The 144,179-nt window shown below is 48.9% G+C and overlaps 1 protein-coding gene across 1 annotated transcript; it reads right to left on the bottom strand.

Moving 5' to 3' along the window:
- Positions 1-41,132: 41,132 nt before the first annotated feature.
- Positions 41,133-134,492, bottom strand: LOC140385623 (serine/threonine-protein kinase H1-like). The gene is made up of 3 exons (XM_072467956.1): positions 134,249-134,492; positions 121,276-121,942; positions 41,133-41,628 (listed from the first exon to the last, which is right to left on the bottom strand). Exons 1-3 carry the CDS (start codon positions 134,473-134,475, stop codon positions 41,320-41,322), a joined length of 1,203 nt encoding a protein of 400 aa, XP_072324057.1. The 5' UTR covers positions 134,476-134,492; the 3' UTR covers positions 41,133-41,319.
- Between the last annotated feature and the right edge of the window lie 9,687 nt (positions 134,493-144,179).

Genomic DNA, 144,179 nt, shown 5'->3' with positions numbered 1-144,179 from the left:
GGACACAATCCTCTATCCTCGTTGCCAGCACCTTTGCTAGCAACTTGGCGTCCACATTTAGCAGTGAGATAGGCCTATAGGACCCGCACTGCAGCGGATCTTTATCCCGCTTCAAGATTAGCGATATCGTCGCCTCCGACATTGTCGGGGGTAGGGTCCCCCTTCTCTGGCCTCGTTAAAGGTCCTTACCAGCAGCGGGGCCAACAAGTCCACATATTTTCTATAAAATTCCACCGGGAACCCATCTGGTCCCGGGGCCTTCCCTGCCTGCATGTTCCCCAGCCCCTTGGTAACCTCGTCCACCCCAATCAGCGCCCCCAGGCCTTCCACCTCCTGCTCCTCCAGCCTCGGGAATCTTAATTGGTCCAAAAACTGCCGCATCTCCTCTTTTCCCTCCGGGGGTTGGAACCTATAAAGTCTCTCGTAAAAGGTCTTAAACACCTCGTTTATCTTCTCTGCTCTCCGCACCGTAGCTCCCTTTTCATCCCTAATTCCCCCTATCTCCCTCGCCGCTGTCCTCTTTCGCAGCTGATGGGCCAACAGGCGACTCGCCTTTTCCCCATATTCATATCTCATCCCCTGTGCCTTCCTCCACTGTGCCTCCGCCCTCCTTGTGGTCAACAGGTCGAACTCCATCTGGAGTCGTCGCCTCTCCCTGTATAGTCCTTCCTCCGGGGCCTCCGCGTATTCTTTATCCACCCTCAAAATCTCCCCCAGTAGTCTTTCCCTTTCCTTGGCCTCTATTTTCCCCTTGTGGGCCCTGATGGAGATCAGCTCTCCTCTGACCACCGCCTTTAGTGCTTCCCATACTACTCCCACTCGGACCTCCCCGTCGTCATTGGCCTCCAGGTATCTTTCGATACATCCCCGCACCCTTCCGCAGACTCCCTCATCCGCCAGTAATCCCACATCCAGTCGCCAGAGTGAACGCTGCTCCCTCTCCTCTCCTAGTTCCAGGTCCACCCAGTGTGGGGCATGATCTGAAACAGCTAGGGCTGAATACTCAGTTCCTTCCACCCTCGAGATCAGTGACCTTCCCAAAACAAAGAAATCTATCCGGGAATACACCTTGTGAACATGGGAGAAGAAGGAGAACTCTTTGGCCTTCGGCCTAACAAATCGCCACGGATCCACTCCCCCCATTTGGTCCATAAACCCCCTAAGCACCTTGGCCGCTGCCGGCCTTCTTCCGGTCCTAGATCTAGATCTATCTAACTCTGGGTCCAACATGGTGTTGAAGTCCCCCCCCATTATCAGGTTTCCTACCTCCAGGTCCGGGATACGTCCCAGCATCCGCTTTATAAATCCCGCATCATCCCAATTCGGGCATATACGTTAACCAACACGACCTCCATTCCCTCCAGTCTGCCACTCACCATCACATATCTGCCTCCGCTGTCTACTACAATGTTCCTAGCTTCGAATGACACCCGTTTCCCCACCAGTATGGCCACCCCTCTGTTCTTTGCATCCAGCCCTGAGTGGAACACCTGTCCCACCCATCCATTCCTTAACCTAACTTGGTCCGCCACCTTCAGGTGCGTCTCCTGAAGCATAGCCACGTCTGCCCTCAGTCCTTTCAAGTGCGCGAACACTCGGGCCCTTTTAATCGGCCCATTTAGGCCTCTCACGTTCCACGTGATCAGCCGAACTGGGGGGCTACCTGCCCCCCTCCCGTGTCGACTAGCCATCACCCTCTCTAGGCCAGTCCCACGTCCCGGTTCCGTGCACCCACCCGTTCCCCAGGCGGCGCATTCCCGCCCCGACCACCCTTTCTTTTACCAGTTCCTCTTTGATTTCTGCAGCAGCAACCCAGTTATCCCCCCCCCCCCCCCCGCTAGATCCCCATCTAGCATGATTGCTCCCCCCATATTGCTTCCGAAAGTCAGCTGACTTCAACTGACCCCGGCTTCTCCCGCTCTCTCCTTGACCCCCCCGTGTGGGGAACTCCCATCTACCTTGCGCCTATCTTCCCTCCATCATCTTTCTGGCGCGGGAACAAGAACAGTAAGCCCCGTGTTCTCTATAGTTGTCCCGCCCCTTGTGGCGCAGCTCCCTCTGCCGCCCCACTCCCATTCCCCATCCCCCGCCTATGTCTCTTCTTCCCCCCCACCGGCGCCCACATTTCTTAGTGTCCTCCCATCCCCAATTTACATCTCTATATACATCGGCATTGTCATTTCCCCTCTAACATCAGTCCCTCAGTTCTGATCCAGTTTCTCGTTTTTAATGAAGGTCCATGCTTCTTCCGCCGTTTCGAAGTAGTGATGCCTCTCCTGGTGCGTGACCCACAGTCGCGCCGGCTGCAGCATCCCGAACTTCACCTTCTTCTTGTGTAGCACCTCCTTGGCTCGATTAAAACTCGCCCTCCTTCTCGCCACCTCCGCACTCCAATCCTGGTACACCCATACCACCGCATTCTCCCATCTACTACTTCGTACCTTTTTGGCCCATCTCAGAACCGCCTCTCTGTCATTGAAGCGATGAAATCGCACGATCGTCGCCCTAGGTGGTTCTCCCGCCTTTGGTCTCCTCGCAGGGACCCGATGAGCGCCTTCCACTTCCAAGGGGCCCGAGGGGGCCTCAGCTCCCATTAGCGAGCATAGCATCGTGCTCACGTAAGCCCCGCCGTCCGCTCATTCCACTCCCTCGGGGAGACCCAGGATCCGGAGGTTCTTTCTCCGTGATCTGTTTTCTAGGACTTCAATCCTTTCAATGCACTTTTTGTGGAGCGCCTCGTGCGTCTGCGTTTTGACCGCCAGGCCCAGGATCTCGTCTTCGTTGTCCGTCACCTTCTGCTCCACCACGCGGAGCTCCATCTCCTGGGTCTTTTGTGCCTCCTTAAGCCCCTCAATTGCCTGTAACATCAGGGCCAGCACCTCCTTCTTAAGCAGCTCCACACACCGTCTCAAAAATTCGTCTTGGTCCGGCCCCATGTCGCCTGGGCTCTCTCCGCCGCCATCTTGCTCCTTTTTTCTTCTGCCCCTGTCCTCGAGGATTCTTCGCGATCTGGCCGCCGCCGCCGATATTTTTCTTTTTCGTTGGGGGGGGACTCCCTGTTGTCTCACCCGACACCGGGTTTCGTCCTGAAAAAATTCCCCGTTGGGGCTCTTAAAAGAGCCCGAAGATCCGTTCGAGCTGGAGCCGCCGAAACGTGCGGCTTAGCTGGTCATCGCCGCAACCGGAAGTCGGTATCAGCTTGTTATTAACCATTTGTATTTACTGCCTACTTCATGATAGTCCTTGAATAAACAGTAATTGTGCTTAAACTGACAAACCTGGTGACTATAATTATTAGTTTTCTAAGAATCATTGGTTAATTCATTTTTGTTGTGACTCTCGGGCACATGGGGCTGGGATTGACCGTGCACTAGCCCAGGCTGTCATAACAGTATGTGTAGAGAGTAGGGTTGTGAGAAAGGGGGAATGGGAAAGTGGTATCAGGGAGCCAGTTACATTTTTGACAGTTTAATTCTATTACTGTGAAATAATAATAAGTTATTTGTGTTTAAAGTTTACAAAACTGGGGCGGGATTCTTCGATATTGGCGCGATGTCCGGCGACCGGCGCCAAAAACGGCGCGAATCAGTCCGGCATCGCGCCGCCCCAAAGTTGCGGAAGTCTCCGCACCTTGAGCGGCCGAGCCCTCACCTTGAGGGTCTAGGCCCGAGCCGAACTGATTTCCGCCCCGCCAGCTGGCGGGAAACTGACTTTGCCGGGCGGCGCATGCGCGGGAGTGCCAGCAGCCACTAACGGCATCCCCACCCATGCGCAGTGGAGGGGGTCGCTTCCGCCTCCGCCATAGTGGAGACCATGGCGAAGGCGGAAGGAAAAGAGTGCCCCCACGGCACAGGCCCGCCTGCGGATCGGTGGGCCCCGATCGTGGACCAGGCCACCGTGGGGGACCCCCCGGGTCCAGATCGCCCCCCCCCCCCAGGACCCCGGAGCCCGCCCGCACCGCCGTGTCCCGCCGTCCCAAAGGTGCTTCAATCCACGCCGGCTGGCGTGGTTTGTCAGTGGCGGGACTTCGGCCCATCGCGGACCGGAGAATCGCCGGGGGGGGCCCGCCAACTGGCGCGGCGCGATTCCCACCCCCGCCGAATATCCGGTGCCGGAGAATTCGGCAACCGGCGGGGGCGGGATTCACGCCAGCCCCCGGCGATTCTCCGACCCAGCGGGGGGTCGGAGAATCCCGCCCCAGCTGGTGACTGCAGTTTATTGGGCTCAGCTAAGGTCCTCATGTATTTTAAAAAAACATCTTAATTTCACTTGTGTTGTGACTCCAGGTCAAGTGGGGCTGGAATTGATCACGCAGCAGCCCGGGGGTCATGACACTGTGTTCAGGTGAACTCCCTTGATGAGAAGTTCTTGGCCCAACTAGAAAGAATGTGTATCTGGATCTGTTGTTGTGGAATGAGGTGGATTATTTGTCTGTGGGGGAACACTTGGGTAAGAGTGATCTTCATACCGTAAGGTTTTGACAAGTAATGGAAAAAGACAAGAGCAATGTAAAGTAGAAGGAAGTTACCTTCAATGGGAAAAGAGGAACACAAGAATTAGCCAGAGTAAAATGGAACCAAAGAATGATAAGGAAAAAACTGTAATGGAAAATGGGTGACCTTTGAAGGACTAGGGGCGTCATTCTCCGACCCCCCGCCGGGTCGGAGGATGGCCGTTGGCCGCCGTGAATCCCGCCCCCGCCCCCGCCGAAGTCTCCGGTACTGGAGATTGGGCGGGGGCGGGAATCGGGCCGCGCCGGTTGGCGGAACCCCCCGCTGGATTCTCCGGCCCGGATGGGCCGAAGTCCCGCCCAGGAATTGCCTGTCCCGCCGGCGTAAATCAAACCTGGTATTTACCGGCAGGACCAGGCGGCGTGGGCGGGCTCCGGGGTCCTGGGGGGGGCACGGGGCGATCTGACCCCGGGGGGTGCCCCCACGGTGGCCTGGCCCGCGATCGGGGCCCACCGATCCGCGGGCGGGCCTGTGCCGTGGGGGCACTCTTTCCCTTCCGCCTCCGCCACGGCCTCCACCATGGCGGAGGCGGAAGAGACTCTCCCCACTGCGCATGCGCGGGAAACTGACAGCGGACCCTGACGCTCCCGCGCATGCGCCGGGAAACTGACAGCGGCCGCTGACACTCCCGCGCATGCGCCGCATTTCCGCGCCAGCTGGCGGGGCAACAAACGCCATTTCCGCCAGCTGACGGGGCGGAAATCCCTCCGGCGTCGGCCTAGCCCCTCAATGCTGGGGCTAGGCCGCCAAAGATGCGGAGCATTCCGCACCTTTGGGCCGGCGCGATGCCCGTCTGATTGGCGCCGTCTTTGGCGCCAGTCGGCGGACATCCCGCCGTTGGGGGAGAATTTCGCCCATGATTTTTCAGATAAAGGCTAGGTACATCCAACAAGAAAGAAAGGATAAGTGCTCCTTGAACGATGAGGAATATAGAGAACATAATGAAAGAAAAAAAGAGGGCATATGATGCTGATTTCTTCAAGTGAGAACCAGATCAATTACAATAGGTTGAGATCGGAAGAGAAAAGGAAAACAAGATTGGCAAAGAGAAAATATGAGAATAAAATTACGGTCAACTTTAAAGGCAATCCAAAAATCTTCTACAGTAGATAAATAGTAAACAGGTAGTGTGGGTCCTATTAGGGATAAAGAAGTCAATATATGCTTCGAGATGGAGGGTAAGGCTCGAATACCTACTTTGAATTGGTGTTTACTAAAGATGAGGAATTTGGTTAAATATATTAGAAGTGGAGATAGTAGAGGTAGTGGATGAGGTGAAAATTGAGAGGAAGGAGGTACTGGAAAGGTTAACTATGCTTTAGGGGTAAACAGCCTGGTCCAGTTGGCTTGCTAAAGGAATGGAGGTGGAGATAGCGGAATGGTTTGCCACAATGTTCCAATCTTCCCTCGATACGGAGGAGATGCCAGACGAATAGAGAGTGGCATATCTGACACCCTTATTCAAGAAAGAATGTAAGGACCATCCCAGCAACTACAAGTCAATTAATTTAACACTAGTGTGAATCTTTGAAATTCTCTAACCGAGAGGGCTGCGGATATTCAGTTACTGAGTATATTCAAGACAGAGGTGGGTAGATTATTGGGCATTTCAGTAATTGAGGGACTTGAGAATAGTGGGGTTGATGTAAAAGTTCAGCCTTGACCTTATTGAATGGCAGAGCAGGCTTATGGAGCTGCTCAGCTTCTATTTTATATGTTTTCATGTTATTATTCCTGCCTGTCTCCAATCTGCTTTCTTTCATCCAGTTCTGTTGCAATCGAATAAAGGCCTCATGAATCATAGAATTTACAGTGCAGAAGGAGGCCATTCGGCCCATCGAGTCTGCACCAGCCCTTGGAAAGAGCACCCTACTTAAGGCCACATTTCCACCCTATCCCGGTAACCCAGTACCCCCACCTAACCTTTTTGACATTAAGGTGCAATTTAGCATGGCCAATCCACCTAACCTGCACATCCTTGGACTGTGGGAGGAAACCGGAGCACCCGGAGGAAACCCACGCAGACCTGGGGAGAAAGCGCAAATTCCACACAGTCACCTGAGGCTGGAATTGAACCCGGAACCATGGAGCTGTGAGGCAGCGGTGCTAACCACTGTGCCACCATGCTGCCCTCACTGAACTCACTGCACTGTACATTTCTCACCTGGCCTGAGTCAGGAGGGAATGAAAAATATGCAGCTGCATTCCAATGTAAATGAAAGGGAGCGGTGTGGCAATCTGACTGATGATTACCCATTGTTACCTTGCAACTCTGCTTTCAGCACTTCCTGCTTGACATCTTCCAGTCTGGTTTAAGTTTTCCCCAGAACACCGACTGTATTGTCAAAATCACGAACAATAGTTTATGCGGCTACCACTATAACTTGTTGAATCTCCTCATGTCTCCCTGTTTTTCATAATCTTTCCGCTGCAATGGTCGTTTGGTATTCTCCTGAAGAATTAGCATCATGAAGCCACTGCATCCACCATGTTCATAATAAAATCCTTAATTCTATCATTACACTGTATTCAGCAGAGGTTTTTTGAATTAGGACTCTAAATTTCTTGGGGCTATTGTCACACTTTTTCAGGAAATGGTTCTGATAATCTTATAAATTCCAAGAAAGTTGGATTTTTTTTTTTTACATTACGAGATTGCAAGTGGGTAACTTTAACCAGTCATGTGGCTTTGGGTTGGATGTTTGTTATACACCTCGTCCTGTTTTAAGCTTGATTATCTTGTATATGCAGGCAGCTGGAGTGAAACCTGGATTTTCATCAGGGAGGTTAGATTAAAATTACCCTTCAATCCAATAATCAAGAATGGTAGCATTATAAATCTTTGGAAACAAATTTTAAACAAGGAATGTATTATGTATGGAAATACACTTGCTGGTTTTGCGTTACATGATGTGCAGTGACGTCAGCAGAGTGTTTGCGCAGGCTTTGAGCAGATCACCATCTTGATTGTATGAACAACACCCTTAATAAACCTCTCATCGTGTTTTACAAGAATCCAGAGTGTGGACACCTCCATTGCTTTTCTCTTTGTGGTAATAAAGAAATATAACAGAAGAGAAAACGGGACGGGGATTGGGGCAGAAAAATCACAGGAAAGAAGATTTTCGTCAACTGTTTATGGGGCGGCATCGGGAACAACGGAAGAATTTCAGGACTGGACTCGCACACAGACTGGCGACGGGCGAATCACTGCTGCCAATGTGAAGGTTGAACAAAAGTTTTTGACATCAATAGTGAGGAAGAAGACCGACAGTTGGGGAAGATGTGCTTGCGTTGAAGTGAGTGGGGTCTGGGCTATTGGGACCACGCATGTGGTGAAGCTACACGGGCCGCAGGGAAAGGGGATTTTGACATATGCCAACTCTGCACAGGCCAGTCCTCACGTGAAAGGTCAGATATACTCAAGCAAGCAGCATGGTGGCGCAGTGGTTAGCATTGCTGCCTCACGGCGCCGAGGTCCAAGTTTCGATCCCGGCTCTGGATCACTGTCTGTGTGGAGTTTGCACATTCTCCCCGTGTTTGCGTGGGTTTCGACCCCACAACCCAAAGATGTGCAAGGTAGGTGGATTGGCCACGATAATTTGCCCCCTAATTGGAAAAAAAATGAATTGGGTACTCTAAAATTTATTTTTAAAAATATACTCAGGTAAAAAAGTGGAAATAATTTCTAGTTGCTTGTTCAAGGGATTGTCCGTGCCGTACTTTCCAACACAGTCGGAAGGGAGAAAGTGTAGACCCCAGGAGCCAGGATCCAAAATTGGAATGAAAGACAGATGCCATGAATGCATTTGAAGGTGTATCTCATTTATAACAAGGACTATCATGACATATGCAGTAAATACAATGGAATTCATATGACAAAAATTCCACTTTTTATTGAAAAATATTTTAATTCAAATTTTCAATATTTGAACATTTGTACAACAAATAACCCCAACCCCAATTCTTCCCCCTCCGCTAAAGTGCACCCCCCACACCCTACCCCTTGACAGCAACCAGATCCCCAAAATGTAAGACAAACAAACCCTATCTCTGTCGAACCTCCCATCTGTCCCTTTCAGAGCAGATTTCACCTTCTCCAAATACAGGAACTCCATTAAATCCCCCAGTCACGCCAAGGCATAGGGGGGAGAAGCTGACCTCCTGCCCAACAGGATCGACCTGCGCGCAATCAGCAAAGCGAACGCTAAATTATCTACCATGGCACCCATCTGCAACTCCGGCAGGTCTAATACCCTGAATATGGCCTCCAAGGGACCAGGCTCCAAATCCACGTGTAGAACCTCAGACACGGTGCTGAAATACTCCCCCCCTCCCAAATTCGGCAAGAACAGAACATATGGACATGATTGGCTGGGCCCCTCCCATACTGCTCGCAGCTATACTCCACCCCCTCAAATAGCGACTCATCCTCGCCTTTGTTAAGTGTGCTCTGTGTACCACTTTTAATTGAATCAACCCCAGCCTCGCACATGAGGTTGAGGCATTGGCCCTTCCCAGCACTTCGCACCATAATCCTTCCTCCCACACCATCCTCATCTCTTCCTCCCACTTGGCCTTAATCCCTTCCATAGACTCCTTGCCCTCTTACCAAAATGACCCTATTCTCCATCCCTTTCACCGACAGCACCTTCTCCAACAATGAGGAGGACGGTGCCACCTCAACGTTCGGGAAGAGCTTTCTTGCAAAATTCCCCACCTTCATATACCTGAAGTCCTTCTCACGCTGGAGCCCATACTTCACCCCCAACTCCTCAAAACTTGCGAACCACCCCTCCAAAAACAGATTTCACGTGAGGACTGGCCTGTGCAGAGTTGGCATATATCAAAATCCCCTTTCCGTGCGGCCCGTGTAGCTTCACCACATGCGCGGTCCCAATAGCCCAGATTTGTGGCGGGTTTCTCTGGGAGTTTCCCGTTGGCTCTGCTGGCGATTTACTCACTGCTATTCAACAACATTTAGTCAGTTTTTTGGGCCCTGGGGAGTTTCTCAAAGGTTTAGCCCACAATTAGAATCTTTTTAAGCACTGGAGAGCTGAACTCAGAGATCAGGCCACCATTTTGAAAGGGTGCCCCAATCTCCAAGTGAGCTTGTGGGTCCCCCACCTCCCCCCAACCATGGGCAATTTCACCCCCACACACATGGGCACTACCCCCGCCCCCCCCCCCCCCCAAGTGAGGACACCCCACTATGCGGTTCTTGGGGTTCCCCTCTTCAGGCTCCACAAGCCTCCTTACAGCACTTCCTTCCTTGTAGGATTTCCACCCATCACCCCCAACCTACCGGAGGTCCAACTTACCTGCCCTGCACTCCCCCACCCTTCAAACCCCCCCTCCACCCCGGAACTTGAGCACCCTTGCACTGGCACCCAGGCAGTGATCCTGCTGGGTTGGCAGTGCCATCTGGGAACCTTGGCAGTGCTAGGGTGGCAGTGACAAGGTGCCAGCTGAGCAGTTCCAAGGTGCCCACATTCCAGGGGAAGGGCCAGGGGGCCATCCTGAACTTATGCTGACCACCCAGGGGTCTCCGATGGCCCGGTAGACCCTCCTGGGTGCCGTTCTGCCTGGTCCATGTTTGTGTGGACCAGCACTGATCAACGCCCGGTTGCAGCTTCCCTGAGGAGGCCGAAGAACCGAGGAAGGCCAATGGATCCCACGCAGATATGTCGTAAGACCTATTTCCGCGAGTGTCATTTGGTCCCGCCCATTTGGGGCAGAGTTTCAACTTCGATATTTCGCAGGACTCTGGAGAATGTTGTGAGGTGTGGAGCCTGTCGGGAGACTCGCTGGAAGCCTCTCCTGGCATTCTCCGGCCACGTTAAATTGCACCCTTCATCTCTTTCACCCCTTTCTCGGCAGCTAATTTCCGTAGAGCAAACTCTCACGAAGAGCAATTTAACAATAACCACATCATCTCTTTTTGTGATATTGATTGAAGGGCAAATACTGGCGACAAGAACAGAGATCATTCCACTGCTCTTCTTGAAAGGCTGCCATGGAATCTTTTGTATCCACCTGAATAGATACAAGAGGCCTTGATTCAATGCCTCATCTGAAAGACGGCACCTCGGACAGTATAGCACTCCTTCCGTACTGCACTAGATTGTCAGTCTTGATTTTTGTGCTCAAGCGCTGGACTGAGATTTGAAACCAGAACACTGACTAGGGGCCAGTATGCTACCAATTGAACGGTGGTTGACACTGAGGAAACAAAAACAAATGAAGAAGAGACCCTCATTTTAGAGGAAGAAGGTTAAGGTAAAGCTGTTCTCAGTTTGATGTTAATGAAGTCTGTACCCAAAACATAAATGTAATAAACACTGTAACACAATCAAGATACAGTCGTCAATGGCAGAGCACAGAAAGCACAGATACATCTACTGTTTAGGTTTTAACTTTCTATATCCAAAATGCATAAGCTTGAATTTCATAACTGCCACACGGAAATATTTTGAATGTCACATCTATTTGTAGCGTGTTGTACCATCAAGTCTAAACACAACCTGACGCCATTTGCTTGTTTCAACGCAGCTGTAATAAACTCCCCGCGGAATACTGTCACAACATCTGTGCAGTATTGAAGGAGGGATTGGAAAATCTGCAAGCCACCACTGGCCAGTAGCAATCCATGACATCTGGAATGGAGCTCCCAAGGGTAGGCGTTTGGTACACAGATACAGTTTCCTTACAACTACTGCAATATCTATTGAGACCCAGCGCTCCAATTCACACAGAACATCCCTCAACTACTTTACCAGAAAGGGGATCTACTTCCTCAATTGTGTGAATAACATGTAGAAGATCCTCCATAGCATTGCCTGGTTATACTAATAATTGTTGCATCATTCTTAAAATTCAAAGCTCCCTGACAACTTCAGGAAAGCAAGTCAGTAAAATAGACTGTCTGTGTGTGACAGAGTCTAGACACTGTTCCAATGGGCCATTAAGTCTAGTCTGGATATCAGAAGAGGAGTGTTACAATGAAGCACATGCCTCTGCTAGATAGGTCATTGAGAAGACCATTGGTGTCAGCTTTCCCTGGCTGGATAGGTTAATGTGGCTCTGCCGTTTAGTTATAACACATTGTTACCATCATAAAATTGATATTGACGGGTTAGATTTTCATAGAATCTTAGAATTTACTGTGCAGAAGGAGGCCATTTGGCCCATCCAGGCTCCACCGGCCCTTGGCCACAACTTAAGCCCACAACTCTGCCCTATCCCCGTAACCCAGTAACCCCACCTAACCTTTTTTTTTGGACACTAAGGGCAATTTAGCATGGCCAATCCACCTAACCTACACATCTTTGCACTGTGGGAGGAAACCGGGGCACCCGTAGGAAACCCACGCACACACGGGGAGAATGTGCAGACTCCGCACAGGTAGTGACCCCAGCCAGGAATCGAACCTGGGACCCTCGAGCTGTGAAGCAACAGCGCTAACCACTGTGCTACCGTGCCGTCCTCTTTGACATTGCTGTCTAGGAGACACTATCAGTAAATTTCCTGAAGCTTTAGCTTAGCTAATAAACCTAAATCTTGTAATGCTATGATTATTATTGTTTTAATTGTCTTTCACATGAAGGTGTAGGGCACGGTATAAACAAAAAAATAACTGTCAAGTTTGGGTTGGTTTCGCGAGGTGATTCCCGGCGGGTGTCCGGGCGCGGTGCAAATCTGTATTCACCTACAATTACTCATTATTTTGGAGCTTGGGGAGATTCTCACAGAAAAATCCTGCACTTAGAATTTTTTTCTGCAGTGGGGAACTAAAGACACTGGCAAGATCAGCTCTTCAGTGAAAGGGTGCCCAGATCTCAAAATTAGGTTGAAATCCCCCCACGCACCCCACCCACGGACATCGTGGCCCCCCACAGACATGGGCAACACCCCCAACCCTCAATCCCGGAGCGGCAATCTACCCCCAAAACCAAATGTCCGTATGATCTACCAACCCCCCTCCCAGACATGAGCGTGACCAAGCCCCACACCCATCCGTCCTTGTCAACATCGGGCATTGCCCCCCCCCCCCCCACCCCAAGTGAGCATACCCTGCTATGGGGTCGCTGAGCATCCCCCAACTTTAAGGCCCTCCTTTTTCAGGCTGCCAGTTCCTGCCCCACTCTTCATAACCCCCTTCATACCACCTTCACCCCCTTTCATATGGCATGGCCCACCTTAGGTCCTTCCCCTTGGTAGGGCCCTTCGGCACTTTGGTAATGCCAACTTGGCACCTGGGCATTGTCCTGTCAGCCTGATAGTGCCAACTTGGCATTCAGGTGCTGCTGACACCTGGGCAGGGCCGAGGGGGCAGTACCCATGAAAGGAGGGGCAGTGCCCATGAAAGGAGGGGAATGAAAAGTTAGAGTTAGGGGCATATGTGTGTGTGTGTGTGTGGGGGGGGGGGGGGGGGGGAGGAGGAGGGAGGAGGCAGGCAAGGGGTGAGGGCTGGAGTGACGTTTCATGTTTACATCTTTATTTTTAAATTTTGGGCACAATGCCAGAGCCCTGAGGCAGGCCTTCTGCCCAGCCTGCTTCAGCACCCGAAATCTTCCTCAGTTCTTCCTGGCTCAACCACCCTGACTTCTAATCCAGTCCACATTGAACCCACTGTTGGAACCTGGGAGGCTGTAAAGTGTCTAAATCAAAAGATGAAGTGCTTTGCTTCAAGCTCATGTTGTGCTTCAATGGAATAGCACAGCAGACCAGGAACAGAGATGAATGCAATGTGGAGAATTTAAAAAATAAAACTTTGTTCACGAGATGAGGGTATTGCTGGCCTCTATTGCCTATCCCTAATTGTCTTTCAGAAGATGGTGGTGAGCCGTTTTCTTGGACTGCTACAGTCCATGTGGTGTTGGTACAATGCCGTTAGGAGTGACAGGCTACTGAAAGATTGTCGACCGATCAGAGGTATTCTGCAAAGGGGTCACCAATCTGCGTTTGGTCTCCCCAATGTGGCAGACACCGCATGAAGGTGGTCCCAATTGCAGCAAATCTGTCTGCTCTGAATGAAGCCAAGGAGACTGGAAAGCTTTTAACTTCTCTATTCTTAATTGCTTCAGAGTTCATCCCTGGTATCTCCACTGGATCTTCTTAATGAGGGTTTAGAACATAAATGTCTGTTTCATATTGTTGTTTGCATTAACGACTCATCAAATTTTATTTTAAAAATGCAATGGTCTTTCCTTCAACAACAATCTGGGATAAAGATTTCCAAAAGTCCTCTGTGTAAAGCTATTTTCCCTCAGCTCTCTCCTTACCCATTTGAAACAATTGCAAATTAATGACGTCTCACCGTTTGTCATGATATCCACATCAGCATATCATGGTGCAATCACACACACACTGATGGACAGGCAGTTGGACCAACCAGCACACACATAACATCACAGCCAATCACCAGTGAGAGCACACGCACTATAAAACAGGGAACACCACAGTTCCCGCTGATTCTACCAGGAGATAGCTCAGAGCACAGAGCTCACAGCGTGCCACTCAGACATAGACCATGTGCTGAGTGCCTCACTAAGATAGTGATAGGGCTGGGTCCACAGGTTAGCTGGTGAAGCATGTACCCAAGCCAGTAGTTAGTTGTAACCATTGTTAAGATAATAAAACAGAGTTGTACCATCTACAGCCGTGTTGGATCATTTGTGCAGCAGAACACCCAACACAACATGATACCAGTAGTGGAAGCTAATCAGCGACTGTGAGACCTACCTGCACCCTTTCAGAAATCCACCATCCTGCTCCATGGAAAACATCAGCCCGCCGCAGCCGCTCCGAATCGCTGGAAATCTTGGCGTCAACTGGAAGCTGTTTAAATAGCGCTTCCAGCTCTTCCTAGAAGCCACAGACAGGGAGAATGCATCGGAACACCAGGAAGATCGCCCTCCTTCTCTCCACGGCGGGGCAACACGCCATCCTCATCTATAACTCCCTGGCATTCGCGGAAGGCGAGGACAAAACAAAATATAAGACGGTGCTTCTCAAGTTCAACGAACACTTCAGCGTGGAAATCAATGAGAGCTTCGAGAGGTACCTCTTCCAGCAGCGCCTGCAGGGTAAGGATGAGCCTTTCCAATCTTACTTGACACACCTCCGTATCCTTGCGCAGTCCTACAGCTATGAGGCCACCTCCGACTCCATGATACGGGATCAGATAGTTTTTGGGGTCATCTTGGACACCCTACGCCAGCAGCTCCTTAAAATAAAGCGCCTCATCCTAGCGACTGCCATCGAGACCTGCGTCCTCCATCAGAACACGACCAGCCGGTACTCCCAAATCCAGGCGGCCGAAATGGCACGGCACGGGTCCTACGAGGCGGAGCGGGTCCAGTCGATCGAGTTCCTCCCGGCCTGCGGCCCGGACGAGGGCGGCCATTTTGCGCACTTTCCGAGGCCTCCCACGCTTGTACGAGGGGACGTTGACGCAGAGGGACGGGATGCGCAGGCGCGCTCTATGCAGGACCGCACCGCGCATGCGCGGTGGCGCAACAAATGCCATGACATCACGATGTGCGGCAACTGTGGCTCCGCCCACTTAAAGCGGCAATGTCCGGCCAAAGCGCGACAATGCCTCCGCTGTGGCAGGCTGGGCCACTACGCTGCCTGCTGTCGAGCAGCTCAACCTGCCAACTCCCAACAATTGAACATTTGTGCATCAGAACACCCAACACGACACCGTTGACTCCCCAATGGGATGAAATGGTCTTTTCTTATTTATTCTACCCATGTCCTTAAAACATCTTTCAAATCACCTAATCTTCTTTGCTTTATTGAAATAGTGTCATTTTTCAAATCTCTCCTTATATCTGTCACCAGCATAATCAAGGCATGAACAACATGAATATAGATATTAGGGTTGAATGTGTGCAGGGGATGGCAGCATCAGGTGTGGATGCCAACTTTGATTGGATAGGGAAGGTTCTTTTAAGCAACTTGTCAATGGTCGATGCTCACGCCATTAGGGAGAATCTAAGTTGCCCACCCGCTGAATGGACAGTAAATTGTGAATAGTACTGAGTCTTGACGTGGAGTAGTTACATAGAAACATAGAAAATAGGAGGAGGAGGCCATTCAGCCCTTCGAGCCTGCTCCGCCATTCATTATGATCATGGCTGATCATCCTACTCGGTAACCTATTCCTACTTTTCCCATATTCTTTGATTCCCTTTGCCCCAAGTGCTATATCTAACTCCTTCTTGAAAACATTCAATGTTCTGGCCTCAACTGCTTCCTGTGGTAGCGAATTCCACAGGCTCACCACCCTCTAGGTGAATAAATTTCTCCTCATCTCAGTCCTAAATGGTCTACCCTGTATCCTCAGATCATGACTCCTGGTTCTGGACTCCCCTGCCACCGAGAAGATCCTTACCACATCTACTCTGACTAGCAAATACAATCCTAACCGTCGCAGTCTCTCCTCACACGTCAGACCCGCCATCCCAGGAATCTGCCTGGCGAAATTAAATCCCAAATACGCCGAAAGCAGCATAGAAAACAACCCACAAGCTTCAAGGTCTCTGGAATTGAAACAGGTAAAACTAATGCAGCAAGACTTCCAGTATCATTGTACTTGATACTCTCAATCGCTGTTTCTTCACTGTCGCTCGGTCAAAATCCTGGAGCACACTTCCCCCAGCCTCCCATCTGCTGTGCTTCAGGAAGACAGCTCACCATCAACTTCTCAAAGGCAATTCAGGATGTGAAACAAATGGTGACATTGCCGGCAACACTCACACATCCCATGAATAAATAAAAACATTAAAGATTGAACTCAAAATCCCAGCGCATGAGAGGACAATTTCGGAGAGTTATTACGGGTGGGATTTTACAGCCCTGTTGTGGTGGGGTGAGGTGGGGCCACAAAACGCGGCGAGCCATTCAAAACTTCATTGGCTTTGGCAGGACCGGACTATTCCGTCGGCAGGAGCGGCTGTAAAATTCCACCCTCATTTCCAACAGGGTCCTCATCATTAATATATGCCTCTTTTTCAATTTTATGTTTTTAATATTCACCTGTTAACTACTAAATTAATTTTAATTCCTGGGAGCAAACGCCTGTCACTTAGGCAAGGAAGTAGCTTTCATATTTCAGAATTTAAAAGCTTTTTTGCCTGTCGGTTGGTCAGCCCCATCATTCCTGGTTGTCCCCATTGCCTTGTTTAACCTGCAGGAAGTCCTGAAAATCTATGTACCCAGAGCTGAAGTCAGATTCCAGGATTAAAAGTCCATTTAAATGCTTTTTAACATATTTGAATCATATTTAAATAGCAGACCTGCTTGACCTATAAGGGATTCACACGCACTACATACACAAGAGTTCATAGAATCATAGAATTTACAGTGCAGAAAGAGGCCACTCGGCCCATCAAATCTGCACCGGCCTTTGGAAAGAGCACCCCACCCAAGCCCACACCTCCACCCTTACCCCGTAACTCCACCCACCTTTTTCTCTGGACACTAAGGGCAATTTAGCTTGGCCAATCCACCTAACCTACACATCTTTGGACTGTGGTAGGAAACCGGAGCACCCGGAGGAAACCCACGCAGACATGGGGAGGATGTGCAGACTCCGTACAGACAGTGATCCAATCCGGGAATCGAACCTGGCACCGTGGAGCTGTGAAGCAACTGTGCTAACCACTATGCTACTGTGCTGCCCAGTTAAATGAGACAGTGGGCTGATTCCTACTGGTTTGCTGACAAGCTGCCAGTTTGAGCAGTTTTAAACTGCTTCTCACGTAGAAGCCCACCCATTTTTATCGGATTAAAATACTCCCCACAGTCTCGTTCCCTATTCATATTTTAAACAATTTGACAGTAAAAGCGTTCTTCTTCACTCAAAATGTCAACTTTGGGGCGGTACAGTGGCGCAGTGGTTAGCATTGCTGCCTCACGGCGCCGAGGACCTGGGTTTGATCCCAGCCCCGGGTCATTGTCTGTGTGGAGTTTGCACATTCTCCTCCTGTCTGCGTGGGTCTGACACCTACAACCCATAGATATGCAGAGTAGGTGGATTGGCCACACTAAATTGTCCCTTAATTGGAAAAACTAAAAAAAGGCAACTAATTAATTGACGTGGTTAGAATTTTGAATTAAGTACTCATGCAACAAATTGAGCTGTGTTACAGGTTGATAGTAAGTGAGTGTCGACTCTCTCCACTAGATGGCATAACGTCATGTATCTTCCTTCTTACCTCCAGTAATGGGGAAACCAATAAAAGAGTCAAATTTCAGAAATCTTCTTGGAAAATTCCTTCGCATTTCATAGGGCAATCAAATGAACTTTAGGAGATGACTTAAGCTCATGATACATCACGTGGTTAATTTACTCACCTCTCTCCCAGATATGTCACAGCACCCTTCACTATAAGGAACATTCATTATAATTTTGGGGGGTGAAATTATTCTATGCAATAGTATTAATGCAAGTTGTAGGTCTGCATTACATCTGTTGCAAGAGCATTAAAAAAGCATTAGCATATTATTACATTTGCTCCTAAAATTCATGCCAGGACTGGGCCAGTTTAAAAGGCAGATGTTAATACATAGATATGGATGGCACGGTAGCACATTGGTTAGCACTGTTGCTTCACAGCGCCAGGAACCAAAGGTTTAATTCCCGGCTTGGGCCACTGTCTGTGTAGAGTCTGTACGTTCTCCCCTTGCCTGCGTGGGTTTCCTCTGGGTTTTCCGGTTTCCTCCCACAAGTCCCTAAAGACGTGCTTATTAGGTGAATTGGAAATTGTGAATTTTCCCTCAGTGTACCTGAACAGGCGCCGGAATGTGGCGATTAGGGGATTTTCACAGTCAGTTCATTGCAGTGTTAATGTAAGCCTACACTAATAAAGATTATTATTACCAATAATTTCTATAAACTTGCTAATAATTCATTAGTACAGGGGGAGGCGATGGTGTACTGGTACTGTAATTGGACTAGCAATCCAATTACTAGGGATCTGGGTTTGAATCCTACCACAGATGCAGATGGCAAAATTTGAGTTAAATTACAAAACAAAACTGATGAACATTGTCCAAAAAAGATGTTGGGCAGGAATACCTCATCAACCCGCCACGTGTTTTTCGGTGGTGGTGGTGGTGGCTGGCCAGCAGGATCTACCGGTCCCGCCATTGTCAATGGGATTTCCTGTTGACAGCACGCCTCGATGCCTGGAAATGCATACGCCGGTGTGGGACCAGTATTTCCCGCCGGCAAGAACAGCCGGTAAATCCCGCCCAATAAAACGGACACCAAATTATTAGTGAATAACACAAGCTTGGTAGAAAAGGTAAATTTTGAGCATGCTTTAAAAGGACAGAGAATGAAGTTGATCAATTTAGAGCGGGATTTCCACAAGGTGAGAATGAAAAATGGTCCTGCGCTGTTACCATAAGTATAACTCCAGAAGCTAGATGTAAATTGAAGAAGACAGTTTAACTTTACAGCTATTCAGCTGGACTTTACACATAATTCAGCACTTTCTGATTGTACTCTCTATGGTCCTTTGTAAAGCACTTGAAACTTCAGACATTCAATATTGGTTGTCTGAAATTATTGTTCATTGTTTTTAAAGTTGGGGTGTTAACCCATTTATTTAAGGACTTATTGCCACTATTAAGACAGCAGCCAGAAGATTTTCTGGTTAAATGTTCGTATGGCATTCTACATTGTAATTCCAAGGCCACTAAAGTTTGAATCCATAGTTTGTAATGTAAGCATATACTGCAAAGTCTGAAGTGTTAAATTTTATGAATGGCTGATGTTTATCAAGACTGACATTTAGCCTCATTTAACCAAATGATAATTATTTAGCGGTTTGTCTATGTAAGTATGCATTTCTGTTCTGCACAACCTAAACCATTTGTGCTTCGTAACATTTACGATATTCTGAACTGTTACAGTTGTTTGGACTGGTGTATGAATTATATGAAATGTCTTTGATTGGGATAATGGTGCCATGCTTCTAGTGCTGAAATGGAATGGTAAAGATTCTTCTTTTTGAGTTCTCTGCCCAAAGGCAGAGCACCACAATCTCCAACACAGGAGGGACAAGCGGGATGGTCCAATTCCATTCCAGCCGAAATGTTGGCACCAATCTGATTCACAGCAGCGCCCAATTAGCCCTCCCAGCAGTCTGAGTTGCTGTGGTAATATCCACTTTTACATGCATGTTGTAAATGATGTGCCATCAATTAACACAAGACGAGTAGTGAACGAAACTGTGGCTTTAATAAGCTGAACAGGAAGCCTCCTGGCCACTGATCCCGAACTGGGGAAGGGCCGGAGGTCAGCCACCTTTATACCGAGCACGAGGGGAGGAGCCACAGGTGGAGCCATCAGGCAGTGGTTTACGACAATACATGTAGTACAGTAACAGTTTACCACAATACAAATATTACACTAACAGTGGTTTAACACAGTAACCTGCAGCAATGGATAGTATGGTAGAGGATTCAATAGTTTTCCATCATATGACTGACCAGGATTCTTCCTCACTCTTCCCATCTGCCATTGCCATATATTGGGAGGATTTACAAATTGATACTCAACCTGTTTTGCTGCATTGTGATCATGCCTTCCTTCGCCACCAGTTTCTGGAGAGGGACTCGATTTCAGATCTTCTGTCTCAGAGACAGGGACACATTACACCACAAGACCTCTATGGTAAAGGTTAGGATGGGACAATTGGCCTAATTCTCCACCCATTGGTTTGTGCAGCATGTTGGTCCTAACACTTGTAAATGTGACACTATCAATGATATGTCACAAATTACTCCTTCATTAACCATTAGGTGTGGAGAACGGAAACTGAACCACAATGGTTTCCACCTCTCAAAACATGGAAAGACAATTCATAGATTATCATAGAATTTACAGTGCAGAAGGAGGCCATTCGGCCCATCGAGTCTGCGCCGGCTCTTGGAAAGAGCACCCTACCCAAGGTCAACACCTCCACCCTATCCCCATAACCCAGTAACCCCACCCAACACTAAGGGCAATTTTGGACACTGAGGGCAATTTATCATGGCCAATCCACCTAACCTGCACATCTTTGGACTGTGGGAGGAAACCGGAGCACCCGGAGGAAACCCATGCACACAAGGGGAGGATGTGCAGACTCCGCACAGACAGTGACCCAAGCCGGAATCGAACCTGGGACCCTGGAGCTGTGAAGCAATTGTGCTATCCACAATGCTACCGTGCTGTAGTGCATTTTTCAAAAGGCTGCAGCCAGTTAAATGGCAACATGGTTGATCAGCAAAATAGCAGAAGGAGCAGCAGAATGCGGGGGATTAGTAGCTGGAAGGACTCTCACTTGTGCATGTGAAGGTACTGCTAGTCGATTTGAGGGTCAGGAAGGACCTCTAACTGGCACAAAGGGCGCAGAAGAGGGTAATTCAGGTTCCCTGGTGAGACAAGACTGGCAGTAGCCATGACATGCCAAGAAAGCTAATCACTGCAGAAAAGGTTCATTGATCTCACAAAGGTGACTGAAGTAAGTCAGGCTCTGGTGCCATTATACAAGTCAGACAGCTTCACTCACTCCTTTATCTATCATGCTATTTCCACTCGGATTCAGGGTGCTGAGGAATCACTTCAGTGTAGGGTAACCTCTCCAAACTCTCAACCTTTACTCAAGGCATTGTCTTTGTCTGTCACATTTGTGGAGCAGCCAAGATAACATCACATCTCATCATCTAAGACTAAGATTAGGGTCATGGTTTACTGGGTCGTAGTGATCCTCACACTCCTTTGTGCTTTGAAGACCTGGACGACCTACAGCAGGCACCTCAAAGTGCTGGAGAAGTGCTGAAGCCAACTTGCCCAGCATTGAGGCACCATTCACTCAAAAGCAGCTCAGCTGAGCAGGATATGTCATCCGTACACCTACTCAGAACACATATGTGGCAGGAGACGTTCAGGAGGGCAGTGAGAAATCTTTAAAGATGTCCTAAAAGTATTCCTAAGGGGTCAAACATTCACACTTACTGGGAGATCCGAGTTTTTGACTGACCGAAATGGAAAAGGTTCATTTGGAAAGGCTTTGAACAAGAGACTTCATTGGGAAAATGCAGAGGTGAATTTGATGTGTCAGAGGGAGTGCACAAACTTCTAAACCCATGTAACAAACTGTTGCCCTGCATGTGATAGTGTCTACAGATTGTACATTGGATTTATCAGCCATTTCAGAGCCCATCAAACCAGAGTGGAAGCAGGTCATGAAATCAAAACTTCTGTCCTGGTTTCTTATCTCCGACAGCATCAGTACAAGGTGCCCACTTGAGAAGAATTATTTTCAGTCAGAAGAGTTTCACTGAGCAGTAGTGTGGATGAAGATCTGGGGAGTGGATGAGAAGGAGAGTACTGATGAAATGAGGGACCCAGATCCTCAGGATCCAGTCTTCAAAAGGTCTATGACATGGGTACATTGATTTACAGTGCAAATAGCAGTGACAGTCTCAGTACCATAATGAATACAAAAATGTTCCATCTGACTCCTGGACAGAAACCTCTAAATATTAGTGACAAGTGAGATGATCTCATTTTTCTATCATTTGCCTTCTTATGTTCTTTATTAACAAATGCCATAGTATGAGAAAGCATCTATGGTATTTCATTATTTTGACATAAACAATGATATTAGTACATTCTATTCTCAGTTGAAATATAATCACGCTCATTAATTTTAACATCAACTGTAGCAGGAATGTGGACTGTAGGTTGATCATGCACAGAATGAAAACTGATTCATTATGTACACACCCACTGAGGGATTAATTTATTAAAACAAAAAGTTCCATTTTTATTCAATACAAAATCATGGTGCAAAAACCTATCATCTAAAGCCAAGCTAAAAGTTATTATCGAGTCACACAAAGTACCACATTCAACACAAAGAACTTGCTTTTTACTTGAATAATAAATTATTGACAGCAGTATAAAGACTAGGTAGGGTCACACCTACACAACGAAACTGAACAAAAAAACCCAAACTTATCACAGTTAGATATGGGAATAAGGTGCATTCAGAAAATACTTATCAAAAAAGGGATGAAAACTGGACATGTACATTCTCTTTTCTATACATGCAGCAAGTATTTCAATAGAATTAATCATCCCTCATTCTCATTGTAACTTGAATGTAATTGTCATGTTGTTTTACTGTTCTGAAGTGATGGCATTTTTAAACAATGACAGTACAGGTTAAATTGTTTTGTTTTCATTTTGAAGTATTCTTTGCCAAAAAAGGCCTGCCAATGTACACATGACACCAGTTGTGGTTGAAATACATAATTAAGTTACTTGTGTGCAATGCCATCAAGATGAAACCATTCATGTTTCTTAGTTTTCACCAACACAGATATTGTTGAACATTTTTACATAAAGGCAGCTACTCCTTGAAGCACAACACAACTCAAGCCCAACTCTAAAAATATTAGAAATCTGTCCACATAAATTGCAATGAATACGGTCTAATGGAAAATGAGTTTAGAAATTAAGCTGTGCAATATTGTTGTATAAATGTTTATTCTGTTTGTCTGACATTGTTACTTTAATGGATGCATTAACGTTTTAATAATAAATGGGATAAACCACCATTAAAATAACAAATAAATATATTAAGGAGTATATTTTTCACTGGTGGAAAACACATTCAGGGCATTTGTGTATGTGGTATTTCTTAAATAAGCAATTAATGTCTGGTTAAAAATAGTGCATAGATTCAAGTATTACAAGCTAGCACACATGAACTTAATCGATAGGAATTAAATGCTGTTCACATACTGATACCACACATGATTTCTCAGCTACAGAAATATGATGTGGAGATGCCGGCGTTGGATTGGGATGGGCACAGTAAGAAGTCTTACAATACCAGGCTAAAGTCCAACAGGTTTATTTGGAATCACGATATTTGATATTTTGGAGCATATCTCCTTCATCAGGTGAGTGAAAAGGTAGGTTACACAAACACAGCAGGTGTAACCTACCTCTTCACTCACCTGATGAAGGAGCTACGCTCCGAAAGTTTGTGATTCCAAATAAATCTGTTGGACTTTAACCTGGTGTTGTAAGACTTCTTACTGAAATATGAAGCTGTGGTATGTTTGAAGCTTTACAAAACTCGCAAACAAATAAACTGGATGGTCCCACTGGTTTTTCTTAGGATTACCAAACCCAGCCCCACCGACCCCCCCCCCGCTCAATGCAGACCCGACGTCAAGTAAAACTGCAGAGGAGCAACTAGTTCCACATGATGGGCAAAATCTTCCCAAACATGCAGATTGTTGGCTCAGATGAGAAGCTGCCTTTTCTCACCGTTTTGAACAACACTCTGGGCACTTTAAAAGGGGAAGTGCGATTCACTCCGTTAAATGGAGGGGTGGGGCCTAAAGTCACCGGCAAGGTCAGGAATCCTGAGCTCGGGGCACCGTTTAAAAACGACACTCTGATCTCCGTCTTAAATAAAAGGCCCTCCCCCACAGAAATTGGCAATCCCCACCCACAAGCATCAGAGCACACTCCTGCCCACCACCACAATGCCAACATCTGGGGTCCCTCCAGCCCCTCACATGCATCGGGGCTCTCATCTCTTTCCCCCACTTTGCAGGCATCAGGGCTCTCCCATCTTCCCTCCCCCATCCCATGTCACAGGCATTGGGGTTCTCCCCTCTCACCCCCAAACTGCAGACATTGGCGTTCTCCCTCTCACCCCCAAACTGCAGCCATTGGGGTTCTCCCCTCTCACCCCCAAACTGCAGCCATTGGGGTTCTCCCCTCTCACCCCCAAACTGCAGCCATTGGGGTTCTCCCCTCTCACCCCCAAACTGCAGCCATTGGGGTTCTCCCCTCTCACCCCCAAACTGCAGCCATTGGGGTTCTCCCCTCTCACCCCCAAATCCGCAGGCATTGGGCTTCTTCCCTCTCACCCCCAAACCCACAGGCATTGGGCTTCTCCCCTCTCACCCCCAAACCCACAGGCATTGGGCTTCTCCCCTCTCACCCCCAAACCCACAGGCATTGGGGTTCTCTCCCTCACCCCCAAACCCACAGCATTGGGGTTCTCCCCAGTCACCTCCAAACTACAGACATTGGGGTTCTCCCTTCTCACCCCCAAACCCACAGGCATTGGGGTTCTCCCCTCTCACCCCCAAACCCGCAGACATTGGGGTTCTGCTCCCTCACCCCCAAACCCACAGGCATTGGGGTTCTCTCCCTCACCCCCAAACCCACAGGCATTGGGGTTCTCACCTCTCACCCCCAAACCCACAGCATTGGGGTTCTCCCCAGTCACCTCCAAACTACAGACATTGGGGTTCTCCCTTCTCACCCCCAAACCCACAGGCATTGGGGTTCTCCCCTCTCACCCCCAAACCCGCAGACATTGGGGTTCTGCTCCCTCACCCCCAAACCCACAGGCATTGGGGTTCTCTCCCTCACCCCCAAACCCACAGGCATTGGGGTTCTCACCTCTCACCCCCAAACCCACAGCATTGGGGTTCTCCCCAGTCACCTCCAAACTACAGACATTGGGGTTCTCCCTTCTCACCCCCAAACCCGCAGGCATTGGGGTTCTCCCCTCTCACCCCCAAACCCGCAGACATTGGGGTTCTCCCCTCTCACCCCAAACCCGCAGACATTGGGGTTCTCCCCTCTCACCCCAAACTGCAGACATTGGGGTTCTCCCCTCTCATCCCCAAACTGCAGACATTGGGGTTCTCCCCTCTCACCCCCAAATCCGCAGACATTGGGGTTCTCCCCTCTCTCCCCAAACCCGCAGACATTGGGGTTCTCCCCTCTCTCCCCAAACCCACAGACATTGGGGTTCTCCCCTCTCTCCCCCAAACCTGCAGGCATTGGGGTTCTCCCCTCTCACCCCAAACCCACAGACATTGGGGTTCTCCCCTCTCACCCCCAAACCCGCAGACATTGGGGTTCTCCCCCTCACCCCCAAACCCACAGGCATTGGGGTTCTCCCCTCTCACCCCCAAACCCACAGGCATTGGGGTTCTCCCCTCTCACCCCAAACCCACAGACATTGGGGTTCTCCCCTCTCACCCCCAAACCCGCAGACATTGGGGTTCTCCCCCTCACCCCCAAACCCGCAGGCATTAGGGCTCTCCCCCTCACCCCCAAATCCGCAGGCATTGGGGTTCTGCTCCCTCACCCCCAAACCCGCAGACATTGGGGTTCTCTGCTCTAACCCGCAGACATTGGGGTTCTCCCCTCTCACATCCAAACTGCAGACATTGGGGTTCTCCTCTCTCACCCCCAAACTACAGACATTGGGGTTCTCTCTTTTCACCCCCAAATCCGCAGGCATTGGGGTTCTCCCCTCTCACCCCCAAACTGCAGACATTGGGGTTCTCCCCTCTCACTCCCAAACTGCAGACATTGGGGTTCTTCCCTCTCTCCCCCAAACCCACAGACATTGGGGTTCTCCCCTCTCACCCCCAAACTACAGGCATTGGGGTTCTCCCCTCTCACCCCCAAACTACAGACATTGGGGTTCTCCCCTCTCACCCCCAAACCCGCAGACATTGGGATTCCCCTCTTACCCCCAAACCACAGACATTGGGGTTCTACCCCCTCACCCCCAAACCCGCAGGCATTGGGATTCTCCCCTCTCACCCCAAACCTGCAGGCATTGGGGTTCTCCCCTCTTCCCCCCCCATGTCACAGGCATTGGGTTCTCCCCTCTTCCCCCCTCCCATGTCACAGGCATTGGGGTCTCCCCTCTCATCCCCAAACTCGCAGGCATTGGGGTTCTCCCCACTCACCCCAAACTCGCAGGCATTGGGGTTCTCCCCACTCACCCCCAAACCCGCCGGCATGGTGTTCTGCCCTCTCACCCCCAAAGCCGCCGGCACGGGGTTCTGCTCTCTCACCCCCAAACCCGCAGGCATCAGGGTTCTCTCCTCTCCACTCCCTCAAAGGCATCCGAGCTGTCCCTTCTTCCCCCCAACCCCCCCCCAACCACGCATAAGGAGAACTCCCCAGAGGGCCTGACCTTAGGAGTGCCAACCTGTCACTGCCAGTAACATTGCCAGGCTGGCACTGCCAGGTTGGCACTGTCATGATTCTTGGGGACACTGCTAGGGCTTTTAAGTCATGTTCCTCACCACCATGGGGTATACTGACTTCTGCGCCCCTGGCTAAGTGTGATAATAAGGCATGGGCAGACGTTACGGTGTCAAGGTCAGTAGGTAGATGTTAATTTATTAAAATGTATGGCCATCAGGTTCATGACCCTGAACATGTCACCAATAGGGAGTTGGGAAAGATCTCAAACTAAAATTTTGCAGGCGCAAATCCCATTTTTGGCTGCTCGTGGGATTTAGCGACATTTATTGGATTTGCACCCAAAAGTTACCTTTTAGCTTAAGTCAAATGAAATTAGATGTACTGGTGATAAATCCAAAAATCTACAGCTGCACATATCTTTAACGAGAAATTAAATATATAAAGCTCAGCAAAATATGTACAGACCACACAGTAAGATCGATCTGTACAAAGCCTGATATTGTCCCATGGCAATGCCAAAGTGTCCAGGTGCTAGGAGGAGCTCTAGGGTCCTGTCTCTGACCACCCAGGGATCTCTAATGCCTGCGAGATTCACTGAGGTGCCGTCATGTCTCGTCCACAATGGTGGAAACCAGTGCTAAATGGCACCCGGTCGAGGTCCCACAGACACGGCCGTTGACTCCCAGGCGCCGGGTGAAAGCAGCGTCCGGGTATTTAAATGAGACTAATGCTGATCCAGATCATGCCGGGCAGAGCGAGTTGGGTGACTCACGATCGGCCTGGCACCTGACACGGAGCCCAATTTGGGGCTCTTATGGATTCACTCGTTGCGCCCAGCTGTGTGCTGGCTGAATCATGCCTATGGATTATCTAAAAATGAAAAAAAATCACCTAGTGACAAAGCAACAGTACAATTACCTTGTAATAGCTTGAGGAACTGTCACAAATTTGTGAGTGACACTAATTTAAGTGTTCACCAGTCAAGGTTTCTCCAATTTGTTTCTAACATGCTGCTTGTGGTAATACCAGGTATTGCAGTACCTGAGAGGTGAATGACCATTGGCTAGACCGATGGGTCTACCATTGGATAATGTACATAGCCCCGCCCTGAGAGGCGGGGTATAAGAACCAATGCCGTCCCAGCAGCCTTCACTTTCTGTATCACCGCTGCTGGGTACAGTTCTAGCTGATTCAAGCCGATTAGATATGACTCCTCTTTGTCTCGAGAGTATTGATTGTGAAGCGATATATCAGACAAAATGAGAGTAGTCTTGGTATCAAAATGTAAAGTTAAAAATGTCTAATATTTCTTTCGCCCATTCAAATTGTTTCCTAACTTCTCTCCTGAAGCAGATGGTTCATTTTCAAAAAACAGATCCATGATTGTCAGCTAGACTCCGGGACCTCATTGATCTGGTAATTATTCCTGTACTAGAGAAATTAGCAATTAGCTTTTTGACTGAGCATTGCATCTAAATTCATCTGGCACTTTCTAACAGGACTTATGGGATCAGAATTGAGAAATTGGGTTGGTTTTGACTTTCCTCTAATTAGCATTTTTGAGGCCAGCTACCTCAGCACTGGTCAGAGATAAAATCTGGATTAAGAACCCCAAATTTTGTTTTCATTATGCAGGCACAATCAAATTACAGAATTCCTCAGATTTTAATCTGAAAAAGAATAGATTTTATATTTACTTTATGCATTTGTTATAATAGTCAACCACATCCTTGATTAATCTATATGATTGCTAACTCATAATAATTGTACTTTAAAAAACAAAGTCCAGAGTTTACCTCTGAACAGGAATCAGGGGCGGGATTCTCCGCAATTGGCGCGATGTCCGCCGACTGGCGTCAAAAACGGCGCGAATCAGTCCGGCATCGCGCCACCCCAAAGGTGCGGAATTCTCCGCACCTTGAGGGGCCGAGCCCTCACCTTGAGGGGCTAGGCCCGCGCCGGTCTGATTTCTGCCCTGCCAGCTGGCGGGAAAGGCCTTTGGTGCCCCGCCAGCTGGCGCGGAAATGACTTTGCCGTGCGGCGCATGCGCGGGCCCGTCAGCGGCCGCTCACGGCATCCCCGTGCAGGCACAGTGGAGGGGGTCTCTTCCTCCTCCGCCATAGTGGAGACCATGGCGAAGTCGGAAGGAAAAGAGTGCCCCCACAACAAAGGTCCGCCCGCGGATCGATGGGCCCCGATCACGGGCCAGGCCACCGTGGGGGCACCCCCCGGGACCAGATCGCCCCGCGCCCCCCCCCAAGACCCCGGAACCCGCCCGCGCCGCCTTGTCCTGCCGGTAAGAGAGGTGGTTTGATTCTCGCCGGCGGGACAGGCATTCCAGCAGCGGGACTTCGGCGCATCACGGGCCGGAGAATCGCCGGAGGGGGGCCCGCCAACCGGCGCAGCGCGATTCCCACCCCCCGCCGAATATCCGGTGTCGGAGAATTCGGCAACCGGCGGGGGCGGGATTCACGCCAGCCCCCGGCAATTCTCCGACCCGGCGGGGGGTCGGAGAATCCCGCCCCAGATGAGTGGAGGATGAAGTAGGTGGCAGTGCTCTGACCCCAGAGAGTGAAACCTATTCAATTTTCCTGCTTCTCCGAGAACACAAGAAATGCACTCAGAATTGTAAAATAACTTCTTCTTGGTCCACTGTACATTCCACGGTTTTTCTCCAGGTTTCGCTGCCGGCTTTGGCATTGCGCACACCTCCTAATTTCTGGACTGAAAATTGCATTGTGAGATAATCAATGACAAAATCAACATTAGCATGTTGAATAGAAATCCACTGGCTTGGAACAGCTAGTTAGCCCACCCATGCCTGGATTCTGCTTGGTTAAAATGGATGGAGGGAATGGTCATGTCATAGAGTCATAGGTGATCTAGCCTCGTAAGCAATGGGTGAAAATCCTGTAATGGCCACTAAATCTTGCAGAATGCTGTTAAATCAGGCGAGAAAAGGTGTCTGTGAAACAGTGAGTTTCAAACAGATTTTCTTGCCTGATCCAACAGTCTGTGCAATTTGGGGAAAATTTCCTCCATAGAATGTTACAGCACAGAAAAAGGCCCATCATGTCTGCACCAGGCATCAAGAACCGAGCTATTCTAATCCAAATTTTCAGCACTTGGTCCATAGAATGAATCCCCATGAACATCGGGACCATCCCATGGGTGTTGGAACCTCACCACTGATGTGTTGGGCGTTCTGGATCACAAACAGGTCACCAACACTGGAAGTGGTGCAACTCTATTTTATTATAAGGTTAACTATATTAACATAGACTTCCGGGTGCGGCGATGACCAGCTGAGTCGCACGTTTCGGCAGCTCCCGGTGGAACGGACTTTTGGGCTCTTAATAAGAGCCCCAACGGCAATTTTAACGGCTAAAAGCACTGTGCGGTAAACCAGAAGGGAATCCCCCCTGGATACGGATGGAAAAAGGGGAGGAAAGTGGCCGGATTGCGGTGGATCCTTTAGAACAGCGGCAAGGAAGGCAAGCACAAACCAAGATGGCGTTGGAAGGTGGCAGTTTAATATGGGGCCCTGAACAACACGAGTTTTTGAAACGCTGCGTGGAAGAGCTTAAAAAGGAGATGAAGAAGGAGCTGTTGGCCCCGATATTACAGGCGATTGAAGGGCTAAAAGATGAGCAAAACACCCAGGAGCGGGAGCTTCGGGTCGTGAAGGCAAAGGCTGCCGAGAACGAGGACGATATACAGGGCCTGGTGGTGAAGACGGAGATGCACGAGGCACACCATAAACGATGTGTGGAAAGGCTGGAGGTGCTGGAGAATAATGCGAGGAGGAAGAATTTAAGGATTCTTGGTCTTCCTGAAGGTACAGAAGGGGCGGACGTCGGGGCATATGTGAGCACGATGCTGCACTCGTTGATGGGATCGGAGGCCCCGACGGGTCCGCTGGAGGTGGAGGGAGCCTATCGAGTTATGGCGCGAAGACCGAGGGCTGGAGAAATTCCTCGAGCCATAGTGGTGAGATTCCTCCGTTTTAAGGACAGAGAGACGGTCCTAAGATGGGCAAAGAAAACTCGGAGCAGTAGATGGGAGAACGCGGTGATCCGTGTATATCAAGACTGGAGTGCGGCGGTGGCGGGAAGGAGGGCGAGCTTTAATCGGGCCAAGACGGTGCTTCATAAAAAAAAGATTAAATTTGGAATGCTGCAGCCGGCAAGACTGTGGGTCACATATCAGGGGAAGCACCACTACTTTGAAACGGCGGATGAGGCGTGGACATTTATTGTTGAAGAGAAATTGGAATGAGTGGGTTATTAAAAAAGAACGTTCGAGACAAAATGGTGGGGCGAATATGGGGGGCGAAGAGGGGGGGAAAAAAGGGGGGAGAGATGATTTTTATGTTGTTAATCCTGCGACCCGGTAACTTTTCCCTCTTCCACAAGTTGTGGGGGAGGGAGGAAGGGAGGTGGAGGAGTTGGGGGCGTTGGCCATTGGGGGCGGGGCCAAAAGGGAAGCGCGGGCTTTGTTCCCGCGCTATGATAATTATGGTGGGAATAGGGAAGCAGGAAGGAGGGGGCGTCGCACGGTGCGAGCCGAGGTCATGGGGGGAAGCTGAGGTCGGCCAGAGTTTGCTGACTCCTGGGAGCAACATGGGGGGTGTAACTACGCTAGTGAGGGATCTAGCGGGGGGGCTGGGAGGGGGGGATTTACTGGGTTGCTGCTGCTGGGGAGAAGGGGGAGCTGGTATGGGGTGGGGTGGGCGGGGCGGGGGGGCACCGCCTGGGGGGGGACCCAGCTGCGTGGGAACCGGGTGAGGAGCTGGGTAAAAGGGGATGGCTAATCGACAAGGGGGGGGGGTAAAGAGCCCCCCAACCCGGCTGATCACGTGGAATGTGAGAGGGCTGAACGGGCCGATAAAGAGGGCACGGGTACTCGCACACCTAAAGAAACTTAAGGCAGATGTGGTTATGTTGCAGGAGACGCATTTGAAACTGATAGACTACGCAAAGGATGGGTGGGGCAGGTGTTTCATTCGGGGCTAGATGCGAAAAACAGGGGGGTGGCTATATTAGTGGGGAAGCGGGTAATGTTTGAGGCAAAGACCATAGTGGCGGATAGTGGGGGCAGATACGTGATGGTGAGTGGCAAACTACAGGGGGAGGCGGTGGTCTTAGTGAACGTATATGCCCCGAACTGGGATGATGCCAACTTTATGAGGCGCATGTTAGGACGTATCCCGGACCTAGAGGTGGGGAAGTTGGTAATGGGTGGAGATTTTAACACGGTGCTGGAACCAGGGCTGGACAGATCGAGGTCCAGGACTGGAAGGAGGCCGGCAGCAGCCAAGGTGCTTAAAGACTTTATGGAGCAGATGGGAGGAGTAGACCCATGGAGATTTAGTAGACCTAGGAGTAAGGAGTTTTCGTTTTTCTCCTATGTCCACAAAGTTTATTCGCGAATAGACTTTTTTGTTTTGGGAAGGGCGCTGATCCCGAAGGTGAGGGGGACGGAGTATACGGCCATAGCTATTTCGGATCACGCTCCACATTGGGTGGACTTGTAGATAGGGGAGGAAAAAGAACGGCGTCCACCCTGGAGAATGGACATGGGACTAATGTCGGATGAGGGGGTGTGTCTAAGGGTGAGGGGGTGTATTGAAAAGTACTTGGAACTCAATGATAATGGGGAGGTCCAGGTGGGAGTGGTCTGGGAAGCGCTGAAGGCAGTGGTTAGAGGGGAGCTGATATCAATCAGGGCACATAAAGGAAAGCAGGAGAGTAGGGAACGGGAGCGGTTGCTGCAAGAACTTCTGAGGGTGGACAGGCAATATGCGGAGGCACCGGAGGAGGGACTGTACAGGGAAAGGCAAAGGCTACACGTAGAATTTCATTTGCTGACTACGGGTACTGCAGAGGCACAGTGGAGGAAGGCACAGGGTGTACAATACGAATATGGGGAGAAGGCAAGCAGGTTGCTGGCCCACCAATTGAGGAAAAGGCGAGCAGCGAGGGAAATAGTGGGAGTGAGGGATGAGGAGGGAGAGATGGAGCGGGGAGCGGAGAGAGTGAATGGAGTGTTCAAGGCATTCTATGAAAGGTTATATGAAGCTCAGCCCCCGGATGGGAAGGAGAGAATGATGTGTTTTCTGGACCAGCTGGAATTTCCTAAGGTGGAGGAGCAGGAGAGGGTGGGACTGGGAGCACAGATCGAAATGGAGGAAGTAGTGAAAGGAATTAGGAGCATGCAGGCGGGGAAGGCTCCGGGACCGGATGGATTCCCAGTTGAATTTTACAGGAAATACGTGGACTTGCTCGCCCCGCTACTGATGAGAACCTTTAATGAGGCGAGGGAAAGGGGACAGCTGCCCCCGACTATGTCAGAGGCATCGATATCGCTCCTCCTAAAGAAGGAAAAAGACCCGTTGCAATGCAGGTCCTATAGGCCCATTTCCCTCCTGAATGTGGATGCTAAGATTCTGGCCAAGGTAATGGCAACTAGGATAGAGGATTGTGTCCCGGGGGTGGTTCATGAGGACCAAACTGGGTTTGTGAAGGGGAGACAGCTGAATACGAATATACGGAGGCTGCTAGGGGTAATGATGATGCCCCCACCAGAGGGGGAAGCGGAGATAATGGTGGCGATGGATGCCGAGAAAGCATTTGATAGAGTGGAGTGGGATTATTTGTAGGAGGTGTTGAGGAGATTTGGCTTTGGAGATGAGTATATTAGATGGGTACAGCTGCCGTATAGGGCCCCGATGGCGAGCGTGGTCACGAATGGACAGGGGTCTGCATATTTTCGGCTCCATAGAGGGACGAGGCAGGGATGTCCTCTGTCCCCATTATTGTTTGCACTGGCGATTGAGCCCCTGGCAATAGCACTGAGGGGTTCCAGGAAGTGGAGGGGAGTACTCAGGGGAGGAGAAGAACACCGGGTATCTCTGTATGCGGACGATTTGTTGTTGTATGTGGCGGACCCGGCGGAGGGGATGCCAGAGATAATGCGGATACTTGGGGAGTTTGGAGAATTTTCAGGATATAAACTGAACATCGGGAAAAGTGAGTTGTTTGTGGTGCATCCAGGGGGGCAGAGCAGAGAAATAGAGGACTTACCGCTGAGGAAGGTACAAGGGACTTTCGCTACTTGGGGATCCAGATAGCCAAGAATTGGGGTACATTGCATAGGTTAAATTTAACGCGGTTGGTGGAACAGATGGAGGAGGACTTCAAGAGATGGGACATGGTATCCCTGTCACTGGCATGGAGGGTGCAGGCGGTTAAAATGGTGGTCCTCCCGAGGTTCCTTTTTGTGTTTCAGTGCCACCCGGTGGTGATCACGAAGGCTTTTTTCAAAAGGATTGAGAAGAATATCATGAGTTTTGTGTGGGCCGGGAAGACCCCGAGAGTGAGGAGGGGATTTCTGCAGCGTAGTAGGGATAGGGGGGGGCTGGCACTACCGAGCCTAAGTAAGTACTACTGGGCCGCCAATATCTCAATGGTATGTAAGTGGATGGGAGAAGAGGAGGGAGCGGCGTGGAAGAGATTGGAGAGGGCGTCCTGCAGGGGGACTAGCCTACAAGCTATGGTGACGGCGCCGTTGCCGTTCTCACCGAAGAAATACACCACAAGCCCGGTGGTGGTGGCTACTCTGAAACTCTGGGGGCAATGGAGACGGCATAGGGGTAAGACGGGAGCCTCGGTGTGGTCCCCGATAAGAAATAACCATAGGTTTGCTCCGGGGAGAATGGATGGGGGATTTGGAACATGGCAAAGAGCAGGAGTAACACAATTGAGAGATCTGTTTGTAGATGGGACGTTTGCAAGTCTGGGAGCGCTGACTGAAAAATATGGATTGCCCCAAGGGAATGCATTCCGGTATATGCAACTGAGGGCTTTTGCGAGGCAACAGGTGAGGGAATTCCCGCAGCTCCCGACGCAGGAGGTGCAGGACAGAGTGATCTCAAAGACATGGGTGGGGGACGGTAAGGTATCAGACATATATAGGGAAATGAGGGACGAGGGGGAGATTATGGTAGATGAGCTGAAAGGGAAATGGGAAGAGGCGCTGGGGGAGGAGATTGAGGAGGGGCTGTGGGCTGATGCCCTAAGTAGGGTAAACTCATCGTCCTCGTGTGCCAGGCTAAGCCTGATACAATTTAAGGTGTTACACAGGGCGCATATGACTCGAGCACGACTCAGTAAATTTTTTGGAGTAGAGGATAGGTGTGCGAGATGCTCGAGAAGCCCAGCGAATCACACCCACATGTTCTGGTCATGTCCGGCACTACAGGGATTTTGTGTGGGGGTGACAAAGGTGCTTTCGAAGGTGGTGGGGGTCCAGGTCGAACCAAGCTGGGGGTTGGCTATATTCGGGGTTGCAGAGGAGCCGGGAGTGCAGGAGGCGAAAGAGGCTGATGTTTCGGCCTTTGCGTCCCTAGTAGCCCGGCGCAGGATACTGTTGATGTGGAAGGAAGCCAAGCCCCCGGGTGTGGAGACCTGGATAAATGACATGGCAGGGTTTATAAAGTTGGAATGGATTAAGTTCGTCCTAAGGGGATCGGCTCAAGGGTTCACCAGGCGGTGGCAACCGTTCATCGAATACCTCACAGAAAGATAGAGGGAATGGAAAAGAAGAAGACAGCAGCAGCAACCCGGGGGGGGGGGGGGGGGGGGGGGGGAGGAACCAGAAGGACTCTCAGGGATGTTAGTGTCTATGTATAATATGTATAGGTTGTTGTTACAGGTAATTGTATATTGGACTGCTAAATTTTATTTTTGGAGAGTATTTATTTGAGACAAGGCAGTTGCCATTTAGTTTTTTTTTTAATTTCGATGTTGTTTATATATTATTTATTTCTTACTTAAAACTGGCCATTGTTATTTATATTGTTATATTACTGTGTAAAGGATACACAATGTACTGTTATGGTTGGCCAAAAAAATTGAATAAAATATATTTTAAAAAAAAACTATATTAACATACTTGAACTGTGGGTAAATGCAATACCAGCTTTAACTGTTGACACTTGCCTAGTCCTAACCAGGTGATGCACTCAGCACATGGTGAATGTCTGTGTTGCAGGCTGTGAGCTCTGTGCTCCGAGCTGGCTGCTACAAGAATCAGCGGGAACTCTCCTGTCCCCTGTCTTTATAGTGTGTGTGCTCTCACTGGTGATTGGCTGCGGTGTTGTGTTTGCTGATTGTTGTGTATGCTGATTGGTCCCACTGCATGTCCATCAGTGTGTGTGTGTGTCTGCACCATAATATACTGGTGTATATTATGACAACCACCACGGAGATTTGGATCTCCCTCCCACGACAGACATTGGGATCCCATGGCGTATGCTGTGATGTTTCAATTGCTCTTCTTTTTTTAGAATTTAGTGTACCCAATTCATTTTTCCAATTAATGGGCAATTTAGTGGGGCCAATCCACCTAGCTTGCACATTTTTGGGTTGTGGGGGCGAAACCCACGCGAACACGGGGAGAATGTGCAAACTCCACACGGACAGTGACTCAGAGCCGGGATCGAACCTGGGACCTCGGCGCCGTGAGGCCGCAGTGCTAACCATTGCACCACCGTGCTGCCCTGCAATTGCTCTTCTAAATGTTTCTTAAATGTTGCGAGAGTTCCCGCCCTTACTACTCTTTTAGACAGTAAGTTCCAGATTCCCACCATCTACCAGGAAGGTGATGCAACAAACCCCGTGCTCTCACCCCACCTCAATTTTTGTAACTTTATGTCTTGTTAATGCCAGGCATGGGTTAAAAGCAGACTTAAATCTTCAGCTGTACTGCAAACAAATGCTGGGGTAACACAGTGTGTTACTGACTATCTTGCAGTAAAACATTGTTTTAAGAGGCATGTAAATTGACAGGCACAGCAAATTTATATCAGGAGCTGGATTCTCCGGTTCCCCGGCCATGTTTTTCTTGGCGACACATTGTTCGCTGGTGGCTGGGTCCTACACTCCCGCCGATTGTCAATGGGATTTTCCCTGTGTCCCGGGGGTGATCCACCCAGACGGGATTTGTAAAGGGCAGGCAACTAAACACCAATGTGCGGCGGCTCCTAAACGTGATAATGATGCCATCGGTGGAGGGAGAGGCGGAGATAGTGGCAGCTATGGACGCGGAGAAGGCCTTTGACCGAGTAGAGTAGGAGTACCTCTGGGAAGTGCTGCATAGGTTTGGGTTCGGGGGAGGGTTTATTAGTTGGGTTAAGCTCCTTTATAGAGCCCCGGTGGCGAGTGTGGTGACGAATCGGCGGAGGTCGGAATATTTTTGGCTGTACCGTGGGACGAGGCAGGGGTGCCCCCTGTCCCCCCTGTTGTTTGCATTGGCGATTGAACCCTTGGCCATATCGTTGAAGGAGTCTAGGAAATGGAGGGGGGTGGTCCGAGGGGGAGAGAGCATCGGGTTTTGCTTTATGCGGATGACCTGTTGCTGTATGTGGCGTATCCAGTGGAGGGGATGGTGGAGGTCATGCAGACTCTAAGGGAGTTTGGGGATTTTTCGGGCTATAAGCTCAATGTAGGGAAGAGTGAGCTTTTTGTAGTACAGGCAAGGGACCAAGAAAGCGGGATAGGCGATCTACCGCTGAGGAGGGCGGAGGGGAGCTTTCAGTGCCTTCCCATCGTGATCACCAAGGCCTTTTTTAAGAGAGTAGGCAGGAGTATTATGGGGTTTGTGGGCGAATAGGGCCCCGAGGGTAAGGAAAGGTTTTCTGTAATACAGTTGGCGCTGCCGAACCTAGGGAGCTACTACTGGACAGCAAATGTGGCGATGATCCGTAAGTGGGTGATGGAGGGAGAGGGGGCGGCATGGAAGAGGTTGGAGATGGCGTCCTGCAAAGGAACGAGCCTGGGGGCGCTGGTGACGGCACCGCTGCCGCTCTCGCCATCAAAGTACACCACGAGTCCGGTGGTGGCGGCAACGTTAAAGATCTGGGGCCAGTGGAGACGACACAGGGGTGCAATGGGAGCCTCGGTGTGGTCCCCGATCAGGGGTAACCACCGGTTTGTCCCGGGGAGGATGGACGGGGGGTTTCAGAACTGGCCTCAGGCAGGGATTAGAAGAATGGGGGACCTGTTCATTGATGGGATGTTTGCGAGCCTAGGGGCACTAGAGGAGAAGTTTGAGAAACCCCCTGGAAATGCTTTTAGATACATGCAGGTGAGGGCGTTTGTGAGGCGGCAGGTGAGGGAATTCCTGTTGCTCCCGGCACAGGAAATTCAAGACAGGGTGATCTCGGGTGTATGGCTTGGGGAGGGCAAGGTGTCGGCAATATACCAGGAGATGAAAGAAGAGGGGGAAGCGTTGGTAGAGGAGCTGAAGGGTAAATGGGAGGAGGAGCTGGGGGAGGAGATTGAAGAGGGGTTATGGGCTGATCCCCTAGGTAGAGTTAATTCCTCCTCCTCGTGTGCCAGGCTCAGCCCGATACAATTTAAGGTGGTTGCGAGGTTGTGTAGGTTTTTTGCGGTAGAGGACAGATGTGGAAGGTGCTCAGGGAGTCCGGCGTACCATGTCCATATGTTTTGGTCATGCCCGGCACTGGAGGAGTTCTGGAGAGGAGTGGTGGGAACAATATCTCAGGTGGTGAAAGTCCGGGTCAAGCCAAGCTGGGGGCTAGCAATATTTGGAGTAGTGGACGAGCCGGGAGTGCAGGAGGCGAAAGAGGCCGACATTCTGGCCTTTGCGTACCTAGTAGCCCAGCGAAGGATCTTGGTAATGTGGAAGGAGGCGAAACCCCCCAGCGTGGAGGCCTGGACAAATGACATGGCTGGGTTCATTAAGCTGGAGAGGATAAAGTTTGCCTTGAGAGGGTCTGTGCAGGGTTTCTACAGGCGGTGGCAACCGTTCCTAGACTATCTCGCGGAGCGTTAGAGGAAGGTCGGTCAGCAGCAGCAGCAACCCAGGGGGGGAGAGGAGGATGTCCTGTGAAGGGGGGAGGGGAGGGAGGGGGGAAGGGGGGTCTGCCTAGGGGGTGTTTGAGCAAGAGAATAAATGAAAGATTTGGGAAACTGGCATGTACGGGAGGGAGCCAGTGTACAAAGCTATGTAACATATTGTTTTACCATGTATATATCTTGCTATGTGTATTTTCTTTCTATTTTGTTACGAGGGGGGGAGGTTTATTGTTTGTAAGGGTGAAAAATTGTGTTAAAAAACTTTAATAAATATATATATTTTTTTAAAAGTCAATGGGATTTTCCATTGAAGCCACCCCACGTTGCTGGGAACCTTACCGGCGGAGGTGAGCTGCAGATGGGAAAAGTGACTCGCAACGGCTGGAGAATTCCCACCCAGATCCAAATCAGTAAAATCGTTTAATCACACTGAGCTTTCAACTGGAATGCTTCAATTAATATTATTTGTTTAAATCTCTGGTTTATCATTGCTGGTTCACCCAATGCACAGCAGAGGCAATACTTCATTCTCCACATCTGGGCTCTTAAGATTCAAGTAAAGAAAATCATTTTGCATATTTCTTTCTCTGTATTCTGAGAAAGGTATTGGTTGATTGTTGCACTCTAGATAACATATATTCTCTGAGATCAGCATGATCGGTTAATTCTTTTTTTAGTTTCAAAATATTTGACGAATATATATGTACAAAGCTTTTCTCAGTTGAAAAAGACCCCTAAAATTCTCAGATGGAGGAGTTTAACCTTTCAACATGATTAAAATATTTGTAGCTTTGATGGAGTCATTTGATATTGACTGACCAGGCTCCACTTTAACAAAAAGTTATTCATGTCATCTATCTGTGTTCATGGGCGCTATTCTCCCCGCCCCCCCACGCCAGGTGGGAGAATCGCCGGGGCGTCGCGCGAATTGCGCCACGCCACCCCGACCCCCGCACGCGATTCTCCCACCCCCCGGAAACCAGCGGCGCGCGATTCGCACCAGGCCGCTCGGAGAACCCGCGAGCGGCGATTCTCCGGCCCGGATGGGCCGAGCGGCCGCTACGACATGACAGGTTCCCGCCAGCGCCATCCACCCCTGGTCGCGGCCGGCGGGAACTCTGCGGGAACGCTGAGGGGGGCAGCCTGTGGGGGAGGGAGGGGGGCTCCTTCACCGGGTGGCCTCCGATGGGGTCTGGCCCGCGATCGTGGCCCACCGATCGACGGGCCGGCCTCTCCCCCCCCCGGGCCTACCTCCTTCCGCGCGCGGCCCCAGAACACTGGCGCCATGTTGGGGAGGGGCCGGCGTGCGTAAGCAATGCTCCCCCCCCATAAGCAGGATGGCGCTGCCCAACTGCGCATGCGCAGGATTGGGCTGCCCCAACTGCGCATGCGCGGGTTGGCGCGGCGCCGTAAGATGCTGGAGCGGCATGAACCGCTCCAGCGCCATGCTGGCCCTCTGTGGGGGCCAGAAGAGGTCATGCCCGGGCCCTGTTCACGATGGCGTTCACGACGGTGCAAACACTTGGCCTCCATATCGGAGAATCGCCCCCCTCATTCTTCATTTTCATAAATTCAATGAGCATGCAAATCTCAGAGTGATAGGGCTTATGGCCTGTCTGTCCACCTTCCTTACTCAGAGATAATTATGTCTTCACATACTCAAAAGATTGTGGGCAGTAACATATTCAAGCAATTTACTTCAGGTCCTCCTGATTATAATGTATAATGTCAAACATAATATTTAAGTTATATTTCCCTATTTGGTGCAAACATTTCACTCAGCAGATACAGGATCAATTTTATCACCTACATTTTGCAAGTGATATACTTAAATACATTCAACATAAAAAGCTGAAACCTATTATTACAAAAGAAAATATCTGTGTTTATGCCAATGAATAAGAAATACTTCATGAATTAGACCTTTTGGGATGCCATCATTGTAAGAAAATTTGTCCTGATTTTTGCCACTGTTTTGGTCAGGAACTGTGCGGTGATGCACTCAAAGTTAAAGAGTAGAACTTACTCTTCGGTCTCTTTGTCATTCTACTCACTGCCATTTTGATTTGGGGCCTGCAGGTAGGCAGCCGAAGATCCCTCCAGAGACTGTAGGAATAATCATTATAAAATAATTCAGGGTGCCATGATGTCAATAGGACCGTCTAGTTTCAAGTACCATTGGGTGGGGGGGGGGGGGGGGGGGGGGGCTTGGCCTTCATATACTCTCTTTAATGGTACATTAAAGTGGGCCATTCCAAAAATGAGGAGGTAGGTTTTAATGGCTTTAATGCTCCTTTAGACCCCACAAAAATGATCCCATCTGACTCGCAATTCTCTGGTGCCCATCCCTCCATTAAATTAACAACTCTGAAGATGAGCCATCAGTTTTCTCAACACTGGAATGCGCAGGCAGCTCATGAAACTTTGGAAATTAGCTGACCAACAGAATGGATCAGGCCTCTGACTGCTTTCATTGTATGGGTAACTGGCTTGATTCGCCTGCTTCGTGTCTGCTAAAAGGGCTTGCATTTAAATTGGTCCCTGTAATTCTTGCAATTAACTGAATGTCAGAAAAGATAAAAATAGTTTTGAATTTTATGTCTCATGGCATAAACATGTATATCAATCTTTAAGATGACACTAATTAAACAGAGATTCTAAAATACTGACAAACCTATTTACTTTAAAGTGACAATTGTTCAATAGTGAATGTTAGCTGCAATGTTGTGACTAAATGAATTGTTTGAGCATTATTTAGGCTATTTTAAATGGTGAACTAACCAATACAAATCAAGATGATTCAATAATTTCTTTGCATGAAGAACAGTTTAAGTAGCTGTAAGATCCTTGAGTGACAATCCAGTGATTACTAATGCTCAATATGTTGCTGGTACCATAGGTTAAACTCCCGGATTTCTTTCTCGTGTAAACGACGTGACTTGCTAGAACGGCTTGACTTGGTAGACTGTGCCGACTTAGAGCTTTGACAGCGGGAAGATGTCCTCCTCATCAAGTTCTGAGAGATTGACCGATGGAGGTTTTTCATAGACGACGAAGCTGCCATTGTCACAACCCATGGATGTTTCAAAGCTTGTGCAGCTGCCATTCTCTCATTAGGGTCCAGTGTGATTAGCCTATCAATGAAGTCCTTGGCAAGATTGGAAACATTTGGCCATGGCTGTAAGGAGAGTAGAATGTAAAGAAAGATCACTATTAATGCAGAATGTGATGCAAGATAACAATTAATTCATTAAATATAAAAAATAACCAGAACATCTATAGCAATGGCATTTCTTCCTACCCTTGCTTGTTACCCTGGGAGTTTGCCAAGTAATCAATCCTTGACCTCCTCCTCTTCCTTCCTACATGCCACCCTTTAATAACATAATTGCAGACAGGTACACCATTGGCACTCAAATCAATCTCCACTCATAAAAATGAAAGTCTTTCTTTTGTTCTTTCCTCTGCTCCATCTGTCATGTCAGATTGCCATCAAGACTTAGATGTGCTGAAAGTTCTGTGTTCTCATCACCAACTTCATTCCCCTTTTCAACTTTTGGCTCAGCCTTTAAGCCCATGTTTTCTTGATCAAAAAAGGCAAAATCCTGCAAATGCTGAAAATCTGAAATAAAAACAGTAAATGCTGGAAAAACTCAGCAGGTCTAGCTGCATCTGTGGAGAGAGAAACAGAGTGAACGGTTTGAGTCTGTATGGCAAGATGAGCCATACAGGCTCAAAACGTTAACTCTGTTACTCTCTCCACAGATGCTGCTAGACCTGCTGAGTTTTTTCCAGAATTTTCTGTTTTTATTCCACCTACTTCCACCTCAGTAACATTGCTCATCCTTGCCCTAATGTCAACCCATCTGCTGCTGAAATGTTGCAACATGCTGTTAAGGGATTGCAGAGCAACACTAGAAAGGAAGTGTGTCATGTGATCCAGCTATAGTTTCACTATTGCTTTTAAGCAGAGCACACACTGACAGCTCTCCTGCTGGGGTTTTCAAGTTTTACAACCGTGAATATCTGTTCTCATGTGCCTAGTCTCAATAAATGAACATACAAGGTGTTTACCCAATTTCTTATGAATGGTTCTTTTATATCATTATAAAAACACAGCATGGGGCGGGATTCTCCTGCCCGGCAGGGCGGGGGGTTCCGGCATAATGGAGTGGCGGGAACCACTCCGGCGTCGGGCCGCCCCAAAGATGCGGACCTTTAGGGGCCAAGCCCTCACCTTGAGGGGCTAGGCCCACACCGGAGTGGTTTCTGCTCCACCGGCTGGCGGGAAAGGCCTTTGGCGCCACGCCAGCCGGCGCTGAAAGGTCTTCACCGGGCGACGCATGCACGGGAGCGTCAGCGGCTGCTGACGTCATCCCCACGCATGCGCAGTGGAGGGGGTCTCTTCCGCCTCCGCCATAGTGAAGAGCATGGCGAAGGTGGAAGAAAAAGAGTGCCCCCACAGCACAGGCCTGCCCGCGGATCAGTGGGCCCCGATCGCGGGCCAGGCCACCGTGGGGGCACCCCCCGGGGCCAGATCGCCCCGCGCCCCCTCCCAGGACCCCGGAGCCTGCCCGCGCCGCCTTGTCCCGCCGTTCAAAAGGTGGTTTAATCCACGCTAGCTGGAGGGGGTTGACAGCGGCGGGACTTCGGCCCATCGCGGGCCTGAAAATCGCTGGGGGTGGGCCCGCCGACCGGCGAACCGCGATTCCCGGGCCCGCCGAATCTCTGGTGCCGGAGAATTCGGAACACGGCGGGGGCAGGATTCACGCCAGCCCCCGGCGATTCTCCGACCCGGTGGGGGGTCGGAGAATCGTGCCCATGGTGTGCAGCAGTGGTTCCTTCTAAATGACATGATGATCAGTCTGGCAGAAAGATTAAGCACAGGTACGACATGGTGAACAGCCTTAGCCCATGCTACATAGCATGAGACAACCCTTGACTTTAGATCAGACTGAAAATGGTTTGCAGTGATCGAAGAACAATACAGCACAGGAATAGGCCATTCGGCCCTCCAAACCTGCGCCGACCATGGTATGTGTCTAAACTAAAACCGAATGCACTTATGGTATCCGTACCCTTCCATTCCCACACTATTCATATATTTGTCTCGATGTCCCTTAAATGCTGCTATCGTACCTGCTCCCACCACCTCCCCAGGCAGTGTGTTCCATATATTTACTACTTTCTGTGTAAAAAACTTACTTCGCACATCTGTTCTAAACTTTTCCCCATGCACTTTAAACCTATGTCCCCTAGTACTTGACTCGCCTACCCTAGGAAAGAGCATCTGACCATCCATTCTGTCCATGCCATTCATAATCTTGTAGACCTCTATCAGGTCGCTTCTCAACGTCCGTCATTCCAGTGAGAACAGCCCGAGTTTATCTAACCTCTCCTCATAGCTAATGCCCTCCATACAGGCTCAGCCATGCAACATCCTAGTAAACCGCTTTTGTACCCTCTCCAAAGCATCCACATCCTTCTGGTAGTGTGGTGACCAGAATTGTATACAATATTACAAATGAGACTTCACCAGCTGCAACATGACTTGCCAATTTTCATATTCAATGCCCCGACCAATGAAGGTCAGCATGCTGTATGCCTTCTTGACCACCTTATCCACATGCGTTGCTACTTTCAGTGATCGGTGGGCATGCACGCCCCGATCTCTCTGCCTGTCAGTACTCGCAAGAGTTCTACCATTTATTGTGTAATTCCTACATGCATTGGACCTTCCAAAGTGCATTACCTCACATTTGTCTGGATTAAACTCCATCTGCCATTTCTCCGCCCAAGACTCCAACCAGTTTATATCCTGCTGTATCCTCTGACAATCCTCTCCACTATCCGCAACTCCACCAATTTTTGTGTCGTCTGCGAATTTACTAATCATACCAGCTCCATTTTCTTCCAAATCATTTACATACACCATGAACAACAAAGGCCCCAGAACTGACCCCTGTGGAACGCTGCTAGTCACAGCCTTCCATTTAGAAAAGCACCCTTCTACCGCTACCCTCTGTCTTCTGTGCCCTAGCCTGTTCTGTATCCAACTTGCCATCTCTCCTCTGATCCCATGTGACTTCATCTTTTGTACCAGTCTACCATGAGGTACCTTGTCAAAGGCTTTACTGAAGTCTTATCCACATGCAAGTATACAACATCTACTGCCCTGCCCTCATCTATCATCGTTGTCACTTCCACAAAAAACTCGATCAATTTAGTGAGGCACGACCTCCCCTTCACAAAACCATGCTGTCCATCACTAATAAGTCCATTTGTTTCCAAATGTGAGCAAATCCTATCTCTAAGAATCTTTTCCAATAATTTCTCTACCACTGACAAAAGGCTCACTGGCCTATAATTTCCTGGATTATCCCTGCTGCCCTTCTTAAACAATGGAACAACATTGGCTACTCCCCAGTCCTCTGGAACTTCACCTGTAGCCAATGAGGACACAAAGACTGTCAAGGCCCCAGCAATTTTCTCCCTTGCCTCTCTCAGTATTCTGGGGTAGATCCCATCAGGCCCTGGGGACTTATCTACTTTAATGCTTTTTAAGTTGCCCAACACCTCCTCTTTATTAATATCAACATGACTCAGAATATCTACACACTCTACCCTATACTCCTCATCCACCAAGTCCTTCTCTTTGATGAATGCTGAGGCAAAGTATTCATTTAGTACCTCTCCTATTTCCTCTGGTTCCATACAAAGATTCCCTCCAATATCCTTGAATGGACCAACCCTTTCTCTGGCTACCCTCTTGCTCTTGACATATGTATAAAACGCCGGAGGATTTTCCTTAATCCAGTTTGCCAATGACATTTCATGACCCCTTTTAGCCTTCCTAACTCCTCCCTTAAGTTCCTTCCTACTTGCTTTATATTTTTTAAGGGCTTTATCTGTCCTAAACAATTTAGGCCTTACAAATGCTTCCTTTTTCTTTTTGACAAAGTTCATAATATCCTTTGTTATCCAGGGTTCTCTATACTTGCCATTCTTATCTTTCATGCTCACAGGTACATGCCAGTCCTGAATTCTAATCATCTGACATTTGAACGTCTCCCACATGCCGGATTTTGATTTTCCCTCAAATATCTCGCCCAGTCAACACTCTCCAGATCCTGCCTAATTAATGTTGTAATTAGCCTTCCCCCAGTCTAACAACTTCACTGAGGACCACTCTTGTCCTTTTCCCATAAGCAGCTTAAAACTTACAGAATTATGATCATTGTTCCCGAAATGATCTCCTACTGAAACTTTGATCACCTGGCCGGGTTGACTTTCCAGCACCAGGTCTAATATGGCCCCTTCCTGAGTTGGGCTATTTACATATTGTTTCAAGAAACCCTCCTGGATGCTCCTTACAAATTCTGTTCCATCCATGCCTCTAGCAGTAAGTGTATCCCAGTCAATATAGGGAAAGTTAAAATCACCCACCACAACAACCCTATTGTTTATGCATCTTTCAAAGATCTGTCTGCATATCTGCTCCTCTATCTCCCACTGGCTGTTAGGAGAACTGTAGTAAACCCCCAACATTGTGACAGCACCCTTCCTATTCCTGAGCTCTACCCACATTGCCTCGCTGCCTGAACTCTCCAAGGTCTTCTCCCACAGCACAGCTGTGATATTCCCCTGAACCAATAATGCAACTCCCCCATCCCTTTTGCATCCTCCTCTATCCTGCCTGAAGCATCTAAATCTTGGAATGTTTAGTTGCCAATCCTGTCCCTCTTTCAAACAAGTTTCTGTAATAGCAACAACATCAGGGCAGCACGGTAGCATTATGGATAGCACAATTGCTTCGCAGCTCCAGGGTCCCAGGTTCGATTCCGGCTTGGGAAACTGTCTGTGCGGAGTCTGCACGTCCTCCTCGTGTGAGCGTGGGTTTCCTCCAGGTGCTCCGGTTTCCTCCCACAGTCCAAAGATGTGCAGGTTAGGTGGATTGGCCATGATAAATTGCCCTTAGTGTCCAAAATTGCCCTTAGTGTTGTGTGGGGTTACTGGGTTATGGGGATAGGGTGGAGGTGTTGACCTTGGGTAGGGTGTTCTTTCCAAGAGCCGGTGCAGACTCGATGGGCCGAATGGCCTCCTTCTGCACTATAAATTCTATGATAATCATAATTCCATGTACTAATCCAAGCTCTAAGTTCATCTGTCTTACCTGAAATACTCCTCGCATTGAAACTAATGCACCTCAGTCCACAGGCCCCGCTGCGTTGACCAACTGCTCCCTGTCTGCTCTTCCTCTTAACCTTACTGGCCTTCGTCTGTAGCTCTCCCTCAGTTATTTCTCCCACTGACCTACTGCTCTGGTTCCCACTAACCCCCCCCCCTGCCATATTAGGCAGTTCAATCTGTTTCTCTGCTTTCCACTTTTCTCCTGACTAGCTTTTGTTTCTGTCCCCTCTTCACTACCCTCTGGCTTCCTGCATTGGTTCCCATCCCCCTGCCAAAATAGTTTAGTGTTGGAGAGTGTTGTTAACTACAAGGCTAACTGCACGGAAAAGTTCTCAAGACTCAAACGGGATAGCGCTCAAGTAAAGAGTTGGTAAGCAGGCGAATCCCTCTTGGTGAGATTGCAGTGCATGGCCTGTCAGTTCCATGAGTGGGATAGCATGTTGAGAGAACCAGCACTGGGTTGTGTCAGGAAAAGTGATCGACTATGGTGTGGTCCGGATCAATAGCAATGGAGAGAGAGGCAAACAAAAAATAGATAAACAAGGCCATCATAAAAATCAGGGGCGAAATTCTCCGGAAACGGCGCGATGTCCGCCGACTGGCGCCCAAAACGGCGCAAATCAGACGGGCATCGCGCCGCCCCAAAGGTGCGGAATGCTCCGCATCTTTGGGGGCCGAGCCCCAACCTTAAGGGGCTAGGTTGGCGCCGGACGAATTTCCGCCCCGCCAGCTGGCGGAAAAGGCCTTTGGTGCCCCACCAGCTGGCGCGGAAATTACATCTCGGGGCAGCGCATGCGCGGGAGCGTCAGCGGCCGCCGAGGGCATTTCCGCTCATGCGCATCGGAGGGAGTCTCTTCTGCCTCCGCCATGGTGGAGACCGTGGCGGAGGCGGAAGGGAAAGAGTGCCCCCACGGCACAGGCCGGCCCACGGATCAGTGGGCCCCGATCGCGGGCCAGGCCACCGTGGGGGCACCCCCCGGGGCCAGATCACCCTGTGCACCCCCCCCAGGACCCCGGAGCCCACCCGCGCCACCTTGTCCCGCCGGTGAGGTAGGTGGTCTAATCTACGCCGGCAGGACAGGCATTTTAGCGGCGGGACTTCGGTCCATCCGGGCCGGAGAATCGCGCGGGGGGGCCCGCCAACCGGCGCGGCACGATCCCCGCCCCTGCCAAATCTCTGGTACCGGAGACTTCGGCAACCGGCGGGGGCGGGATTCACGCCAGCCCCCGGCGATTCTCCGACCCGGCGGGGGGTCGGAGAATCTCGCCCCAGGTTGGAGAAGGGTGCAATTATACCAGATGGCTTCGGGAGTTGCTGAACAATGAATTGAATAAAACAAAGAGGGGATATTGTCAGGACGTCCACAAAGATTTCCATTTTGATGCATTGATGAATTGGGATGCAGCTCACCGACTAATCAAATTCAAACTGAATAGAGCCATGGTTTCTTGATTCAAATTTATCTGAACTAGATAAGCAAGCCATAAAAAGTTGCCTAGTAATTGCAAAATGAAGTTCGGAACACATCAGGTTTAACAGAACAAGAGCTAAAGGATTCCTAAAAGCTACTGACCATGTGTATTCCTTGACTAGAGTTCATGTCATTTCAACAATAGCCCACAGAATCCATAGATCACTAAATCAGCAAATGCAGAGAAAAGAGTCCCACGTAGACCAGACCAGGTAAGGATGGCAAATTGAAAAATTAGATTTTTCAATTGCAGAGCTAGCAGGTAGAATTGTTGAGTTGATAATCACACCTCCTCCCATGGAGCGTTCTGGAAAGATCTGTTGGACAAGCCCAAAACATATAGCTTTGAAGGACTGCTCAAGATTGCGCATAAGAGTGAAGCGATCCTTGCAAGTCAACAAGGCTTACAAATCCAAAACACAACCCTGATTTTCGGCACACTAGAACACCCACACCTAGCAAGACTTGTGGAAGGTGTGGCCTTCTGAATACACCAAAGAAATGCCTAGCTTTCCAGCAATTCTGCACGGCATCTGGCAGAAAGGGCCATTGTCAGTGACAATGCACTCGAGCAAAGGCTGATGAGGTTACAAAGAGCCATGCACTGATCCAAACAGAGCATACATAATGGGTACATTCAAGCAATACGAAACATATAGATGAGGTGATTGACAAACAAGATAATGGCAATGAAGGGCACAAGACAAAATGTGGTGAACAAATCTCGTGGAAAACGCAGATACCGTCACACCTGAAATTAAAACGATCTGTCCTAAGAAAGTTGGCAACTAGTCATTATTAGCCAAGATTGAGACGGGGCAAGTGCCAACGTACCACCCCTGCACATTCTAAAAGACATATATCCACACACAAGGAAGGTCGTGGCAAAATCAACTGTTGTAAAGCTTTCAGTGTACAACGGTTCTCTAATCCCCATGCAGATTACATAGTACGGGAATGCAAATACAACCAATCCTCATGGGTGCCACAAATATTCTACATCGCGGAGACTATAAACCCAGCAATTGCAGGCCTACCTACATACTGTGATCTCACAGTAATAACAATCCATGGGGGTACTCGGACATCCCAAGGCAGATGTACCTCAAAAACTACTCCAATTGTCTCCATTCATGATCGAACAATGAAAAATCCAAAACATTTTGAGAAAATTGGAAGTTTCAAGGGAACTACAACGTAACACTTGCTGAACAATGCATGTCTATCCATTGATCTACCACATAAGTGCAATATCCAGGGTAAACGAGAAGAAATGGCGGAAGACTATCATTCAAGAGCACAAAGAATGGTGCAGCTCAATTAAGTGCATCATAAAGAAGGATGGATCATTGAGAATATGCTTTGATTACATTTAAACACAGGTTTGAAACATTGCTCTTTTATAATACCTACATCAGAAGAATTAAATCTAAAGTTTGCAGGTGCAAAATTATTTTGAAAGCTTGATGCAAAGCATGGTTACTTGTCATTACATCTTACAGAGAAATACCAAGAGCTCTTTTTATTCGTTCAGGGGATGTGGGCGTTGCTGGTAGGGGCAACATTTATTGCCCATCCCTAATTGCTCTTCAACTGAGTGGTTTCCTCGGCCATTTTCAGAGGACATTTAAGAGTCAACCGCATTGCTGTGGGTCTGGAGTCCCATGTAGACCAGACCAGGTAAGGCTGGCTTTTCCTGCCCGAAAGGACATTAGTGAACCACATTTTGTATCCCATTCTGATATTACTATTTCCAATGACATTCTTTCAGGCTATTTGTTAGCCAGGATCCTTTTCAAGCTCACATGGACCGCATTCAAAGCACTGCCAGGATACATCTGTATCATGGATGACACTGCCTGGGAAGAACAAAGCAAGAACGTGAACATAATCTGCATTTATTGATGAAAGTGGCACTGAATGAAGGATTGGTGCTCACCAACCTGAAATGTGCCATCAACATGCAGTAGATCAATTTCTTGGCTTCCATCTATTCCAGTGCAGGCATATGTCCCAAAAATAGAGGATATTAAAGCCATGCCAACTCCTCAAGATAAGAAAGATCTTCTATGATATCGAGGTCTCTTTAATTTCTTATCTCCATACATTCCCAATTTTACTTTACATGCTCTTCAACAAGAGAATTGTTGAGAAAGGATGTGCCTTTCTTGTGGCATGATGATTCCTTGTATTGCTTTGAAACACTGAAGCAGTCATTATCATAGAATTTACAGTGCAGAAGGAGGCTATTCAGCCCATCGAGTCTGCACTGGCCCCTGGAATTTGCAGCCCACTTAAGCCCACACCCGTAACCCAGTAACCCCACCTAACCTTTTTGGGCACTAAGGGCAATTTAGCATGGCCAATCCACCTAACCTGTACATCTTTGGACTGTGGAAGGAAACTGGAGCACCCGGAGGAAACCCACACAGACATGGGAAGAACGTGCAGACTCCACACAGACAGTGACCCAAGCCAGGAATCGCACTGGGACCCTGAGATGTAAAGCAACTATGCTAACCACTGTGCCACCGTGCTGCACTAGCAGAAGCATTGGTATTGCAATTTTACAATCCTAAGGGACAGCTATGCTGGAGATTGATAGCTGATAGAAAAATCTGGGAGCATTCATACTACAACACGGCAAACCAATTCCATTTGCTTCAAAACCTCTGTGTGTAATGCAACCCAGCCACTCCAACATCAAGGGGAAAAACAAGCTTCAGTGTTTACAATCATGCATTTTTATTCCTTTCTATTGCACTATTGAGAAGGAAGTAATAATTGGCTATGTTGATGGTGTGCATTGTAACTTCCTCTGGGTATTATGTGCAACAAAATCCTAAAACCATTCTTGACAAGGTCCCACATGAGAGACTTATTACGAAGGCAAATGCACATAGGGTACAGGGTGATTTGATAAGGTGGCTTCATAGTTGGCTTAGCAGTAGGAGACAGATGATGATGATAGATGGCTGCTTTAGTGTCTGGAAGCCAGTGACCAGTGGCGTATCACAGGGACTGTGCTGGGCCCCCTATTGTTTGTCATTTATATAAATTACATAGATGACGATGTGGAGGGTAGGATCAGTAAGTTTGCGGATGACACAACGATTGGCCGGGTGGTTAACAATGAGGTTGAGTGTCTTGGGTTACAGGAAGAAATAGATGGTATGGTCAAATGGGCGATAAGTGGCAGATGGAATTTAACCCTGAAAGTGTACGGTGATACACTTTGGAAAGAGTAAGTTGACCAAGAAGTATTCAGTGAATTGCATGACACTGGGAGGTTCTGAGGAACAAAGGGACCGTGGCATATTTGTCCACAGATCTCTGAAGGCATAAGGGCTGGTTAATAGGGTGGTGAAAAAGGCTCATGGGACACTTGCTTTTATCAAATTGGGCATAGATTGCAAAAGCAGGGAGGTCATTATAGAGCTGTATGGAGGTTTGGTGAGGCCACAGCTGGGGCGAGATTCTCCGGTATCGGCGTGATGTCTGCCGACCGGCGCCAAATACGGCGCGAATCAGTCCGACATCGCGCCGCCCCAAAGGTGCGGAAGTCTCCGCAGCTTGAGGGGCCGAGCCCTCACCTTGAGGGGCTAGGCCCGCGCCAGATTGGTTTCCGCCCCGCCAGCTGGTGGGAAACGTCTTTGGTGCCCCGCCAGCTGGCGCGAAACTGACTTTGCCGGGCGGCGCATGCACGGGAGCGTCAGCGGCCGCTTACAGCATCCCCGCGCATGCGCAGTGGAGCGGGTCTCTTCCGCCTCCGCCATGGTGCAGAGCGTGGCGAAGGCGGAAGGAAAAGAGTGCCCCCACGGCACAGGCCCACCCGTGGATCGGTGGGCCCCAATCGCGGGCCAGGCCACCGTGAGGCACCCCCGGGGCCAGATCGCCCCGTGCCCCCCCCAGGACCCCGGAGCCCGCACGCACCGCCGTGTCCCGCCGTCCCAAAGGTGGTTCAATCCACGCCGACTGGCGTGGGTTGACAGCGGCGGAACTACGGCCCATCGCGGGCCAGAGAATCGCCGGGGGGGGGCGGGGGGGGGGCGGGGGGGGGGGGCCGCCAACCGGCGCGGTGCGATTCCCGCCCCCGCCGAATATCCGGTGCCGGAGAATTCGGCAACCGGCGGGGGCGGGATTCATGCCAGCCCCCGGCGATTCTCCGACCCGCCGGGGGGGTCGGAGAATCCCGCCCATGGAATACTGTGTACAATTCTGGTTGCCACCTTATAGGAAGGATGTAATTGCACAGGAGAGGGTGCAGAGAAGATTCACCAGAATGTTGCCTGGGATGGAACATTTAACTTATAACTAGAGATTGGAGAAGGTTGGGTTGTTTTCTCTGGAGCAGGGAAGATTGAGGGGTGATCTGATTGAGGTGTACAAGATTATGAGGGGACTAGTTCCCTTTAGTTGAAGGGTCAGTTACGAGGGGACACAAGTTCAAAATGAGGAGTAGAAGGTTCAGGGGGGATTTGAGGAAAAGCTTTTTTATCCAGAGAATGGTGATGGTCTGGAATGCACTGCCTGGGAGTTTGGGAGAGGCGGGTTGCCTCACATCCTTTAAAAAGCATCTGCATGAGTACTTGGCACGCCATAACATTCAAGGATATGGGCCAAGTGCTAGCAAATGGAATTAGGTGGGCAGGTCAGGGCCTTCCATGTGTTCGTGCAGACGCGATGGGCCGAAGGGCCTCTTCTGCACTGTAGTATTTTGTGATTCTGTGACTGATAAACTGTTTTAAATATTAGGCAGAACACAGAAAGGAAATCTTCTCTTGAAGTTTTAATATAAAGTCTTGGTAAAATAATACCACGTTAGTGTTGTAATGTTGCAATATCAGAAGCAAGTGCTTTATCTGAAACAGGATGTGAAGTATAGTCAGGAGATTACTTTAGATAAACAAATATGAGAAAACAAGCAATGTGTTCCCAGGCTACATGGGGTGGTTTAGGCAGAGCTCCAGTTCCTCAGTATCATTATCCTTTGTTGCATTCTTCAATGTTTGTGTGAAGGGAGTGGGTGGGGGTTAGGGAGCAATGCTGACAGGATAAGCCTGAGCTTTGTATGTTTGAGAGCCATCATAGTTATATTGCTGACCCTGTCATGGTTTACACACAGCTCACATTTTACGAATGAAGAGGAACTTTTTAAAAGCTCCCAGTATTTTGTTGAGTAACAATGTTATTAAATAAGGAGTAGAGAAAATGGTGCACGGTTTTTCTTTGCATTACACAGGATGGCAGGACCTTGTGAAGCCCCCGGAAGCAGAAAGCGAGCAGGATGGTTGCACTTAATTGAGCGGGATGCAAAATGTTAGCTTCCCGATGGCAAAATGGAAGTTGGATATTAAGTTGGCGCCGAATAAATGTTCAATCGCCTGTTCTGATTGCAAGTGATAGGAAATTATTTTTAATACACTTATGCTCACGAAAAGACAATTTCACCAGATTAAATTGTATCTTTGGAATTAAGAATACAGCAAATGAGAAATACGTGTCTTCAGATTCATGACTGGTTAAAAGTGTAGCTGGCACGGTAGTCTTCCTGGTAGATTTGGACTGAATAGGAGTTTACTTGTATGGGGAGCTTTGTTGAACCAGGGAAGAGGAGGCATTGAGATCAGGCGGGGCTGTGAAAGGGTTCGGGGTGTGGCTGATGAAAGGAGGGAAGGAGGTTGCTGTGAAAGGGGAATGGAGTATGTCTTACTGAAGGAGAGGTAGAGGCTGCAGTCCTACGAAGGCTCATGGGGGGGGCAGAGGGAAAAATTTGGATGACACAGGGAAGGTTAATGTCCATAGGTGGTAGGTCAAACATAATTGTGGGGACACCAAGGGTAATGGTAAGGTCCTGAGAGTCGAGGGTATCAGAGAACAAGTCAAGAATGACTCACCTGAGGCAGGAGCTATGCTCCGAAAGCTAGTGATTCCAAATAAACCTGTTGGACTTTAACCTGGTGTTGTAAGACTTCTTACTGTGCCCGCCCCAGTCCAACGCCGGCATCTCCACATCAAGGATGATAGAGGGAGATTTGAGGATGATTGATGGTAGGGCGGGGGTAAAGGGTGGGGTCAGTTCCAATGTACCGGGGTTGAATGATTGTGATGGGGAAAAATCTGGGGTGAATGTTCGTTGCTCAAGGGCGATGGTGAGTTGGTCAAGGGTCACCAAGACAGGGCAAGGGTGATGAAATGAGGGTTGGGGTGAAGGAGGGAAGGTCAGAGGTGACTGAGGAAGGGTGCAGGGTAATGGCTTCCAGCTCCACGTCACTGTGTGAGTGTGCAGTTACATAGCTGACAATACAAAGAGGTTTCAGGAGTACAGGTCGAGGATGGAGATGTCTATAGTGGGATGGGTGGGACAAGGTGTGGTTTATCGAAAGTATAGGGTTGCCTATCTTTAAGCAGACGTGCTCAGGACAGGAGAGAGGGACTTAAAGATTGGGTTGGCCAGAATTTAGCCTGCTTTTTGTTCACAGTTTACTTCAGGCAGGCAAAATGGTTCAAATGCACCTACTGCTTCTGATAGCTCTGGCACAGCTGGAGAGAAACTGGCAGAGGATGGCCCAGGGCCAGGCATGGCAATGATCAGAATACCAGTAACGGATGCCAGGAGAAGGTCAGACAGCTCAGGATGCTTGCAACCAGAGCCTAGTGAGACGCCATGCATTGGCATGTAATAGAATATACCGCAGTCAGAATAATTACCTGTAAATATCAGAAGGGCAACGTCAGAGACAGCTGAGGATGTCACAGGCTTCTGTCATTATTTCAGGATAACTTGCAACCTTGCAGATTGGGAGGCAATCCATTGCCAGTAGCTTTAAAAGTCACTGTCGCATTAAATTTCCCGGCCACTGAATTGTTTCAGGTCTCCACAGGGGACATGTTTGGCATCTTACAAGTGCATCAGGGAGGTCACAACTACCCTGTTCAGGAGAGCTAATGATTTTGCACAATTCACCAGAGTCTCAGAGAGTCAGGCAGTCAGAGCTGTGGGATGTGATGCCATCGCTGGATTTCCACAGATACAAGCCACACATTTGGTGCAGAGAATTGCCTGGGAGCAGCTAGAGACCTTCATAAACTGAAAAGATTTTCACTCTGTCAGTGTGCAGCTGGTCTGTGACCAAATGAGCAAATCCTTCAGGTGTGAGCTCACTTCCCACGGAGCTACCTGGCTCTTACATCCTCACTCACTCTAAGGTGCCACACTTCATTAGTTACTGAAAGGGTTGCCCATGGGTGATAGCGGGATATCCACAGAAGATCAGGCTCATAGCACTTGTGTGGAACCCAGAAAGCCCAGCAGGGGAGAGGTATAAAGCTGCCATGCCTTAACAAGGGCAAACATGGAGCAGACCATGAGCTTGCTGAAGATGAGGTTCTGCTGCTGGGACGGCTCAGTCGAGCACTTCAGTGGTCACCACAGACAGCCTTGAGGGTCATTGTGGTCTGCTGCTCAAAAAGGACCTTCTTCACCTTCGGGGCTTTCCCGGCCCATATAAAACCGAAGATCGCGGCGTTCATTTTCCTAAAAAATGCCTTGGGGATAAAGATTGGGAGACACTGAAACACAAACAGCAATCTCAGGAGGACTGTCATTTTCACAGTCTGTACCCTCCCCGCCAATGACACCAGGAGCACGTCCCACCTACGGAAGTCCCCTTTCATTTCCTCAATCACCCTGCCCAAATTTAGTTTATGAAGCTGACCCCAGTCCCTTGCCACCTGAATCCCCAGATACCTAAAACTCCTTCCCACCACTTTGAACGGCATCTCCCTCAGTCTCCTCTCCTGCCCCCGTGCCTGGGTCACGAAGACCTCGCCCTTGTTCATGTTTAGTTTGTAGCCTGAGAACCGGCCAAATTCCTCTAGTATTTCCATAATTCCTGCAATCCCCCCAACGGGTCTGTTATATACAGGAGCAAATTGTCTGCATAGAGGGAGACTCTATGCTCCACCCCCCCCTCTCACTATCCCCCACCAAATGTTCGATGCCCTCAGCGCCATTGCCAAAGGCTCTATGGCCAGGGCAAACAGTAGTGGGGAGAGTGGGCACCCCTGCCATGTCCCCCTGAACAGACTAAAATACTCTGACCGGACCCAGTTGGTCCTTACATTCGCCACTGGTGCCTGATAAAGCAACCGAACCCAGTCCATGAATCCCTGCCCGAACCTTCCCACAGGTACTTCCACTCCAACCGATCAAAGGCCTTTTCTGCATCCATGGCCACCACCACCTCGACCTCGCGCCCCTCCGCAGGCATCATTATCACATTTAGGAGCCGTCTAATGTTGGACGTCAGGTGTTGTCCCTTCTCAAATCCCGTCTGGTCCTCCCCTATTACCTCCGGAATACAATCCTCTATGCGCATGGCCAAGATCTTTACCAGCAATTTAGCATCTACATTCAACAGGGAGATCGGTCTATACGACCCACAACTCTCCGGATCCTTATCCCGCTTCAAAATAAGGGAAATCAATGCCTGCGATAACATTGGGGGGAGCACTCTCAGCTCCATGGGCTCATTAAAAGCCTTTACCAGGAACGGCCCTGGCAACCCGGAGAACTTTTTATAAAACTCAACCGGGTATATATTAGGTCTCGGGGCCTTACCCGATTGCATCGCCCCAACCCGTCTACAACCTCCCCAAGCCCAATTGGGGCTCCCAAACCCTCCACCAACTCCTCATCTATCCTCGGGAACTCCAGCCCCCCCCCAGGAATCGCTTCTACCTTCCTCCCCGGCTGGGGTTCCAATTTGTACAATCTACTGTAAAACTCCCGAAACATATCATTCACCCCCGCCGGATCCAAAACCAACTTCCCCCCTGTATCTGTTACTTTCCCAACCTCTCTCGCCTCCTGTTTCCTCAGCTGGTGCGCCAACATCCTGCTGGCTTTTCCCCCATATTCGTACACCGCCCCCTTCACCGTCCTCAGCTGCCCCTCCGCCTAACCTGTGGACAGGAGCCCAAATTCCAGCTGCAGTCTCTGACACTCCTTCAGAAGCCTGTCATCCAGAGACTCCGCATACCTCCTGTCCACCTGTAAAATTTCACCTACCAGCCTGTCCAACTCCGCCTACTCAGTCTTCTCCTTATGTGCTCGAATTGAGATATGTTCCCCCCTAATAACTACTTTCAGTGCTTCCCACACCACCCCAGCCGAAACCTCACCTGTGTCATTGATCTTTATATACCCCCGAATGGCCTCCCTCACCCGCTTGCACACCTCCTCCTCCGCTAACAGCCCCACATTCAACCTCCATTGCGACCGCTGGACCTTTCCTTTGTTGACTTGCAAGTCTACCCAGTGCGGGCCGTGGTCTGACACCACAATTGCTGAATATTCAGCATCCACCACCTCAGCCAGCAGCGTTTTGTTCAACACAAAGAAGTCTATCCGGGAATATATCTTGTGTATATAGGAGTGGAATGAAAACTCCTTACTCCTTGGCCTCCCAAATCTCCACGGATCCACCCCCCCCCCCCCGCCCCCCCCCCCCCCCCGCCCCCCCCCATGCGCTCCATAAACCCCCGCAGCTCCTTTGCCATAGCTGATACCTTCCCAGACCTGAAACTTGACTGATCCAGCCTCGGATCCAGGACCATGTTGAAATTTACCCCCATAATCAGTAGATATGAATCCAGGTCCGGGAGGTCAGAGGTTTTCAATGTAGGTTTTTTAGGACTGACTCCAGAAACACATCATCTGCATGGATCTCAGCATGGGCCTGGTCCCTAAAGTCCTCTGACTTTCAAGGTCTTAGCTGCCACATCAGCTGCTGTGATGGTCTGTGATATGCTCACCAGTTGCGATCCTGAGCCTAATGGCAAACACGTACTCACAAAAATACGTTTCCCTGTGCTGGTGGAGGGTATGGGGAATGGTGTGATGGAAATCCTCTGAGTGGTCAATGTCATCCTCAAAGGTGGTAGACAGCTTTGCTGAAGCCGGGTTTGGGTGTTTCATGTTTCTGTGCACTGGAGAACACAAGGAGTAAGCTCACAGTTCTGCATGGTTGTCCATCAATATAGCATGTGTATCTCCATTAGGCCTAGTTCTCAACACCAGACTGGAGGCTGTCTCATTCTGATGTCTCGAGATTCCTGCCTCTCCATCGGCACAGGAATTTCCAGCTTGCTTGTCTGCTAAATTTGACAATCATCTCTTCAGCAGGGATCAATTTGTGCCCAGATACTCTGCCACCAGTCTTTGATCGCTTCCTGGTATTATGCACTCTTTTGTCCTGCAGACAGAAAGAAAGATGAAGTCTCCTCTCAGTAGGTGCCAAACCCATTTATGAGCATGTAAGGCCATGGCAGCTCCTGTGCCCTCCCTAATAACTGTTTTGCATACGCGCTCCCCTGCAACTTGTACAACTTTCACAGCTTGAACAGGCGCCCACACTTTCTGTCAATATGTTCCATCTGATGCTGATGTCCGCAATCCAAACTCCTATCTGGCATACCTCTGCACTCACACATTTACTATGCTTGATGCCATTATGAGTGTCACTTTGCAATGACTACACTGTACCACTTACTCTTGCAGGGTGCAGGCCTTTTGTGACACTGAACCTGTGGTGATATGCATCACTGTAAATACCCAAGGGGTCAATGTAAATGCACTTAGACTAGATAGACACTAGAGGGAGCACCAGAGACATCATGATACACAGACATTCAACCAATAGGTCAGTAAGATAGGACACGACCAATGGGCATTCAAGACACATCCAGACGTGACACTACCACAGGGGGGCATTACACCAACCCATATAAAAGGACACAGCAACACATGCTCAGTCTCTTTCCAGTGGAGACACTTAGTGAGTACAGACAGGGTTGATTGAAACACATCACACCCACCACGTGGATTGTAGCAGACTGGTTAGTTAGTCTGAATAGCTGTAGCAGGATTAACAGGAGAGTCGAATCCAAGTAGGAGAATCATTAACAGTTTAATAAACGTGTTAAAACTATCTCCAAGTCTGAACCTTCCTTTGTCAGAGTGCACATCAAGGAAGCAGCTTATGCTACGTCAAGAGGATAACAAAACATGGTACCAGTGAGTGACTGTTTAAATCCATATAGTTCCAACTCAGCAAATCGTGACAACCAGCAACAGCACCCAGGCAAGATGATCGAGATTCTGGTTCCACAGCGGCTCAGGTGCCACAGCAATCTTAGTGCAAACTGGCGTGCATTCAGGCATAGGTTTGAGATCTTCCTGGTAGCAGCCGACCTACTTGACGTGGCCGATGCTGAAAAGACAGAGCTTCTTCTCACAATTGCGGGTGCAAATGCAGAACAAATCTTCATAACCTTCCAGTACTCCAGAGGGCAAGTAAAGAGAGACTTCCAGACAGTCCTGGACAAGTTCGAACAATACTGCAAGGAAAACACAAAGAAACCAACAGAAAACGGTAAAAGAGGCACCAATCCTAACCACGAGGCTGAAGGAGGCGAGCAACGAACGACAATTTTGATTGGCGGCCATCTTGGAAAAGGTGCCGCACATGCGCAGTTGACAGAAGGGTGCAAAGTAAAGGAACAGCGATCTGCGCATGCGCAATCGCTTCCTACACTCTACGTCACAAGCTTCGTGACGTCAGAGGCCCCGAACCATACCCACTTAAAGGGGAAATGGCCCAAAACAAGAAAAAAAAATTAAGCCTCAAAACAAGATTCTTTCATCTGGAACGACAGCACAATGCCTGACCTTCGACCAGTAGCTGAAATTAACCACCACAGAACCCTGCAACAAGTAGTTAGCACCGCCCTAGAAGATGATATAATCCGGGAAGACAACGACTCAGACGAAGATTTCATCTTGGGAAATGCTTACCCCAGTACCAAATCCGAACCGCAACTAGAGGTGTTGTACCGTGAAGACCCCGACGATGAGTTCTTTGGATTGAGGAATCCTCAGCCCAGCATATATGACATCCCGACTCGTGAGTGCAGGATTATGCTGCGGCCTGACGCCAAGAGACAGAGAGCAGTACAATCCTCCACAGCGAGCTCATGGACAGCCTCCAAGATAGAAGCAATGCAAGACTCCAGAGCGCAGTCCTTGCATGAACAAGAAGTGATGACAGTTTCCACAGAGAGACCAATGCACGATTCCACACAGGGAACACTGCAAGACTCCACAGAGGGAGTGGCCCAAGCCTCCACAGCGAGCTCGTGGATGGACTTCACTATGGAAGGAACGCAAGACTCCAGAGCGCAGTCCTTGCATGAACAAGACCATGAAGGTCTAGCAACCTCCTCTGAGCAACCAGCAGCAGACAATGCAGGTCTGCCACGCTCAAGTGAACAACAGAAAGACTATGACAGTCTACCACGCTCCAGTGAACAGCAAGAAGACTATGACAGTCCACCATGCTCACGTGAACAACAAAGCGATTATGACAGTCCACCCAGTTTTTTTGAGCCACCAGAAGAAGACTCTGATGGTCTACCCAGTTCAAGTGAACGACAAGAAGACACTGAGGTTCTACCCACTGTATGTGCGACAAGTAACGACGGCATCCCACTTCCCATACAAGATGTGCAATGTGACAGACCTCAGCTAGTGTGTACAGAGGCACTTGACAATCACAGTGAGACTATTGGTGACTCCGGTGACACCACGTTAATTCAAACCTCATCCACTCGAGCCTCTCTACAAGCAAATGCATTCCTGAACGTTTTGACTCCGGACAGGGAGCATCACGAAACCTCAAAAGATTCAAGTGAACCTGAAATGACTCCGGACAGGGAGCATCGACAAACCAAAACTGACACAGGTGAAACAGACCAGACTCCAGACGGGGAGCATCGACAAGCCAAAGCTGATTCAAGTAAGCCGGACATGACTTCAGACGGGGAGCGCCGTGAACTCAGTGACAGCACGCTCAAGGAAACAGCAGATGCCATAAAGGACGCTGACACGAGTAACTGTGTGAAGGACTCGTATAATCCACTTGGTGTGGTCATTGAGTGCAACAAACTCAACAACAAAATCTACACAAACAACAACAAAGACAATGACATGAAGCGTACCAGAGGCAACAACGTCGACAACAAGCACGACAGAAACAACACCAATGGAACTACGACTGGTACGACATGGTACAACTCTGCAAATGAGGGACTCTGTTACTGCTCAGCTCAGTACAATGACATGCCATGGCAGGACGATGCATCTTAACAACTTACATTTGCTACACTACCAACAGGCAACCCGGCTTTCAGGACAGATGCCATCAGGAATTGCTACCATAAGCATCGAAAGAAAGAGTCCAAATCAATCAATGAAGTGATTTGAACACTTGAACACCTCCTGATGACCAAACACCAGGACACTGACGGTGTACACAAGGGAATGACAACGTCGCCATTGTCACTTCTATACCAGACCATATAAATTCATGAACTATTGGACTCATAACTTTTCTTTTGTATTGTCTTCAAAGTCATCACAACTATTATTTGGTCTTGTATAATATTGCACAGTCATCACAGTCATCATATCTTGTACATAGCATCACTTATCTACTTGTTCTTGTTCAATTTTCTTTAACACTGTACAGAAAATATGCAGCACGACAAAAGGGGGGATGTGGTGATATGCATCACTGTAAATACACAAGGGGTTAATGTAAATGCATTTAGACTAGATAGACACTAGAGGGAGCACCAGAGACATCATGACACACAGACATTCAACCAATAGGTCAGTAAGATAGGACACGACCAATGGGCATTCAAGACACATCCAGACGTGACACTACCACAGGGGGGCATTACACCAACCCATATAAAAGGACACAGCACACATGCTCAGTCTCTTTCCAGTGGAGACACTTAGTGAGTACAGACAGGTTGATTGAAACACATCACACCCACCACGTGGATTGTAGCAGACTGGTTAGTTAGTCTGAGTAGCTGTAGCAGGATTAACAGGAGAGTCGAATCCAAGTAGGAGAATCGTTACCAGTTTAATAAACGTATTAAAGCTATCTCCAAGTCTGAACCGTACTTTGTCAGAGTGCATATCAAGGAAGCAGCTTATGCTATGTCAAGAGCATAGCAAAACAGAACCCAGCCTCATTTATGGACTTGGTCAGGCAGGAGGGCCTCCTGCTATCATCACTAGGAAACAGGCCAACTTGACGTCCCTGGACAGGCTGGAGGGGAACATGCAGGGTAACATTGCAGAACACTGGGGCTCCTTATTGTTGCACTGGGATATAGCAGGGCGATCGTGATCAACAGGTGGAGGGTGGCAGCAGTTACAGGGATCTGGACCAGTTGTGACAGACCTAAAGAGGGAGAGGGTGCTCGCAGCATTGCTGGGGATTACAAACTCCTCACACAGAGACAGACTGGTGCTGCTGGATGGTAGGGAGTGCATGCCTGTCCAAATGCCGTTTAAATATGACACCTTTGACCGTGTGAGGTAATGGTAGGGGTGTCAAATTCCTGCCTTTCCCCACTGCATTATTGGATGGGGCCCTCCCCTCTGCGTAGATGATTGGCTGTCCGCCAAATGATTGAATCTGGCCTGCCATTCCACCTCTGAGCAGAGATGCCACATAGATCTGGGCCCATCATTGGGACATTGAATAGCAGAAACAGATTCCGCCCAATGTTTCTGGAAAAAAAGTAAAATTACATGATATTGGCAACAAAATTTCAAACCTAAAGAAGATCAAAGGAATGCTTGCATGGAAATAACTGTTCAAATAAATACAACCTGTTGGGTGCTGATAGGTATTACATTATTAATATAGATAACTGTAATAACCCCCCCACGAGGCCCATGAGGATACCGGACCTCCCTGTGGGACTTGTGGAATATGTGCTTCCCCGCTAGTGGGTGGAAGATCAGGCAACTGGGTCTCGTGAGAATGGAGTATAAAGGCTGGTCAGAACAGGGACTGGCATGTTGGTTGTCCCAATGGGACTGTGCCATGTAATCACTGCCGTGGGCAAACATTATGTGACCTTGATTAAAGCCTGTGTCCTCCTTAGTGTTGGCTTCCTGTGTCTTAATACTGTTGACGAGGTAAAAGAAAATCTGAACTCCAATTCTTGACTTTGCAGCCGCTCCGGAAGATTGCTGTACAGCAACGTGTGGAACTAACTTTTAAACATGCCACTTTTGAGAAACCGAACGCCTTTGATGTAGGCCTGGAAGATTGGGCTCAGTGTACAGAGCGGATGAGGTACTTTTTCCAGACGAATGGCATCTTGGGAGAGGACTGTCAGAAGGTGATCCTCCTGAATCCCTGCGGCTCCCCAACATTCGGCATTATAAAACGTCTCACTTACTCAGCTGCTCTGGATTCAAAATCGTTTGATGAATTAGTAGCGCTGGTGTCCAACCATTATGACCTCAAACCGTTAGTAATTATGCAATGGTACCTGTTCAACATTGCTGTTCAAACTCCGGGGAGTCAGTAGCGAATTTCTTGACTCGACTCTGATGATTGGCTGAGAATTGCATGTTTGGGCCATCCCTTTCCGTGATAATCTGACAACACAGAGGAAGCTGTTGACGGAGCCTTTGCTGGATTTAAAAGGGCCTTGAGCTGGCACTGTATCACAGAAATGCGGAAAAAGGGGTGCAGGAACTCCAAGGTTCCATGGACTATATAGTGTCCACAGTGTTGCTTGACCTCCATACTGAATTCCAGTGCCATCCCAATGCAGTGCCCGAATGGCCAGGTCACCTCCAAAATGCCAACCAAGGATACAACTCTGCATCCGGACTCAATATTCAGGGGCTGCCACGGAGCAGTGGGACAGCTCCCCTGAGGACAAAGAGGAGTTCAGGAAACATTTCCAGGCCTGTGGCCATAGAACACACAGCAATCAAAACTGTCAGAATTGGCTGAGCGTGTGCCGACCTGGACAGATAATGAGGCCACTCAAGCCAGGACCTTGCACATGGCCTCACCTGAGGAGAAGAACGTGATGCAACTGAACTGCATCACAGCCCCGAAGGTGGTGCCAATTCAGGTCAACCTACAGGTGAATGGACACCCCCTAGTGGTGGAGATGGACACAAGGGCCACCGCCTCCGTCAGTGGGGGCTGGTTTAGCACAGTGGGCTAAATAGCTAGCTTGCAATACAGAACAAGGCCAGCAGCACGGATTCAATTCCCGTACCGGCCTCCCCGAACAGGCGCCGGAATGTGGCGACTAGGGGTTTTTCACAGTGAAGCCTACTTGTGACAATAAGCGATTATTTATTATTCGTCAGCAGGTCTTCCGCCCACTCTGCACAGGAATCTTGGCACTCAGCTTGCGCGACACAAAGGCCACATTGGCGATGTACACTGGGTAATCATTGAGCATTATAGGGACCACCGTGACCCCAGTAATCCATGGGCAACAAACGGTCAGGCTACCTTTGGTTTTGGTGCAAGAGTCAGATCCTAATCTGTTGAGGCGTGATTGGCTGTGAGTACTCCGCTTTGATTCAAAGAACAAAGAACAATACTGCACAGGAACAGGCCCTTCGGCCCTCCAAGCCTGCGCCGATCACGGGTCCCATCTAGACCAATCGCCTGTATCCTTCTAGCCCCGTCTGTTCATGTGCCTATCCAGATAAATCTTAAAGGTCGCTACCGTATCTGCCTCAACCACCTCACTTGGCAGTGCATTCCAGGCCACCACCACCCTCTGCGTAAAAAATGTCTCCCGCACATCTCCACTGAACCGTTCCCCTCTCACCTTGAACCTGTGCCCCCTTGTAATTGTCATTTCCGACCTGGGGAAATGCCTCCAACTGTTCACCCTATATATACTCCTAATAATTTTATAAACTTCAATTAGGTTGCCCCTCAGCCTCAGTCTTTCTAGGGAGAACAATCCCAGTTTATTCAATCTCTCCTAATAACTACTACCCTCCATACCAGAGCAGACCACGGGCTCCCTGGATATGCGACTGGCGAGATTTCATTTCAACAATAGGACCATGCCGCATGTCACGACAGGGGTGTCATTGGTGGAGCTGCTGATGGGCCAGGGCCTTAGGAATCGATTGAGCCTGATTTTCCCAAATCTGGCCAGGAATATGGAGCTGCAGCAAGATATGCAGCGGAAGTATCATGACCACAAGATGCCAGGGCAGAACTTTAAACTGGGGGCCACTGTTTACATCCGCAACTTCAGAAAGGGTGCAGTCTGGCTCCCAGGGTTGTGCTGGAGAAATCGGGACCCGTATCTTACAAGGTCAAGACCCAAGGAAAAACCTTGCGCAAACAAGTTGTCCACCTGAAGAAGCCAGAGCCTGCACCAGAAGATGCCCAGCCAGGGACGTCAGAACCTCCAGCTTCCTGGGAACCACTCCTTAGCCAAGGCGTGCAACCCACCGTGGCCCAATACCCGGACCATGGACACCGAAGTGTCCGCACTGGCGGAAGATGCCGTTTCCGGACCCAAAGTCCCAGCAATAACCCTCCAGAGATCGTCTAGAAAAACACGGTCGACCATCCATTACATGCCACCCGACCCAGACCCGCCGCTGGTGGAAGCACAGCCGTGTGTGAACTGACATAGAGGGCCTCCTCAGTTTGTGGCAAAGGGGGAGTTTTCGGACTTGTATGGCGAAAGGGTGTAATAACCCTCACAAGGATACCCTGATTGATCTCCCCATGGGACCCATGGAATATGAGCTACCCCACGAGTATCCAGCTGGGGCTCGTGAGAATGGAGCAGGTCCGAACAGGGACTGGCATGATGGTTATCCCAAGGGGACTGTGCTACGTAAATAGTTTGTGGGCAGACTTTATGTGACCTTAATTAAAACCTACGTTCTCCTTAATGCGGGCTTCCTGGGTCTTAATAATAACTCGATCAGACAATAAAACAGTAATGGCAAAATTAAAAATAATGACCAAAATATATGAAAATTGACTTTATTGTTCAATGTTCACAGTGAGATCTGAATATATTCACATGTGATATTTTCTGTTCCAGGCACCTCTGAAGAAGACAGCGGTAGTTTATTTCAGACATGAGTTTAGTAGGCATAAGGAAGTGATGATTTAAGAAATAACTTGCATTTATACAGTGCATTTCACAATCTCTAAATGTCCTCAATGCTTCACAGCTAATTAAGTATTTTTGAAGTGTAATCACTGATTTAATATATGGAAATGTGTCAGCCAAGCAAATGACTGGCTAGTTAGTCAACAATTCCTGCAGAATATATTCCAAAACGCATTTAAAAACCAATTTATCCCTGAATTATAGGTTAAGAAGTTCCTGTCAGGACACACAGAGACAATCATTTCTTCGCAAAAGATTTATTTATTTAAATTCTAAAACCTAACTAGTACAGGTCACTTTCTGGAAAGGCATGAAGCTGAAATAAAATTAAAGATTACGATCAGTGAAACAGTGAAACATGACATTATTTCTCTTCCATTTTGGTGGAGGTATAGCCAATCTAAAATAAATGTGCTGATGTTGGTTTAAAAATGTGGGCAAATAAATATAATTCTCATGTTTTCAGCTGGTACTGTCAAACAGTAATCTCAAGGCAGTGGAATAATTTGTTCAATTTGGACTGCATTCGCCAAATGAAGGAAAATCTGCAATGTTAGATTAGTCAGGAAGTAGAACTGAGTCCACAGGTGACTTCCTTGCCAAGGAATTGAATTTGAAACAATGCAACTGTTTCAAGGCGGAGGTTAGAAGGTTCCGATCATGATTCCTCCTTTGGTTTGCTGTTTTATAAAATATATTTTCGCTCATCCTCATTTTCAATTTGTTTTAATATGCTTGTTTGCTTTTAATTTTCCAATTTTGAAGAAAGTCTTTCACTCAAGAGGTTAATTGTCACCACAGATGTTGACTGACCTGCCATGTGTTTCCAATATGTTCTTTCTTTGTTTTACAATTTGAGCATCTGCAGTATTTTGCTTTTTACTTAATCTGGTCAAGTTTTCAATTTACTGCTCTATTGCTGCAGTGCAAATAACACAGTGTACCGCTCTTGCAATCGGTCCACTATGAAAACCGCTGTATAACACAGTGCGTTGTTGGGTTCCTAAATTAGCATCTTAATCTTCTTCCTTTACTAAAGGACTACAATGCCTCCCCTGTTTACCAGGGTATACAGTGACTCCATTCACATTTCATATCACCACTAACATCAAATATAGTTAAATTATGCAAATATTCCATGTTCAAGCAGTAATAAAGTTATACTTCCCAGTCATATAAAGTTGAAACAGTTTCTGTGAACAATTAGTTATGAAAGTCACATAGTAAAATTCTCATCATCATGTAATGCTGATTTATTTGCCCATTACCCTTATACTAAGACAGTGGTCATTTCTGTTGATGGCGGCTCTGAACTTTCTTCGTTCCTGGGTTGGCATCTGGTATTAAAGTTTTGGGGGGACTGATGGAGGTAAAAACTGGATGTTACTGGAAATGTTTTGGGGGAATAATTACGCTCAAAGATTTGGTTCACTGTGAAGTAAAAGTACACGTTACAAACCAGGGCCCAAATCGCCTTGAACCTGACCACTTCTAATTTTAAGAGTTGACACTGGGACTGGTGACCAACCTGGCCCTAGGAGGCAGGTACCTCATTTAAACATTTTAATGAGACTCAGTGGGCAGATTTATCAAGTGAGGGAGATGCCCAGAAATAGGTTTTTCACAAGCGTCAATCTGCTATCAGATCCTCCACCATGGGTCGGAAAACCTGGCGGAGATTGGAGTGAAATTATTTTGCATTCCACTGTTGGGATGCAGATGAAAGCCCGATCGGAATCCTCCACCCATGCCCGATTCTCCATGACACAGGCGGGGAATGATGCTGGTGCGAAACACGTTTGGAACAATGTGGAGTGCAGGTAGATTCGGCACAGTAGCACAGTGGTTAGCATTGTTGATTCACCGCACCGGGGTCCCAGGTTCGATTCCCGGCTTTGGTCACTGTCTGTGCGGAGTCTGCCCGTTTTCCCTGTGTCTGCGTGGGTTTCCTCCGGATGCTCCGGTTTCCTCTCACAAGTCCCGAAAGATGTGCTGCAAGGTAATTTGGACATTCTGAATTCTTCCTCAGTGTACCCGAATAGGTGCCGGAGTGCGGCGACAAGGGCTTTTCACAGTAACTTAATTGCAGTGTTAATGTAAGCCTACTTGTGACAATAATAAAGATGAGGTGCTGGGACTCACCTTAACAATATGAGGGGATGCCTCTGGAATTCTGGATAGAGGCCTCCCACAACTCTGCATCATGCTTTGGGGGAGCATCTACAGATGGAGCTTCCAGGTTTGGTGCCCTGGAGGGGGTCCATCTTACAACCTTAGAATGTTCCCGCAGATCCAGCTTCATTTTCAGGAAGTACACCTACTTGCTTCAACATTGGATCAGTGTCATTAGACAGCTTTTCAATATGGCACACAGATATGCCAGCAGATCACGCACCATCAGGCCTACTCCACCACGGAATACTCCGCAAAATACCCTGTTGCATAATTAACGAGATTGGGACTTAAAGATTTGCCGTGTTTACTCGCCGGCCTCCGTGGCGGGAAACATGGGACTTACTCCCAGAATGGGAGAATTCTGCCCCATGCCTCATATTCTTTTACAATTCAGCTTTAATGTTGGATGACCAGGTTTCCAGGCCCCTGGGAAACCCCTGCAGCTCAAGGGAGGCAAAAATGGTCTGGATTAGCACAGGGCTAAATAGCTGGCTTTTAAAGCAGACCAAGGCAGGCCAGCAGCAGGGTTCAATTCCCGTACCAGCCTCCCCGAACAGGTGCCGAATGTGGTTACTAGGGGCTTTTCACGGTAACTTCATTTGAAGCCTACTTGTGACAATAAGCGCTTTTCATTTCATTACATTTTTAACTGCTGAATTGAACAGGTAATTACTTTTCCAGCGCTGCTTGTGGACCCTGAGAAGCAGCTGGGATTCCTCCAACCCACCAAGTCAACCTGCTAGCCTTCCCAGCGATCAAACCTCCCACCATATTCCAATGTCCTCAATGGCACCCCTGCAATCGTCTCAATTCTGCCCCTGATCTCTCCCTCTTTAATCAATGTCCCCTTCTGACCCCTGACCTCACCCTCCAACATCTGCGCTTCCATACTGCTGCAGGTTTATCTGTCCGGCAGGCAGTCAGCCTCTCAACTTAGCTGAGAAAAGGATTTCAAAAATGGTAACCAAGTTCTAACAATAAAATTATTTTTCCGGATTTCCCAACCACAAAATTGCAATCCCACCCACCTGGCTTCCCCATAAATATTGGGATCTTTGTCTTTGCATCTAGTATGTCAACTGGAAATTTCTACAAGGCACGGTAGAGGAGACAGTTCATCGGCCTGTAAATGATCTGACCAAATAAAGGAAGCAACAGTGGTAGAGTGACATACCCATCCACTTTCCCACAGCTCCTACTACTGAATGTCCAATAAGCCGAATGCTGGATTGATACTGGAAAGGCACAACAGTAAAATTCAGGGATGTCCATACTTCGGTCTTAGCCTACTTATCGCGTGAAAATATTTTTTTCATAAAGGCCTCCAAATCAGTCTAGAAAATGTTTGGATTTGCATCCTCTATTCCCTGTTGCAATCTGTTACATTGCCGTCCTGCAGGCAGCAACAGTGAAGTTGGTGAGGGTGGGAAGAGGCCAATAGAGTGGGAGGAAGCTTGTGTGGAATACTTTATGGATATGCAGCAAAACTCTGGGGAAAGAGCTTAGTGGACTAATTGGAGGCAATGATGGAAAGGGCCTGCCGGGATTCTCTGCTGGCGTGATTATCCGTTATGCCGGCGCCTGACGGTTTCCCGACGGCATGGGGGTGCCCCACAATGGGAAACCCCATTGACCAGTTGGCGTAACGGAGAATCCCGCCGGCCGGTCGGGGCAGAAATGCGTGGCGGCGGGGCGGAGAATCCCGCCATAGGTTCACCATCTCTCAGGGTCAGTAGCTTCCAACTGACACCATCAGGGCTGGCCCTCTGCTGATTAGTGGGCCCTCAGGTCTACTGTCAGTAAAAATGAGATGGTGAAATTTCACTTTGTGTTGCTGTCCCCTCAGCAAGTTCATGCAATCTTTCCAGACTGGATGCTTCCCTGTGCTGTTAGCATATTCGGCCATGTGTGTATTTGCAATGACAATGCAGCCTTCTGGAGAGTTCTCTTGCGAATCAGAGTCTCTTTTAGGGTCAACTTGCTTCCAAGAAGCTGACAATATTCCAGCACAGACAATTACCACTGTCAACCCAGCCGTCAGCTAATTGCCTACGCACAACACAAGAGAACGTTTAAGATCAACACAGAGAGCCACCAGAGACTGATACAGTGGTGCTAGAAAACAATGGCAGTAAATATACAGTCACAGTAAAACTATTTCATGATATCCAGTGTTCCAAGGATCTTTGTTTTTTATGTGTTTGGAAAAACACTTGGTGGCCAGTTTGCCAACAAAAAAATGATCCTCATGTTCTCCCCTATTGAAGTGTTGCTGAAGCAGAACTGTTACATAGATACATAGAACATATAGTGCAGAAGGAGGCCAGTCGGCATTTCGAGTCTGCACCGACCCACTTAAGCCCTCACTTCCACCCTATCCCCATAACCCACTAACCCCTCCTAACCTTTTTGGACACTAAGGGCAATTTAGCATGGCCAATCCACCTAACCTTGCACGTCTTTGGACTGTGGGAGGAAACCGGAGCACCGGAGGAAACCCACGCAGACACGGGGAAAACGTGCAGGCGCCGCACAGAGTGACCCAGCGGGGAATCGAACCTGGGACCCTGGCGCTGTGAAGCCACAGTGCTAGACACGTGTGCTACCGTGCTGCCCATACTGTTCTCATACAGTCTCAGGGAGCAATGTGGTCTGTGGGCTCGAGTGGAAGAACCTCCTTGTTGGTCTATTCCTCTTCCATGTAACTTTGTCTTGCATGTCTTTCTGCTTCTCCCTGTTTTGCTCGGCCTACATTATAAGGATACATGGAAATAACCAAAGTAGATCCCAGGATATGGGTTCTGCGGAGGAGTCGTGCTGTCTCCCTGACTTCTCTGTGCTGGCTGTGTGGGTGAGGTTGAAAAAAATCAGCCTGTATGCTGGACCCCACAGCTGTCGTGCTGGTTGTCAACCAGGACAGGTGCAGCCCTGCTGGTTGGTGGCAGTAGCAGTGGAGGATGTGGGGTGAGTAGGATTTTCTGTGCAGGCATTCTCTCCGGACTTTTGGGAGTAGCTTTGGTGGCCTTATGAGGGGCAGAGCTAATGCCATGGCAGAAGATGTGGGCCAGCTCTCTACTGATGGGATCTCAACTGTTTGATTTTTGGTCACCTGAAGATAACTTGTTTACTTAACATGTTTGGCGTCAGTGGACTACAGAGCTATTGTAATCTTCATGTTTTGAATGAGCTTTGTCCTGTATCACATGTTGGCATAGTTGGGCAGGATTTCACAACACAGGGACCTAACCTAACAAGACCAGATTCAGGGCAGTTGCTTCTATACAATGGATATCTTGTGTAACTCTCAGTGTCTTCAATCATGTTTGAAAAGACGGAAAAGTTCTTGACAGAGACAGAATGTGTGGTTGAAGAGATGAAACTGGCTATGTCAATGAAGGAGGCCAGAGTAGCTTTAGCTCTAGCAAAGGCAAAGGCTTCAAAGGATGAATCCTTGGGTGTGAAGGCAGAAACAAGGAAGAGGCTCTCAATGTGTCTTCCCTTAACATAGCAGAAGAAGGAAGGAGAGTACCCCATTATGTTCTGTCATTTATCTCAAAGGAAGGTGGATAGATATGAAGGGAGACTGGAAAAGTCAAGCGATCCTTTGGTTGAAGACTGGATCCAGGTGCAGATGGTCATGGCATCCAGGTGACTCAATGTGAGTGAGCAGGCGGTAGTCTTGGAACATCTGTTTGGAAAACTCCAGAGGGAAATAATAGGGAGAGGTATTTATGTCTTTTGTGAGGGCCACGAAAAATCCAGCACGAGTTTTAAGGATACAAAGAAATAACATTTATTCACAATAACATATATACACAACAGCAGCAGCAACTTCACTTGCTACTCACTTCTTCTTGCTGGTTCCAAACTGGCCAGCTTATTCATACAGGGAGTCTGCTAATGATTTCTCCGCCCCCCTCATTGGGGAAGCTCATACTCCCACAGGATTGTGGGATTGTCATTAGTCCCCAGCCAACGGTAAGCAGGCAGGTTATAACAATTTCCAAAAGCGTTAACAACTGCTCTTTAAAGTGGTGTTTGATGATAACAGCAGTGTGCTGCTGCAGTTGCAGAACAAATTCTACACATATAAGCATTGAAGGAGATGACATAGTCTCAGTATCGCTGGAGCCTGTCAATCTGTTTCACACGTGAATACTTCCTTCAAACCAACACGGGAAACCGGGTTGAAAAATCACTTTGCAGATGCAGTGAGGGATGAAAGTGTCCAGATGCAGCTGAGGAGCCTTATCAGTGACAAACCCCAACTGTCCTTCTTAAATGTGTGTGATCACATTATCAAGATCAGGGGAAAAGGCAGGAGGGGGGCTACAATCAAAGAGGTGACTGCTGGCTCTGATAGAGATATAAGCATCAGGCTGAAGAGACGAGTGGAGCAGATTGCCATGCAGCAAGCGCAGGTCCAATCTTTGCTGTCTTACCTCCAAAGTAAACCTCAAGGCTGATTATGCTCAAGAGATACCTGAAAGAGATCCTGGACTTGCAATGGTATTCAGCACTTCAAATGCGATCGTCCACTGCAACCACAGACCCCAAAGTCAGCAGGAAGTGTAGCTACACCGCTCTCCTCCTTGCCCCGCTACCAGAGGTAAGATACAGGTCAGGCAACATAAGTAATGGGGAAATGCTGATGCCCTCAGCATTGACCATTGAAGGGAACCCATCTCTGCCAGGTCGGAGGAGATTATAGTTGCTGCTCTGCCCATGCCTGAAGCAAACAACAGCATTCGTACCCCAGTCCCCCATTAAATCTGGGTAGGGATTTGTCAAAGAATTTGCTTATGGATGGGATCCAAACCACATACAGCAAGGTAGAGTCACGCTCAGTCTCACCTTTGCCATCCATCTGAAAGGAGGATCTCAGGCAGCTTCAACTTGTTGATGGAGACATCAGTAGACTGCACTTCTACGGGAAAACTAACCATCCACCTACCCAACATCCACCCACCCAACATCCAAAATATATCTACCAAACACTACCTTATGACGGAGTCCAAAATGACATATAAACTCTTGAAGCGCTGGTAAAGGATCAGGAAGGAAGATGTTCGATATTGATTTTGCCATGACAACAGGAAGGTGAAACCACTCATAATTCCTGGCTGTCCCAAACATCAAGTGTTGAAAGCAGTTTATGATCAGGTAGGACATCAAGCATCACAAAAGACAACTGTGCTTATAAGAAAGTTGTGTTACTGGCCAGGAATGGCTGCTGATATTGGCAATGACCGTCAGAACTATGAGACTATCACTTCCGTTGGCGGCCATGGTGTGCGTGGTCGCATACAGGGCAGCTCTTGCTTGAAGGCGTACAAAAGAGCTCTTTTTATCCGAAGTCGGGTGGCAGAAAAGTGCAACTGAAGGTCGGAGGAGATGTTCCCCCGGGAGTGGCATGTTGCTGATTATCAAACCCGGCAGAAGAAAGTGAAGGACTTGGCCAAAGAGTTGGAAGGGACCTGTGGTACAGCAGCCAGTGGAAAGATGGTGGAGGAGGAAGGCCAGTGCAAGTAGCAAAGCCCTGGATGGAACAGTTGATGGCCTTCAAGGAAGAGTTCCACCAACAAAGGAAGGAGATGCAGGAGGATCGATCGAAGGCCATCAAAGGGGATGTAGCAGCCCTGAAGGATTCGATGGAGAGAGTGAAGAAATGCTTGGAGGTACAGGGGTTGCACAACTGAGAGATTGAGAGGGTGATGTCGGACCATAGTGATCGGATGGTGGCTTTGGAGGTAGAGGTGGGGCTCTTAGGAGACCTTTGCAAGACGTTGAGAGCAAAGGTGGAGGAGCAGGAAAATAAGTTGAGAAGGCAGAATCTGCGGGTAGTGGGCCTGCCAGAAGGAGTGGAAGGTGTGAGTGCAATGAGGTACGCTTCGAGGATGCTGGCGGGTCTGGTGGCATTGCTGGACAAGGCCCCTGAGGTGGACAGAGTGCACAGGTCTCTGAGGCAGGTGCTTAGAGCAGGGGAGCCACCGTGGGCAGTGATCATGAGGCTCCACAAGTTTGTGGAGAAAGAGAAGATCTGCAGAGGGCCAGGGAGAAGCATAATTGTGAATGGGAGGGGAACAAGGTCCAAATATACGAGGACATTGGAGCAGAGCTGGCAAAACAGTGTGCGGGGTTCAACAGGGCCAAGGCGGTGCAATATTGACAGCAGATGAGATTTGGGGTGCTCTATCCGGTGAAACTATGTGTGAGTTCTGAAGACCGGGCATATTATTTTGAGACCCTAGAAACGGCCACTGGCTTCATCAAGGAGCACAAACTGGGGGAGAACTAAACAATTTTGGGGAAGGGAGGTGCTGGCAGTTTGAAGTCATTGAGAATACGGGCAGAGTGGGGTTCAGAGGGAGAGTTTTCTTCCCTTCGATGTGGAGGGTCTTTTCTTCATTTTATTGTCAGGTCAACAAAGGGTAGCAGGGTGAAACATTTGTAAGGGGACAGCTGTTCCCACCATCCTCCTAATGCGTGGGTCTGTGTTTTTTCTTTTTGCTTGTCTTCGGGGGAGGTAACCTGTGATTCGAGATGAGTCTTTGTTTGGGTGGGGGAATGGGAGGTCAGTTGGGAGCCTTCTAATGTTCTGGAGCTGCAAAACGTTGGGGAGATTTTGGGCAGGAGTGTTCATGGTACTAACAAGGATAGTGAGGAGGAGGTGGAGCCGGATCCATTGGTGGCGATGTTTGGGATATTGGAGAAGCCGGAGTTGATGGAGGGGAGGGGGGCCGATGTTGTTACCTTCGCCTCTCTGATTGGCTGGCGAAGAATTTGGCTGGAGTAGTGGTCAGCAATGCCACGGGGGAGTGGGGTTGCACAATCTGTATAATTGTGAGTTGGAGAGTCTGTTTCCCAAATTGTTTATGTTTTGTAACTTTTTGTATAAGTTTGGAATGAAGTACATTAAAAAAATAGAACGCTGAGGCTGTGAGTGATGCACGTTGGCCAAAGTAGGGGAGGAGCTTCACCACAGTATGGGATCCCTGACTGCTACTAGGCTCTTGGAATTGTTCGCTGTGGATTTCACGGTCCTCAACTCCGATGGCAATGGGAACGAACACATTCCTGTACTACATGAATTAAGAGTAGGCCATTCAGCCCCTCAAGCTTGCCTCACCATTCAATAAGATCATGGGTGATCTGACTGTGGCCTCAACTCCACATTCCCACCTACTTCTGATAATCTTTGTCTTCCTTCTTAGTCAAGAAACTATCAATCTCCGTCTGAAAAATATTCAATGACTTTGCCTCCACTGCTGTCTGGGGAAAAGAGTTCCAAAACCATCTGAGAGTAAAAATTCCTCCTCATCTCAGTCTTAAATGAGAGATCCCTTATTTTTAAACTGTGCTCCTTAGTTCTAGCCTTTCTCAGAAGCGGACATCCTCTCGGCATCCACCATGTCAAGTCTCCTCAGGATCTTATCTGTTTTAGAGACCACATTCCGGCGCACGTTCGGGTACACAAAGTGAGAATTCAGAATTTTCAGCGAGTATGGGAATTGAACCCGCGCTGCTGGTCTTGTTTTCATAGATTATCATAGAATTTACAGTGCAGACGGAGGCCATTCGGCCCATCGAGTCTGCACCGGCTCTTGGAAAGAGCACCCTACCCAAGGTCAACACCTCCACTCTATCCCCATAACCCAGTAACCCCACCCAACGCTAAGGACAATTTTTGGACACTAAGGGCAATTTATCATGGCCAATCCACCTAACCTGCACATCTTTGGACTGTGGGAGGAAACCGGAGCACCCGGAGGAAACCCACGCACACACGGGGAGGATGTGCAGACTCCGCACAGACAGTGACCCAAGCCGGAATTGAACCTGGGACCCTGGAGCTGTGAAGCAATTGTGCTAACCACTATGCTACCGTGCTGCCCGTACGGTTCTGCATCAGAAACCAGCTGTATAGCACACTGATCTAAACCAGCCCTTAATCGCAGGAATTAGTTGAGTAAACCTTCTCTGGAATGCTTCTCATGGGCTTCTTAAATAAGAAGACCAAAAGTGCACATACTCCAGATGTGGTCCCACCAACACCCTAAATAACTGTAGTAAACATCTCTACTTTTGTATTCCACTACCCTTGCAATCGATGATAACATTCCATTTGCCTTTCTAATCACTTGCTGTACCTGCATTCTAACATTTTGTGATTCCTGTACCAGGGTACCCAGATGTATTCTCCAAGTTTACACAGGCAATTTCCACCTGCCATCAGAAGGTCTCAACTATAGCTTCAGTGTTCCATGCAGAATGCACAGCGACCAAGGGTTCAACTTTGAGAGCAAGATCATACCTTCAAGACTTGTGGTATGGTCAGGTGCAGCTTCGTTGCCTGATGCCAGTAGCAATGGTTGTGCAGCGTGAATAGACCCTTCCTCTGCTCAGCCTAGTCGAGATTTTTTGAAGGGCTCGTGGGGTGGGAGGGGGGGGGGCTGGTGGTGGTGCAGTGCCGTGGGCCCGGGCTCTCTACTGTCTAACTTTGCAGCTGGGCTCTCAAGTGGTTGATTTTTTGTGTCTCCTTAACCTAACTTTTTTACTGGACATGTTTGGTGTCAGTGGAATAAAGTCTCACTGAACTGGAATCTTCATGTGTTCGGTGTGCGTTTTCCTGCATTACTCTTCCACAACAAAAGGGTGCTTAAGAAAACTGCTGAATGGCAGCTTGCAGAGTCCTTTCTTGCCAAGACTCACTTCAGTCAAAGCTAATGTTGCTGACAAGGCTTGTGGACCAAGTCTGTAAACCTAGCCACCTCCTAGCTTACCATGTCTTACAGATAAATGATCTCTCTTTGAGATTTAATTTAAGTCAGGTGAAATAAATGCCAGAATTTCTGGGTCAGCAGCTTTTGGTTTCACCACTTTGGGGGTGGATGAATCTTTTGCCAGCACCCAGTTCCACTGGGATTTGGTGAGTGTTTTAGAATGGGTGTAATCCTCGGGTAACTAACACCCTAAATTCTGTATCTCTTACCCTCCCAAGATACAAAGCCACAATATTTCAAGCTTTTGGTGTCAGTTTAAAGTCTGAAAACAATATAAAGGCGTAAAATAACTGCATGCAATTCTTTACTAAGTAGATACAAGGACACTGGCTACACTTGAACCATACACTTATTGTGAAGCCAAAAATTTCAGAAACTACTTTAGATTTCACTGGTGGCCTTCGGTGTCACTGCATTCACTGTTATAAATTATTCCTTTCACTTGTGACTTCAACCATCTACTCCACTGGACTTGCTTGGATCGCATTTCTTCTTTGTCTCACATTTTATAATTAAAATCCATCAGGGCATGAAATTGACAAATGCTCGCGTTTTGCTTTCAATGACTGGTAAGTGCAGGTTTCACTCTTTCTGCACGCAAACAGAACAAAGAGGACAATCAACAAAGACATAAACCAATGCTAGATGATACCGATAGCAAACAGGTAAAACAATACCTGTCTGGAGGATATCGCCCTTATCACTCTATCAGCTCGGCTACAGCACAAAAGGATACAATCGCTGGCAGATTTCACAACTAGATTTTCCAATGCATTGAATAAGAAACAGGGCTTTGTTGATTTAAAAGCTGGAGAAACTCGAGCAAGTGCAAAGGCAGGTAATAAAAACCTTTGCGGGGGTAGTAATGGTTCTGCTGTTGGCTGGGGGTGGGGGGGGGGGTGATGCTGAGGATGGAGTGGTGGTTGGAGATGGGTCGGGGGTGTAGGGATGGAATTAAAGTCAGTCAGCTGTTCTCATGTATTGGCAAAATACACTGTAACAATAACTTCAGTGTTCCCTTGTTCAGGCATAAGCTCTATTCATTAAGTAGTTATTATATTTTGATATGCTAGGTATCTAGGCTGCAAAATCGCCTCACGAATCTTCAGAAAGTCCTGAATAAATTATTTATCCCGCGGAAGATACCTTATGTAAACTCTTCAAACCACGAGCGGTGATAGTGTGCTTTCAAAGCTATCGGGTGAACGAGAGTGTCCTGAAGTGAGCCAAAGAAAATCGTGAGGTGCGGTGGGAAGACAGCAGCATTTGAATATATCAGGATGTCGCGGTAGAATTGGTAACGAGGCGTGCGGCCTTCAATAGGGTGAAGTCAGCACCAAATAAAGAGCAGTGTGCATTTTGGTGTGGTGTTCCCGGTGAGGCTGAGAGTTAGCACAATTCCAAGGACCATTTCTTCGAGAAGGCGGAGGAAGCAAAGCCTTTCGTTCAAGCTCAGGACTTGGACTGAACTGATGGGGTTTGACTGGGACTTTAATGGTGGTTGGTTTAGGTTTGTTTGGGGATGTTGGTGTACTATTGTATTTTTTAATCACTTTTTTCCTTTTTTGTTTATGAATGTTGTTACATGAGATTTGTTTTTATGTCTTGTGGGTGTGTATGGTGTTTTGGGAAGGGGTGGTGTTTTGGTTATTTTAGGGTTGAAGGAGGGGGCGGGACAGTTTCGGGTCTGATGGGTTTGTCCCTTTTTTAAAAACCTACTTATGTGAAGTGGACTCTGGCGGGATGGTTACCTCACGAACAGGCTGAGGTTGGTTAGTGAACGGGAGCAAGGTGGGGGGGAAGGGGCTGTGGCTTGTAGGACAAGTTTAGGCAGGTTTTGATGAGCCGAGAAGGTGTGAATGGTGGGCGGATGGCGATGGCGGGGAGACGGGTTGGTTCAAGAGGAGGTAGTTGGGAGATTTCTGGGACGGGGAGGAGGGTAGATTGCTCACGGTGACTGTGGGTTTTTCTTTGTCTCATCCAGTGGGGTGGCTCTGGGCGCCATCTTGGGTGGGCTCTGCTATTAGGAATGTGGGAGATGGAGGGGAGAATCCCGCCCGATGGAAATGGCTGATTTGAGGGGGAGGTGGGGTGAGAGACCCCTGATCAGATTGGTTATGTGGAATGTGTGGGGTTTGAGGGGGCCTTGTGAAGCGTTCAAGAGTTTTCTCTCATTTCAAGAGTTTCAGGGCTGATGTGCTGCTTTTGCAGGAGACCCACCTGCGGGTGAGGGATCAGGTTAGGCTCTGTAATGGCTGGGTGAGTCAGGTGTTTCACTCGGGCTTTGATAGCAGGGCCCGGGTGGGGATTTGGTTTCAGATGGGGAAGGTGGTAGCAGACCAGGGAGGTAGGTATGTCATAGTTACAGGGACGTTGGAAGGTAAGTTGGTGGTGTTGGCGAATGTGTACGCTCCAAATTGGGACAATGTAGGGTTTATGAAGAGGATAATGGCTGCCATACCAGACATGGATATGCATCACGGTAGCACAAGTGGATAGCACTGTGGCTTCACAGCGCCAGGGTCCCAGGTTCGATTCCCCGCTGGGTCACTGTCTGTGTGGAGTGTGTACATTCTCCCCGTGTCTGTGTGGGTTTCCTCTGGGTGCTCCGGTTTCCTCTCACAGTCCAAAGACGTGCAGGTTAGGTGGATTGGCCATGCTAAAGTTTTAGCCCTTAGTGTCCAAAAAGGTTGGGAGGAGTTATTGGGTTACGGGGATAGGGTGGAAATGAGAGCTTAATGTGGGTCGGTGCAGACTCGATGGGCCGAATGGCCGCCTTCTGCCCTGTATGTTCTATGAGCTGATTTTGGGGGGAGATTTGAATTGTGTTTTGAATCCCAAGCTGGATCGGTCGAAGCCAAAGTCGTTGGCCCCTTCGGGGTAGGAAAGGTACTGACAGCATTTATGAAGGAGATGGGTGGAGCAGATCCATGGCAGTTTCTGTACACGCAGGGGGAGGGAATTCCCCTTCTTTTCTCTGGTGCATAAAGTGTATTCGCGGATTGACTTTTTCATGATGGGGAAGTCCCTGCTGCCGGGAGGGAGGAGAGTGGAATACGTTGCGATCGTTATTTCGGACCATGCTCCATATCTTGTGGATGTGGTATTGGAGACGGGGCCAGTTTAAAGGCCGGCATGGAGCTTGGGTGTGGGGCTGTCAGCAGATTTGGGGTTCTGCGTGAGGATGGCCAGGGTGATTGATGGGATTTAATAAGAATGGGAATGTTTCGTCCATTGTTCTGTGGGAGGCCCTGAAGGCGGTGGTGAGAGGGGAGATAATTTTTCTTAAAGCTCAGGGGGTTAGGGAGGTAAGGGAGGAACGTCAAAAGCTGGTGGCTAAGACCTTGAGATCTTGGAGGTAGGTGGTAGGTATTTGAGTGACTCTACCCCAGATCTCCTGGCTAGCAGGAATAAGTTGCAGATGCAGTTTGACGTTTTATCCATTGACAAGACGTTGCGCCAGGTGCGGTGCTCTAGGGGGTTACTACATACGAATATGGGGAGAAGGCCTGTCGTCTTTTGGCTGGTCAGTTAAGGCAGCTGGCAGCTACCCGAGAGATTGTCCAGGTGCAAGATTCAGGTTGTGGGTTAGTGTCTGCACCAGATAAAGTTAACGGAGTGTTTGAGGCATCTAGAAGAATCTTTATAGGTTGGAGCTGTCTGGGGAGAAGTCGGATGTGGTGGAGTTTTTGGAATGGTTGGAGTGTCCTAAAGTGGGGGAGGAGGGTCAGGAAAGGTTGGAGGAGCCTTTGGGGGCAGAGGAGTTCCGGACAGTTCTTGGGTAAATGCAGACTGGTAAGGTACTGGGGCCAGGCGGGTTTCTGGTAGAATTTTATAAACGTTTGTTGATCAGCTGGTACTGTTACTGGTGGAGATGTTTGAGGATTCAGTGGCGCGGGGCTCAATGACTGGCAGCTCCAGGACCCTTTCTCCTCCGCAAGCACGTGCGGCTCCACAAGGCGGACCCGTTGGTTGAGAGGGTACAGCTACTCCTCGGGAAGGCAAAGAGACGTTCATGGGGGCTTCGTTAGTCGCCGAATGGAGTAAAGTGCGTCGGGGAGGACCTCTTGCCAGCGGGAGGCCGGGGTCAATCCATCTTGCTGCTATTTTAAAAGGATAAGGACCCAGGGGAGTGTGGGTCGTACTGCCCAATTTCCTTATTAAATGTGTGATGCACTACCAATTACGACGAGACGAGAGTAGAGAGTAATCGAGGCTTTATTACACAGAGATGTGTGGCCTCCTACAACTGCTGCCGAAATGGCTGCAGTTCGGAGAGCACACACATTTATACTCCACGTAATGGGCAGAGCCAGCAAGCAGGGATCTACCCCCGTACCTGTAGTACAGGAGCCTTACCGTAATACCCATATATACAATATAATACACCAGTGGTGACTACCACATTCACACCCTGTTAAAAATGAATCCAGCGGGGGTGGTGGAAAACTATATACATACAGAGTGGCTTTAAAATTACAGAGAAGGTTACAAATTTAGACGGTCGGGCACCTTGATCCGTCGTTGAGAGCGGCCGCAGTTCTGGTGGCAAGTCAGGCATCGGCTCGGTCGTCGGTGACTCCGGGAGCGTGTCGACATCCTCTTCATCCCCGGGTGGGACCAAGGGGAGGACGGATAGTCCCGGAGCTGGGGCTGTGGTGGGGTGCGCTGGGGGAAGGGAGGGTGGCGCCGGGTGGGGGGGGCTGGTGCCAGGTCCCTGAGGGGGACTGTGTCTTGGCAGCCATTGGGGTACACTACGTAGGCGTACAGTGGGTTTGCGTGGAGTAGCTGTACCCTCTCAACCAACGGGTCCGCCTTGTGGAGCCGCACGTGCTTGCGGAGGAGAACGGGTCCTGGAGCTGCCAGCCATGTTGGGAGCGAAACCCCGGAGGTGGACTTCCTCGGGAAGGCAAAGAGACGTTCATGGGGGGTTTCGTTAGTTGCCGTGCACAGGAGTGACCGGATGGAGTGAAGTGCGTCGGGGAGGACCTCCTGCCAGCGGGAGGCCGGGAGATTTCTGGACCGTAGGGTCAGCTGGACGGCCCTCCAGACCGTCCCATTCTCCCGCTCCACCTGCCCGTTTCCCCGGGGGTTGTAGCTTATCATCCTGCTTGAGGCAATGCCCTTGTTGAGCAGGTACTGGCGCAGTAATCGCTCACAAATGAGGATCCCCGGTCGCTGTGGACGTAGGCGGGGAAACCGAACAGAGCGAAGATGGTGTTGAGGGCTTTGATGACGGTGGCAGGCGTCATATCGGGGCATGGGATGGCGAAGGGGAATCTGGAATATTTGTCGACCACATTGAGAAAATACGTGTTGCGGTCGGTGGAGGGGACCTTTGATGTCCACGCTGAGGCGTTCAAAGGGGCAGGAGGCCTTCACCAGGTGCGCACGGTCTGGCCGGTAGAAGTGCGGTTTACACTCTGTGCAGACCTGGCAGTCTCTGGTGACAGCCCTGACTTCCTCGATGGAGTAGGGCAGATTGCGGGCCTTAATGAAGTGATAAAAGCGGGTGACCCCTGGGTGACAGAGATGGTCGTGCGGGGTCCGGAATCGGTCCACTAGTGCGCTGGCACATGTACCTCGGGACCAGAGCATCGGGGGGCTCGTTGAGCTTACCGGGGCGATACAAAATCTCGTAATTAAAGGTGGAGAGCTCGATCCTCCACTGCAAGATCTTATCATTTTTGATTTTATCCCGCTGTGTGTTGTTAAACATGAAGGCAACCGACAGTTGGTCAGTGAGGAGAGTGAATTTCCTGCCGGCCAGGTAATGCCTCCAATGTCGCACAGCTTCAACGATAGCTTGGGCCTCCTTTTCGACGGAGGAGTGCTGAATTTCGGAGGCATGGAGGGTGCGCGAAAGAATGCCACGGGCCTGCCTGCCTGGTTGAGGGTGGCGGCCAGAGCAACGCTGGTGCATCGCTCTCGACTTGGAAGGGGAGCGTCTAGTCGACCGCGTGCATCGCGGCCGTGGTGATGTCGGCCTTGATACGGTTGAAGGCCTGCTGAGCCGTGGCCGTCAGTGGGAAACCGGTGGAGTGGATGAGTGGGCGGGCCTTGTCCGCATAGTTAGGGACCCACTTGGCGTAGTACGAAAAGAACCCCAGGCATCGTTTGAGGGCCTTGGGGCTGTGGGGAAGGGGGAAATCCATGAGGGGGTGCATGCGATCGGGGTCGGGCCCTAGAACTCCGTTCTGAACCACATAACCGAGGATGGCTTATCGGTTCGTGCTGAACACACACTTCTCCTGTTGTAAGTTAGGTTGAGGAGTGTGGAGGTGTGGAGAAATTTGGAAAGGTTAGCGTCGTGGTCCTGCTGGTCGTGGCCGCAAATGGTGACATTATCCAGGTACGGGAAAGTGGCCCGCAGTCTGTACCGGTCTACCATTCGGTCCATCTCCTGTTGGAAGACCGAGACCACGTTGGTGACGCCGAAGGGAACGCTAAGGAAATGGTAAAGGCGGCCGTCTGCTTCAAACGCGGTGTACGCGCGGTCTGCCTTGCGAATGGGGAGCTGGTGGTAGGCAGATTTCAGGTCCACTGTCGAGAAGACCCGGTGCTGTGCAATCTGATTGACCATATCAGATATGCGTGGGAGGGGGTACACGTCGAGCTGCGTGTACCGATTGATGGTCTGACTGTAGTCAATGACCATCCTGTTTTTGTCCCCGTTTTCACCACTACCACTTAGGCTTTCCAGGGGCTGTTGCTGGCCTCAGTGATACCTTCCCACAGCAGCCGCTGGACTTAGACCTGATGAAGGTGCTGTCCTGGGCGCTGTACCGTCTGCTCCTGATGGCGACTGGTTTGCAATCCTGGGTGAGGTTTGCAAACAGAGAAGGCGGGTCGGCCTTAAGGGTCGTGAGGCCACATCCAGTAAGGAGTGGTAGGGGCCCGCCAAATTTCAGGGTTAGGCTCTGGAGGTTGCACTGGAAGTCCAGGCCGATTGCAAGGCAGCGCGGAGGTTGGGGAGGACGTAGAGCCAGAAACCGCTGAACTCTACGCCCTGGATGGTGAGGGTGGCGATGCAGTACCCCGGATCGCCACAGAGTGGCAAGGGAGCAGCGCCTTACCGTATTGGGATGGATGAAGCTCAGTGTTCTCGGAGTCCAGAAGGCAGGATATCTCATGCCCGTCGACCTTCACCTTTGTCGACGTGGTCGCGAGGTTGTGCAGTCGGGACAGGTCGATCGTGACGGAGGCGAGACGCGACTGGTCGGCGGCGGTTGCAGGCGATGAGCGGCCCGATGAGGTGCCCGACGTGCAGGGGTTCTGAGGCGGCGAAGATGGCGGCGTCCATGGGCCACACGTGTCCTGAGGCAGGCAAGATGGCGTCACCCACGGGCCGCACGAGTTGTGAGGGAACAAGATGGCGACGCCCACGGGCCGCACGTGGTGAGGTGAGGAAGATGGCGGCGCCCACTGGCCGCACGCGGGGGGTGCAAGGACAATGGTGGCGATTGAGCAGGCCTGGCACACTGCAGCGAAATGTCCTTTCTTGCCGCAGGCCTTGCAGAGCGCGCTCCACGCCGGGCAGCGCTGCTGGGGGTGTTTTGTCTATCCGCAGAAGTATTACTTGGGTCCACAGGGTTGGTTGGCTGCTGCGCGACGCAGGCGTGGGGTTGGCTGGGGGCGGTCGCTGATGGGGTACAGGATGGGGTGGCTGCTGGCAGGGCCAAGATGCCCAGGAGGGGTGGGCCGTGCGGTCAGGGGCATACGCCTGTACGTTGCGTGAGGCGACTGTGAGCGAGAGCGCTAGTTTCTTGGTTGCCGCGAGGTCAAGCGTAGCCCCTTCCAAGAGGCGCTGGCGGATGTAGGCCGACCCTATGCCTGTAATGAACGCGTCTCTCATTAGCAGGTTAGAATGTTCAGCGGCCAAAACTGCCTGGCAATCACAGTCTCTCACCAGGGCGAGCGGGGCACGCCAGAAATCTTCCACAGACTCACCGGGAAGTTGGTGCCGCGTGGACAGGAGGTGCCTGCGTAGATCTTGTTGGTCTGCTGAGTGTAGTTCTCCTTCAGTAGCGCCATGGCCTCTGCGTAGGTAGGTGCGTCCTGGATGAGGGGAAAGACATCGGAGCTCAGCTGCGTGTACAGAATCTGGAGCTTCTGTGCTTCTGGAATTGGGTCTGTCGCAGATCTGATGTCTGCTTCAAAGCAAACTAGCCAATGTGCAAAGTTCTTTTTGGCGTTGTCTGCTTGAGGATGCAGTTGCAGGCGATCTGGCTTGATGCGGAGATCCAACTTTGTAAAATCTCTGTGTAATAAATTGATGCACTATCAATTACGACGAGACGAGAGTAGAGAGTAATCGAGGCTTTATTACACAGAGATGTGTGGCCTCCTACAGCTGCTTACGAAATGGCTGCAGTTCGGGGAGCACACACATTTATACTCCACCTACTGGGCGGAGCCAGCAGGCAGGGATCTACCCCCGTACCTGTAGTACAGGGGCCTTACCGTAATACCCTCGTGTGCAGGGCAGTATATACAATATAATACAACAGTGGTGACTACCACGGAAAAAATTTTGACCAACCTGCTATTGTTGAGGTTGGAGGCCTGTCTCCCACAGATTATTGGGGAAGAACAGACGGGGTTTATGAAGGATTGGCGATTGTTGCCTAATGTGCAGCGGCTATTAAATGTGGTGTTGTCCCAGTCAGAGGGGACGGGGCAAGAGGTTATTGTTGTGTTGGATGCCGAGAAGGTTTTTGATAGGGCAGAATGGGCCTAAATTTGTGTCGTGGTGTTGGTTGTTATATAAGGCACCGAAGGCGAGTGTCCGCTCAAATAACTTGAGTTTGGGGTATTTTCAGCTAAACAGGGGAACGAGGCAGGGGTGCCATATGTCCCCCCTCTTGTTTGCGTTGGCAACAGAGCCTTTGGCCATTGCCCAAAGGGTATTGGATAAGTGGAGGGGGATAATGAGGGAGTGGGGGGGTTGGAACATAGGGGCCGGGTTTCTCCCCCAACCGGCGGGCGGGCCGTACCGGCGCCAAAGAGCGGTGTGAACCACTCTGGCATCAGGCCACCTTGAAGTTGCGGAATCCTCCGCACTTCCAGGGGCTAGGCAGGCGCTGGAGTGGTTGGCACCGCTCCCACCAGTGCTGAAGGGCCACGGGAGCGCCGGCATGTTCTGGCGCATGCGCAGAACCACTGGCCTGGTCCCTGTGCATGCGCAGGGGGTTTCTTCTCCGCGCCGGCCATCGCGGAGCTTTACACAGGCCAGCGCGGAGGGAAAGAGTGCCCCCAAGGCACAGGCCTGCCTGCAGAGCGGTGGGTCCCGATCACGGGCCAGGCCACCGTGGGGGCCCCCCCTCCGGATCCCCCCACGCTCCCCCGAGGACTCCGCAGGCCACCTTCAGAGCCAGGTCCCGCCGGTATGGACCTTGTCTAATCCACGGTGGCAGGACCGGCCGAAAACGGGCGGCTGCTCGGCCCATCTGGCCCGAGAATCGCAGCGGGGTGGGGGGGGCTGCTGCCAACGGTCCCCGACCGGCGGGCCGCGATCCCCGCCCCCGGCAAAAAACCGGCACCGGAGAATTTGGCAGCCGCCGTCGGAACGGGATTCACGCCCCCCCGGCGGGGGGTCGGAGAATCCCGTCCAGAGTATCCTTGTTCTTCTGGATGTGACTGGCCCAATCCCCACAATGGGTGATATCATGGCGTTGTAACATGTAACGTGTCAGAGTATAAACTTTAGAGTAAGTGTTTCTCGGTCACACCGCCTGGGAGGGGAGCCATTTTGGGGGTGTTGCCGTTCCGGTAGCGGGTTCGCACTTTCGGTATCTGAGGGTTCAGGTAGCTCGGGATTGGGCCCAGTTCCATCAATTGAACTTTACAAGCTTGGTGTGTAGGGTCAGGCTGACTTGCAGAGGTGGGATAGTCTCTCTCTGTCTCTGGTGGGCAGAATTCAGTCGGTCAAGATGAATATTTTACCACGGTTTCTGTTTCTGTTCTAGTGTTTGCCGGTGTTTCTACCAAAGCCCTTCATTGGGGGAGTTGAAAGATTAATTCTGTCCTTTATTTGGATGGGTAAAATAGCGAGGATTCGAAAGACGGTCCTTCAGAGGGATTGGAGTCAGGGGACTTGGCGGTGCAGAGATTGTTCAAAGTCGAGTGCTGTTGGGGTAGAGGTCAGCTTCTCCACCCAGTGCCTCAGTATGGTTGGGGGATCTCCAAGAGTTTTTACACATTGAGAAAGTCAAGGACACCGTGAGGGGGTCCATTGAGGGGTTTTACCAAAAGGAGGCAGCTGCTTACTTTACACTTTAAAGAGCTGGTCACCGTTAGTTGCTAGAGAGGGGGGTGGGGGGGGCCTGGGGATGGGGGAGGGAGTTCGGAGTGGTTCTGTCATGGGTCTTTTTATTTAAGTGGGAGGGAGGGGTTTGGGGAGTTGGGGGTTTGTTGTTATGAATAAAGTGGAAAACGTTTGAATAAAAATGTAAAAGAAAATTCTTCACTCCATTTCAATCTGCGTCCTCCTGTATATTAATTAAATTTCCTGGATTTGGCTACCATTTTGAAACCCATAAGAGTCAACAGACTCATTTTTAAACAAAATCTCTATTTCTATGTTAAAATGTGAGAAAATTTCTATCCAATTTACTTCAGGAAAACTACGTGGAATTTAATGAAGGCCATTCGAGCAGAATATAAGCTTTGTGTGTGTGGGGGTGGTTTGCGTTAGAATCATGTCAAAGGGAATGCCAGGGCGCATTATGCTGGTGGTGGGAAAACCATGCCAGGAAGAATCAGTGAGATACTAATTTTACTTGTTGACATACATCTGATGGCTATTTATGTTTCCTTTGGAATTAAGCAGCACAAGGAATTCATGGACTATCAAATTCCAATCCAGTAAAAGTTGGCGGCACCCCGGCAAGGACTCAAGTTCACGCACTGAGGGAGAATTCAGAATGTCCAGTTCACCTAACAAGCACGACTTTCGGGACTTGTGGGAGGAAACGGGAGCACCGCAATGGGCGCGATTCTCCGGCCTCCTTGCGCTTTCACTCGAGTGAAACGAGGCTGGTGAATACCAGAGAGGCCGAAAGCGAGAACTGCGCCAGGCGCCGAAGTTTGCGATTGTAACTGGCCCGCTCCAGTAGGCAAAATCGGGATATCACCGTAACGTGGCAAGAAACCAATTATCATCTCTTAAGCCATAATTCCAAACAATTATCCAACACCGCTTAGCCTCCCATCATTCGGCGGCCTCCTCAGCAAGTGCTCACGCTGGCACCGATTACTGCAGGAAAATCATGACTTGGAATGCATTGCCTAAAAGTCAGCAGAATGAGATTCAGTAATAACATTCAAAAGGGAATTGGATTTCTACTTAAAAAGGAAATATTTGCACCGTGATGGGGAAAGATTGGGATGCGGGATTAACTGCTAATTCTTGCAGGTTTAATGGCCTCTTTCTGCGCTGATAATTTTATGACTTAGAGGTCAGGTAGCAGGTAATCGTAAATATATTGGTGAACTAGTTGGACTTTTATGATAGAGTGGGCAGGGTGCCAGCTGGATAGCGTACCTGGGTGGTGAGGTCAGGTTATGGTTATGGTTAGGGGAGTGGGAGGGCCGGGGAGGAGGGGTGGCGGTGTGGGGCATCCAGAGAGTTATGGGGAGTCAGTGGCGTATAGTTACCCAGGAGTTAAACAACATTTTTCCAGTCTAACATTTTCTGGGTAACTATTCAAGTAACTGAGTCAGAACCCTCCGAATTCAGAGTTGGAGGGTTCCGGATGCAGGGGATTGCCCATCAGAAGTTAAAACTTCCCTGCAATTTCCAGGGAGTCCTTGCATTAGAACGTCCAAGCGGACCCAGGTGCATCTTCCAGGGTATCCCCAGGTTATGACCATCCGGGAACCTGAGGTTCTGGGCCGATGTTTTACTTCAGCATGAATCACTCAGAGTTTTACTCCAGCAACATGAGATTTAATCGGTTTCCACAGGTCACCACATCTGCTGATGTTATGGTCCAGAGTTTAGAGAACCCCAAAGTGTATCATGGAGTTCACCTGACCCACAATTTTTACTAGATTGTGGTATGGGGAGCACACGGCTCTCTCTACAGGTGTGGTACAACAGAAATGAAAAAGTATTGTTTAAAGCAAAACAATGTTTATTCTAGGAACTCAAGTTAACCTTCTTAAAACATGCAATGAACACCTGAGCAACCATCAATTCAAATACAACCCCCAAAGAATACAACACTAAGTAATCCTTAATAACTTCCCAACAACATCCAGAAGACAAAAGAAACACCTTTTAACAGAAGCACATTAGGTTTACATTCACTACTGAGAACATTTATAATTCTGAATTCACCAAATGATCAAGAGATAGTCTTTTCATGGCAGAGAGATCAACAGTACACCTGCTCTGTCTGGCTTCAGTTCCAACACTGAAAACAAAACTAAAGTACACCCTGCAGCAAACAGCCTAAACGAAAGTAAAAAGCTGACAGACAGCCCAGCTCCACCCACACTCTGACATCACTGATAAACACCCATTTTCTTAAAGGTACATTTCTTAAACACCCATTTCTTATGGGGACATGACACTGAACTGACATGAAATGATTGGATCATTTCTGAAATAACACCAATGAATTATGTGAAAAAGGGAAATTTCAGAATTGCTGAAAGGAAAGCTCCACACTAAAAGAAAACCTGTAGCCCTTTAGTGCTCGGAGCTGTCTCACGTTTCATTGACATTTCTGCACTGTGATATCATACCTAAGCTAATGAGAACAAAGACAGGCTCCAAACTCCTTGATGTAAGATTACAACAAAGCCATGGTGTAATTGTCAAAGAATTTGAAGATGTTGTGATACAAACAGTCAAACATTTGAAATGAGAAAGCAAAGAGATTAGTGAAGACACAATCGCTTCGAAATAGGATCGCACGGACAGCCATTGTGAAACCTGGAACAGAAAATTATCCTCAAGGAGTTCATTCGGGTGAAAGTTTAAACTTGGGATTGCTATATCGACGGTAGGTCAGACAGGCCTTGAGAAAAGGGGAAAAAAAGAGAGTTACGGAAGCAATCAGGAAGATGGTGGTGGGATGGGGTGGACTGAGGGGAGTGGAGTAGGGGGAGGGGGGCTGGATCAAAGGGTGGTCAGCAGGTAACCCCATGGAATTTTATGGAGCTGAGCAGAATTCTCCTGCATTTCCCTGCTCCATGTAAGTTTTTTTTCAACTTACCTTTTGTTGGATTCGAGCAGAGTGACCATAAGGAAGCGATAGGTAGGAGGCATGAACAAAGATTTATAGTAACACACAGGGCATGATTCTGCGGCCTCGTTGCGCTCTCGATCGAGACAAACGAGGCCGGTGAATAGCGGGAGAGGCCGAAAATGAGAACCACGGCATGCGGCAAATAGTTTGCGATGCAACCGGCCCGCTCCCCTAGGCGAAATTAGGATCTCGCCATAGCGTGCCGAGAAGCCAATTATCACCACTTAAGCCCTATTTCCAGACAATTAATGGGAGCCACCCCTAATCCAACGGCCCCCCGTCATTCATTGACCTCCCCAGCAAGTGGTCACGCTGACACTAATTGCTCCTTCTGAAAAAAGTGAACCTAACGGAAGGGCTTCTGTGGGGAGTCGAGGAGGTGCGTAGCCATCCTTGCTCATAGGCAAAGAGCTCAGGGACACTGGGTGCTCGGCGGGGGTGGGGCACCCTGGGCTGGGTGAGGGCAACCTGGCTAGTTGAGGAGGACCCTCCGCAGGAGTGGGCTATCATGGTAGGGTAAGGGGGAGGGATATTGAGGGGTGGGGGGTAACCAAGGGCAACTGCACGTGGCACCACCATGCCAATCCCTGGACTGTGTGTATCCAGTCTGGGGACAACACTTGGCCCTATCCATCTGCCCCACCAACCACCCATAACCCCCACCAAATGCCGAGGCCTCTGGCCATGTGGCTGAAGGCTATTGCTAATAGGGAATTGGCAATCGTCGTTAAGTGAGCACTTCACAATCCGAAGTAGATTCCCGTGGGTGAGCGGGCCATGTAGCATGTGGGCGTCATTACCTCGCATCCCAATCAGACTGCGATGCCTGAACAGTGTACCTGAACACGGCGGGAGGCAAGACCACACACACAGCAGCGGAGATTCAAATACCCAGCGGATGGGACACAGCTCCGGGGACATGTCCACCGCTGAAGGGTGGGTGAGTGTCACGGGGAGGGGGCCAGGTGACATTATGTGCCAGTGTCTGAGGTACATTGTCTGGAGTCCGATGATGGGAGCCCGATGCTGCTCGGAGTGCATGGGCAGGGCGTTTCGGGTGGGCAGATCAATGGAGGAATGGAGGGTCCTGGGGTGGGAGCCACCACTGTTTGTCAGTCTAACACCCTCTCCCAATTCCTTACAGATATTGAACACTATGGCAGGGATTATGGACCCAGCAGAAGTTGGTGCTGCTGCTAGGCCGGACGGCCAGACCCCAGCAGCAGCTTCTGCAGATGCTCGAGGCAGCGGCCCACGTGTCAGATCCCGCCCCACACCCTGAGGACCCGGCAACCCATCAGGCCTGGGAGGGAGCTCCAGAGAGGGAGCCTCATGATGGCCCAGGGTGCACAAGCGGCGCAGGTCATTTATAGAGTCATAGAATTTACAGTCTGCACTGGCCCTTGGAAAGAGCACCCTACCCAATCCCATACCGCCACCCTACCTTTTTTGGACACTAAGGGGCAATTTAGCAAGGCCAATCCATCTAACCTGCACATCTTTGGACTGTGGGAGGAAACCGGAGCACCCGGAGGAAACCCACGCACACACGGGGAGAACGTGCAGACTCCGCACAGACAGTGGCCCAAGCCGGCAATCGGACCTGGGACCCTGGAGCTGTGAAGCACTGTGCTAACCACCGTGCTACCTTGCTGCCCTAAGAGATGATGGACAGCGCGTGCCATGGGAGGCTTTGTCTCAATAAGGAGACGTTGCGGCACTTGTGTGATGTCCACGCAGACTTGGCACCACGTGGAGAAGGAGTACAGCTGCTCTCTGTGGCCGTCAAGCTCATCGCAGCCCTGAACCTTTGTGACTCAGGATCCTTCCAGGGCTCGAGCAGGAACCCATGCGGCGTCTCACAGGCCACAGCCCACAGGAGCATCCGGCAGGTCACGGCTGCTCTGTTTGCCGGGGCAGAAACTACATCAACTTTGAAATGGACCAAGCCCAACAGGAATCTCTGGCTTGCCCCAGGTCCAGGGGGGTAATAGTTGGCAATGCATGTGGCCCTGCGCTCACTGGGCCATCTGGGAGTGCCCTACATTAACAGAAAAGGGTTCCACTCCCTCAACATACAGCTCGTGTGCGACCACCACATAATGATCATGCATGTGTGTGCACGCTTACCAAGGAGAGTCCACGACAGCTGCATCTTGGGACAGTCGGACATTCCCGGCCTCTTCAGGGAACACCTCTGAATGGGCGGCTGGCTCTTGGGGGATAAGGGGTATCCACTGAGGACCTGGCTAATGGTGCCAGTCGGAGGCCGGAGACCGAAGTGGAGACCCAGTACAACGAGGCCCATGTGGCCACCCGGGCTGTCATTGAGCGGTGCATCAAGATGTGGTTCCGATGCCTTGACCACTCTGGTGGTGCCCTGCTGTTCACCGACACCCACCCCCATCTCCCACCCTCCCCAGGTTCGTGTCACACCACTCTAGGGTGCAGGCGGTGTGCCGGCATGGTTAGCGGGTCACTGTCCAGGGTAGGTGGGTGATGATAACCAGCAGAGAGCTGAGCGCCGATGCTCTTCAATCCATGCCATAGTCTGACCCCGGCCTGTGTGCTGAGTGCTCGCTCACGCCCCTCACCTGCACGCAGTGTGCCAGGCGGGGGAGATGCCTGGAGAGATGGGCCAAGGGTTCGGAGGTCGGCCGCATTGCGGAAGAAAGTGAGAGAGGTGTATACTGCTTGTGGTCAAAGGTGTTTAATGTTTTTTACAATTCCCCACACTCATGATGGTGTCGCACCTCCTCATTCCCCCTTCACCCCCCCCCACCCTCTGTCCAGCACCCCTCCCGCCATCTCCCCTCCCTCCTGCAGTGCCCTCAGTGATTCTCGATGTGCTTGAACCTCCTTGCTCTACCGCTACACCTAGATGCCTCCCCAGGTTGCACATCAGAAGTGGAGGGAGCCAGCTGCTTACCTCGTCCCGTGGCATTTGATGCCCCTGGCGAACGCCCTCTGGGGCCTCTGGGGCCAGAGGACCCCGGCTCACTTGTGGACAGCACATGCACAGCCATGCCGTCCTGTTCCGGGTTCTGACTGTGAGACACGGTCCTCATCAGAGGAGTGGAATTCGGGGAAGTTGGTGGCCACTGTCGCCACTCCATGGGACGGGTCCGGGTTGGCACCCAGTGCCCTCTCCTCCTGGTGCCCATAGGGCCCTGGGGTTCACCTTGGGATGGAGGGGCATCTGGTTCAAGCCCCAGCTGCCCCTGCATCATCTGGCTCTGCCATCCCTGGCGGCTCCCTAATGCCTGCACCACTCGGTGATGCTCCTCAGTGACTGGGACATGCTCTGCAGCGCCTCAGCAATGCCCACCTATGACTGGGACAAACTCCACAGTGCCTCTGCCATTCCCATCTGAGAGCGGGACATGTCCCACAAGAACCAATACTGGACTTGTGGAGTACCTGGCCGACGAGAACGGCAGAGGTGCCGTCAACAGTGCTCCCAAGCTAGTGCCATTACACGAGGCTGCCTCCATCTGCTCCCATACCAACCCCTCCTCACTACCCACTTCCGTACCATGGCTATATTTTCTGCCCAGTAATAATTCATTAAGTTTGGCACGGTCAGCCTGCCCGCCCCCACTTCCCCGTTCCAGCAGGACCTTCTTCATCCATGGGGCCTTCCCTGCCCACACAAGACCCGAGATCAATGTATTGATCTTCATAAACGGCAGCTCGACCAATCTCCTCTCCTTCCCCCTTGCCTGGATCAGAAAGACCTCATTCTTCTCCATATTTAAACGGCCGAATTCCACCAAAGTGTCCACGATCCCTCCAATATTTTCCAATGGGTCCGATATGTAGAGCAGCAGGTCGAAGCGAGACCCTATGCTCCACCCCCCACCACAGAATCCCTGGGTGTCTGGATGCCCTGGTGGCACTGCCAGGCTGGCAGTACCAAGGTGGCATCTTAACCATTCCAGGGACCAGGCCAGGGGTTGCCCTGTCCTTAAGAGGTGGGGTGCGGGAAACTGGAGATACCCCTAATTGGTAAGTTGGGGGTGGCCGGAGGCCACGGTGGGGGGGATCCAGAGATCGTGTTGCCATTTAAAAATGACACCCAGACCACTTCCTGTACTGGCAAGCTGAGCTTGTTAGTGCAGGAAATGAGCCGAAGTACGGTATCGGCAGGGCGTTCCTCGCCGAGGCGCAAAAATGAAGCACAGTTCCGTTTACTAGTGGGGCCGTTCCCAGCACTGAAAGCGCTGGGCAACACCTGGCTAAAAGCGCCCAAAACAGGACTCGGTTTCATATCCATTAAATCGCGTCCTACATTGCTTGAGTCTTTCTACAATTTCACTGGAGGAAACATTGGCTCATCCTTGAATTAATGGCAGACAGACTGGTGGCTCTGGAGTGAAGGGAAGGGATGGAGAAATAGGGCTCAATTTCAGTAGAATACAAATGGAAGATGAAGTCAACATGGAGGAAGATTGAGGTCACTCCATTTGCGTATGAATCCAACAAGAAGCCATTGCTGAAGATATGTTGGATACATTGTGACAGTTAGGATTGGAATCAGACAAGCATAGCAATGAATAAACATTTCCAAGTAAACCTCCTTAGTTTTATGTATCACAGGATCAACATGGACCCAAAAATTATGATTGCAGGGGTGAAATGATAGTGCTACATAGGTTAACTGTGTGTTATGTAGGGGCAGCACAGTGGCACAGTGGTTAGCGCTCTGCCTCATGGCACCGAGGACCTGGGTTCGATCCTGGCCACTGTGTGGAGTTTGTACATTCTCCCCGTGTCTGTGTGGGTCTCACCCCCACAACCCAAAGGTGTGCAGGGTAGGTGGATTGGCCACGCTAAATTGTCCCTTAATTGGGAAAAAAAATGAATTGGGTACTCTAAATTTATTTAAAAACAACTTTGTGTTGTGTGACAGCTGAGCTCAATGCTCTGTGTTAAATGTTAATGTTCTTATCATTGCCAAGTCATACATTAAAAAGTCCAACCATATAATAGATAAGAGAATCAAGTGCAGAAAAAAATAACATTCACTTGATGCAATCATTTTCTTTAAATTATTAAAAAGTTACAGGAATCCTTATATCAAGGAGACCATTTTCATAAATCAGCTGGCAGTCTAACCTTGGCATTGATAGATATTCCCTGAAAGGCTGCACGCACCTTGAAAGTGTTGTGTGCCGAAACACAACAGCACAGCACGCAAGAAACCACCTTTGCCCAAAAATGGTAATAGGAATAATGATTGGAACAATGCATTATTCTTGGTAGGTGATAGCAGTTATTGGCAGTTTACCTGCTGAGCTGCCACTGGCTAAGCCACAGAACCAATTGCTTGAGTACACACAAAAAAAGCTGGTGAGTGTAATTTTGTCAGGAAATCCCCTTCCGAGAGATATGCCTGCTCCAAATAGAAAACCTAGCCGTGTGAAAGTTTTCATTAAAATGTCTCAACATAATTGAGAAGATAATCTGAGAACCAGCATAGATTGTTTGTAAAGGATATAACTTTCCCTTTCCCTTCAGAAATGAGGGCATCTCCCTTGTTGCCCGTGGCCTACAGCTTAGGCTGTAAGAATGAGGAGGAGGTATGAAGATTGGAAGAAGAGTGGACATAAGTGGGCAACTAAGTCGCTACATGTTAAATCAGGGAGGCAAAGAAGAGGGAACTGCAGTAGGTGCTGTGTATTGGCACCATATCTGATCCTCAAGGGACCGATTGGGAGTCTGATGATGAGTTGGCTTGATTAAGGCAAGCCATGTTGGTAGATCCATTCAGAACAGGTCATTTATTTTTAAAAGTCACGCTTCTTGATCTCAGAAGGTTGGAAGACTTGCATTTCTACAGCGCCTTTCACAACCTCAGGATATCCCAAAGTGCTTTCTAACCAATTATGTATATTTGATGTATAGTCACTGTTGTAAGCAATGCAACAACTAATTTAAGCACATCAATATCATAGACAGAAATGCGATAATACAAACATACAAATTGGAGTAGTAGGCCATTCGACCCCTTGAATAAGGATCAGACAATCTGTCTGAGTGGTGCTTGTTGACAAATAAATATTAGCCAGGACGTTTTGGAGAATTCCTTGTCCAACATTGAATTAGTGTCATGGTAGCCACAACAGGATATATAGAAATGGTTTGATGTTTCATCACCTCCAACAGTGCAGCAATCCCTCAGTTCTGCACTAAAAAACAGCATGGATAGGTCTCTGGAGTGAAACTTGAACCTACAAAATGGACATCGAGATCCAGCTGAAAGGAGGTGAGCCCTCTGTGTCTATAGGCAGCACATCAGCTTTCTCAACATGTCTGAGCACCAGTGTCTCAGGACGCTCAGCTTTTCCAGTTAGTCATTGCTGACATTTGCAGCCTATTAGAATAGTGCTTTCTTCCCAGTGAAGAAGTTGAGTGCGCATTGCCAATGGCTATCAAGGTGACTCACTGTAGACCTATGCAACCAACAACACCCGCCTTCACCCCACAGACCCCCCCCCCCCCCCCCGCCAAAGCCCATCACCCTGTCTCTGCCTCTCACCAGGTTTTGTGTTCTCTTCTGCTGCAAAGAGAGAAAGCAGAGAGGAATGAGTCTTCATAATGGCTTGTGTGCAGAGGAGGGAAGAGCAACACTTGTGGAGGGTGGCTGTGAGGCCTGGGTGCAGAAGGGCAATGGACAGAGGGTGAGTGTTTGTGTTGACTGTTCAGATGAGGATCTGAGGTGCCCACAGAGGCAGAAACAGGTGTGAATGGAGCTGTAACATATGTTCTGAGGAGTTCTATACAAGAAAATACTGAACAAATCAGAGTGCGGGACTTGGCATCAAAACCACATTCACCTCCTGTGCCCCCCGAGTTCCTAGATTTTTAAAATTCTTTCATGGGCTGTGAGGGTCACTGGCAAGATCAGTACATGTTGCCCAACCACAATTTCCTTTAAGAAGGTCAAGGCGAGAATTGAACCATTGGAGTCCATCTGGGGTAGGTACACCTACAGTACTGTTAGGAAGGGAGTTCCAGGATTTTAACCCAGTGAGAGAGATGTAAAGTGATATAGTTTCAAATCAGGATGATGCGTTGCTTGGAGAGGAACTTGTAAGTTGTGGTCTTCTTGTGCACTGTCTCCAGGTGGAAAGGGCCACATTCCAGCTGCTGACTTCCTTGGCCATTTTCAAATATGCCTGTTTGGTTGGAGAGGTTGTCCTCTTCCGCCCATCCTTGGGAGAGCTCATCCAACTACAGTCGCTCAGATCCTGCTGATGGACCTTAAAAGTAAGAGTGAAAACCTGGAATGGGGTGGAGGGTTGTGGTTTGGGGAGGTGGTGATGTGTGGGTATATCAGCCTTCCCAGGCCTTCTCTACAGTGCTGCAGTTGCTGCACCCTCAGTTCCAACTGCTGGTGAGTCATTGTAATCCATGCTGAAGTTACTTGAATTTGAAATCTTCCCTTTGACAGAATAGACACCGAGTCCAACCGGCCCTCCTTAATTAGTCAAGCGACCCAGAGTTGGGATGCTAATAAAATGGCTGAGTTAAAGAGCCATGGTTAAACCATAGCAAATTACGTTACTGATCTGGGAATGGCCCCATTATTCCAGTAAGGATTAAGTCTTAAAGATTATGTCCATTGAATCACACCTGGGATTAGTATGTAGTTTGTTACTTTATAGCTATTAACGAAGTGAAGACATTCAATAATGTTATAATCTCTTATTGGTTATGGAGCTCTTATATTTGTGGCACTACAATGTGATTGGTTTTGTTATAACCTGCCTACTGACGATTGGCTGGGGACTAATGACTATCCCACAATCCTATGGGAGTATGAACTTCCCCAATGAGAGGGGGCGGAGAAACTCCTACTATAAATAAGCTGGCCAGTCCAGGAACCAGGAGGAAGGAGAAGGTAGCAAGGGAAGTTACTGCTACTGTTATGTATATATTGTTATAGTAAATAAACGTTATTATTTTGTATCCTTAAAATTCGTGCTGGATTCTTCGGGGCCCTTACAAAAGGTTTAGTCTCAAAAATGGACAATTAATCATGAACTACCAGTAACTGTCCCTTTGAAAACCAGGTTGATGGGAGGCAACGGTGTTCCTCCGGCTTAAGATCAGAATGTGTACCGGCAAAAACTAGAGAACATTGTTCTCTATTGTTCCATGTTATGAGAGTAAGTAACATAGTATTTGTGTTTGATCATGGGCAGCTCCGACAAAGTATAAAATGATCACTCTCATAGATGCTATTGTTTTCATCACAAGACAACTTTGTTTCTAATTTAGCCAACAGGAATTTAGAAATTAAAGAGAAAAGGAGCAGGTTCATCATGATTCCTAAAAAAACAATCAATCAGTTCGTATGCCAATGATGGCAGAACAGTACTTGTTTCATAAACAGTTTTACTGGCATAGGTCCAAAATGGGCAAACAGATGGAAATTAAAGAGGTTTTTGTTTTCATCACTCTCTTATATTTCTTCATTGCATGAACTCATCAGTACACCCGAATCAGTTAACATTGCAAGTTATAATTGCCCATCAACACAGGTCAAACCAATTGTTCAAGGCTGCCTCAGGAAGAAGAAGAATTTTGATTAATACTAATAGATTTCATGAAGCAGCTGTAATGTGTAAACCATACAGACTATTTTGCTTCTTCTTCGGCGATCACTCGCTAACGAGTATGATTTTCCACATAAGAAAATCCGTGACACTGGTCATGGCTTCTGTGCATCCTTGCGGAGCTGATGAGCCTGATTCTAGAGCTATATCTTCGACCGCACACTTGGCAGGTGTTTCTGGGAAGTGGGATTGGTCCATAAACTCAAGATTCCTTTCTCGGGTTCCTTTTCCAGACCTCCTCTTGTCGTTGGTTGTCCTTGAAGAATTGTGTCCCTCCAATCAAGAGGTTCCTCCAAGGAGGTCTCTTCTGAGCCAGGGTCTCCCAAGTGTTGACGTGTATGTTGGATTTCTTGAGTGCAGGGTGTCTTTCAAGTACTTCCTTTGTCCTTTGCTTGTTTGGGAGCCTTCCTTTAGCCGGGCAAAGAAGATTTGCTTTGGCAGTTGGGACTCTGGCATCCTAAGCACGTGGCCAGCCCAATGGAATCGGTTTTGGCTCCTTCAAGGACACTGATATTAGTACGCTTTTCCTCACAGCTGATGCGAATATAAACTGAAGCAATAAATGCTCAACTGACACAATAGAAAGTCTTGATTTAATTTATAAGCTCAGTTGTGGTACCACTCTCACTGTTTAAAGGTACACCGTTGTTAAAGTTATTCTGATTAAATGGTGTCATGAACCACATTGATGACATCAGCAAAATTATCCCAACTTGGTACACAGGTTTGTGCGGATGTATAGTTTTGTTTTTGGAATGGTGTGAGGAGTCAAGTAAAACCCAATCAGAATAAGCAGCCCAGTCATCATGTAACAATTATTAAAGACTATTGATTCAGTAAAAGAGAAGATAAATATGCACAAATAAGATTATACCGTGCTGACAATTAAGTATATAAACTATTAAACATACACACAGTTTATGTACACCTTGTTCCAAGATATATTTACGATCCCTGAACTCCTTCAGACTTCCCCTTTCCCCAAACAACATCCAAATCAAATAAATCTAAAAGTCAAAACCAGCTTTTTGTTACGACACAATACAGGGAATAATAATCAATTCTGGAAAAAAATCTGGTCCTGGTCCAGTGAATATGTAAACTGCCTTTACGAAGGTTCCTGCACAACCTTGGCTCTCTGACTTAGAGGCCGTTAGGTGTAAACTGGCCTCTAGGCTGCTGGATGTAAACTGGTTTCCCTGCTTCTGAAGGTGCTGGTAATTATACCATTCCTCCTCTTGGTTTTGCATTCTGTGTATTTGGCTGTCTGCCTCTATCAAATTCCTTGACTCTAAATTTAGCATATGTATAATCTCATTGATCTCCCAATTGTCTCTGTAAACTGTTTCCACTAATATGTGATCCACACTTGATTCTGCCCAGACACCTACTAATTTGGGTACTGAGAAAGACGCATCTCATCCGGCCTTTTAAATACTCGCTACTGCTGTCGCTAGGTGGATTCCTACGTGTTGTTGGGCAGACCGTATCCTACTATGTCTTGTCAAATTCATGTTACTGCTGTTACCAGGCAAATCCATTATAATGGTGACCTGAAATATATGAATCATGGATGATGTGTCTCCATCTGCTGTGGTTGTAGAGCTCAATCCTTCTTTAAAACTCTTTAACAGTGAAAAGATGTAAGCTCTTTTGAATCGATTCTAACTGAATACATCCATATGGATTTACAGTGCTTTCCGTTAGATGCTTAAGTACTTTGGAAGCTGAGAATTATGTCACAGTGTCAGGAATGCTCAGTTTCCCAGTGTAAAGGAGGGATAAAAGTTGAAATGCTTTCCCCAGCCTTGAGACTCTAAGACTTCAGTGATGTAATGATACAATTTTTAAAACAAATGCATTTACATTTGCTTGAATATTGACACCAGCCCACAGAGCTGATAGGGGAACAGAATCCGGAGCCTCATTTGTCTTCATTATGACTTGTTTGCCATTCAAAGAAAGTGGGCACTCATTGACTACAATATTGTAGGTTTCACTGTCACTGCCTGTCAAAAATCTGCTGCTATTTTATAACACAAGGGTACATTTTGGTGGATCTAGCACAGTTATTTGGCACCAGGCATTGTCAAATCACACAAATAACAAGGGTTGTGGGATTGCCATTAGTTCCCAGCCAATGGTAAGCAGGCAGGTTATAACAACCCTCCCCCCCCAAAGTCCAAGGAATCCACCGAAGACCCTGGCTAAGGAGGGCGTCGGACTCGTTTTGCCGCAGGCCGGACACCATTTGCACGGGGCGCTGGATCGGGCGGCGTGTAACGAGACGGAAAACGGCGCTTCCGTGATGAACGGCATAACGGTTGTACATCCACGGCCCATGGGCCCCGAGGACTCCCACTCTGAGGCGTCCTGTGTCTCCATCTCGGAGTCGGAGTCCGTTGCCTTCCTTCATCTCGGCATCTCTATCTCCACGCGGTTCTGCAACGACCTGCACAAGCTTTGAGTCCGGCACCAGTGGAAGATTGTGAGGAATACTCTCCACTGTGTCTGGTCTCTGTGGCTATAGAAATGAGCTCCGGGGCAGGGAATCTTTGGACGAAATGGTCTTCTGGACTGAACGTGGTCTACATGTTTGCGCTGGAGAGGGCCCTGGGCTTGCACCTAGTAAGAGATAGGCCCCATTCGGTGAAAGAGAACGCCAGGGACCCACTGGGCACCACCAACAAAATTTTGAACTAACACTGGGTCACCGGGCGCAAACTGCCGAATCGACCGATGCCGATAAAAGCCATGTCTCTGCCGTTCTCGAGTGCGGCGTGCTTTTGCGCCAATGTCCGCAAAAACCATGCTAAGGCGGGTGCGAAGTCTCCGGCCCATTAGGATTTCCGCGGGAGCTACCCCAGTCACCGCATGTGGAGTGGTCCTGTATGAAAACAAAAAACGAGCCAGTCTCGTGTCCATAGACCCGGAAGATTGCTTCTTTAGGCCCCGTTTGAATGTCTGCACTGCGCGCTCCGCCAACCCATTGGAAGCTGGGTGGTATGGAGCGGTGCGGGTATGGCGTACGCCATTCATCTTCATGAACCTCGCAAACTCCTGACTGGTGAATGGAGTGCCGTTGTCCGTGACCAGCACCTCGGGGTGGCCATGCGTACTGAAAGACAAACACATCTTCTCGATTGTTGCGCAGGACGTTGTGCCTACCATCTTATGCACCTCTAACCATTTAGACTGGGCATCGATTAATGGAAGGAACATGGATCCTTGAAAAGGGCCGGCGAAATCCACATGCAAGCGAGCCCAAGGCCGCCCTGGCCATTCCCAGTGATGGTAGGGGTGCGGCCGGCGGAAGCTTCTGATGCTCCTGGCAAATGGAGCAGTTTGGGGCCACCTTCTCAATGTCGGTGTCGAGGCCTGGCCACCAGACAACACTTTTATTTTGGTCACACCCGGATGCCCATTGTGCAAGTCCCTTAGTATCAGCTCCTGTCCTTTTTCCGGGACAATCACACGCATCCCTCACAAGTGGATACTGTCTTCCACGCTAAATTCTGACAGCTTGGAGGAAAATGCCCGCAACTCGCCTGGGAGCTGTCTATGCTGCCCACCATACAGGACTCTGTGCTGAATCTTTGACAGGACTGGCTCCGTCTGGGTCCACTCACGGATCTGTGATGCTGTCACAAGCAAGGAGTTCATAAAATTTAGGGTTGCAACCACCTCACCGGTCGTGGGGGTCGACATGGGGCCGGTCGATAAAGGCAATCGGCTCAGTGCGTTGGCATTCGCTATCTGCGTTCCTGGTTTGTGCTCCAGAGAATACTCGTAGGCAGCGAGCAACAAAGCCCAGCGCTGGATCCGTGCAGAAGTAATGGGCGGGATTGGCTTATCCCCTCGGAAAAGTCCCAGCAGGAGCTTGTGATCAGTCACGATAGTGAAGTGGCGGCCATACATACACTGGTGGAAGCGTTTCACCGCAAAGCCCACTGCCAAGCCCTTCTTTTCGATCTGCGCGTACTTCTTTTCCGCTGCAGTCAATGTGCGGGAGGCGAAAGCTATCGGCCGCTCGGCCCCATTCTCCATCTTGTGGGACAGGACGGCCCCAATACCATACGGGGATGCATCACATGTGACGAGCAAAGGCTTTCCAGGATCATAGTGGGTTAGTAACCCAGACAACGACAATTGTTGTTTCAGCCGCCGGAAAGCGGTTTCTTGCGGCTGACCCCAAACCCAGGTGTGGTTTTTCTTTAGCAGAAGGTGCAACAGGACCAGCGTAGTTGCCAGATTGGGGAGGAACTTCCCAAAATAGTTTACGAGGCCGAGAAAAGAATGAAGATGCGAAGTGGCAGTCGGGGCGGGGGCATGTTGAATTGCACGCACCTTCTCTGTGACGGGGTGCAAACCTTCGCGGTCCACCCGATAACCCAGGTAGACTACTTCCTTCGCCTGAAAGACGCACTTTGTACGAGGTAAACGGACTCCAGCATCTGAAAAGGGTCTAAGGACAGCCTCCAAATTTTGCAAATGTTCCTGCTCCACCGTCCCTTTAATCAAACCGTCGTCTTAGTAGACAGTGGCACGGGTAAATCTCTCAAGACGCCCTCCATGACGCATTGAAAAATAGCGCAGGCAGAGGATACCCCAAAGGGCAACCGTGTATATTCATACAGGCCCCGGTGTGTATTGATAGTTACATATGGCCGGGAGGCAGGGTCCAGCTCCAACTGTAGGTAGGCGTGACTCATATCTAATTTCGTGAACGAGAGTCCGCCTGCAAGCTTCGCGTAGAGATCCTCTATGCGAGGCATTGGATATCGGTTGCGCCAGGAAGTTGTATTCACTGTAAGTTTATAATAGCCGCACAAGCGAACTGTGGCGTCTGCCTTCATTACAGGTACAATTAGTGCTGCCCAGTCAACGAAACGGACAGGCCTGATAATACCCAAGGACTCCAAACGAGTGAGCTCCCTTTCTCGAGCAAGGTGTAAGGCACCGGGCGCACCCGGAAATAGCACGGCGTAGCTCCTGGTTCGACCTGGATACGGTCTACGGCCCCTTTTATTTTCCCCAAACCGGGCTGGAATACATCTAGGTACCGTCCTAGTACCTCTGTCAACCCGCCAGAACCTGTTTGGAGGATGTGCTGCCACTGCAGCCGCAAATGGTGCAACCAGTCCTGACCCAACAGGCTGGGCCCGTGGCCGCGCACCACGATAAGTGGGGAACGCCCCTCCTGGCGTCAATAAACAACAGGGGTCATCGTAGTTCCTGCAATGTCCAATGGTTCCTCTGTGTAGATGGCCAACCTGGCCTGTGTGTTGGTTAATGTAAGGGTCTGTATACCCTGCTTGATGCGGTCGAATGTCCTCTGGGCGATCACGGAGACCGCTGCGCCAGTGTCCAACTCCATCTCAAGCGGGTGACCATTGACCCGTACTGTCACCTTAATGGGAGCCACACAGGGGGCTGCCACACAATGCATCTGCAGGCAGTCATCCTCCGTCTCCAGGTCCTTGGGAGTAGTAACTGCAGGTTCATCCAAATGGAAGGTACTGCCCCTGGGCGGGCCCCAGTTTCTGTCGGAACAACGGCGCCTCTAGCGACTCCAGGACCGGCGTCTGCGACGGGGTCGGTGCCCACAAGTCTGACACTGACATGGCTCCTCATCCATTGGTTCTGGAGAAGGCTCCCATCGGGGAGGAATGTCCAGCGACCACTGGCGTCGATCCGGACGCCGCCCCACCCAAGGTACCGCAGGGGTGCGGGGAGACGCTTTTGGACGGAAGGTGTTGCGCCCCAAGGTGTGACAAACAGCAGTGGCCCCAAAACAGATCCTTGTGGTACACCACTAGTAACTGGACTCCAGTCAGAACATTTCCCATCAACCACCACCCTTTGTCTTCTTCCAGCTAGCCAATTTCTGATCCAAACTGCTAAATCACCCTGAATCCCATGCCTCCGTATTTTCTGCAGTAGCCTACCATGGGGAACCTTATCAAACACTTTACTGAAATCCATATACACCACATCAACTGCTTTACCCTCATCCACCTGTTTGGTCACCTTCTCAAAGAACTCTATAAGGTTTGTGAGGCACGACCTACCCTTCACAAAACCGTGTTGACTATCTCTAATCAAATTATTCCTTTCCAGATGATTATACATCCTATCTCTTCTAAAACTTTCCAAGATTTTTCCCACAACAGAAGTAAGGCTCACTGGTCTATAGTTACCGGGGTTATCTCTACTCCCCTTCTTGGACAAGGGGACAACATTTGCTATCCTTCAGTCTTCTGGCACTATTCCTGTAGACAAAGATGACTTAAAGATCAAGGCCAAAGGCTCAGCAATCTCCTCCCTAGCTTCCCAGAGAATCCTAGGATAAATCCCATCCGGCCCAGGTGACTTATCTATTTTCACACTTTCCAGAATTGCTAACACCTCCTCCTTCTGAACCTCAAGCCCTTCTAGTCTAGTAGCCTGAATCTCAGTATTCTCCTCGACAACATTGTCTTTTTCCTGTGTGAATACTGATGAAAAATATTCATTTAGCTCCTCTCCTATCTCCTCGGACTCCAAGCACAACTTCCCACTACTGTCCCTGACTGGCCCTACTCTTACCTGAGTCATTCTTTTATTCCTGACATATCTATAGAAAGCTTTAGGGTTATCCTTGATCCTACCTGCCAAAGACTTCTCATGTCCCCTCCTGGCTCTTCTTAGCTCTCTCTTTAGGTCCTTCCTAGCTAACTTGTAACTCTCGAGCGCCCTAACTGAACCTTCATGTCTCATCTTTACATAAGTCTCCTTCCTCCTCTTGACAAGTGTTTTGACTGCTTTAGTAAACCACGGTTCCCTCACCCGACCACTTCCTCCCTGCCTGACAGGTACATACTTATCAAGGACACGCAGTAGCTGTTCCTTGAACAAGCTCCACATTTCCATTGTGCCCATCCCCTGCAGTTTTCCTCTCCATCCGATGTATCCTAAGTCTTGCCTCATCGCATCATAATTGCCTTTCCCCCAGAGTTATACTCTTGCTCTGCGATATATACCTATCCCTTTCCATCACTAAAGTAAACGTAATTGAATTGTGGTCACTATCACCAAAGTGCTCACCTACCTCCAAATCTAACACCTGTCCTGGTTCATTACCCAGTACCAAATCCAATATGGCCTCGCCTCTCGTTGGCCTATCTACATACTGTGTCAGGAAACCCTCCTGCACACATTGGACAAAAATGGACCCATCTAATGTACTCGAACTATAGCGATTCCAGTCAATATTTGGAAAGTTAAAGTCCCCCATAACAACTAACCTGTTGCTTTCGCTCCTATCCAGAATCATCTTTGCAATCCTCTCCTCTACATCTCTGGAACTTTTCGGAGGCCTATAGAAAACTCCTAACAAGGTGACCTCTCCTTTCCTGTTTCTAACCTCAGCTCATACTACCTCAGTAGACGAGTCCTCATCAAACGTCCTTTCTGCCACCGTAATACTGTCCTTGACGAACAATGCCACCCCTCCCCCTCTTTTACCACCTTCCCTGAGCTTACTAAAATATCTAAATCCCGGCACCTGCAACAACCATTCCTGTCCCTGCTCTATCCATGTCTCAGAAATGGCCACAACATCGAAGTCCCAGGTACCAACCCATGCCGCAAGTTCACCCACCTTATTCCGGATGCTCCTGGCATTGAAGAAGACACACTTTAAATCACCTTCCTGCCCGCCGGTACACTCCTGCAACTTTGAAACCCTACTCATGACCTCGCTACTCTCAACCTCCTGTATACTGGAGCTACAATTCAGGTTCCCAAGCCCCTGCTGAACTAGTTTAAACCCTCCCAAAGAGCATTAGCAAATTTCCCCCCCAGAATATTGGCACCCCTCTGGTCCAGGTGCAAACCATCCCGTTTGTAGAGGTCCCATCGACCCCAGAATGAGCCCCAAAAGAGGACAGCTTGTCAATCAATACCTATAAGCGAAAGATAAGTTAAATGTTTTGAATGCAAAACAAATCATTAATTCATCTTTCCTCATGTGTGCACTCTTCTGATCATAGTTCTGCTGAACTGTGGCACTCAAAATGTGAAATAATCTTTTTCCTTACAGCTGTCAATCAACCCACAGAAAATTTTAGGAACCCCACCACCATCAGCAATTTCCTAGCCATATGGAGGTTTAAACTCACCAACGCTCTTTACCCCAAATGTTTGCAGATACAGAGGATGTGTAGGTTAGGTGGATTGACCATGCTAAAATTACCCCTTTGTGTCTAAGGATGTGCAGGCTAAGTGGAGTTATGGGGATGGGGCTGGGGAGTGGGCCTGGGTGGGGTGCCCTTTCGAAGGGTCGGTGCAGACTCGATGGGTGGAATGGCCTCCTTCTGCATGCAGGGATTCTATTATTCTACGAAGGATGGCTGTGGTCGAATTGCCATTTATTGTTTCTTTTTCTCTGCATGGTGGAAAAAACCTTCTACATCCGCTCTATTTCATGTTCTCTATCGATGGTTTAATCTAGAACATAGAACAGCACAGTACAGGCCCTTCGGCCCACGATGTTGTGCCGACCATTTATCCTGATCTAAGATCAACCTAACCTACACCCTTTCAATTTACTGCTGATGGAACACAGAACAGCACAGTACAGGCCCTTCGGCCCACGATGTTTTGCCGACCACTTATCGTAATCTAAGATTGGCTGGCTGAGAAAATCAATCTTAACAGATTCTTTAAAAATAGATTCAGTGCTATAGAACTGTGTTTAAAAAGAGTTGACCTGGGAGAAACTATGTATTATTTGAGCTGGGGGAAGGCTGTAATACATCTATGAATGACTATTCCACACAAGAAACAAAATCAATACACCCGGCTTGTTTCGAGAAACCACAACCTATGTGCTAAAAAGTCAGTGTTATGGGAAAATAATGAAAACCACAAAGGTCACAAAACTGTAATTGTATCCATTCATTCATCAGAAACAATGTATGTTTTGATAATACCTTGACAGGTCACCCTTAAATTTAGCAACTATTTACTGTGATTTTTCAGGCCTGAGGTTCACAAAACTCATTCAAGTGACTGTCAATCGGGTTACACATGAAGAGATTGAATACAACTTGCCGAATATGCTAATTATCTAGAGATTGGGCTATATGCTGGACAAAATCCATGTGAAGATTCACAGTTCATTGGATAATCCCTCAATTGATTTATGAAGAATAAATCACGAAACATCACCAGCTGGTCAATTCTTCCCTTTTGCAAATGACATGCAAACACATTAGTTAATAAATAAAATAACCTCGGCTGGTGTGCTGCCTTTTGCTTCTCGGTCATTTTGACCTAACCTTTGGTAATCTTCCCTATTATTTCCTTATATGGCTCAATGTCAAATGGCCCCATTGGTCCTCTCTCGCTGTTAATGGCCTCATTGCTCCTCTCTCACTGTTAATGGCCATGATGTGGAGAATGGCCACCTGAGGAAGGAGCAGCGCTCTGAAAGCTAGTGACATCGAAACAAACCTGTTGGACTTTAACCTAGTGTTGTAAGACTTCTTGCTGTTAATGACCTCATTGCTCCTCTCTCACTGTTAATGGCCCCATTGGTCCTCTCTCGCTGTTAATGGCCTCATTGCTCCTCTCTCACTGTTAATGGCCCCGTCGCCCCTCTCTCGCTGTTAATAGCCCCACTGCTCCTCTCTTGCAGTTAATGGCCCCATTGCTCCTTTCCCGCTGTTAATGGCCCAATCGCTTCTCTCACACTTTTAATGGATGGCCCCGTTGCTCCTTTCCCGCTGTTAGTGGCCTGGCTGTTCTCTCGCTGTGAATGGCCCTGTTGCTCTTCTCCTGCTGTTAATAGCCCTGTTGTTCTTCTCTCACTGTGAATGGGCCTGTTGCTCCTCTCCTGCTGTTAATGGCCCTGTTGTTCTTCTCTCGCTGTGAATGGGCCTGTTGCTCCTCTCCTGCTGTTAATGGCCCTGTTGTTCTTCTCTCACTGTGAATGGGCCTGTTGCTCCTCTCCTGCTGTTAATGGCCCTGTTGTTCTTCTCTCGCTGTGAATGGGCCCATTGCTCCTCTCACGATCCTTTCCAGGTACCTGCTCTATCCCTGCAGTTGCTACTGCTTCAAAAATGAAAGTGTAACCCACGCATGCACCTGGAATAGTGATAGATCAATGACTCTCAAGCATCTAGCAATGCCATTTAACTAGTAGAATAGTTTGGAAAGTTTGTTAATTCATCTTTGGAATTCACAAACCTTTTAAAAAAATAAATTTTGAGTACTCAATTATTTAGTTTTCCCAATTAAGGGGCAATTTAGCATAGCCTAACCTGCACATCTTTGGGTTGTGGGGGTGAGACCCACGCAGACACAGGGAGAATGTGCAGACTCCACACGGACAGTGATCTAGGGCCAGGATCGAACTCGGATCCTCAGAGCCGTGAGGCAGTAGTGCTAACCACTGTGTCATTGTGCTGCCCCTGAATACACAAACCTTGTCGAGATTTGCGCAACCAAATGTCAAAACAACCTGATAGGTTCAGATCACGCCTTGGACACAATGGAAAGCCCTGTCAGCATGTGGTTATCAGAAACAATTTGATATTAATGACTCAAAGGTTTGGAAGATGTTCCAGAAGAAATTGCAAGATTTAGAATGAGTAGAAATGTAAGACATGTACATCAGTGTAATATGATAGGACATAAATGAACATGAAAGGAAGTTCTTGTTAAAGTTACATGCAAATATCCCTAGTGACACAGAGCAAGATTGTATTAGATATTTTAAGTGGAGTGAAAATTGTAAAGTGATATAAATTACATTAGACAATTGATCTTTGAACTGGCATTCTATCTCCTGAGCAGGCTGACTGCGGGGCCTTGAGTCTGCTCCAGACGAGAGAGGACATCAGGGCAACCACTGTCATTAGCCAACTAAGAAGTCTTACAATACCAGGTTGAAGTCCAACAAGTTTGTTTTGAATGACTAGCTTTCGGAGCGCAGCTCCTTCCTCAGATTCGAAACAAACCTGTTGTACTTTAACCTGGTGTCGGAAGACTTCTTACTGTGCCCACCCCAGTCCAAACCGGTATCTCCACATCATTAGCCAACTAGAACAACACGGTCTCGAGTATGCAAACGCTAAAGAATATTCAGACTCAGACTTCAGCTTTGAACTCTCTTCTCTCTTTGTGGAACAGGTTGGTTGATTCTCGTGTAAAAGACAGAGACATGAACTTCCGGGGACGACCATGGAATGAGCGATCGCACATTTGGCAGCTCCTGCTCTTTGTGGCCTTTATGCTGGTCTGTTGCAGGAATTTTGTAGCTCAGTGGTCGATGGACCAGTTGGTGAGCTTCGTAAATGAGCAGTTCACCCAACAGCGGAAGGAGAGTACGAAGGGCCTGGCCCGGGTGGTGGACTCGATCAAGGCGGTGGTTGACCGTGTGGAGACAAGACTGGCAGCCGAGGGACAGGTGATCCAGAGGTTGGAGGAGCTGGCGGGGGAGCAGCAGGAACATTCCACCTCGATGACAGCACAGATTAGGATGCTGCGTGACCAGTAGAAGAGACTGCTGGAGAAAGTGGAGGATCTGGAAAATCGTTCTCGGAGACAGAACATTCGGATCGTCGGTCTGCCGGAGGGAATTGAAGGATCGGATGCTGGTGCATATGTGGGGAAGATGTTGGAGAAGCTGCTCGGAGAAGGTGCGTTTGGCCAACCGTTGGAGGTGGACCGGACCCACAGAGCACTGATGCGCATGCCTCAGGGGGGTGAGCCGCCAAGGGCGATGGTGGTACGATTACATCGGTTCCTGGACAAAGAACGTATTATGGATTGGATTAGATTGGATTGGATTTGTTTATTGTCACGTGTACCGAGGTACAGTGAAAAGTATTTTTCTGCGAGCAGCTCAACCGATCATTAAGTACATGAGAAGAAAAGGGAATAAAAGAAAATACATAATAGGGCAACACAACATATACAATGTAACTACATAAGCACTGGCATCGGATGAAGCATACAGGGTGTAGTGTTAATGAGGTCAGTCCATAAGAGGGTCATTTAGGAGTCTGGTGACAGTGGGGAAGAAGCTGTTTTTGAGTCTGTTCGTGCGTGTTCTCAGATTTCTGTATCTCCTGCCCGATGGAAGAAGTTGGAAGAGTGAGTAAGCCAGGTGGGAAGGATCTTTGATTATGCTGCCCGCTTTCCCCAGGCAGCGGGAGGTGTAGATGGAGTCAATGGATGGGAGGCAGGTTCGTGTGATGGACTGGGCGGTGTTCACGACTCTCTGAAGTTTCTTGCAGTCCTGGGCCAAGCAGTTGCCATACCAGGCTGTGATGCAGCCCGATAGGATGCTTTCTATGGTGCATCTGTAAACGTTTGCAAGGGTTAATGTGGACATGCCAAATTTCCTTAGTTTCCTGAGGAAGTATAGGCGCTGTTGAGCTTTCTTGGTGGTAGCGTCGACGTGGGTGGACCAGGACAGATTTTTGGAGATGTGCACCCCTAGGAATTTGAAACTGCTAACCATCTCCACCTCGGCCCCGTTGATGCTGACAGGGGTGTGTACAGTACTTTGCTTCCTGAAGTCAATTACCAGCTCTTTAGTTTTGCTGGCATTGAGGGAGAGATTGTTGTCGCTACACCACTCCACTAGACTCTCTGGGCGTCATTCTCCGCCGGCGGGAGTCTCCGTTTTGCCGGCGCCCGGGGGTTTCCCGACGGCGTGGGGCTGCCCCACAATGGGAAACCCCATTTACCGGCCGGTGTAACTGAGCATCCCGCCGGCGGGTCGGGGCAGAAATGTGGCGGGGCGTGATGGAGAATTTCGCTCTCTATCTCCCTCCTGTATTCGGACTCGTCGTTATTCGAGATCCGGCCCACTATGGTCGTATCGTCAGCAAACTTGTAGATGGAGTTGGAACCAAGTTTTGCCACGCAGTCGTGTGTGTACAGGGAGTAGAGTAGGGGGCTAAGTACGCAGCCTTGCGGGGCGCTGGTGTTGAGGACTATTGTGGATGAGGTGTTGTTGTTCATTCTTACTGATTGTGGTCTGTTGGTCAGAAAATCGAGGATCCAGTTGCAGAGTGGGGAGCCAAGTCCTAGGTTTTGGAGCTTTGATATGAGCTTGGCTGGGATTATGGTGTTGAAGGCGGAGCTGTAGTCAATAAATAGGAGTCTGATGTAGGAGTCCTTGTTTTCGAGATGCTCTAGAAATGAGTGTAAGGCCAGGGAAATGGTATCTGATGTGGACCGGTTGCAGCGGTATGCGAATTGCAGTGGATCAAGGCATTCTGGGAGTATGGAGGTGATGCGCTTCATGATCAACCTCTCGAAGCACTTCATTACGACTGGAGTCAGGGCCACTGATCGGCAGTCATTGAGGCACGTTTCCTGGTTCTTCTTTGGTACCGGTATGATGGTGGTCTTCTTGAAGCAGGTGGGGACCTCGGAGTGGAGTAGGGACAGGTTAAAGATGTCCGCGAATACCTCTGCCAGCTGGTCCGTGCAGGCTCTGAATGCACGACCAGGGATCCCGTCCCGGCCCGTCACCTTCCGTGGGTTCACTTTCAGGAAGGCCAATCTGACTTCGGAAGCTGTGATGGTGGGTATGGGTGAATTATGGGCTGCTGGGGCACTCGACAGCGGATTGTTGGTTACCTGCTCGAACCGAGCATAGAATGCATTGAGTTCATCGGCGAGGGGTGCGCTGCTGCCAGAGATAATGTTCGGCTTCGCTTTGTAGCCCGTTATGTTGTTTAGTCCTTGCCACAACCGCCGAGAGTCTGTCTGTGACTCTAGCTTGGTTTGATATTCTCTCTTGGCATCTCTGATGGCTTTGCGGAGGTCGTACCTGGATTTCTTGTATAGGTCAGGGTCGTCTGCCTTGAACGCCTCAGATCTGTCCTTCAGTAGGGAGTCAATCTCGCGATTGAGCCATGGTTTCCGGTTGGGGAATGCACATACTGCTTTCTTTGGCACGCAGTCGTCCACACATTTGCTGATGAAGTCTGTGACGGTGGTGGCATACTCATTTAAGTTGGTCGCTGAGTTCTTAAATATGGACCAATCCACTGTCTCTAAGCAGTCACGTAAGAGCTCTTCTGTCTCCTCGGACCAGCACTGCACAACCTTCTTAACTGGATTCTCCCGCTTGAGTTTCTGCTTGTATGCCGGGAGAAGGAGCACCGTCTTATGGTCTGATTTCCCAAAGTGCGGTCGGGGGATGGAACGGTAGGCGCCCTTGATTTTTGAGTAGCAGTGGTCAAGAGTGTTGTCGCCCCTGGTGGGACAGGAGATGTGCTGGTGGAATTTTGGCAGTACACTCTTGAGGTTGGCCTTGTTGAAGTCTCCGGCCATGATGAACAAGTCCTCCGGGTGTTCTGTTTCGTAGTTGTTTATTACTGTGTATAGTTCGTCCAGCGCCTTCCTCACTTCTGCCTGGGGTGGGATGTAGACCGCTGTGATAATGGCTGAAGTGAACTCACGTGGAAGATAATATGGGCGGCACTTCACGGTCAGGTATTCCAGGTCTGGGGAGCAGTAGGTCGCCAGAGTCGCCACATCCAAGCACCAGGAGGAGTTGATGAGGAGGCAAACTCCTCCACCCTTCGCTTTGCCTGATGATGCCGTGCGGTCTGCCCGGTGAATTGAGAAGCCTTCAGGTTGTATGGCACAGTCCGGTGAGGCGGGGGTGAGCCATGTCTCTGTGAAACAGAGCACACAGCAGTCTCTTACTTCCCTCTGAGAGGTATTATGAGGTGGGCCAGGCAGACGAGGCGATGCACTTGGGAAGATGTGGAGATCCGGGTGTATCAGGACCTGGGAGCAGAGCTTGCGAAGAGGAGGGCGAGCTTTAATAAGGTCAAGTCGGCCCTGCACAAGAAGGGAATAAAGTTTGATCTACTGTACCCGGCTCACTTATGGGTGACCGATGGGGGCTGGGAGTTGTACTTTGGCTCGTCGGAGGAGGCAGCATACTTTATTAAGGAGAGTAGACTGGCAGAAGAAGGATGATCTTGAACTTTGACTGAGGAGAACTGAACTATGTTTTGTAAAACTTTGGCTTTGCGCTGCTCTGATTTATTTGGGGGATTTTGCTTGTTTCTTTCCGTTTGTTTTAGTCCTATTTGGGGTTAGGCTGGTATACGGTACTTTGTTAAGGGAGGAGGGGTGGGTCTTTGGGTTCGGACCTTGGGAGAGATTATCATAGATTATCATAGAATTTACAGTGCAGAAGGAGGCCATTCGGCCCACCGAGTCTGCACCGGCTCTTGGAAAGAGCACCCTACCCAAGGTCAACACCTCCACCCTATTCCCATAACCCAGTAACCCCACCCAACACTAAGGGCAATTTTGGACACTAAGGGCAATTTATCATGGCCAATCCACCTAACCTGCACATCTTTGGACTGTAGGAGGAAACCGGAGCACCCGGAGGAAACCCACGCACACAAAGGGAGGATGTGCAGACTCCGCACAGACAGTGACCCAAGCCGGAATCGAACCTGGGACTCTGCTGTGAAGCAATTGTGCTAACCACAATGCTGCCGTGCTGCCCGGTTTGTTTGTTTTTACTTCTTGCCTTTGTTTGGACTGTTTGCATTAAGAGCTGTTGGGAGTGGAACCAGTGGGGGGTAAGATGCTAGGCACCATGGGCGGGGGCTGCCAGGCTAGCTGGGTGGGCTAGTGGGGGGTGAGCTGGGGGGGGGGGGAGGGGTGAGCTGAATACCGATGTGGGGGGGGAGGGGATGGGAGGGGGAGCGGGGGTTTGGGTGGGGGAAGAGTGAATTAGACTGCTGACAGGGAGGGACATTCAAGGTGGAGGAGGAGGAGGGTTGATGACGGTAGTTGCCCGAGGGCGGGCCAGGGAAGGTGCGGGACATGGGCCGAGGACTGGCCTAGGAGAGGTTATGGTTGATTGGGGGTGGGAGGGGAGGAAGTTATGGTTGATCGGGGGTGGGGGGGTGGGGGGGGGCTGACCAGGCTGGACACACTGGAATTTGGGCTCCTGTCCACACGTAAAGTGGAGGGACAGCTAAGGACGGTAAAGGTGGCGGTCTATGGCGGAATATGGGGAAAAAGCCAGCAGGATGCTGGCACCTCAGCTGAGGAAACAGGAGGCGGCGAGAGAGTTTGGGAAGGTAAGAGATACAGGGGGGAAGGTGGTTTTGAATCCGGCAGGGGATGAATGATGTGTTTCTGGAATTTTACAGTGGATTGTATAAATCGGAGCCTTCAGCCGGGGAGGAGGGTATGAAATGATTCCTGGGGGGGGTGCTGGAGTTTCCGAGGAGAGGTGAGGAGCTGGTGGAGGAGTTGGGAGGCCCAATCGGGCTTAGGGAGATTATAGACGGATTGGGGGCGATGCAATCGGGTAAACCCCCGGGACCTGACGGATACCCGGTTGAGTTTTATAAAACATTTTCCGGGCTTCTGGGGCCGCTCCTGGTAAAGGCTTTTAATGAGTCCAAGTTGCTGAGAGTGCTCCCCCCAACGTTATTGCAGGCATCGATTTCCGTTATTCTGTAGCGGGATAAGGATCTGGAGAGTTGTGGGTCGTATAAGCCAATCTCCCTGTTGAATGTGGATGCGGAATTGCTGGTAAAGACCTTGGCCATGGGCATGGAGGATTGTGTCCCGGAGGTAATAGGGGAGGACCAGACAGGATTTGTGAAGGGACGACACCTGACGTCCAACATTAGATGGCTCCTAAATGTGATAATGATGCCTGCGGAGGGGTACGAGGTCGAGGTGGTGGGGGCCATGGACGCAGGAAAGGCCTTTGATCGGGTGGAGTGGAAGTACCTGTGCGATGTCCTGGGAAGGTTTGGGTTCGGGCAAGGATTTGTGGATTGGGTCCGGTTGCTATATCAGGCACCGGTGGCGAATGTAAGGACCAACCGGTTTCGATCAGAGTATTTTAGTCTGTACCGAGGGACGAGGCAGGGGTGTCCACTCGCCCCACTACTGTTTCCTCTGGCCATAGACATAGAACCTTTGGCAATGACGCTGAGGGCATCGAACATTTGGCGGGGATAGTGAGAGGGGTGGTGGAGCATAGGGTCTCATTCTAGGCGGACAATTTGCTCCTTTATATAACAGACCCGTTGGGGGGAATTGCAGGAATTATGGGAATACTGGAGGAATTTGGCCGGTTCTCAGGTAACAAACTGAATATGCGCAAGAGCGAGGTCTTCGCGACCCAGAAGGGAGATGCCGTCCAAAGTGGTGGGAAGGAGTTTTAGGTACCTGGGGATTCAGGTGGCAAGGGACTAGGGTCAGCTTCATAAACTGAATTTGGGCAGGGTGATTGAGCAAATGAAAGGAGACTTCCGTAGGTGGGACGTGCTCCTGGTGCCATTGGCGGGGAGGGTACAGACTGTGAAAACCTTCCGAGATTGCTGTTTGTGTTTCAGTGTCTCCCAATCTTCACCCCAAGGCATTTTTTAGGAAAATTATCACGGCGATCTTGGGTTTTATATGGGCCGGGAAAGCCTCGAGGGTGAAGAAGGTCCTTCTTGAGCGGGGGCGCAGGGAAGGGGTCTTGGCCCTTCCGAACTTTATTAACTATTACTGGGCAGCCAATATTTTGATGATTAGGAAATTGGTAGTGGGGGAGGGGTCGGTGTGGGAGCGCGTGGAGGCGGCATTGTGTAAGGGCACAAGTCTGGAGGCTCTGTTTACAGCAACTCTGCTGTTCTCGCTGGCTCGGTACTCCACAAGTCCAGTGATAATGGCAGCCCTGAGAGTGTGGGGGCAATGGAGGCAACACATGAGACTGGAATGAGCGTCGATTTGTGATAATCTCCAGGGGGACTGGACGGGGGCTTTAGGAGGTGGCAGTGGGCAGGGATTGAGAGATTTGGGGATCTCTTCATTGACGAGGGTTTCCCAAGCATCGAGGAGCTAGAGGAGGAGTTTGAGTTTCCGGGTGGGAACGGATTTCGGTACCTGCAGGTACAAGATTTTGTCTGGAGGCAGGTTCCAAGCTTTCCTCACCTCCCTCTAAGAGGACTACAGGATAAGGTGATGTCTAAAACAGGGGTTGGGGAGGGGAGGGTCTCGGAAATATATAAGGAACTGATAAAGTGGGAAGGGGTCCCAATGGGGGAGGTGAAGAGGAAGTGGGGGGAGGAGTTGGGAGGGGTGTTGGAAGTCGGGCTATGGGAGAAGGCCCTGAGGAGAGTCAATGCATCCTCGTTGTGTGCCAGGCTTAGCCTAATCAAGTTCAAGGTGGTCCACAGGACTCATATGACTGCGGTCCGGATGAGTAGGTTTTTTGAGGAGGCGGAGGACAGATGTGGGCGGTGTGGGGGAAGTCCGGCGAATCATGTACATATGTTTTGGGCTTGTCCAAAGCTGAGGGGATTTTGGCAGGCATTCTCAGATGTCATGTCAGAGGTCCTGGAAGGGAGGGTAACTCTGAGTCAAGAGGTGGCAATATTTGGAGTGTCAGAAGATCCGGGAGCCCAGGGGAGTGTAGAGGCCGACGTTTTGGCCAAGGCGAAGGCGGAAGGAAAAGAGTGCCCCCACGGCACAGGCCCGCCGGCCGCGGATCGATGGGCCCCGATCGCGGGCCAGGCCACCGTGGGGGCACCCCCCCGGGGCCAGATCGCCCTGCGCCCCCCCCAGGACCCCGGAGCCCGCCCGCGCCGCCTTGTCCCGCCGTTCGAAAGGTGGTTCAATCCACGCCGGCTGGCGTGGGTTGACAGCGGCGAGACTTCGGCCCATCGCGGGCCGGAGAATCGCTGGGGGTGGGCCCGCCGACCGGCGCGGCGCGATTCCCGCCCCCGCCGAATCTCCGGTGGCGGAGAATTCGGGACACGCCGGCCCCCGGCGATTCTCCGACCCTGTGGGGGGTCGGAGAATCGCGCCCCTGATTCTGCAACCAACACCCTCCATCTACAAGACAAACTGGAGCAACTCTCGAAAGCCCTTTTGACAGCATCTTCCAAACCTGCAACCTCTACCAGCTAGAGAAACAAGGGCAGAAGATGTATGGGAACATTACCGCCTGCAGTTTCCCCTCCAAGTCATTCACCATCCAGAATTGGAACAATATCGCTGCTCCTTCGCAGTCGCTGGTGTACCTTCATCACATGAGCTACAGCAGCTCAAGAAGGTGGCTCACCACCACCTTCTGAATAAGGGATTGGAATAAATGCTGGCCGGGTCAGCGATCCCCACATCCCATCTTAATCGATTGAAATGATACCCTTCTTCCTTCTATTACTTTTTTTTGCTAAAATGATCAGGTACCTCCATGTTTTAAGGACGTGAATTTTGTCTTACATGGGCTGACAGAACTTACACTTGAGAACACGTTGAAGTCAGCACTCTTTTTGCCTTTCAGAACTTACTTAAGGCTCAAGTCTGGGATAATAGTGTGAGAACTAGTTCTGACAAATAGTGTATTCAGGAGATACTATTCAATGGTTTTGAAGTTTATAAATGCAGTATAATTACTAAATCGATGTCAAGTTCTGTAGTACCCTCCATATTTATTACAAAATAAGGATCACTGGCTTTTAATATTGTTTAAATACAGCCATTCTTCTTCAGAACCTAAAAGGTTAATTAGCTCCTTAGGGGATCAGCATAGCTCATTCTCTGGTTAATACATTTCAGAACAGTACTGTGGGAAACTAATAAGAATACATTGCAGTTGGCTTTTTCTAATCCTATTAACCAAGCTCACTGTTTTTTTTTCATTTATTATGACAGCCTCTCTGCAAGCATCCTCAGCAAGTAGCTTGTGAGAATAGGTGGCAATTTATTACAAAATTTTCTTCCATTGTACTGAACACCAAAGAGCATGACATCTGTACACAGATGAGGTTTATTAAATGTGACCTGTTTTAAACAGCCAGAAAACTTTACATTCTGGAGTGTTTTGGGTGACTTCATGTTGTTTTATACAGAAATTGAACTATTATTTTCAAATAGCTTTGTTAATCTAACCTTGTCTAGCATTAATGTGGTCAGTTTGCCACATAATGAGACAAGTTTCACCATATTTAATCCTTTAGTGAATGCTTTATAATAAAGACAAATAGTCTATTTGTCTTCCAGTTGTTTTAAATAATTCTTTGGGGGTAATTTGGACTTTGGGCGATGGTATAAAATGAGCATAAAATGAGCAATATCAATTCGTTGCCTGTTTACACGTGTCCAGATTTTCATTTCCATTGAAGTCAAATGTATTTCAGGTACGCTGATCAAGGTTATATTTGAGGATGTCCTCAAAGAGGAGATTCACTTTCCCAACATCAGCAGGAGTGTCCCTCAGGTAACAATGGTCCAGGCCTGAACAAAGACAGTAGGCAAAGCCATTGCCAACAGAATCATCCTTTGCAATGTTGGAAGATGTTTAAAGATCCCCAAGAACAATGCTCAATTATACATTTTCTTTTCTCCACCTTTCTCAGCAGCACTTCACAATACTCTTTCCTCACCAACAGTACCCCACCCTCCTTCACATGCTTCAATTTTCTATCACAACCTTTTTCTTATAAGACCATAAGATATAGTAGCAGAATTGGGCCATTTGGCCCATCGAGTCTGCTCCGCCATTCTATCATGGCTGATATGTTTCTCATCCCTATTCTTCTGCCTTCTCCCCATAACCCCTAATCCCAATATTAATCAAGAACCTATCTATCTCTATCTTAAAGACACTCAGTGATTTGGCCTCCACAGCCTTCTGAAATGATTTCCTGTCACAAATTAGCAGTGCAGGTGGAAGTATAAAAAACAAAGGGATAATAAAAACAGAAAATGCTGGAAAACCTCAGCAACTCTGGCAGCAACTGTGGGGAGGGAAACATTTTCATTTCAGATTTCCTGAGGATTTTGCTTTTAAATTACAAAGTGTTTTTTGATGGATAAAATGAATGTGAATAACTGTGACAAATGGATTTCAATGTAGACAAGTGTGAGGTCATCCAATTTGGACCTAAGAAGAATAGAGTATTACTTTCTAAATGGTGAAAAGCTAGAAACAAGTTTAAAGACATTTGAGCACCCAGATACATAGATCATCAAAATGCCATGAACAGTACAGGAATAATGAAAAACACTAATAGATGCTGACACATGTATCTGGATATCTAGAATATAAGGAGTAGAAGTTATACCACAGATGTACAAAGGCTCAGTTAGAGCACATCTGGATAGAATGAGCAATTCTAGACACAACACCTAAGTAAGGATATATTAGTCTTGGAGATAGGCCAGTCAATAGTGCAGCATAGGATTCTGGACCCCAAGGGTTAAGTTACGAGCTGAAATTGTACAAATTTGATTTGTAATCCCTGGAATTTAGAAGCAATGCTTTGATCAAAGTTTTCAAGATATGAAAGGGAACTCATAGGATGGATAGGGAGAAACAATTCCTGTTGTTGGGGAATCTAGAACAAGGGGCGTAGTCCAAAAATTAGAACTAGACCTTTAACGAGTGAAATTTGGAAACATTTCTATGCACAATGAGTGGCAGAAGTTTGAAATCCTCTTCTGCAAATTGAAATTGATGTTAGGTCAATTGCTAATTGTAGCTCTGAGATTGATAGATTTTTGTGAACCAAATGTAAGTGTAAGGGATATCATAGAATCATAGAATTTACAGTGCAGAAGGAGGCCATTCGGCCCATCGAGTCTGCGCCGGCTCTTGGAAAGAGCACCCTACCCAAGGTCAACACCTCCACCCTATCCCCATAACCCAGTAACCCCACCCAACACTAAGGGCAATTTTGGACACGAAGGGCAATTTATCATGGCCAATCCACCTAACCTGCACATCTTTGGACTTTGGGATTTCATTGACTGGTGATGCAGGCACAAGGGGCTAAATGGCCTATTCCTGCTCCTATGTTTCTACAAGGGCACACTGCAGCACCACTTTATCTCAACTCTTCTGTTCCTCTCCTCACACTAGGGATTTTGGTTTCTGTTTAATGTGGTTGCTGGCCTGTCCCTTTCAGCTGCAGTCGTGAGTGCAACGTGTGACAAGACAGTGTCAGACACCCAGTGGGGATAATGCTGGGAGTCAACATTGTCCTGACAATTAAGCTCTACCTTGGAAGCCCTCTCCCACCACATTACAGACAAGAAACCAACTGATGAAAGATTCACATGTACCAGAATGTTATAAGAGAGGTGTACATGTGGAATTGGAAACTGAATTGCAAAATAAATAGGAAATTTTACTTCAAGCTATAAAAACTTCAAAAGTGAAACGTATAGCTTTAACAAGATATTCTAAAAGTTTCACCTACCTCACCTACATAACTGTATTTGCACCTGAGAATCATTCTGTAAAGCCTTGTCCGATTTTCATCCTCGAAAGGCATTGTTCCACTAAGCAAAATATAGGAGATCACACCTAAAGCCCACATGTCTACTGCATTGGTGTAAGGTTTTCTCAATAGGACTTCAGGTGCAATGTACTCTGGTGTGCCACATGTGGTCCTCATGGACCAGTCTCCACCTTTATTCCCAGAATTGGCGAGTCCAAAATCAGTGATGAGGATCTTGGAGTCTAATCCTGGGTGGTAGTACAGAAGGTTTTCTGGTTTCAAATCTCTGTGTGTAATCCCCAAGGTATGTAAATACTTGACTCCATCTAAAACCATCTGCAGTACCCTCGTGGCATCTCCCTCTGTAAATGACCCTTTGGCAATTACACGGTCAAAAAGTTCTCCACCAGTAGCCAGTTCCATCACCATGTAGATACGATCTTGCGTCTCAAAGACCTCGATCAGCTGGATGATATTATGGTGGCTCACTCTCCTAAGCACATTAAGCTCAGACTCGCACACTTCCTTTCCTTCTTTAGCCTTGGTTTCAATCATTTTGATGGCAAAGGGCTGTTTGGTGGCTCTGTGTTCAACTCTCACCACCCTGCTGAAGCTTCCTCTTCCAATAAGAGCCTTGATGTCATACCTGATGGAGATGAACAGTATAGATTTGTCAAAATTGGTCAGCATTATAGATAGAACGCCTTTTAAGATGCAATAGTTCCAAAATTCCAAGTGGCAAAATACAACTGGAGTCAAACTTTAATGTCAACATCACAGCAATGATTATAGCATTAGGACACTCTAGTTAATGGTTAAGAGGACAGAAACAAAATCAAAGGTGCAAGTTTTGCATGTTAGGAAATGTCATTATTTAATCATAAATGTAACTATTTTACTCTATGAACTTAATCCCTACTGACTACAGTGTTCATAGTATTGGTAAAACAGCAGATTAATCATTAAATAAATTACTTTAAATATTAGATGGAGAGCAGTTATTAGCCTACAATATAAACTGCAGCTTATTTTGCACTACTAAGAAAATATGGATAATTGGGTTATGTGTATAATTAGCAGTATATAGGAAAACAATGGGCAGAATTCTCCTGTCCGTCTGCCTCATTTTCCTGCATGGTGCGCCCCTGCCGGCAGCATGATTCTCCGTTCCCACAGCTGGACAATGGAGTTTCCCATTGTGGCCACCCCACGCCGTTGGGAAACCTGCAGGTGTGGGTGCGCTGCTGGCGGACTGGAGAATCCGGCCGATGGAAAATTCCGCTGAAGATTTTTATTTTAGTTTCCAAGATGTACTCACTGACAACATGATTGGGAGTAACAGGTGTTACTCTCTTTGGGTGACTCTGAATATGGCGATCAATATGGTCGCCTTCTTTAATCCTAATTATGTTTGCTCTAGAGTCGCCAGGTATCTTTCGATACCGCCACAAGGTTCAAACCCAAATACTGATCAAAGAGGCGGTACACCAGTTAGTTAGTTCAAAGTCAATACTATTTATTTACACTCACAGTAATATCTACTCATGCACGAAACACTACAGACTAAACTATCACTACTGCTAAAGCCTATACTTAGCTTCGGGCGCCCACTCAGTCAGGGGAACAATGGCCGCTGTTCGGTTCTGATGCTGCTGAGGTCGAAGTGGTGAAGGGGAAACAGCTAAGGTCGTCCGTCTGGTAGCGAGCATTGACTTTGGACTTACTTGGTTCTGGTGCAGCTGGTGGACGGGTCTCTCCGTTGTGAGAGCCAAGTCCAAGAGAGCGATTCTCTCTTGGGGCCTTCTTCTTATACCCGCGCTTTTGGGCGGGCCTTGAACTTGGCCCCAATTAATTGTACCGCATCTTGATCATCCGCATTGATCCTGACCAATAAAGGGGTGGGTGCCCTGATGGTTGGGCGTGTCCTAGGTGGCCGTTGGCCTGCTTTGTTTTCTGCTTTCGATTTGGTGAACTGGCGCCACGAGGTCTGGGGCCAGATCAGTTACTTAAGTATCTTCCTTTTTTCCCGGAGATGGGCCATCCATATGCTAATGGACCTACAGTTTCAGTCTCGTCCGGGAGCTGCGGTTCCAATATGCAGACAGGCTCTGTGCCTGCTTGCTTTCTTAACATTGCCCATTTTTTCCTGCAATCTTTGCAAATGTCCATTTTGTATTCTGGAAGTGGCCAGCCCAGATGGCTACACAGATCATAGAATTACTTTCATAAAGTGGGGTGTTTTGTGCCTCAATATTGGCTGATCAATTGTAAACATGACCCTGAAATATTGTGCATCTGTCTAGCTCAGACATTCAATTAAAGAATATACCACAAAAGCTTTCCAATATTAAACATCAGGTATGTTATCTTAGACCAACTTGGCTGCAATAGGCTCTACATACTTCCTGTCTGTCCAAATTATAGTCATTAGCTGGACAACTAACAACAATGAGTTTCAATCCTCATTAGATAAACTGCAGGTACCAGGAAATCATCACCCGTAGCACAATTCACCAAAAATTGTATGACTGTAAACCATATGGCCCTTTGAGCTTGCTCCAGCAGTAAGATTACAGCTGATCTTAGACTTCAACTCCACTTTGCTGCCCGCTCCCCAGATCCTTGATTTCCCAAGAGACGAAAAACCTGTCTATCTCAGCCTTAAATGCATTTAATGATTGAGCATTCACAACCCTTTGGGCCCGAGAATTCCAAAGATTTACAATCCTTTGATGGAAGTAATTTCCTCTCAGCTCAGTGCTAAATGGTTGGCCTCTTATCCTGCGAATGTGCCCCATGTTTTAGATTTCCCGAACAGCAGGAGAAACATCTTAGGGTCTACCCTATCAAGTCCCTTCTGAATGTTCTACATTTCAATGAGATTGCCTTGCATTCTTCTGAACTCCAGAGAAAATAGACCCAATTCTGTCAGACTTTTTTGAGTCCAATTGTAGCCCAACATTTCAGGTCTATTGTCCAATGATAACTCAGTGATACAACAGATGCTTCAGCTTGGTGCAAGGCCCTATGAGCACCACTGCCAGGGTTCCCAGGTGACACTGCCAGCCTGGCTGGGGCACTGCCAGGATACCAGACTGCTGATGCCTGGGTGCCATTTTGCCCATGCTGGGGATAAGATCTGGGGCTGCTCTGCCCTTATGAAGTGGGGTGTGGGGCTCAATTATCCCCTTATAGGTGAGTTGGGGACTTTCAGGGGTCTGGTTGACCCTGTGAGGGGTGTCTAGAAATTAGGAGCCATTAATGGAACTTGTTAGTGTGGGAAATGGGAGAGTGCAGCCTCAGCGGAGAGTTCTTCGCCGAGACCCCGGAGTGAAGCAGGCACAGGACTCTGTTTCATTTCCGTGAAATCATGCCCCCCATCTTACATTGCACAAAGCCACAGAGAGGTAGCCAATTTGGCTTGTTCAGACACGGGAGACAAGCAAAAGTGCTTGCTGATAGCAGCCCACAGATTTAACATAGAGCCTTGTGGAGCATTCTTGCTCTTGCCAACTCCACAATAGTGCAAACAAAAAAACATGCCTCCCTGTGGCAGCATACAATGGTCCAATTAAGGACCACTGGCATGGTTGCTAGGTGCCATTAGAAATTGATTGCAGCAAATTGACATCACAAGTGTGACATTAGATAGACATTAGGCCCCTAATTCACATACACAATGTTCTTAGTGCCAATCTCAGGCAGACACTCTTCGAGCCTACAAAGGAATCCAAACTAATTTGACAGATTCTGCACTTCTGCCATGGAATAGCCATTCACTTACCGCCTGATATATTGGACACCTAGCTTCCTGTTTTTCACCTGTGAAATGGGTGTGCCATGATTGGATTTCTAGGCCAATATATTTTGTTAACATTTCTGATTTTTCTTTTCTTACGTCAGTATGGTAAGATTGAAAAGGTTATAGCCCCAGGCAATATAAGCAGGAACATATTAAGGAGTCTGCTTCAGAAAATAAAAGAGCACATGCACAGCAGCATCCTGAATACAAGCTGCATCACAAGGGATCAGGAAATTCATACTGCATGGAGCATCAAGCAAGATTATTTTTTGCTTTAAATAACTACTTATTTAAGAAAATGAAAGCATAACAGTGCAGTGCTGATGAAAGCAGGCACAGAGCCGGTCTGCATATTGGAACCGCAGCTCCCAGACAAGACTGAAACTGTAGGCCCATTAGCATGTTATTAAATACATCTTCAATAGAAAATAAAGTAAATCATATATACCAAGGTTAAAAAAATTATTTAAAACTGGTTAGGGACGATGGAAGATTATTTGTTCCATTAAAACACATTGCTCTAAACATTTAAGCCTCACTACTTGCAAACAATTATATTGTGAATAATAGACTTCATTGTCAAGCAAATTATGAAAGAAAAATCTTCCACCACAGAGCTTTACCTGAATGAATTTGGCATGTGCTCGTACATTTTTGCATCCATTAATTCTGGATGATGAAAATCAGGTAGAATGCATGCACTTGCATTCCTTGTTTAAAAAAAATATAGTTATTTAAGTTTTTTAACAACACAATTTTTTTCCCCTTACAAACAATACCACCCCCCCCCCCCCCACCCCCCGTAACAGAATAACACGAAATCGCACTGAGCAAGGTATATACATGGCAAAATGGTATATTTACATAGCTTTATACACTAGCTCTCTCCTGCACTTGCCAGTTTCCCCCACCCTTCATGTTATCTCCTGCTCCTCCGTCCCCCCAAGCAATCCCCCATCCCCGCCCCCCCCTTCCCAAGGCATCCCCCCCCCCCCCCCCCCACCCCCCAGGGTTGCTGCTGCTGCTGACCGACCTTCCTCTAACGCTCCGCGGGATAGTCTAGGAACGGTTGCCACAGCCTGTAGAACCCCTGCGCAGACCCTCTCAAGGCGAACTTGATCCTCTCCAGCTTTATGAACCCAGCCATGTTGTTTATCCAGGCCTCCAAGCTAGGGGGCTTCGCCTCCTTCCACATTAGCAAGATCCTTCGCCGGGCTACTAGGGACGCAAAGGCCAGAATGCCGGCCTCTTTCGCCTCCTGCACTCCCGGCTCGACCACTACTCCAAACATTGCTAGCCCCCAGCTTGGATTGACCCGGACTTTCACCACCTGAGATATTGCTCCCGCCACTCCTCTCCAGAACCCCTCCAGTGCTGGGCATGACCAAAACATATGGACATGGTTCGCCGGGCTCCCTGAGCACCTTCCACATCTGTCCTCTACCCCAAAGAACCTACTCAACCTCGCCCCCGTCAAGTGCGCTCTGTGAACCACCTTAAATTGTAGCAGGCTGAGCCTGGCACATGAGGAGGAGGAATTAACCCTACCCAGGGCATCAGCCCACAGACCTTCCTCGATCTCCTCCCCCAGCTCCTCCTCCCATTTACCCTTCAACTCTTCTACTAGCGCTTCCCCCTCTTCTTTCATCTCCTGGTGTATTGCCGACACCTTGCCCTCCCCGACCCATACACCCGAGATCACCCTGTCTTGAATTTCTTGTGCCAGGAGCAACGGGAATTCCCTAACCTGTCACCTCACAAAAGCCCTCACCTGCATATATCTAAAGGCATTTCCCGGGGGTAACTCAAACTCCGAACCGTGGCTCCCCTTCCATCTTTGATTCCCCCTATTTCCCTCACTGCCGTCCTCTTATGGAGCTGGTGTGCCAGCATCCGACTAGCCTTTTCCCCGTACTCGTAGGTCGCCCCCTGCGCCTTCCTCCACTGTGCCTCCGCCTTCCCCGTGGTCAACAGGTCAAACTCCGTCCGGAGCCGTCGTCATTCCCCAAGTAATCTTTCCCCCGGGGCCTCTGCGTGTCTCCTGTCCACTCTCAAAATCTCCCCCACTAACCTCTCCCTTTCCATGCCCTTTGTCTTCTCCCTATGAGCCCTGATGGAGATTAGCTCTCCCCTGATCACCGCCTTCAATGCCTCCCATACCACTCGCACCTCCCCGTTGTCGGTGGCCTCCAAGTACCTTTCGATACATCCCCTCACCTTCCCACACACCACCTCATCTGCCAGCAGTCCCACATCCAGCCGCCACAGCGGGCGTATGTCCCTCTCCTCTCCCAGCCCCATTTCCACCCAGTGCGGGGCGTGGTCCGAAACGGCTATGGCCGAATACTCCGTCCCCTCCACCCTCGAGATGAGCGCCCTGCCCAGAACAAAAAAATCTATCTGGGAGTAGGCTTTGTGCACGTGGGAGAAGAAAGAAAATTCCCTGGCCTGCGGTCTTGCAAAACTCCATGGGTCCACTCCCCCCATCTGATCCATAAACCCCCTAAGCACCTTGGCCGCCGCCGGCCTCTTTCCCGTCCTTGATCTGGAGCGGTCCAGTGCTGGGTCCAGCACTGTATTGAAGTCCCCTTGAAGGGCAGCACGGTAGCATTGTGGATAGCACAATTGCTTCACAGCTCCAGGGTCCCAGGTTCGATTCCCGGCTTGGGTCACTGTCTGTGCGGAGTCTGCACATCCTCCCCGTGTGTGCGTGGGTTTCCTCCGGGTGCTCCGGTTTCCTCTCACAGTCCAAAGATGTGCAGGTTAGGTGGATTGGCCATGATAAATTGCCCTTAGTGTCCAAAATTGCCCTTAGTGATGGGTGGGGTTACTGGGTTATGGGTTATGGGGATGGGGTGGAGGTGTTGACCTTGGGGAGGGTGCTCTTTCCAAGAGCCGGTGCAGACTCGATGGGCTGAATGGCCTCCTTCTGCACTGTAAATTCTATGAATTATCAGGCCTCCTACCTCCACGTCCGGAATGCGCCCCAACATGCGCTTCATGAATCAAGCATCATCCCAGTTCGGGGCGTATACATTTACCATCACCACCCACGTCCCTTGCAACCTACCACTCACCATCACATATCTCCCTCCATTATCCACTACGATAGTCTTGGCCTCAAATGATATATGCTTTCCCACCAAAATTGCCACCCCTCTATTCTTCGCGTCCAATCCCGAGTGAAATACCTGTCCTACCCATCCCCTTCTTAACCTGACCTGGTCCGCCACCTTCAGGTATGTCTCTTGGAGCATAGCCACGTCTGCCTTCAGTCCCTTCAAGCGCACGAACACTCGAGCCCTCTTCACCGGCCCATTCAGGCCCCTCACGTTCCACGTTATCAGCCGGATTGGAGGGACTCTCACCCCCCCACCCCCCACCTCCCGCCGACTAGCCATCTCCTTTTCTGGGCCAGTCCCGTGTCCGCGTCTCCCTCACCCTCCAGTCCCCCAGCCGGGGGACCTCCGTCCCGACCACCTCTTCTGTGTCCCATTACCCTTTGGCCAGTGCAGCAGCAACCCTTTTTCCCCCCTTTCCCCCCCTTCCCCCCTCCCCTCCCCCCCCGCTAGACCCCTGGCTAGGTTTTTTGCGCCCCCCATATCACTCCCGTAAGTCAGCTGATACCTGCTGACCCCGGCTTCCCCCGCCGTCCCTTTGACCCCCCCCCCCCCCACCCCCCCGTGTGGGAGTCTCCCAATCAATATACGTTCCTTCGTTCCCCTTCCCGCCTTTCTTCCCGCGCGCGGGAAAAAAGACCGCGCTTTCCAAAGCCTGCCCCGCCCCCCCTGCCGCAGTTCCTGTTGCGGTCTTGTCTCTCTCCGCCAGCCCATATAACATTCCCTGCGTGTGGTTGACCCCCTATATACAACCAACCATCACACAAAAACCCTCAAACACCCCCCCCACCCTCACAAACCCTCAGTTAGAGACCAACTTTTCAGTTTGTATAAAGGTCCACGCCTCTTCAGGCATTTCGAAGTCGTAGTGTTGGTCCTTGTATGTAACCCACAGTCGCACTGGCTGCAGCATTCCAAATTTCACTCCTTTCCGATGCAGCACCGCTTTGGCCCGGTTAAAACCTGCTCTCCGCTTAGCAACCTCCGTGCTCCAGTCCGGGTATATTCGGATCTCTGCATTGTCCCACTTGCTGCTCCGCTCCTTCTTGGCCCATTTCAGGACCCTCTCTCTGTCCGTGAACCGGTGAAATCTCACCACGATCGCTCTTGACGGCTCATTTGCCTTGGGCTTCCTCGCCAGCACCCGGTGTGCCTCGTCCAGCTCCAGCGACCTAGAAAGGGGCCTCCGTGCCCATCATCGCCCCGATCATCGTGCCCGCGTATGCCGCGGCATCGGCCCCCTCCACTCCTTCTGAGAGACCCAGGATCCGCAGATTATTTCTCCTCGACCTGTTCTCCAGGTCTTCGAGTCTTCCCGCCCACTTCTTGTGTAGCGCCTCGTTCTGCTCCACTCTCACCGCCAGGCCCAAGAGCTCGTCCTCATTCTCACTGACTCTTTTCTGTACCTCCTGGATCTTCACCTCGTGGGCCTTCGGGGTTATCCCTAGTCCTTCAATTACCGCCAGCATAGGCGCCAGCATCTCCTTGCGCAGCTCCTCGAAGCAGCGCTTAATGAATTCCTGCCGCTCCGGCCCGCACTCCGCTTTGTCCCCGGCCGCCGCCATTTTGATTTTTTTCCCCTCGCTTCTCCCGCTGCTCCAATGCCGCTTTTTTGGCCGTTGCACTTCTAGTCCGGTCCATAAAAGTTGGAGGGGGACCTCTCTCTTCACTTCCCCACCGGTTGTTGTCAAAACAAATTCCGTTGGGGCTCCTCCAATGAGTCCGAAAGTCCGGAGTAGCGGGAGCTGCCGAATCGTGCGGCTTAGCTCCGCATAGTCGCAACCGGAAGTCCCGCACTTGCATTCCTAACGTGTAGCAAGTAAAGCTCACACTGTGGCACTCATAAAGGGGTACAATTATCCCCGAATGCCTGCCTTTGAATCAATAGAATGATTCACTGTGAGGTACGCCTTAAGAGTGAAGTGAACATCAAAAATATTGGCCCTCTGCTGATACCTGAATCCCACCAGACTGGCTATTAGATCCATCCAATGAATTCTGACCCGGTTTCTCGTTATGACTGTTTGAGAAGCATGACGCATTTGATAACAGGCTAACAATGACAACATTTACACAACACCTTTATACCCCAGCGAAACTTGCCAAGGCACTACACAGGAATGTTTTTAAACAAAATTCGACACTGTGCCAGACAAAGGGATATTCAGTCAGCTGACCAAAAGCTTGAACAAGAGCTGGGTATTATGGAGTGTCTTAAAGGAAGAACATGGGCTAAAGTGATAGAGAGTTTTAGGGCCCACGTAGCTGAAGTCACAGTCGCCAATCTACTCAGTAAATTGGATATTCAGCCAAATGGCTCACTTCACTGATGGTGACCGTGTTGCAAACAAATAATTTCTAATACCTAGTTGGTGTTGTGCTAGCTGCACATTCATATATGCCTTCAAAATATTCCTAGGTCACTTCCACTGTTTTTGGAAGTGGGGGTGGGGTGGGGGTTGGGTGGGAGGTGGGTTAATGCTACAACTTTTGACCACTTTGCAAGTGATCTCTTACAGATTGAGTCCTTTATTCTTTTCAGAGTGAATCTGTGCAGGTTCCTGTCTCGCCTGTCTCTTCTTCCCTTCATTTGTTTTGAGCTTTATATTATTCTTGGGATGTTGGCTTTGATGCCTTCTTTGTTTTTTTCTCAGAATGACTGAACGTCATTTTCTCCTTCTCAGAAACCATAATTGATTCATAACCTTAAAAGGTATGTGTGAGGTACAATTTCAGTGTGAGAACAATCATATCTGTGAAAGTATGAATGCAGAAATTATAAAATTAAAATTTATAATTTAAAATGTTTCTGAAGTCTGGGGTCATTTGTTTTATAATTTTAATTTCTGTTCAAATTTGTTTCATAAGTTAAAAGTAATTTTGTTGTCTGTCTCTCGTCTTGTTTATTCTCTGGTTTTCCTCAAACCTCCCTCAGTCCACCACTCAATGTTATCCACATGGCAGCATGGTAGCAGAGTGGTTAGCACTGTTGCTTCACAGTGCCAGGGTCCCAGGTTTGATTCCCGGCTTGGGTCACTGTCTGTGCGGAGTCTGCATGGTCTCCCTGCGTCTGCGTGCGTTTCCTCCGGGTGCTCCAGTTTCCTCCCACAAGTCCTGAAAGACGTGCTGTTAGGTAATTTGGACATTCTGAATTCTCCCTCTGTGTACCCAAACAGGCGCCGGAATGTGGCGACTAGGGGCTTTTCACAGTAACTTCATTGCAGTGTTAATGTAAGCCTACTTGTGCCAATAAAGATTATTATTATATCCAATTTTTCTTATTCCTATTCTGTTTTTGTCCTCAATTTATCCTTCAATTGGTGCCAGGTCAAGGCTGTTAGGCTTTGTTTCCAATGTCCATACATCGCTCTCTTTCTCTTTCTAACTGCACTCATTAGTTCTGTATAATTCTAAAAATTCTAGAGTTGCTGGGGTAGATATAAAGATGAATTGTGAACAAACAAGTTGAATAATGAGACCATCAAAAAGATTGTTTATTACTAAACTCATGCAGAACTGGCCAATCAAAAGCAATCCTAACTATAGGACCATTTTAAAAAAATGTTTCCTGGGATGTGAGAATTCACTGACAAGGCCAGAATCTGTTGCCCATCTCTAATTGCACTTGAGATGCTGGTGGTGAGCTGCTTTCTTGAATTACTGTATTCCTTCCGGTCTAAGTACACCTATTGCACTATTAGGGAGGGAAATGCAGGATGTTGATGCAGTGACAGCGAGGTAACCGCAATATAGGGCACAATTTGCCGGCCTCATTGCTCCCGACTTGGTGTTGTGATGAGGCCGTTGAATCTTGCGAGATTTACGATGCTCGACATGTCTTGTGAAATTCAACTGAACTCGCGAGACTTCGGGATTTGGATCTCACTCATGCTGGGTGAGATCTAGGTCAGCATATTTAAATGAGCTATTAGGCTCACTTAAATAAGCATGCACCGGATTCTCCTGCGCCTGGGATCTAATGGCAACCCCAGCGAGGCCTCGACCAGGCACCATTTAGTACCGGTCCACGCAAACCTGGCTCTCCCTCTGGAACCCGGACACCTTGACACTGCCAGTGGCACTGCCAAGGGTCAGGGCCTGAGGGGGGAACCATACCATGAAAGGGAAGTTTTGGGGTTTATGAAGGGGGGGGGGGGGGGGGGGAAGAATGGGTATGAAGGGTGCGTCACAAAGGTTGGGGGTAAAGGGTGGGGTCGTGAAGGGGGGGCTGGAATAGCCTGGAAAGGGGTGAGGGTATCCTGGGAACCCAATAGAGGGGTGTTCTCCCTTTGGGGGGAGGGGTAAACTGGAGCGCCCGGAGGAAACTCACGCAGACACATAGAACATACAGTGCAGAAGGAGGCCATTTGGCCCATCAAGTCTGCACCGACCCACTTAAGCCCTCACTTCCACCCTATTCCCCTAACCCAATAACCCCTCCTAACCTTTTTGAGCACTAAGGGTAATTTAGCGTGGCCAATCCACCTAACCTGCATGTCTTTGGACTGTGGGAGGAACGGAGCACCCGGAGGAAACCCACGCAGACACAGGGAGAACGTGCAGACTCCGCACAGACAGTGACCCAAGCCGGGAATCGAACCCTGATGCTGTGAAGCAACAGTGCTAACCACTGTGCTACCTGTATGGTCCAGTACAATTTCTGATTAATGGTAGCACCCAGAATGTTGATGACGAGGTAATGCAGCGATGATAATGCCATTGATTAGATTCTCGCTTGTTGTAGATGGTCACTGCCTGCCACTTGTTGTTTGCCAATTATTAGCCATGCCTGCCTGAATGTTGCACAGTTCTTGCTTTAAGTAGGTTGTCTGCCAAGAATGATATTGAACATTGTGTAATCATCAGCAAACATCCCCACTTAATTCCGACCTTACAATTGAAGAAAAATCATCATGAAGCAGCTGAAAATAGTTGGGCCTATAGGAGACTATCAACTGACATCCTGGGATTGAGATAATTGGCCTCCGACAATCATAACCATCTTCCTTTGAATGGGATGATAAAGATTCCACATTCTTGTAGTTTATTTTACTACTTTAATGGCAGCCATGCACTTCCCATTTATATTTTCAGTTGCTCTGTCACCTTTATCCAAGTCCTCTACTTGCTTGGCCGACTGATCATTCTGTAGTTTAGAGACTGAGCCAGGAAACTGCAGCATTCTGTCACTTCTGCTGGGAGGGTGTATAAACGTGAAGTCCAGTGACTCTCTCACCAAGTTCCCGTCTCTCGACAAAATGCCTTCTTCCATCCCTCAGCTAGCCAGTGACTCGCCAAATTGCTCATTCTTATTGGTAGTATTCTGGACTATAGCTTTAACTGCAATTTCGGCAAGCAATCCAGAGATTGGAGCAATGCTTTCACATTAATTCACATTTTCACATTAATTTCGCATCACAGATGCGGGCAGGGAGGTGGATTTGAGAGGTCAGGAAGAGATCAGCCATGATCTGATTGAATGGCGGGGCAGGCTCGAAGGGCCGAATTGCCTGCTTCTGCTCCTAATTCCCATGTTCCTATTAGGCGCAGACCAAAGAGTTTACAGTTAAAGACATGTCTGTCCCGGAATCCGAGATTGAAATCAAGTTTGAATTACACCAGAAACATCGCCTCGCTGAATGCTCGTTAGGCAGCACAGATTGACCCGAATTCATTCTGAATTCCTAACATGCATTTCCCTCTGTTACTAATCCTAGTCAAAGAGCAGAGGGCTAGGGTTAGGGTTAGAGTGGGGGGGGGGCACATTGAGCTGAGGGGTATGTGAATGGGAACGAGCCTTTCAGGGATAGGGGGGACGGTTAAAAAACACTCAAATGTGGTCATTTCTTCAAAAGGACCGTGTTCCCGTTTATACTGCCCACCAACGCAAAACGATTGCAAATCCGCTGTAAATGTATTGATGACACATTAGTAATTGTTGCTCAGTAAAATAACATGGGGGGATTTTAAAGTTATAACCTTGGTAATGAATATGTAAGTTGGGGACGGAATTGCCCACTGTGCTAGTTACCTTGCTGTCACTTTCGGGTCAAACTTGGCTCTGTACTTGGCCACTCTGGTTCTCCTGGATTCATCCGAGCAGCTGGCCTCGCTTTGCCCACTGCCCACTCCCTTGGATTCCGGCTTCAGCGGCCCCTCATCGCACACCTTGGGCTTGCACTTCACCACCGTCTTCACAAAATCCATGTAGCAGTTCCTCGGCGGCTCTGGCAGCACTTTACTCGTCCCGCAGCCCATCACTCGGACATGGTGCAGTCAGCGAGCTGCACCTGGCCGCTGCAGACCCCGAGCTGCTCACTCAGCCTGTGATCGTACTCTCTCTCCTGGCGCTCTGCATTGGTCTTATTGCACTGCCCCCAAGCGACCTGAGAGGAAGAGAGCTGCCAGCCACCCTGCGGGTCTTCACCACCCGCCCGAATAGAAACACAGCGCAGGGGAGTGGGTGAGTGGGTGGGCGTGCCGAGTGAGCTGATAGAAGGAAACCCTGTCAGGATAGTTCCAACTTAGAAATGGAGGGACCTTTTTCCACCTTTATCACAGCATGTGCAGCAAACCCAGGGCCACGGAGCAGTGCCAGAACATAATAATAACAGTGCTTTTTTCTTTCTTATTTCAGAGTTCCAGCATCTGCGATATTTTTATTTTATACCAGAAGCCGGTACAAATTACATTGGCTCCTCAACTGCCCGCCCTATCGTCCCAAGGTAGACAAACTGAGGCTTCAACTTGCCCAAATTAATACTGACCCAACTTTCACACCACTACCTGTTTTGTAGACTGCCCCTTCAAAGAAGTGCTGTTTTCACATGGGTTAGCTCAGTTGGCAGGACAGCGTGGAACATCAGCCTGGGAATGAAGGGAGTGTGGTAAACACCACAAGTAATACATTGCATGTATTACAGGTACCACAGTAAATCCCAGCCTGCTGGCTCCGCCCAGCAGGCGGTGTATAAAAGTGTATGCTTTCCTGCGCTGCTCCCATTCTGGTTCCAGCTGCAGGAGGCGCAACATCTTGTGCAATAAAGCCTCGATTGTTTCACCTTTCTCGTCTCGTGGTAATTGACGGTACATCAATTTATTGCACAAGATTTTAAAAGATGGACTTCCTAATCAAGCCTGATCGCCTGGAGCTGAGCCCTCACGCAGCCAATGCCGTGTCCACCTTCGAACACTGGCTAGCCTGCTTTGAAGGTTACCTCAGAGCAGCCACTGAAGAACTCTCGGACCCACAGAAGCTCCAAGTCCTCTACTCACGGGTGAGCCATCAAATCTTCCCCCTCATCCGGGATGCGCCCACCTACACACAAGCGATGATGCTACTAAAGGGACAGAACATTAAGTCGGTGAATCAAGTGTACGCCAGGCACCTCCTGGCCACGAGACGGCAACTCCCGGGGGAGACTCTGGACGATTTCTTGCGGGCTCTACAGATTCTCGGTAGGAACTGTGACTACCAGGCAGTTTTGGAAGTCCAACACACCGAACTACTGATCAGAGACACTTATGTCACGGGCATTAAGTCTACGTACATTTGCCAGTGGCTATTGGAAGGGGGTACGCTCGATCTTGCAGAGACTGTGCAGCTTGCCAATTCCCTGGAAGTGGCCTCCCATAATCTCGAGGCCTACACCTCCGACCCCGCGGCACCCTCGTGGGCATCATGGGCCCCACCAGCTGCCGACTCGATTACACCACAAGCCTGCGCCGCGCGGCAGCCAGCCAACTCCAGAGGGCCCAAATGTTATTTTTGTGGCCAGAGCAACCATCCCAGGCAGCGCTGTCCGGCGCGGAGCGTAGCCTGCACTGGGTGCGGGAAGAAGGGCCACTTTGTTTCCATTTGCCAGGCCCGGTCGGTCGCCGCTGTTTCCAGGACCGGCATTGCTACACCCCCCACGTGTGATCCAGGAGCGCTGCCATCTTCTCCACCACAAGCCACATTGACGCTGCCCGCATGTGCGCCCCATGGGCGCCACCATCTTCTCCACCACAAGCCACGTGCAGCCCATGGGTGCCGCCATCTTTGATGCCACCCGCCATGGGCGCCCCATAGGTGCCGCCACCTTTGGCACCATTTTGGACCGTGCCTCAGGACCCCTGCTCGTCGGGCCGTTCGCTGCCCGCTGATACCTCCGCCACCGCTGATCAGCCCGGGACCTCCCAACATCTTCCGCAGCTCGCCTCCATCACCCTGGATCAGTCTCGGCCCCGCAACCTTGGGACTGCTACGACGACGGTAAACATCAACGGGCACAAGACGACCTGCCTCTTTGACTCCGGGAGCACAGAGAGTTTCATCAACCCTGCTACGGTAAGGCGCTGTTCCCTCCCGGTGCTCCCCGTCACCCAGGAAATCGCCATGGCCTCCGGATCCCATTCCGTGGAAATCCGGGGGTACTGCATCGCGACCCTCACCGTCCAAGGCGTAGAGTTCAGCAACTTCAGGCTCTACATTCTCCCCCATCTCTGCGCTGCCCTGTTACTAGGTCTTGACTTTCAATGCCACCTCCAAAGCCTTACTTTGAAATTCGGCGGACCCCTGCCCCCCCCTCACCACCTGCAGCCTCACGACCCTTAAGGTCGATCTACTTTCACTGTTTGCAAACCTCACCTGCAAGCCCGTCGCCACTAGAAGCAGACGGTGCAGTGCGCAGGACAGGGCCTTTATCAAGTCGGAGGTCCAACAGTTTCTGCGGGAGGGGATCATTGAGGCCAGTAACAGCCCCTGGAGAGCTCAAGTAGTGGTAGAAGAAGTACTGGTGAGAAGCACAGGATGGTCATTGACTACAGTCAGACCATCAACCGGTACACGCAGCTCGATGCGTACCCCCCCCCCACGCATATCTGACATGGTCAATCAGATTGCGCAGTATCGAGTCTTCTCCACAGTAGACTTGAAGTCCGCCTACCACCAGCTCCCCATCCGCCCGGAGGACAGCCAATACACTGCATTCGAAGCAGATGGCCACCTCTATCATTTCCTTAGCGTTCCCTTCGGTGTCACCAATGGGGTCTCGGTCTTCCAGCGAGAGATGGACTGAATGATTGACCAGTACGGGCTGCGGGTCACATTCCCGTACCTAGATAATGTCACCATCTGTGGCCATGATCAGCAGGACCACGACGCAAACCTCCAAAAATTTCTCCATACCACCAAATCCCTTAACCTCACGTACAATAAGGAGAAATATGTGTTCCGCACCAACCGCTTAGCCATCGTTGGCTACGTAGTGGAAAATGGAGTCCTAGGGCCCGATCCCGACCGCATGCGCCCCCTCCTGGAACTCCCTCGCCCCCACTGCCCCAAGGCCCTGAAACAATGCCTGGGGCTTTTCTCGTATTACGCCCAGTGGGTCCCTAATTATGCGGACAAGGCCCGCACACTCATCAAGTCCACAGATTTTCCCCTGACGGCTGAGGCCCGCAAGGCCTTCAACCACATCAAGGCGGACATCGCCAAGGCCACGATGCACGCAGTCGACGAGACCCTCCCCTTTCAGGTGGAGAGCGATGCATCAGATGTAGCTCTGTCCGCCACCCTCAACCAGGCGGGCAGACCCGTGGCTTTCTTTTCCCACACCCTCCATGCCTCCGAAATTCGGCACTCCTCTATCGAAAAGGAGGCCCAAGCCATTGTTGAAGCTGTGCGACATTGGCGGCATTACCTGGCTGGCAGAAGATTCACTCTCCTCACTGACCAACGATCGGTTGCCTTCATGTTTAACAATACGAAGCGGGGCAAGATCAAAAATGACAAGATCTTGAGGTGGAGGATCGAGCTCTCCACCTATAACTATGAGATCTTGTATCGCCCGGGGAAGCTCAATGAGCCCCCTGATCCCTATCCCGCGGTACATGTGCCAGCGCACAAGTGGACCGACTCCGGGCTCTCCACAATGATCTCTGCCACCCAGGGGTCACCCGGTTCTTCCATTTTGTCAAGGCCTGCAACCTGCCCTACGCCATTGAAGAGGTCAGGACCGTAACCAGAGACTGCCAAGTCTGTGCATAGTGCAAGCCGCACTTCTACTGGCCAGATAGAGCGCACCTGGTGAAGGCCTCCCGCCCCTTTGAGCACCTCAGCATGGACTTCAAAGGACCCCTCCCCTCCACCGACCGCAACGTGTACTTCCTCAACGTAATTGATGAGCACTCCCGGTTCCCTTTTGCCATCCCATGTCCCGACATGACTTCTGCCACGGTCATCAAAGCCCTTGTTATGGGCAAGGCATTGTTCAGAACCCCAAAATGTATCATGGAGTTCAACCAACCTCTCCCTTTAATGGATTTGTTGCTTTTCCTTGCGCACGGCTTTTCCTTAGGTGTGGGATTACAATTATGGACAGGTGGGGTTTTAAATACAAAACACTGTTTATTCCATGAACTCATCTTAAATAAATATTGGATCTCTTAACACCCCTTACTTCAAAGATAACTCAGAAAATATTGCAACAGTAAATAACTCCTTAAAATGTTCCTTCAAACTTCCAAGAGACTGAGGTCAGGTCAGCCATTTTTGCAGTTTAATTTTAACCTTTAAAACAGTATCATATCAGGTTAAAGAATATATATATTTTCTGTAGAATGGCAGAGATATATTAGCTTGGTTGACTTCAGCTCCAGCACCTTGCTTTCTTCCTGCAGCTCTCTGGACACACACAGACACACACAAACTGCTTTTTCCAACTGCAAAATTAAACTGCAAAAATGGCTGACCTGACCTCAGCTCCACCCATTCTCTGACATCGCCGTTTTCTTAAAGGTACATTGCTTAAACATCCATGTCTTAAAGGTACCCTCACATGACACCTCCCCCAAGAAAATAAAAACCATCAACTTCAAGATGGTTTCATTTTTCACTTTTGCACCACCCACTAAGAAATGTACACAGTAAATATACCTTTTTGTTTAAAAAAAAAACAACACATGCTAACAGGTGCAATAATATAGTCCATTTTTCTTTGTTCTTCTTCCTCCAACCGAAATCCTTCTCGATTGATCACATTCGAGACAAAGCATCGGCTATCACATTTTCCCGTCCTGCCACACGTACTATTTTTAAATGAAATGGCTGTAACAACAAACTCCAGTGAAACAGCCTTGCATTGTTATTCCGGAATCGCTCCAAAAACGTCAAAGGATTTTGATCCGTATATATAATGGTGTCAGATGGATTGCTGGCCACATAAATGTGAAAATGTTGCAAAGCCAGCACCAAACTCAAAGTCGCCTTCTCAATCGTCGAATACTTTTTTTGATGAGAATTCAATTTCTTTGAAAAATAACCAACAGGCCGCTCTAGTCCTTCGTCGTCGTCTTGTAGAAGCACCGCACCTACGCCCACATCGCTCGCATCCACAGCCACTTTGAAGGGTTTGGTATAATTTGGGATGATTACCACAGGAGCAGTGGTTAACACAGCCTTCAGGCCGTCAAATGCCTGTGGACACTCCGCTGTCCACTGGAATTTGTTACGCTTCTTGAGCAAGTCCGTCAGTTGAGCAACCACACTGCTAAAATTTGGTACAAATTTCCGGTAAAATCCAATCATACCAAGAAATCGCATTATTTCCCATTATGTCGAGGGTATCGGAAACTCCCCAATAACTTCCGTTTTCACATCCCGTGGGACCAGTCGACCCTGTCCGATGGTATGGCCAAGGAAAGTGATTGGGCTTTTCCAAATTCACTTTTGGATAAGTTTATCACCAAACCCGCCTCCTGAAGTCGATCAAACAATTCCCTCAGATGTTTTAAATGTTCTTTCCATGTCTGGCTGAAAACTACCAGATCGTCGATGTATACCGCACAATTGGGTAATCCTGAAACAACTGTATTAGTTAACCGTTGAAATGTTGCTGGGGCATTTTTCATGGCAAATGGCATAACTTTGAACTGGTATATATCATCTGGAGTCACAAATGCTGTAATCTCCTTCGCCCTTTCGGATAAAGGTACCTGCCAGTAACCTTTCAGTAAATCCAATTTGGAAATAAAAGTGGATTGTCCCACTTTCTCAATGCAATCCTCCAAACGTCGGATAGGATAAGAGTCCGTTCTTGTAACGGCATTCACCTTTCGATAGTCCACACACAACCATTGGGTACCGTCTGGTTTAGGTACCATCACTATGGGTGAACTCCATTGGCTGCAACCCACTTCAATTATGCCATTCTTCAGCATACTCCCAATCTCTCTGTTAACCTGTGCCAATTTTAAAGGATTAAGTCTATGTGGATGTTGTTTGATAGGAACAGCATTTCCCACATCTACATCATGTATAGCCATTTTAGTACTTCCCAATTTATCTCTACAAACTTGCTCATGTGATATCAATAACTCTTTCAGGCCGGTTCGTTTTTCCTCTGGAAGGTAACAACAATTGATCCCAATTTTTAAGAACATCCTCATTTTCCAATTTAATTTGAGGTATGTCAAATTCACAGTCATCTGGATTTGGTTTGTCACTTTGAGTTAGAATCATTAAAACCTCCTTTCTCTCTCCTTCCCTTTCAAAGTACCTTTTAAGCATATTCACATGACACACTCGGTGAGTCTTCCTTCTATCTGGTGTTTTTCCCACATAATTCACCTCACTTAATTTCCTTTCAATCTGATACGGTCCACAAAACCTAGCTTTTAAAGGCTCCCCTACCACTGGTAACAACACTAAAACTTTATCCCCACTGGCAAAACTACAAACTTTGGATTTCTTGTCCGCTACCCGTTTCATCACATTTTGTGCAACTTTCAAATGTTGTCTAGCCAATTCACCTGCTCTATTTAATCGTTTCTTAAAATTTGACACGTAATCCAATAGTGTAATTTCCGATTTCTTACCAACCAATTTTTCCTTAATCAATTTAAGTGGTCCTCTTACCTCATGACGACAAATTAGTTCAAAAGGACTAAATTTGGTAGTAGACTCATTAGGTGCTTCCCTAAATGCAAACAATACAAATGGGATTCCTTTATCCCAATCCTCTGGATAATCTTGACAAAACGCCCTCAACATTGTCTTTAATGTCTGATGCCACCTTTCTAACGCTCCCTGCGATTCTGGGTGGTACGCAGTTGATTTAAATTGTTGTATTCCTAAGCTATCCATAACTTCTTTGAATAACTTTGAAGTAAAATTTGTTCCTTGATCCGATTGAATTTCTGTGGGTAGTCCATATCTAGTAAAGAATTTAAGTAACTCCACCACAATCCTTTCAGCTGTAATATTACGTACTGGAATGGCCTCTGGAAACCTAGTAGACACATCCATTATAGTCAAAAGATATTGATTCCCACTTTTTGTTTTAGGATCGGGTCCTCCACAATCGATTAGGACCCTCGTAAATGGTTCCTCAAATGCTGGAATGGGTATGAAGTAAGGGTGCTGGTTTTATCACTGCTTGAGGTTTCCCTATCACTTGACATGTGTGACATGATTGACAACATTTAACTACATCTTTATGTAGTCCAGGCCAATAAAAATGTTTCTGGAATTTAGCTTGAGTTTTCCTTATTCCCAAATGACCTCCCACTGGTACCTCATGTGCAACTCGCAACACCTCCTTTCTATACCCTACCGGCAATACTACTTGATGAACTTCTGCCCACTTTTCATCCGCCTCACATGTGCAGGTCTTCATTTTATCATCAAGACATCATTTTTACGGAATTAACATTCTGGTATACTCTCAGATTCTTCTTCCGTATATGCTTTCTGATATATCCGTTTTATTTCCACATCTTTCTGTTGCAACTCCGCCAATTTTCCTGAACTAAAAATATCCGCCTCATCATCCACTTGTTCTTGTTCTTTTTCAACCATCTGATCAAAAATTGTTTCTGATAATTGCACTTCAACTTCATCTTCACTCTTTGATTTCTCCTCTTGTCTTAACCTGTGTCTTTGCGACCTTGTTACTACACAATCTGGAAAAATCCCAGGATATTCGTCCTTCAACACTTCAGTTGACTGATTTTCCACTGGCTTATCAACCACATTAGGCATCACTCCCACCTGCGATCCAGCTATATCATTACCCAAGATAAACTGTATTCCTGGACAAGATAGTTTCTCTATTACTCCTATTACCACTTCACCACTCTTCACTGGACTTTCCAACCTTACCTTATATAATGGAACGCTACTCCTCTCACCCTGAATTCCATATAACACCACCTTTTCTGGCAACATTCTTCCCAAACTACATAATTCCTCATCTCTTACCATGAAAGATTGACTAGCCCCTGTATCTCTTAAAATTGTGACTTCTTTACCTGCTCTTCCTGATACACATGAGTAAACTTTACCCACACAAGTAAGTTCTTTAAAGACATCTGGCACCTTCTTGACAATTACTTCTTGAACAGGCTGTACAATCGTTTGCACTTCCTTCGCTTCCCTTGGGCTTGCCTTTACCACTTTAACAAACCCCACCGTCTTATCCTGTTTTATCACATCAGCCTTCCCAGTGCTTTTCGTCAACCACCAACACTGTGACTTTACATGGCCTAGTTTATTACAGTGAAAACATCTGAAACTTTTCATTTCTTTTCCACCCTCCTGGATTTCTTTTTTAATCTGAGGTACACTCTCTTCATTGTCTCCCATCAGATCACCTTTACCTTTACCACTTGAATATTTATCATGGCCCCAGTTTCTATCCCTCACCGGCTGAAACTGATGTCGGAAACCAATCTTTGATTTATGAACTAATTCATAATCATCTGCCATTTCCGCTGCTAATCTCGCAGTTTTAACCCTCTGTTCTTCCAGATGAGTTCTCACTACATCAAGAATTGAATTTTTAAACTCCTCCAAAAGTATAATTTCTCTGAGAGCTTCATACGTTTGGTCTATTTTCAAAGCCCTTATCCACCTATTAAAATTCCTCTGTTTGAGCCTTTCAAACGCCATGTATGTTTGAACAGGTTCTTTCCTTAAATTTCTAAACCTTTGTCTGTAAGCTTCAGGCACTAGCTCATATGCACTTAAGATGGATTTCTTCACCTCCTCATACGTTCCAGACACCTCCTCCGTTAGTGATGCAAACACTTCACTAGCTCTACCTACCAACTTTGTTTGAATCAGTAACACCCACATGTCCTGTGGCCATTTCATTTGTTTAACTACCTTCTCAAATGAAATGAAAAAGGCTTCCACTTTCTTCTCGCAAACCTTGGCAATGCTTGGACATATTTAAATAGATTCCCACCAAGCCTTTGACTATGACGCTCTTTCTCACTATCCTCATTACTATCATCCAACTGTACGTTTCCCTTTACGTCTGCCAATTATAACTGATTGTCATGTTTCATCGCCATTTTCTGAAGTTCAAACTCCCTCTCTTTATCTTTTTCCCTGATCTGTATCTCCCTTTCTTTTTCTTTTTGTTCTGCGAGGGCTATTCTTTCGTTTCTCCTTTCTTCTCTCTCCTTTTCTTTTTCCTCTCTCTCTCTTTCTCTTTCTTTATCCTCTCTCTCACTCTCGTATTCCAGCCGCTTTAATTCTTTCTCATGTTCCATTTGTTTAATTTGCAACTGAATTTTTGCCATTTCCAATTAGTCAAACTCTATCTCAGGCAACTTTAAATGCTTAACCACCGCCATAATTACCTCATCTTTTCGCATTTTGTCAGGTAATGTTAACTGCAATGTTCTTGCCAAATCTAACAGTCTGCATTTTGTTTCTGTCCGCAAAATACTACGTGTGACATTCTCCACCCCCAAAAACTTCTGAGCCTCTGAAAGAGCCATTGTTCACAACACTCTCCCCACTTAAACTAAAATACCACACCGGAAGAGCAACAATCCTTCACTGTCTTTAAGCTCACAAAAGCCAATCCAATAGATAGACATTTATCCCGGACGAGCCCCCAATTGTTATGGGCGAGGCATTTTCAGAACTCCAAAATGTATCATGGAGTTGAACCAACCTCTCCCTTAAA

Source organism: Scyliorhinus torazame, chromosome 11 (genome assembly GCF_047496885.1).
Source record: "Scyliorhinus torazame isolate Kashiwa2021f chromosome 11, sScyTor2.1, whole genome shotgun sequence".
Taxonomy (NCBI): Eukaryota; Metazoa; Chordata; class Chondrichthyes; order Carcharhiniformes; family Scyliorhinidae; genus Scyliorhinus; species Scyliorhinus torazame.
This window is presented reverse-complemented; position numbering and strand designations above follow the sequence as displayed.

Excerpts from the sequence above, each read along its gene's own strand:
- LOC140385623 (XM_072467956.1), bottom strand. The coding sequence starts at position 134,475 with ATGGGCTGCGGGACGAGTAAAGTGCTGCCAGAGCCGCCGAGGAACTGC. Across the intron at positions 121,943-134,248 it reads GACCCGAAAGTGACAGCAAG|GTATGACATCAAGGCTCTTA; the intron begins GTAACTAGCACA and ends CATCTCCATCAG. Across the intron at positions 41,629-121,275 it reads AATACAGTTATGTAGGTGAG|CCATGGCCAAATGTTTCCAA; the intron begins GTAGGTGAAACT and ends CTCTCCTTACAG.